Raw genomic sequence first — 144,179 nt, 5'->3', positions numbered from 1 at the left:
CTCTCTCTCTCTCTCTCTCTCTCTGCGTCCCTTAGTCGTGTCAGAATCCTATGATGGTACCATAGTCAGTACCATACGCGTGCTCGAAGGTTTAACCCAGATTGTCTGTCTCCTGTCTGTCTCACCTCGCTGTCACGTACATGTATCTTATCACAACCGTTCATTTCGAGTGTCCGTCCTTTATAAGACAAACAGCTGTCCAGCTTATTATCGCAAGAACGACCCTTGCCAGACACCGACAAAAGTGAAACATACCATCTGCCCCAGATAGTAGCCATTTCGATTACTGTGCTCCGTCTTCTAAATGACCACTGGGGTCGAAAAAACCGTGACAGTTTCTTGAACATAAATCAATTACAGAACGACGCGACCAGAAGAACGGCGCCATGGGGCGTCCCACTGGTGTGGTGGTTCTGTAACTGTAATCCAAGCATGTTCATTTCACAACCCATGACATACCGTTCTGTCAACCGTTCTAGGCTACATTTGCGTCACATTTTCTCATATATGTTGCAATAAGATGTATTTGTGTGTTCTGTGGTATAGGATGGAATGGTATTGCGAGGTGTTGTGACATAGACAGTCAGGAGTACGAATAACCTAACGAACGACTTTGCTGCCGAATTCACGCTGGACCACACCCGACACGCTGTGTCTATCATTCCTTGTGATTAAAAGCTTCGTCTTAACGGTTGTCTTATCACGTTAACCTACATGGGTAGTGGTGATTTCGAATTCTGTGCCGATGTCAAATATACTGAAAGGATCACGACGTTATGAACAAAGTCAATGATTATTAAGTATGATGAAATCGGATCTTATCCTCTGGCTTCTAGTGACCTTTGTATCTGATCTGGCATTTGTCACGTGACATAATAAAACTGTTGATGAAGTTAATATCATAAACGGCCTGCAGAAATTAAAATCATTTAGATAAATTAATCGATGTTTTCTACATTATTTAGAGAAACGAGAAACTTTTGTTCAGTCTGTAACGTCCCTGGCAATTAAATGTGCTGATTAATACGAATTGGATGTTCTTCAGTTTAGCAGGTAGGTTTACGGTTTGCCACCCAGACGAAAGAAGTAGCAGTGATGCTTTTCATCATGTATAATTGTCTTGTATAGGCAGACCTAGAGCTGAGGAACAGAGACTATTTCATATAGTCAGGATGTGTTAGAGACTAAATGAGCCCAGTTGCGTCCCTTGGTGGGTCAAGGATCCGATGAAGGTGGGTTTGAATCCCAGTCCGGCCCCTATTACGATCCTTGGTTTCTCAGCACCATACCCATCCCTGATGGTTCTGTTCCAAATACGTACGAGCAACCACCATGCAGCAAAGAAACCTAGATTGTTGGGGGGTTCAGTAGGACAATCTCCGTCGCTTGCCTGTACTTATGGTAGACAACCATAGATCAGGTTGAAACTTGGACTGAAACCACGATCAGCGGATCCTGGGGCCACTCTTCCAAAGGCAAAGGACAATTTCAAAGAGAGTGCCTAACTAACTTTCACACACACACACACACACACACACACACACACACACACACACACACACACACACACATATATGTATATATGTTTATCATCCAAAACTGTCTCCCACAGGAGATATCGCTTGGATGAGATCAAGCGATATCTACACTGTAGATATCGCTGCAATGAAATTACATCACAATGCTATGCAGACCATTGTGACGTCACTGGTTACCATGACGTCACAATCAAATGACATCACTAATGGCTCTGGTACTGAAGCTGTTAGCAGTACTTTTTACACTTAAGACACTGCTAATTACTGTCTACAAATTGAAAAAGTTGGAAGAATGATGTTGGATGATAAATAAAATCTCACCCTCGTGTCTTTTGATATCAAATATATCAACACTCGTTGATAAAAGTGGAAAAAATCCTCGGCAAGCCTCGGGATTTTTCCACTTTTATCAACTCGTGTTGTTATATTTGATATCAAAAGACACTCGGGTGAGATTCTCTCTCTCTCTCTCTCTCTCTCTCTCTCTCTCTCTCTCTCTCTATATATATATATATATATATATATATATATATATGTTTGTCCTTTCTGCAACCTATTGAATGTTATCATATTTCCATTGATTTCAGACGATTAGAAATGCACATTCGACATGACATACACAGGCCTCACAAATTTTCACGGCACGAAAAATACAAACATTACTTGCCTGGTGTATCGTACCCTGAAGAAATACAACCAGTCTTCTGTGGTACAGTACATTGAGAGCAGCCATCAGATTAGTCTGCCTCTCAGACCCTAGAGAATAAATGAGAAAAGGAGTCCAAATCAAGTCTAGCATGATTTTGCCTCAGGTCTTGGGTTTGCTCGGGGCTCCATTTAGAGTTTTCTTTTTCTTATCGTAGATACATATCACATTTATTTCAGGGACTAAATATCAGTCTATGCTAAGATCGCCAAATTTAGACAATATTATTAATTTACATGTCACAAATAGATATTGACTGTGGAAATTGTCGGCCTGCTTGAAATTTGGCAGCAATCTTGGACGGTTCAGGTGGCTAACGATTTTTTTTCAATATATAAACCAATATGAATTATTAATGTATATGTGTCGCGCTTGATTCCCGCTTTGATCCACACAACACAGGATGTGTGGTCTGCTCCTCCGCTAGATGGCGTGTGCGGGTGCTCACACCACGTGATGACCTTCTGAAATATAACGTTAACGTTATCAACAACTTGTTTACACTTTACAATTTACGATCAAATACAAAGTAATAAAATTCAAACCAGAATACCGAGAGCATCTCGAGGTACCGAGAGCATCTCGAGGTTAGATCACGTTAAAGAAAGCCACTTTTAAAACAACGATGATTCGGTTCAAGGAATTCAACGCCATTATTTTACCAACTTCTGAGACTAGTTTCATGCAGTGTTATGACAAGAATAATTGCAGTGAACAGATTAGTTGTAGTATATAGCCAACATGTGAGATTGGACTTCATCGACATTTGGCTGTAAATCCCTCTCGCCGCACATGTTTCAGAAAAATCCAAGTGGGTAACCTCATTTTCACAAATCTTGTTAGGAACATATAGTTCGCTTTAACAACAAAGTTGCACCGAGTATCCTTATATTCACTGACAAAGCGCAACTTTTCAACTTGAGATTCATCGCTGCTGCGCGATCAATAATATTTTACCATGCAAAACGATAACCTGGAACGTTTGGAAATTCTAATTTGATACAAATCGCTTTGAAACATAAATGCCCGAGCATCTATTACCGGATTAATTTCAAAGAACTGTAATTTATTGTGTAGAACCGCTGCTTAGGAAAACATCGGTGGCGCTGAGACGTTTTGTAAAGACAAATTGATTGCATTGACAGAGATAACGCGCTAGATGGAATATTTGAAGAAGTGTGCGTTGCAAACTGGTCGCTCGTAGCAGCCATATTTGAGGACGACAGTACAGTGTGGCAGCGACTTCCCAACCTTAATGAAAGCGCACAGAAAATGTTTACATGGGAGCTTCGAAGGATGTTACACATTACTTGGTCGCGAACAAGTCTCGATTGTCAAAGACGTTCATCTTGTCAAGTACCCCGAATAAGTTACCATTCCCCGAATAGCACCATCAGCCACGACCAAAGGGCCAAAAACAGTAGATAGTTCTTCACATGAGACGAAAGGATGTTGAGCAAGAATCATAGTCGGAGATTAGAACCCAGAAGCAGCAGATCCTTGCAATGCTAAAATACGTCATTCTGTCCATAGAAATGGAAGTTTATAATATCTAAACAAATCGCCTCAGTACCGGTGCCGAAATGCATCACTTTACTGTATTGAAGTCACAGTTATGTGTGTTTTAAAATTCACAAGCGGAAGCGTCAATTTGCCGTACTATCAGTCATATGTCAAAATAAGTATATGCGTACTAGTCTTGCCTTATGTAAACGTAACTACAAGAAACGAAATAACGACACTGAAACCTTCTCAATCCGTTCCAAAAAGTCGTCCCGATTGAAGAATTATCGTTATGTCATTTGTATGATAATGATAGTATTGTGTACCTATATTGCGCTGGCCTTCAGACACTGTAATAATAGCGCTTTTATTATTATTATTATTATTATTATTATTATTATTATTATTATTTGTATTATTAAATAAAGTAATAAAATAAATAACATTAATAGCTCCAACAAAAATCAGTAGACTTGCGTTCAAGTCACATTCGTACAGTCCTTGCAACATGAATAACATTTGAAATATTTTCTTTCAAAATAGATAAATTAGATAATTAATAGATGAACTTGTACCAAGGGATTCAACACTTATTCAAAAACGCATCCTTGTGTATCGACCAAACAACTGTAAAGGGTTTGCTACCTTACCAAAAGATGCGCCTTGACTTTGCAGTGAAGGTCATGCGTTCATTTGTAATAAGCATGTTAATAAAGTAATTGTATTAACTGAGCATGCTTGCCTCTGCTGCATACTGCACTAAACTATTTCTGTGACATGTGTGTGTGCCATAACTACGTTTATTGGAAACTGATATGATTTATTGTAACATAATGTGTGGGTTTGACAAATGCTCTAGCGGACGTGTCTCCACTGTTCTTGCGTCAACCGTCAAATGTGATAAGGGAGTTACAGAAATGTCAAAGAACAAAAAAACAGATATTATGTCGCATTCGTTGATCTTAATGTTGCGGGAACTTATAACTTATATAGATATATATTTGATTAATGTACAGATATGACAGATGTACTGCCGCAATACTGTCTCTATCGGTATCTCCTGCACCGTGTCTGCCAAAGTCAGGATCAAATAAACACATTGGAGAAAATATCTTTAATATCTGGACGTGGCGGCAAGACTTTAATGAGTAAGATGACAAAAGTGTTTATTGTTTGATTAGGGAGGGAAAGGGAGGCTGGGATGTTTTTTCCTGACAGATTGTATCTGACAAAAATATAAATTGGGTACGGTGACATACAATAAGCATGAACTACCTTGCACTGATTTAATGAAACAATTATTACTGTTTTATCTCTTACATATCGTATTAACTTTCAAAAACGAAAGCAAGCATTAGTCTGTGTCATCTCAAGCGCAAGATACTACAATAACATGATATAAAATCATTATACAATAACATATACTATAATATTACCATATTACAATAACATTATATAATAACATGAGATAAGATAATAAGACAAGTGTACGATGGTAAAAGTCTTCATCACGTTGGACATTTTCGACCCCAGTTTACACGAATCACCAAGCATGTCTTCCATTCATTTTAATAACACGAAATCAAATCTGGTCATGTGAATACTATCCTCCCAAGCTCTTTACATTTCGCCCCAGAGCTGTGAAATGTGATTTGGAGAGCGTGGGGTTGACGTCAACACCACCAATGGTGGACAATAACAAAACCTCAACAGTCTTCTTGAAACAGCCCGAGTGTTCATCCACAATGCCATTTATACAAGGTTAAAGGGCATGATTGAATTATTTAACAATGGAAAAATGAACGACCTCTAGACCTGGGAGTCAGCAATGGGTACACGGCTGGCCCAATTGTCCAAGATGCTGACATTCGCTGCTGAGATTCGTCCCCTAGACTAACCACAAACGGAGTTCGGGGTTCGAATCAACGTTCACTCTAATAATGAGTCAAGGTTTGTTATTCCTGTGCTCGGGGTTTTTACCACCACCACCACCATCACCACTACCCAGCACCACCCAGCACCGCCCAGCACCACCCAGCACCACCCAGCACCACCCAGCACCGCCCAGCACCGCCCCACCACATCATCATCATCCTGACACACAGTGAGCGGAGTTACACCCAAATTAAACACCATGCTGTAATACATGGTCTTTGTGTAAGCTTGACAACAGGAATGTACATAAACCTAGGTGAGTTGTAATTTCCAACAAAATTTGTACAAGATTGTTGGCAATGTTTACCATAAGGCTGAATGGCAATGTCCAAGAGTAAGAGTAGGATTTGAAAACAGTGAAAGAAATTGAGAGTCAGCTACACATGCTCCAGCTAAAAAATGGCCTGTAGGACTGTTATTGAAGTAAAGGGATGGTCGGTGGAAGGTTCTAGTTGAAGTTCAACTGAAGTCTACTAGCTTTGACGTGAATGGACTGGAGTGGAATAAAGAACTGTGGCGAACGTTCGAAGTCTTGAAAATGTAGAAATAAAGGTCAGTGTAGGAATCCAGGTGGGAAATGACGATACTACAACCATCTGTACAAGCCACTAAACTGGTAAAGGTTGTTTAATGTGTTTTGTTCTTTGGACAAACACAGGCGACTTCAAACGATAGTTTTTAAACTGAACTAAACACTTAAGAGTGAGCGATTAAATACATGAAAAGAAGGTATGCCTATGTCAATAGATTGGGGAAATGCAGTTGACACTAACTGATGTATATTGAGTATCACTGAAAAATGCATTCACGAGAACTAAATTGATAAACAGAGAGTTGAACAGATGATGGAACGCAGGAGCAGGATGTTGGATGAGGATGCAAGTTTGGTTCATTTGAAGACCAATATGGGCACTACAGTATCTGCATCTTGAGCTGTATGGAATTTAGAGACACCGTCAACAGTAGAATGGACAGGGATGGAGAGGGGGAAAATAAACTTCCAAAAGTCAGAGATGAATGGCTTTTGGACCATTATTCATTACTTTCCGAGAATCACCTACACCAAGCATGCGCCATTATTTTAATTTGACTTTATCAGCTCCATGAACAATTTTATATATGGTTTCTTGGAGGTCAAGTACCCATATGTGTAATTGTTTGATTCGGTGTGGCCCTATGGTCTAGATGTCCTACCAGTGAAATAGATTCCATGTGTTGTTACTTCCTCTGTTCCTGTTGTATATTGTGTTGATCTACTGACCTCTGAGACCCCAAGGACATACGTAAGGACCATATTTGCTTTCATATGGCACAGCTAGTATCAAACTATCAATCACATACGTATATACAATCGGTGGATCTATGGAACATGATTGCCTTTCCTGCCTAGTTCCCTCCACCCCATATTGAGGGAGCTTTTCATTCTGTGTTACTCTCAAGCTAAAATAGTTTCCACACCAGGCGTTGCATGAGGTTACTCCTTCTTCAATGTCATTAAACCCAGATCATAGACTATAACTGCTCGCTACCGATACACAAGGATCACATGACATCCCATTACACAGGTCAAACAAACACTTACCATTGTCGGCAAACTGTGCGAGTGAAAGTGTGTATCTGAAATGTGAATTTCTAAAATAGAGTGTTTGCTTCAAGTAGCAGAGATATATGACAGCATTGTTTATAAGAAATATGTCACGTGTACTGATCAGTGCTGTAGCTGATGGCAAGGTACCTGCATGTTGTCATCATCAGATTTTTTCATTGTCGCAAGTCAACGCTGAATATGACCATGACACTTCGTCTTATCAGAAGTATCCCATCTCCCTCCCACCCGACCTGCATTTTCATTCCGACTTGAAATCATAAAAAAGCTTTCGTATCTCAATTTTCCCCGACGCTGTGGAAAATGATGCCCCAATATGAGAAAGAATACCACTACCATGCTCCGGGGCAGCTCCATCCTCCTTGAGATATGGTTAGTAAAAACTTCGTTTCCGAGGCAAAACATAAAGGAATATAAACTTTAAAATATCAACAAATAAGCTACACAAATTGGTGGAAAACGGGTTTTTTTATTTTATTTTTAAGTCCCCCTGCCGGTCTAATGTGATTTGCCTTAACACATATCATTTGCAGTGTTAGTCAAAATGAGTATAATAATCAAAATATGTATTTATCATCTTTCTGTTATGATTTTAAAATGAGAGTTAGTTCCTTTTCATAATTCATTGTCACGTCACCATAACCGACATTCAGTTAGTGCTTATCAGGGGTATATATTTCAATCGAGTTGATTAATTAAAAAAATACATGATTGTAGCTTTCTTGCGAGAGATACATATTGATGCAAGAGAAAGCAGAGTTTATATTTGGGTATCAACATCGTGTTTAATGTCAAGTAAACTGGAAAACGTAATACAATGTGGTCTTAGATTTACACAAAACAACACGACTATAATATAGGTTTAAAAATTAATTGTTCTCAGCCATGACAGTGTATTCTTAGAATTGTGTATCTTCTTTTCACAGAATATCTTCTTAACACGTTTTGGACGTTACAATAAGGACTCTGTGAGCCTTGAGATGACAGAATGTTGTGTTTTCAAGTACCAATCAAACGAACCGCTATTGCGAGAGAGCTTTCAATGTCTTGACCTTCAACTCCTGAGAAGTAACAATGAATCAACAGCGTCACTATCTGCCTCTTGATATATAGCAGGACCAGTTCCAGCATCTTGCACCAAAGGGTAAAGATTCTACTTTTGTTTTGAAGTCCCGGCGATGAGTACATGCAGCTAACATCACCACTTCCAAATATGACAAAGATACAAACATAGTACAGAACCAGTGTGGGAAATAAAAAGTAACTTTGTGTGTCCCCATTTTCAAACCATCATCATCTAATCTGGGAAAGTAAGTTCGTAAATATATTTGTTGTACTATTTACGGTAACTTAATTTGATCCATGACATCCAATTCATTATTGCCTGGCTTTATCGTTGCTTGACTGTGCTGTGTACTTTGCTCCAGACTATGTACATGTGCTTAACTGCACGATGAATTGGTTTCAAGAGACATATATACTTGGTTGCTACGGGATACGGACTGATGAGCTAGTTCGGGAAAGCCCTGAGCCAAAACAAATAGTGGTAAGTACGTTTTTTGTTTCACGAGACACTCTGTAATAACCCAGCTATATGACAGCGCACTGTAAATATCCGAGTTTGAACCGGACAAACCAGTGATTGATAGTACGAACAACATCGGTGTACCCGCACCCGCAACCTACCACCGAGCAGAACCACCACATCCACTCACCTGCTTCATGCGACAAGCATATTCTCCCAATTCTAACTTCAACGGGCAGATTAACTTCAAAAGTGGTTATTGGAACCTTATACTAGGCCAAGGGCGGGATCATTGGTATAATCAATAAAAGCCATATTAATGTTGGTTACTGCTGGCCTATAGCCAGTGTTTTAAACAGTCATAAATAATACTGATATGGCCAAAGATGTTTGACAAATTTGTTTTTAAATATAACTTTGTATTCACGACTCAACTGTATATATATCAACTTGTTCTCGTCACTAAATGGCTCACTCACTCACTCTCTTCACTAACCAGTGTAAGAGTACAGCCAACGTTTATGTAAACAGAATGTTTGCCACTACCTTGGTGAAGCTGGTCTGCTCAAATCTCTGGACTTTTGAACATTATGCATGAATCCCTGATAATCAGTAATACTCGACCCTTGGAGGCAAATCCTAGCAACATGATGTGTTCGTGGTCCACAATATTGGTTTGTAGCAGAACACGAGAACCTAGAATGACATTGTGCTACAACCTTGAAGAGATCACTTTCTCAAAGAGTGCTCGCCCAGAAACAAGATACGGCCAATAACAAGACATGGCCAATAACAAGATATACCCACAACTCCTTATCCCATTCAATCCCCACTTCGTGGACCGACAGAGCTGCAGTAGGATATGTCTGAAGGGTCATGGGAAGGTGGTTGGTGGTGGAATTGCAACACGGGATATTGTTTATGGTCAGGAACGGTTCCAGTTACCTTGAGAGGTCGTGATGCCGAAGTTTACTCTTAGTTAACTCTTCTGACACGACGTCTCTTGTGACTCCGTATCCAACTGCCCAGCTCGGAGAGTAGCGTCATCGTCCCACGGTAATGAACGCTTTAACTGAATCTATGCAAGCACACGGAGCCAGAATTGTGACAGGGCAACACATTGCATGATAAACCATTTGAATGAGATGCCACAAAAAGTCAAGCAATCATGCTCCAAGTAATTTCTGTCTTTTTAGTCTATAGAAAGCGACATCAACACTTGTCAATCATTGCCCTGGACATGTACATGGCAAATTTGAACTCCTTGTAGATTTCAGGTTAATTACAGAGCTACGCTACAGGAACCAGTTTCTTATAATTGGAAACCTTGCTCATTTCAGCCGTCAGTATCAGCAGCCGGTGTTTACGACACCCCCCACGAGAAAGTCTCCGAGGACGACGACAAGAACGTTAGCCATCGCAAAAACCCAATTAAATACCATCTCGTCTGACTGTATTACATTTCATAGTTAGTTATTCATATTATTCAAGTGGAAATTGCATTTCTTTCATAAATAGACCTATAACTTATCTATGATTATGTTTCGTGTCCGATTTCAAAAGTCAAAAGACGACTATTTGAAATTCTACTTTAAAGTGAAATAGTCTGCAAATCCATAAGTAATATACCTAAGACCCATTCGTCATATGAAAGTAAGTCCTACCTATACTAAGGTCGTCATTGATGACATTGGGGGGAAACAACATGGGAATACATCAAAAAAAGGAAGTGAAGCGATATGTTTGAACTATTTTAAAATGTTTAGAGACGTTTCATAAGAGCTGTGTTAATGATATGTAGAGATCATTTGTGTATATCTCCAGGCGACTTCCAGTAACGGCTCTTGTAACATCTGCCTTGATTTTTATATTCGCAGCTCAGTTTCAATTATCAAGAAACCATTATGGCATTACTTTTAAAGTTTAAATGTTCTGTGATCTCATCATTTGGGAAACTTTTCAAATATGAATAGGTTATTTTCTTCAGTTCGGTGAAATGTAAATACATCAAACATTGAAAAGGACCAAGAGCAAAAGAAAGTATAATACTGTAAGTATATAATATGGGTGATGGTGGCTAAAATGATACAAACAAGAAATGGTTAGTTGATGGTGATGCATTTGATACGGGTATCATAGTTGTGTTTTTGGACCTTAAGTTTCCTGTGTTTCGGCGGCAGATTTCAGCGTAGTACCGTTTTGATAGCGTTTGTCATGTTTTCGTGTAATCCAAATTTTAAGTGTAAACTTTCTTTTTCCCGGCAGTTTATTACATCTGAAAATAAAAACTCAGTCAACCCTTTTCGATAACATTTCAACAAACTTTTGAATCGAAAAGAAACATTTGAAGAGACAGTGTGAACATTATGTACCCCCGCGTTGACATATAAACTCTGTATGTATGTTTAGTTTTCAAAGTTTTCAAATTCAGACCGCCTCCATGGTCTAATGGTAGAGCGTCTACCCGAAGTGCGGTAGGTCGGGGGTTCGATCTCCAGCCGAGTCATTCCGAAACACGTTAAATGACGGAACTTGTTGTTACCCTGCCTGGCGTTCGGCATTAAGGGGCTAAAACTAGGTCGGCTCGGAGTCAGTATACTGTGTCCGAGTATGGTCTTCATGTTAAACTGCGGCATGGTATCTCAGTGTGCTGGCACTATAAAATCGGCATTAGTCCGGACTAGTATAAGCAGTCACACATACTTAAGCATGCACGTCGCAATATAAGTGCAACAATCTTGAACGCGACGTTAAACCCCATTTCACCTCACCTCACAACTGTATACCTGGCACGTCAATTTCACCAACAATGAACATCTACAACGCTGTTCAGCTTGACACTTGATAACATATCAGCATATCATAGGTGAAACGGTAGGCCCCAAACACAAATATGATTACTTATCGTCAATTTCAAAAGTCCGTATGGTATTCATACACTACTGTTGTCGTGTCTTTTGCATGTCTACGAAAAACAACGCTGTCCGTTGACCTTCATTCCGCCCAGCAAGGCTTCTTGCTTGTCACGTGACACGCTAGATTAGAACGAATGGGTAACAGATACGTCATGTTCGACTTAAACCCTGTGCAAGCCTGGATTATCCAAATAACAACTCACATGAGAATACCATTATTTGATTCCTCGCGCGCAGTAGTACTCGCTGTATGTTTAGAAAGTTCAAGCTAGAATGCGTTCCCCATACGCTATATTTAATAGATTATATGAAATCTTACTCTTAGATTGAACACATGCTTTTAGGATAATGTGTATGTCACCGCTATCACGTTCATATCATCTCGTGTCCCACGTGTCTCATTCTGAACCATGTTTCTTTAAATGACCCAAGTTTGATTACCATGAGAAACATACCGCCCGATTAGTGTGGCATTTTCATTGTCAATATACGTCAGTAAATTTCAACAGGTCTATTCAGGTGATTTCTTTGGGGATATTAAAGAAAACTAGCATTCCCCATGATACATTGTCTGTATTCAAGTTAGCTGAGTGTGAAGGTTTAAGTTGACAGTTATTGCAGGATTAATGAACATGTAATATGACACCCTTTAGAAACTCAGATATTTAAATGTCGTCGAACTTCTCCTTGGGTAATTCTATTTGCAAATTAAGATCTTCACATTACGCTGACGTTTGACGAATGTGCACATACGTGTCATTTTCAAGGAGTTTTCCTGCAATAGTGTCATAACAAATCTTCGTGATTATGCATATAGTGGATTAATTTCAGAAATTTGGAAAGAGAACTTGATATTATTTAAGACAAGTTAGTTTAGTAGCTCTCACTGCATTAACAAATCGGAATGAGGGATATAGAATCACTGAAAGACTATATGCAACGTAAACTGTTATAAGAATGAAAACATATTTTAGCAATATTTTAATGATTGTACAAAAATTTATTACATTCTTCTACATGTTACAGGAAATGGATGTGAGCATTTGACGTTTTGTTTCATTACAAATTGCAATCTGCGTGGCTATTCGCTCCGGGTGGCCGCCGTCACCTTTGTTAAGGGTACACGGTGTGACTTGGGGATCAGTCGACGCACCCACATGAAATAGATCATTGTTGTCAATTTCACGTCTGTCGATCACGGGGCTATTTACTTGACGGGGGGATTAGGTTATAATTAATGCAAACAGCTTGACATAAAACCATTGCTTTATTTATGTCTCGTAAAACTGACCTATCCTAAACACCGAGTGGCGTAAATAAACACGATGAAATGTATCCTTGGGATGAAATGTACACCGTGACAGGCGCCTTTGCTACATGTTGATTTCAGGCTCAAGAATCTACAGGAGTTGCAATTTACATGCCCGGGGATTGTTGTGATATCTTATGGGCCACTTGAGTTGTGATAACTGAATTAGATTGCGGGTAGGGTATCATCCCTTTGAATCGATGACGCGCGCATTGAAACTTACAACCTGTGAAATGCGCATCGGGTGTCAATGAAGGAAGACGCTTCCGCTGTTTGATAATAACACCCTTGTATTACCTGTCTGTTGTAGCGTAGTTTAATTTGCGTAAATCACCACATTTTTACAACATCCGAAGGGCCATGACTCGTGAACGCAGAATGACACTTGAACCATGTGTGCGCATCGGATTTCAAAGTTAATTTATTCCATTAACAACGATATTTTTAGTATAAAAAAACATTATTGGCAATATATTAAATGTAATGCGGAAATTGCTCGGAGTTTCTCCAAATTAAAAGTGATATTTGAATGTCAAGTTTCAGGTTCTTGAAATTTCAAACAACATTTCTTGTCCATTCCCGTGGTATGTTTACATTTTTTTAAATTTATGTTCATGCTTTTCATTCTGGTCACAAAAAATCCTTTTATAGTGTCATTAGCTGAAATTGATATATTCGATATCTCGAAGCAGCAATTCGCTCACATATAGAGTTATGGAAAATGAATATGTCTAAAAAGAGTTTTATAACAAAATCTACCCTTCCATCGCACACACACACACACACACACACATACATACAAAGACCCTTCTGAGTCATGCACACCCTCCTCTATAAATACACCCACCTACACACACACATACTCACACCTTTTCCGACCCCACACCCCCTTCCCTTTAATACACCCTCCTCCACCTCCCACACATACACCCACACCTTACCCAAATCCACACTCCCTCCAAACACACACACACACACACACACACCTTGCCCGATCCCACACTCCCCCCCCTTTAAATACACCCCCCCCCCCCCCCAACACACACATACACTCACACCTTACCCAAATCCCAAATCTACACTCCCTCCCCTAAAAATACACCCTCCTCCAACTTCCACACATACACCCACACCATACCCAAATCCACACTCCCTCCACACACACACACACACACACACACACACACACGCACACGCACACACACCTTGCCCGATCCCACACTCCCCCCCCTTTGAATACACCCCCCCCCCCCCAACACACATATACACTCACACCTTACCCAAATCTACACTCCCTCCCCTATAAATACACCCTCCTCCAACTTCCACACATACACCCCACCTCACCCAAATCCACACTCCCTCCACACACACACACACACACACACACACAACTTGCCCGAGCCCACACTCCCCCCCCTTTAAATACACCCTCCTCCTCCTCCCCCCCCCCCTCCCCAACACACACATACACTCACACCTTACCCAAATCTACACTCCCTCCCCTATAAATACACCCCCTCCCCTCACACACACACACACACACACACACACACACACACACACACACACACACACACACACACACACACACACACACACACACACATACACACATACTCTTGCACCTTACCCATCCCATGCACCCTCCCCGATACATACACCATCCTCCCCCCACCAAAACAAAAACAAAAAAACACACACAAAAAAACACCCCAAAACACCCTTCCCCACAACACCCTACCCAACAACACCTAACACACCATGCCGATTAATACCCCCTCCTCCCCCCAAAGACATCCCATCCACCCCACATACCCTCCCCTATAAATACTCCCTCCTCTCCCAACAGACACCCTCCTCCAACTTCACAGACACACTACCATGATCCGTCTAACTTGTATGTAAAGCTACTGATCAAACTACCACATCATACAGAAACTAATAAGGACGAACATTCTTTGAAAATGACATTCCATGACATCTCAAATAGACCACTGTCAATTACAAAAGGGAATGAGATGGACACGACATAAGTTCCGCCGAACCAAGCATGTGAAGTGAAAGTCAACACGTTATTATTGAAACAAGTGTTTCTGTGATCTTATCACTGTATTATCATCACAAAGTGTTCGCTGACCGAGCCACACAGATATACGCGTAAATTAAGCTAGCCTGCCTTGGTTTAAGCCTTGCAGGTATCTTTGGCATTTCAAGTAGTGTTTGATGTACGACTGATGTGTTGTAAACGAAGGCTTGAAACAGAAGTGTGGAACTGTTGCTAGTTAAGTACACGGAATGGGATTGAACAATTTGGTGTCCTCTTTGGTGTTACAGAGTCTGCCAGCAGAGTGAAGCTGACCCTTGACAGCTTGTAGTTAGAGAGTTTCACAACTGAAGCAAATGAGTGAGTGAGTCTGGTTTAACGCCGCTTTTAACAGTATACCAGTTATATCGCGGCATGTCAGCTTAATGTGGGAGGAAAGCTCGAAGTGAGGTCTCAGACATTTGCCACTTCGGTGAAACCCACGAGCACGAGTATGGTGCTGACAAACCAAGAAACAAAATTGGGGCCAACCGGTATTCGAACCCACAATCCGAGATTACTGGCGTGCCCAAGGGACGCAACTCTGCACATCGAATCGCGGCGCCTTAGACGACTGGGCCACCCGTGCCCATGAAGCGAATGAACTCCGATACCTTAAATATGAGTGTTTTGTAAGAGTGGGCGTGTCTAAAATGCATAAAACGAGAGTGCATGTATCTTGATCGGCTGAAATTCTGCTTCATGTATAGGGTAGTGTTTGCCTCTTTTTAAACAAGATATTGTAACCCCGTTTGAATGTGTAACACTATGAGTGAGTATTGTTTTACGACGCTTTAGCAATATTCCAGAAATATAACAATCTCATTAAAATCAGATCCTAGTTCTCGCTATCGCAAAACAAAGATCGGAGGACATCCCATTACCGGTCACGTCAGAACGACCTTTCATCCAACCAATCAGAGCGTCGCTTACCAGATCAGTGACGGACGGAATGTGTTTTCTCATCATGCAACCTCGAAAAAATTAACAGAGGGTATTCCGAACGACAGTTACGTTTTTTTAATTATATCCATACAATCTAGGCCATCTATAAGCCATTCCAGAATGTTCTTTTTATCAGTTTTAATTTTTTTATTCGAGAATACGTCAAAATATGTTTCGAAGCGTAGTCGCCTTTTTGAAACTTGTGTCGCAAAGCTCGAGAAAGCTGCATTCTGATTGGCTTATGTCGATTGCTTGTCAGTCATTTCATTGGCCGGTCAAAGTTCGCGAAGGGTCGTTCTGACGTGACCCGTTATGGGATGTCCTCAGATCTTTGTTTAGCGGTACCGAAAACTAAGATCTTATTTTAATGAGATTGGAAATATCACGGTAGGGGACAGCAGAAATTGGCATCACACATTGTTCATATGTGGAGAATGGAACCCGGGTGTTCGGCGTGACGGACGAACACTTTAACCCCTAAATTACCTCACCGCCCCTTGCAACAATATCATGTGGATGGGTGACATTTATTTTACGTCTTAGAAAAGCTGTTATATAGTATATCGTAAGTACTCGATTCTGGGGGATTATGCAACGATATAGGTTGGGTATTCTGTCCCCGTATGTAAAAATGAATTTAAAACATATGCTATTGTCATGATGTGACGTATGATATGTCATGGTCACATCACGAAGTATATGGCAATGTCATCACGCTAAGTTTAAGGTATTTGTCACCATGAGACGTATGTGCCATTGCAATCCCGTGACTCATATGTACCCTTATCACGCTTATACCTTATACCTTATCGAGTATATCACGATAATCCTGTCATAATGCGTTAATACCTGACGATGTATTTATGAGTAATAGGTTTAGATATACAGGTGACGTATATGTCAATATCATCACGTGACGTGTGTTATTGTCATCAGATGATGTATTGAATGTTATTTGCTATTGTAATATCGTCATAACTATCGTACACAACATATACTTAAATTTTCCAATAATTCCGTTATTTTCAAGGTGAATGACAAGAAACACAAGGAATGGCTGCTGCTGCTGCTGCTGTGAAAAGCTTTCTCATCTCGGGGATGAAAATCGGCCAAGGAAGCCTTCCGAAGACCTAGATTCCTGTGATGTTGATACAGTTGGTCACGGTGACTAATCCCGCACAGGCCATGGATTAATTTGGGCGGATTTGTGCATCCTCTTAACAGAGCTAATGACACGTGAAGAAATTGAAGAAAAATACTAAATTTCCATCTCGGTTGACATTCTCATTGACTCGTTAAACAAATATTGAAGACTCCTCATTAGAGTGGTTTATTAATTACACATTATTTGAGGAGCAGCACCGAAATCGTTTCCCGTCCAGCTTGAGAAACTCTAATGAATCCAGCAGATTGGACACTATAGTGTCATTAGTCGGCCATAAAGTTAAAACGTTGGACATATATGTCGCGTGTATGGGGCTGGGAAATCATGGATGAAAGACGTCCTAAAGAATGTCGTATAAAGATTAATGACCGCACAGAACACTGCGACTTGGCGCAGGCAGGACGTCTGTATCACTACACGGAGTCTAGATATTGACACGTGAGACCAGCTTTTTATGGAATGCGGTCGCTCCCATCATTTAAATGTATTGTAATACCCTTGTTTATGTTGTTAATTTATGCATTAGGGCAACATGCCAATACGGCGAAGTCTTGGTCTCAGTTGACGATATAACAGACGTGAACTCACTCACTTTTTCAGAGTGAAGCCAATTCTTGGTCTCACTCACTCACCGAGGGCTAACGGGCTAACGGTGTCCGGTATAGCGGGGTTTCACTGTACATGGAGCTTGACCATTGGGCCATGGCACGTACACTGAAGTCGAATGTTGAAAGTCATTAGTCCCGTTGGCAGCTTCAATCACAATCTCTCAAAACTACATTTGACCTAGTGTGAATTCCCATTAGCCATGGTCGCGATTTGTTACACACGTTATGCCCTGATTAACTTTCATTATCCTATCCTAGACAAGAAAAACTCCCTTTACCAGCTTCATGTCACTCAACAAAGATTGATGTTTAAGGGCTTTCGCCCAATAAATGCCTTTTAAGAATTCGAATTTCAACACTGACATCACAAGTCAGTTTATTAAAGCAAATTGGTGATTAGGACACCTACGGTATGGCGTCGAACTTGTACCCACGTGTTAGTCTGGATAAAAAAAATCAATGGTCGATGGGATGAGCATCTTCCACCCCGTCAGGATATGCTGACCCACAATCAGCAAGGTCACAAATAGTATCACCACACCGACAACAGGCACGAGGAACACGCATTGTTATAAGAGAATATATAGTGTTCATGTAGCCAGCATTAATGTGTAAGAATAAAAGGAAATACAGTCTGTTACTCGTATCTCGTTATAATACTTAAATTGACGGTGTCTAATACACCTGTAATCAACTGCCGGCACTACAGGTACATCGATGACAACGTGTGAAGAGCCCGTCTGTGAGTGACTTGGAGACAGGGGTCAATTATCTCCAGTGTACAGACAACTACCCGGGTTTTGTTTTCATGCTGCCAACAAACAGAACCACAGATTGAGCGTAATTGAAGGAAAGTGGAGCTTCTCTGCACGTCCTTATCCCATTGTTGCATTTACAGTCACTTGGGAACACAGAGGAGTGAAATATATGAACTTAAAGAAATACCAGATGGAAACGTTGGTTGGGATTTTATCGAAAAAAACAATTGTCCCCGAAAATAATTGAAACAAATAATTATGCTTAATACTGTTGAAACAAAAAATTATCGGCCACAAAAATTATATTGATGCATTGTTTTGGCTCGTAGATTTAATTAAAAGAATATCAGGTTTTGTAGCTGATATGCATCATCCATGTCAGCGAGCTTGGACACCCTATCCCGTTAGTACGACAAGATCTATTCTAACCCGGATCTTCATGGGTCGTTTTGCAGCTGTAGCTGAAACATAGTCTCCACACAAAATTGCCATACCCACAAAGGACCCTTTATCCTGGCCAACCTCCACAAACTATTCCTCCAATGATGCTTAGCAACATCACGAGATACAAGATACATCTGACACCCAGGAAAGAGATACATTGCAAGGTATGACATGTCAACTTTTGGTAAACACCTGGTTGTTTAACACGAAACTTTAATTGTGCCTGACTAAGAGAAAACTTTGAAGGTACAAATTATGAATGACCCCAAAATGAACTCTTCCCACTTTATTACAAGGAGAGCCAAGACCATTATTTGATTCTGTAAATGTGCCCTTTGCTGAAACGCCAAAAGACACAACTCGAGGTTTAGCAAGGTCCCACTGAGTGTTGATAGTTCTATTGGTCGTTATCAAATGAAACCAAAAGGACTCACAATACCTCAAGATTGCATGTGTCATCAAGGGATTGCATTCAACACTACAGGTACGGGTGAGATCCAAGGAACTACAAACCCTGGCTGATGTGAGAAAACATCCCATGCAGACAGAGACACAATCACGCCTATCCATTTACCAAAAAACTTGTCACCGTGTCTCTCAGTAATGGCACCAACCAAACGGATGTTCAAGCCCCAACAGCCAGTGATGCAACATCACACAATCAGGACACTCAGCAACCAAGTGATTGGTTCGCAAGATAAAACTGATCTTTCATTAGTTCTTGACACCCCAGCAGCGCAGCAGCGTAACTAGATCTTACCATTCATTGGGCAGTTGTCTGAGACTATGTTTGGCACAGCTACATTCAAAACCCAATGAACACATTAATGCACTATCCAAAAACAGTGCAATGATAGCCAGTTCTCTTATCAATAACTAATAATAGTCTATTCTCAAATATGTCTACAGTGGATCAACATTTATTTCAACAATGCCCTTCAGGTTATACAAATGCATCACACAGTAAGGGCATCAGCTTCATTTAGTAGTATAATCTTCAAGCAGCTTTTTTATCACCAACCTACGCCTTAACTTACCTGATCGAACAAGCTTCAGTTATTGAACAAAAGCTTGAAGAGTTTTAGCTTGGTGTACAGGAGTTAGTTAAGGCAAATTTTTACCTCTTCTTATCCCTCCTGTCCCTCCTGTCATGCAACAAACCATTAACCGTGTTCAAAATATACTTACAAGTAACTTCTACTAACCCTAACTTCATGTATTATCAAGGTACATTTTTTTTTGCAAGCAGCTCTTCCAACAAAAGATATATTTCAGATAAGTTTCCCAATTCAGCAAATCAGAAGATTTGTATAGCACAATCTCCTTAACGATCTCTACATTGTGAACAATGAACAAAGATTTTGTCATTGCAGATACTGGCCACAAGACACCGTGATGATTAATAAAGGATTCCCCTCCCCTGCTTGTGGAAAGTAGTCGTTCCCGGTAACGAACTAGGGTCAGTCTAGGATGACTCCTCATTACTGGTCTATACCATAGCACCCATCAACTTTGGATTTGATGGGAAAATTAAATTACATGTATTTTTCTCGAATTTCCATCTATGTAAAAGATTGTACGACAAATGTGGAGAGCTGTTCTAGTTTCTTCATCACCTTCTCCGGATGAAGTGGATTTTTTAGTATAAATCCTAGCGTATTAGTATTAATCCCTAGTGGTAAAGGAGATTGAAAATTGTAAAACCGAGAGAATGCTTCTCTCGATCATAAGTCAGGGGATAATATATAATACTTATGTCACATGCGTTCTAATATGCTTAAACGGTAAGGTTGTGTGGTGGTTGGGCGTTCACTCGTCACACAGAGGTACGTAGCTCAATTCCACCTGGGCTTGCAATTCGTTATTGCAGAGGTTGGTTTCGATCGCCCGTACATTACCGGAATACTGTCCTGGTATTGGTGGAATACTGTCCTGGTATTGGTGGAATACTGTCCTGTTTGTGTTGGAATACTGTCCTATTATTTTTGGAATACTGTCCTGGTATTGTTTGAATACTGCCATGGTTTGTTGGAATACTGCCCTGGTATGTTGGAAAACTGCCCTGGTATTGTTGGAATACTGCCCTGGTATTGTTGGAATACTGCCCTGGTATTGTTGGAATACTGTCCTGGTATTATTGGAATACTTCCCTGATGTTGCTGGAATACTGTCCTGATATTGGTGGAATACTACCCTCATGTTGCTGGAAAACTGCCCTGGTATTGGTGGAATACTGTCCTGGTATTGTTGGTATACTGTCCTGGTATTGTTTGAATACTGTCCTGGTATTGTTAGAATACTGCCCTGGTATTGCTGGAATACTGTCCTGGTTTTGTTGGAATACTGCCCTGGCATTGTTGGAATACTGTCCTGTTTGTGTTGGAATACTGTCCTGTTATTTTTCGAATACTGTCCTGGTATTGTTTGAATACTGCCATGGTATTGTTGGAATACTGCCCTGGTATGTTGGAAAACTGTCCTGGTATTGTTGGAATACTGCCCTGGTATTGTTGGAATACTGCCCTGGTATTTTTGGAATACTGCCCTGATGTTGCTGGAAAACTGCCCTGGTATTGGTAGAATACTGCCCTGATGTTCCTGGAAAACTGCCCTGGTATTGTTGGAATACTGCCCTGGTATTGTTGGAATACTGCCCTGATGTTGCTGGAAAACTGCCCTGGTATTGGTGGAATACTGCCCTGATGTTCCTGGAAAACTGCCCTGGTATTGTTTGAATACTGCCCTGGTATTGTTGGAATACTGCCCTGGCATTGTTGGAATACTGCCATGGTATTGTTGGAATACTGCCCTGATGTTGCTGGAAAACTGCCCTGGTATTGATGGAATACTGCCCTGGTATTGATGGAAAACTGCATGTCTTAACGTACGATCTCGGTCACTCAGTAACCACAATTCGGTAACATAAAAGGTCAGGTCTAAACTTTTGAACAGTGCGTTCCCTGAAAACTTGAGCTAAAACTTGACTGTTCCGTTCCAATTGAGGATATATCCACATATTTAAAATGGTCATTTTTAGACGAAGAAATTTTGTGCCGTAGAGGTCACGGGAATGACTCACTGGTCAAGGGAGAGATCCACTTGGATATAGAGGGATTCACAGGACAATAGAAAGAATTGCTTGATACCAGGTAATGAAGTTTTAAACGAGGCAACAGACAACTGGTGGACATTCGCCCGACGATCGCTGTATTCAATAACAAAAGATTGACTGCACGGGTTTGAACAATGAAGAAATGATCTGACAGAAACAATAATATATTGGCGTGTCTCGGGAAATGTACCAGTCCGACATCAGTTATGTATCCGGATGAAAATAACACCCGACTCCAACGCCATTACGTAAAAATACTACGTTTAACGGCACTGCGTACTATTGGAAGCGGCTGTAAAATATAACTCTAGGGGCCATCGAAAAGCACCGGTTACCCCCCATGGAATCAGCACCATGGCAAAGAGGCTTCATGAACTGCGTCACACACAGTATGAGTGAAAGAGACAATCTTTCAAGAAATAGATTTTATCATTTTAAAATATACCTGGAGGCGGGACAATATGTACCCTTTCTGTCTCGGCGCCGAATGCATGGCCCGGGGAAGAGATCCAAAGAGATCCACAGAGATCACGGCTAAAAGGAATTCTCTCCGTGATATACTTTTTTTCATACATACTAGGATTACATTCGGAAATGAAAGTTGTGCATGGTCTTATCTTTTTTCAATCACTCTCCCTCGACCCCAATACTCTGCGATATTTCTATGTTCCTTCGGGTGTCATGTTTTTTTTTCTTCTTCAGAAAGTAATATCCTTTCTGTGGATTCAGTACTCCAGCAGATTCCAGAAAGTCATGTTGATTACCATTGTACTATCCCATGGCTTATTAATACGACACATCACAGAATTTGTTTGTTATCAAAACTTTCTCACAAAATACTAGTGTCATTTTGTAAAGTGTAGTGTCAGTATTTCAGATAGTTAATGTTTACCGCAATATCAAAGATTAAACTGATGAAAAGCATGTCCGGTTTCCTGTACGTTGTCCGTTGCCCTGTGTGTTGTCCCATGTCCTGTACGTTGTCCTGCGCGTTGTCCGTTGTCCTGTACGTTGCTATGTCCGTTGCCCTGTGTGTTGTCCCATGTCCTGTACGTTGTCCGTTGTCCTGCGCGTTGTCCGTTGTCCTGTACGTTGTTATGTACGTTGCCCTCTACGTTGCTATGTCCGTTGCCCTGTGTGTTGTCCCATGTCCTGTACGTTGTCCGTTGTCCTGTACGTTGTTATGTACGTTGCCCTCTACGTTGCTATGTACGTTGCCCTGTGTGTTGTCCCATGTCCTGTACGTTGTCCCATGTCCTGTACGTTGTTATGTACGTTGCCCTCTACGTTGCTATGTCCGTTGCCCTGTGTGTTGTCCCATGTCCTGTACGTTGTCCGTTGTCCTGTACGTTGTTATGTACGTTGCCCTCTACGTTGCTATGTATTTTGTCCTGTGCGTTGTCCTTTAATATTGTCCTGTTCTGCAGCTGACCCTGGAACTGAAATACTTTTTTACCCCGAGTAAAGGTCAACTCTTTAACTTGTAGATTTGTCACGCAATGTCACAGCTACTGCCTTAATAAGAACACACTTGAACATTTATGTCTAGCTGACCTTCATCATTTGGAAATATAGCCTCATAACGAGGCTGGGGTCATAACATCGGACTACAAACGAAGCTCTATACTGGTACATATGATCATAAAGATGTTGGTATGGTATGAGTCATCAGCTAAATCGTGCCGTTCTTCAGTTGCCTCCCTATGAGTAACCACGCTGTTATGATATACAATGCAACCCCTTCAGTGCGGGAATCACACAATCCGGACATCAGTGAGTTGGGTTTAACGTCGCTTTGAACTGTATTTCAGCTATATCACGGCGTGTGAGTGAGCGAGTAAGTTCAGTTTCACGCCGATTTGAGCAGTATTCTTTAAAGAAATGAGGGGTTATTCAAATTCCCGAGTCAAGGGAGTTACCGACTGTAAAGGTCCAGTTTCCACCTCTGCTGAACTTGGCTGGAATACCTGGGCTCGATCGTAGCGCCACCAGTAGCTATTTTCGAGTTTTGTCCCTTCTATGTCCCTCCTATTGTCCAATCAGATACCACCTCTCCTATCACTTTCATTTGCTTCAAACAAAATGGTGGCGTCCAGTCAAGACGATCTGATCGATAATCAAGAGTTATATTGTAATAAAGCGGGTCTTACTTTTCGAAGTGCATCAAATCACTTTGAGCACCTTGATTAAACACATGAACAGATCTGGAAAACTTCTGTTGACGGCATGTTGACTGTGCACATGTTTTGCAAGTCCTACAATCGGCCGAAATCTGCACTTTACCAACCGGACGTCGAATTCGTTAAGCGATTTGATTGGACTATGCATTGGACTCGTTTGTCCAGGCAAAGTATAACTCCATAATTCCAGTCTAGGTCGGCAAGGGTGAAAACTGGACTTCTATAGTCCCTTGCCTCGGGAAGAAGGGCAAATTACTCCTCGAGTGAGTGAGTCGGGTTTAACGTCGCTGACGGTATTTCAGCTATATCAAGGAGGAGAGATGAGTTTATGCTTTCAACACTTTAAAATCGTTCGCTTGTAAAAACATTATCGGTGCGAAGTGGGATTCCTACTTTAAGGTTCTCGTATGCCAATGGGACGCAACTCTGCACAGCTAATTCCGGCTCCTTGTGCATCCTCGTCCCTCCGTCTGCATGGATATATAGGGACGTTACTTCTTAACCAGGACTCGTTAATTCGGTAGTTGTTTGTCTGTTGGGAAAGGTACCGTCGGGATTGACGGGTTTTAAAAAATCCCAATGACGTATGTTTCTCCAACATTTCATTGATGTGACTTGTTTTAATGACTTGTCAGATTGTCTCCAGCCCTGTGAGGAATTGACGTCAAAACACGCACTGCCCTGTTCCTCCACATGCAATAGTCAGGATGTATTAGTGGTGCGGGGGTCCTCTCATATAATCTCCAACTCACGAGACGAATAAGGATTGTGCCGAAAATGTTATTCTCATTTTCCCATCGCATAGAGTGAGTGAGTTGACTTTGACCTCCGCTTCGAACAGTATTTTAGTTATATTAATGCGTGTCAACATGATGTTCAAGGAAAGCCCAAAGTAATGCATGTCTTAGACGTTTACCATCTTGGAGAATGCCAAGAGCAAGGCATGGTACTGACAAACCTAGATTCATAATCAGTGCGAATCTGGGATTCGTTCCCACAATGGACGGATTCTGGCACGACTGAGCAACGCATCTCTGCACAGCAAAAACTGGCGCCTGGACGACTGGGCACACATGTCCCACAGGAAGTCCCAATGTGACCCACAATCACCGACTTTGGAATTTGAACCCAGGGCTGCCGGATATCGGCACGACTAAGTAAGTGTGCGTCGAATATTGTGACGCTTTTCAGACGGCGGGGCCACCAATGCCCCCAATGCAAACAATTTAAACAGTCTACAAGAAGGACAAAATTTAATCAGTAAAAATTTGGTTGATGGGCTAACACAATGGTCAGAGTTGTCTGGGTTCGATTCCTATCATTGTGTGAAACCAATCAATGGTATCCTCCTTAGAACTACTAATGATTCCAACCAAACCTTAATCAAAGACGTGAACTTCAAATCGGTACCTCTTATGACATCTCACAGTATTGACGTGTCTTTAATATATTGATCCTGTTAGACCAAATCCGATAAAGTAATTATTATGTTTAAATTCTCCGACATTAGCGTGCAGAGAACTCTTAGCCCGACATCACTAATGAGACGTAAATAATTAAACTTTTTGGGTCAAACTGACCCGGACGATGTCCCACAATGGTCCCGACCTCGTCGACGGCTGATCAATACATGTTTAACAACGACATGGACTGCGACGGACGAGAGGAACAGACATGCCCCCACCAAGGCTCCATATGATAGAACAGCGCTTTGGAACAAGTCGTGCGCGTCAGGGCAGGATGTATGGTCTGATGGTCGTCACTGTCACACACGGAGCAACTACCGTTGTTTTAGCTGCAGAGTTTTTCTCAAAATAATGCAAAAACATGGACACTAAAGAATTTTCGAAATGAAAAGCGGAGTTTTGGGAATTGACCAAGTAACATTGAAGGGCTTATTAGTTTGACGTTTTGGCACTCTTTGCCGTCACTCGAATCTTGTCTTTCAATCTTTCATCTCATCGAAACGTCTTTTTTAGAGTTCCCACGAATTCCACAATTTTTTACAGAAAGGCACGAATGCCTATCGGCAGTGGACGCTAGTTCGGCGTCAGCAATGGCGTCACGAGTGTTCCTCTTGATTAGAGCCATTTCTTTACATTGCCGTTAACACTTTCTATCGTGTATCAATAGTGTATCTCGTGATGGCGCCATGATAACAATGCAGACTGGGTGCTTCATACTATCGTGATTGAGGAGGGTGGTTGTTAAAGGTAAATTGAAATGACTAGTTAATTATATATCATTTTTTTATGACAAAGGGGTGTTACATGCACACAAACTTATCAATTACGTTTATAAGTAGTAACTAAACAAATATAATTACCCACTACTAAAACGGCTTGATGGAATCTTTGACGAAACCACTTCTGTCTGTCTGGAGGAAATTATTCTCAGAAAATAGCAACTGTTTCTTTTTTTATCCAATAAATCCAATTTGAAAATAAAGTATTTCTTACTCAAAGACCCACTGCACAATTACACAGAGATAATGCAACGTTTATTGTTGACCTAGGAACCTACTTACAACATGGCATTATAATTAAGTCTACGGTTAAGAAAAGCAAGGAAATAACTGTATTTAATAGAATTCCTCCTTTCTAATTTTGAACCGATATGTTTTTCTTACCACCAACAACCTGGAGTCTCAAAGAGCCCCAACAGGAATTGTGTATGCTCCATTGGCTGATGTGTCTCGTAAACCGATAGAAGCCCAATGATTAGTTAACTGCTTACTTATTGACTTCCGACTTTCGGCTGAGCCTTAGCAGAATTTATTATGGCAATAAACCTTCCTTACCCTGTCATATTCTACAAAAGTAATAATTACCCAATATACGTGTACTACCAAATTACAGTAATCCAACCATTATCAGGAAAAATATGCCTCTTCGTTTTTCTACGGTTTGGTTGGGAAAAAAGACGAGGAAATTGTTGTTGTCTAATGTGATTGGAAATTGATATGATGCAACTACGCCTGTATATATTATAGTAAGAAAGTTAACAACATAATGTATACTACAGTATGGTGTATAGAAAGTTTGGAACATATCCATTTAAGGTAACTGTTAGTATCGTGATTAATACAACATTTCTTTCATATCTTATCAGTGTGTTTAACGTGAGCAGTGTGCTTGGACATGTGTGTTGTGAGGTTTCTGGGACTCCTCGTACGTGTCTTGGATTCCTCGCTCACTAATAAAAGTCTACTCAAGCATCTATACTCAAGCTACGCGTCACGTACGTGGCGGGGGTGGGGTGCCTCCACCAACTAGACAATGGTGCTAATGTATAGGAACATACTGACTGATGATTGTTGTCAACATTGTGTGTGCTACCACAATGGGGGAGACAGACTTGGGTGTCAAATAGTTAAAGATCGCCTCGAAGTACGATGGCTTCCTAACTCTATGCTGATTCAAATGTTTCCATGAGTATTACACGTAGATGATATCTCTATTGAATTAATACATACTTTGTACAACTGTAAAACAGTTAAAAGTGTTCACAGTACATGCGTTTTGTCATTAGGACTTTGTGAAACTGAAAATAACAACCTTAAATAGTGTGAATATTTTAAATATCCGAGGCTTACATTTTTAATATCCAAACTAAACACATCAGAGAATCTAAAAAACTTATTCGCTGATATGAATGAAGAATCTAATCTAACGAAGAAAACAATAAAACGTGAAGGAGATTAAACAAAGAAAACTTTGAGAAAAACTGATATGTACAGACAATATAACACACGCGTCTACTGATAATCGCACGCTGTCTGCGGGACATATGTTAATAGAGTCTGTCCTGATGCAGCCGTTGATAACTGTATTTTGAGGACTATTTTCTGGATATGCGGATGCGTGTAGTCCCTGGCATTTTTTACGTATCTGTCAATGTTTTGCAGTTGAGATATAAATATGTAACGGTCCTATCTAAAAAAACATAAAAATACTTTCCATAAGGAGGATATTTGGCGCGAGATTGTGTTACATGGCACACACATCCGTGTGTGAGGAGGTTAGGGTTTCTCTTCGAAAGCGGGCGTAAAATGTTGACCACTACCGCGGGGTGAACGATCGCATCTGATAAAGCATAAAGAGTGCACTCCCTTAGGTTAAGCATCACACACAAAATGAAATTACCAGCTTGAGTGAGTGAGTTACAGGTTTACGTCACATCGGCAAAATATCAGCCATATCGTGACGAAATATAGTGAAAGAACTATATACCATCTTGAAATGACAAGAAATGTCAATACATGAACTTAGTTAACGCACCGCTCTCTCTTTGATACAATATCCACCAATGATTGTTGGAAAATTACAAAACCCAACGACTCCAAATAATTATGACTAATACTGATGACTGAGAGTAAGTGAGATAATATGTTTCGTTGCACCTGGAACATTTCAGCAATGTGGTGCCGTCACAGTGAGTGAGTGAGTGAGTGGGTGAGTATGGTTTTACGCCCCATTTAGGAAAATTCCAGTAATATCACGACGGGGGACACCAAAAAAGGGCTTCACACATTGTACCCATGTGGAGATTCGAACCCGGGCCTTCGGCGTGACGAGCGAACTAGGCTACCCCACCGCCCTGATGTCGGCATAATGGTAAGTGAGTTTGGTAAGAACACGTAATCTTCGCAAATAACAGTGCAGATGTGGGTTTATGCTTTGAACACTTATTCCCCGAAATATCAGCAGGGTAATGTCCCTTGGGCGCACCAACACATATAACTGTGATCGAATCCCGGTTCGCCCTGATTATATTCTGGGTTCGTCAGCGCCATACCCATGCTCGTGGGTTTCCATGAGACTTTGCTCCCACTTCGGGCTTTCCTCCCACATGAAGCTTACACGATCAACCCAACTCACTCACTCACGCATAATATCAGTTGATATTGTTTTAAGAATGAACGGCATGACGTTTCCTGTTTCCAGCAAACCATATCTCACCCGGTACATCAAATTAATTCCGACAGTAAACCCATACATGTTTGCTAAGACTGTGCTGTGTGAGTGAGTGATTCAGTATGTTTAACGCCGCTTTGAAAAAAGTATTCCAGTTATATCACGGCATGTCAGTTTGATGTGGGAGGAAAACCCAAAGTGAACCAGGGTTCAGACTTTTAGCACTCTGGGAAACCCACGAGCACGGGAACGGTGCAGACGTATTCAGAAACCTAATCAGGGCGAATCTTGCATTCGAACTCTCGATCGTAGGTTTTGGGCAACCCTAGGGGGCGTTACACGTGAAAGAGTGGTTATCTTGTACAGTGGGAGGCCCGGGACAACATGCAATCCCCGAAACCTAGAATAGGTCTTCAGCATCCCATGCTTGCCGTAAGAGGCGACTAACGGGATCGGGTGGCCAGACTCGCTGACTTGGTTGATGCATGTCATCGTATTACACTTGTGTGGACCGATGCTCATGATGTCAGTCACTGAATTGCCTGGTCCAGACTCGATTATTTACAGACCGCCGCCATATATCTGGAATGTTGCGGCGTTATACACCAAACATGACCAAGACAGTATTGTTGTAGCATGTAAATGCTTTGTCATAAATTCATAAATCTTATGAAAGAGTGAAATTGTATATTTATATTTAATTAATTTATTCAAATATATATTGGTTAAATACATTAGACTTTTGTCAGTTTAGGTGATATATGCTCTGAAGTACTTCTGAACTGAAGAGATGTAAAATTGTAAAATGAATTACATTTTTAGTTAGAAAATACTCATTTTATACGGACATGCCACACATTCGCCTACACGCAACTTGATAATAATTGCACGAACCTGTCTGGAAAATGCCTAAGACGTCTTTGTTTTGGTTTGATTCATTTGGCACCATGTCATCTGGTATCACATAGCCTTCGGTATGGTTATTTCATTTTTATTTTGACACAAAATCATCATGCCCCGTCGTGAAAAACGGACTAAGGCCATGCTATGGATGGAGCATGCCGCGAGTTGCCAGACACCTTGGTGTCCATAATTCCACAAATACAGGCTTCTGGAACGTCATCAGTCGACTAACAGTGCAGGTGATCGTCCACGTAGCAGGCCGACTGCGCGTGACGTCAGTTAGATAAGATCAGCACATGGTGACGTCACATCTAGGCGATGGCTTCCGACGTGTTACCACAACTGCTCAAATGACGTATGGGACTCACAAGAGTGGACATACCAGTTACCGAATCATATTCAAAAAGACACTTAAGCGCCAATGTGACCTTGAATCCCACACAAAGTTAATAAAACGATGTCCTACGTGAAATGAAACATTTTGCGATAACACTCTATTGAAAACATTTATATAGCAGGTTACGTTTACCGCTGCTCGTCCGCGTTTCCCTGGGAGTTGATACATATGTATGGGAGGAACTGGCCACAAATAGGTATGTCATGTGTTCATGTTGCAAATACGTAATGGAAATCAAGATTATCTATGTCATCTGGCCGAGCGAAAGGGACAGGTGCCACTTAAATATATAGTGACAGAGCCGGCAGGTGGCTTATAGTCACTCAAGAGGGGGTGATTTGTTGGATGTAAATTTGAAATTGAAACATCTGTCAGGAACACATGGTCGATAACATTGATTTCCATGGCGACGTAGTGACTTGTTTAATGTGATGTGAATGAAACGTAAGAGCGAGTGCAGTATTCTATTCCGATTGTGTCCACATGTTAAACGCTGGTTGGTTTGTTGTTTAATGCCCCATTCAGCAGTATTCCAGCTATATGACGGCGGTCTGTAAATAATCAAGTCTGAACCAGAAAATCCAGTGATTGACATCATGAGCACCTATCCACGCAATTGGGATCATTGACATGCATCAACCAAGTCAGCGAGCCTGACCACCCGATCCCGTTAGTCGCCTCTAACGACAAGCATAGTCGCCTTATACGGCAAGCATGGGTTACTGAAGACCTATTCTAACCCGGATCTTCACGGGCCACATGTTAAATGTATTTGTAGACTATGAATGCTGATTACATTCAGAAATTGCACGTCTCTAAAGACAAAGAGAAAAAACAACAAACTTGAAGATATTGTTCCTCACACGCTCATCCAATAACTGGTACAGTGATAGACGGAGAAGCACTATGCACCGCTTAACATCGACACAGGTGCCATGCGCAGTGTTATCGTGAAGGTATTCTGCACTCTAGGCATGGATTTGGTTTGACTTAACACCAGACCCTCCGTCGATGTGAAGGCGGTTGATGGGCATATTTTATATATTTACACTTTTACACTTAATTTTGGCGAAGGAAGCGTCATTAAAATATGTTGAAAACACCATTCACTGCCTTCGCAGATGGCGGGTGATCGAGGAAATCTCCCCGGTAGCTGGCTTTACATAGACTTTACAGTATAGATCAATCTACCCTGATAGCTTTTGTATTTTGAAAGTCCATTGGTGTACACTTGGGCATTCTGGTGTAAAGGAGAGAGTGGCAAAGCCACAACCATTATAATTATCTAATTCAGCTAGAGCCACTTTAATTTAAAACTTGTTGACTGGCCTTGAATTTGTTGTGCAACGCCGCACTCGGCAATATTCAAGCTGTATGACGGCGGTCTGTAAATAATTGAGTCTGGATCAGAAAATACAGTGATTAATATCATGAGCATCGATCTTCGCAATTGGGATACGATCACATGCATCAACCAAGTCACCGAGTCTGACCACCCGATCCCGTTAGTCACCCGATAAGCAGAGTCACCTTTTACGGCAAACATGTTCTAACCCGGATCCTCGCGGGTCCATTGTGTTGTGTGGTAGTGTGACTAAGGTTGGAGAGAGGGTGGTGTCGGGGAGGGGAATGGTTTGAGTGGATTCAGACGTTTGAGATGTACAACAAGGTGAATCCTCGGTCGTCCCGCGACGTCCTTGGCGTTCAGAAGAGGGTACAGGCTTAGAAGGTGTACTTTGATATTGATTTTAACACGAGGGAAGATAATTACAAGCTGAAGGAAGGTTTGTCGGGGAAACAGGAAGACCACTACGTGCCCAGGTTTTTTTATAGCATTTTGTCCATCTTCGCTCAGACCTTTGTGTGGTTGCGTCACTATTTCCAAGATCAATTAATATCACGAGTGTCGGAAAGGCACTATCCCAGTACATTTGTAAGCTATAATAGGATAGTGATAAGTACTGCTATACAGTCCCGGGCATCTATATTAGAAATGTTCTTTTGTCCACTTGTCAATTTTTGTCAAAATATATTTTCATGGCGAAGTCTCTGTGACTACAATACAGGACAACCTATTCATATAAAAGAATTGACAAGCTAGAACGTTTATGACATCATATCTTCAGAATTATTTATTGTAGAAGCATTGTGAAACTCGTGCCGTAACACAACTGGAGAAAGCTGCTTCCTGATTGGCTTATGTGGACTACCTGTTAGTCATTTCATTGGTTGGCCAATTTTCGCGATTGTTGCGGCGTAGATCTGATTTTAATGAGATTGATGACGAGTCGAGCCTTCAGAAGAAAGAGGCGGAGAAGTATATAAATCAGATTCTCGTTAGTTCCAGTGAGTTTCCCCCTGTCATTCGGCAACTGTTCCAACTAATCAGCTCAGATAAACGCGGTTTTACTTTAAAATACATTTGCGTGAATGACACGTGGAGGTCAGACATTCTACAACGTCGCTAGTTAGAAAACTAGGCACAATAAAACAACACCATCCTCGTTATAAGTAACTGTTGATGTTCAAGTGGAGACCATATCTCTGGTAAAAGGAACGAAAAGGTGATCGGACAGCTGAAGCACACGCCAGATGTTGCGTACGCTCTAACTGGATTACAGTAGTGGGGGACTGTGGTTTAAGTAATATTTCAGCTATATCGCCGCGGCCTTTAACCGGTCGAGTCTGGATGAGACACACCAGGAGATCAAAAATATTAGCAGCTATCAACGCCGTAACGGTACTTTGACACATAATCCCCTTAGGGACCATCTTCCCGAGGCAAGGGACTTAACTGACTGTAAAAGTACAGCTTCCACCCTTCCACTGGGCTGGGATTTCGTGGCTAGATCCAGAGACCATATAATAGATTATTATTATATGGTCTCTGCTAGATCGTAGCGCAACCAGTGGCTTTTACGAGTTATGTCCCTCCTATTGACCAATCAGATTCGTCCTGTCATATTACTTGCATCTGCTTCAAACAAAATGGCGGCGCCCAGTAAAGGCGATCTGTTCAAAAATCAAGAGTTATATTGTAATAAGACGGGTGTTACCCCGCGAGGTGTATCAGACTTTAACAACTTTATTAAAATCATGAAAATGTCTGAAAAATATGTGACAACGCCCGGTTGAAGGTACACATGCTTTGCAAATCGTTTGAACTATACACTACAATTTACGAAACGGATGTCGATGTCATCACGCGATTTGATTGGACCATGCACAGGCGCGTTAGTCAAATCGAAATATAACTCAGTAATTCAAGCCGAGTTCGGCAAGGGTGGAAACTGGACTTTTGTCAGTTATCTCTCTTGCAAAGGGAAGATGCCTAGTAACCGAGTGTGGCCGCCCGATCCACTATTACCTTCGTACGACGGGTATTGTGGGCTACGACCAAGTTGAGTGGAACCTTCGTTAGACAATGGTTTCATTAAACACGCATTAAATTCGTTATGTTTCATTAGTTGATGGGCGGGGCACGGGTGGCCCAGTCGTCTAAGGCGCCGCGATTCGCTCTGCAGAGCTGCGTTCCCTGGGCACGCCAGAAAACTATGATTGTTGGTTGGAATCCCGGTTCGCCCCGATAATGTTTCTAGGTTTATCAGCACCATACCCGTGCTCATGGGTTTCACCGACGTGGTAAACGTCTGAGACCTGCGTCACTTCGGGCTTTCCTCCCACATTAAGCCGACACGCCGTGATATTACTGGAACAATGTTAAAAGCGGCGTTAAACCCAACTCACTCACTCCTTGGTTGATGGAGTCATTATACTGGGTTGTACCTCTAAGCCTTTATTAATTTTGTGGTCCGTTTATGTAAGGGTTTAAGACTGTCTCCCAGTCCTTAGAGAATAAATTAAAATAAGAATCATACTCGAGTCTAGAAGGATTTGGCAAGTCTAGATCGAAATTAAGCATTCTTCTGGGCTCCATTTGGTTTTAGTTATATTATGTAGATATATTATTCTGAAATAAGGTAACTTTATTTCTAGGACTAAATAGTCTATTGGGGATGCTCCCATAGAAGTGTGATGCAGCCACGGAACAGACGACCTCGTGATCAGGGGACTGCTTGGTGAGTTTCTTTCTTAAACTTCAAACATACGAATTACATGTGTTTGTTGCATTTATTTATCCCAGAGATTCTTGCTATGGGAGATCGGTTCCAAAATACAACATCTAAAACCCTTTCCTGTTAAAGTATGTTGAGTTAAAGTGGGGCCTACACAGTCCGACAAAAACTAGATTTATGGATAGAATGCGAATCCGTTCGAACAGTTTATAAAGGGTTCGCAGAGCCAGTACTGCCAGGAACCAGTCTCTGTGGGAAGGCATAGGGGAGCAAGATGTTACTGTGGTGTAATTAACTACACAAATGGGTGTCATGTACAGTGACGCGCGGTAGTGAAAGAATGTGTTGTGTTCAGCGGGAACTGAAACAGACAATTTCAGTGTACAAAAAAATATTTAAAAAATACGGGATCGCTGACTTGGTTGATGCATGTCATCGACTCCAATTGCGTGGATCGATGCTCATGATACTAATCACTGGATTGTCCGGTCCAGACTCGATTATTTACAGACCGTCGTCATATAGCTGAATATTGCTGAGTGCGGCGTTAAACAACAAGCCAACCATCCAACCAACAAAACAATAACTTATTAAATTAAATGTGTCGGTGGACAACTATAAATCTATGCAATGCAAAAATGGGTTATACAGAGCAATGCAACCTAGTATTGTGCCTTTAACAGCAGGAACACCCAAGAACATTTCAAAGAATATATCGATTGACAGTGATAATGAAACAAAGAAGCATGAACTGCTCTAAGACACGGTAAAAAAGGAACAGTTCCTTATCACAACGGGACTTGGTCGACTATCAGCCTGTCTTTTCAGACAGTTTTCTTTGTAAATAGTGTACATAGGAGGATGTGAAATATTTCTTCAGAAACAAACAAGACGGTGTTTAGGACAGAAATCACATTTTACAATCATTAAATACCCCACACATTCAAACTGATTTCTTTATTTCCTGTCCGGTGCGCAGATCTGCATCTTGGGCGTGAGTTTTCTACTGTTATCTGCGCACATGCAGAATGCCAGGCAGTAAGATCTTGCTATATTTTGCAAATGCGCTGCCCGGACTCGGTATGTTTTCAACGAAGGATTTATGTCGGTGAACATTCCTAGTCTCAACAGCAATAATATATACATGTAGGGAATAACAAGTGTGAAGCTTAATTACTGTTAGTTGTCGTTAAGGAGAAACACGAAGTCGCGGCATCCTTGCCAATACACCTGCATAGACTCACAACCGGGTTGAAAGCGCTGCAATTCGCTATGCAGTGTTACACCCCTTCGCCGTGGCAGGATCTGCTGGTTGTGGGTTCGAATACCATATACGTACAGTTTATGATCCGTTGTCTGTCAAATCATAAAGGGAAACGTCTTAGTTTAATATGGGCTTTCATCTTAAATCAAGAATACGGGCTTAGGCAAAATTGAAACACTGCTCAAAACGACGCTCTACGCATTCACCTTGCTGCCCCTCTGTCTATCCACATGGCTCAGTTTAAACAAACTGTAAGTCTGCACAGGAATGACTAAGATAGATATTAAAGAGTGTTTCGGTGTTTAAGTAACCTATTCCTTGCGGGAAACCAATGGGGTCGAAGCACGGGGAAACGTCTAGACTAAGATTTAGTCCCAGAAATACAAGTATCTCGTTTAAAAATATGTTTCCACAAAATCAAAAGTAAATTTCAATTTGAGGCAAAAACCATCCTTAATTTGCCTCCAGCTCAGGTAATCATTCCAAATCATTCCAGACTTGAGTTGGACTCCTCTCACAATATATTCTACTGAGGTCTGGCAGATGGACTTAGGAAACGTCTTGCAAGATTAATGAATTGATGGATCTCCAAGGTCCAACTTTGGCCAAAAACGAGAACATTCAAGTGAACGCTAGTTCATAGCTTTCGTGACAGCTTTAACTACGGATTCCATAAATATTAATTTCCAGAACGTTCTTAGATGTATCAACAAATAGTAACAGGCGCCCAGCGAAACGTCTGTTGACATGTATACACTCCGCCCCTAGTTCTACATCCGCCCATAGTTTAAGTAGGGTAAGAGCAAGTAGATTGCTCTTCTGTCTATATAACGAATATAGCCGGCGCCAGTGGTGTTTTGCAACAAATCTGACTTCACCGACAGCATGGGTTTGATGCGTTTCATTTTCAAACAAATAGTTTTCATACTTTTGTATGGTATATTTCGTCAGGAAGTGTCGTCTGTTATCACTGAAGAGCAGACGAGATCTATTGAAGCTTTTGTATCGGAGTACATGGCATGCAAGGGCGTGTCTGGCCTAGGTATTGGGATCGTCAAGGAGGATGCGGTGGTTGCGAGAGGATTCGGAGTAGAGGATGTTGACAAGCAGAGGAACGTTACAGCAGATGGAACTCTGTTTGCCATTGGTTCTACGACGAAGGGATTCACGGCAGTAGTCTTGGCTATTGCCATGGAGGAAACGCAAGGAAGGCAAGTTAAACACAGTGTATGCCTGCATATGTGTGTTGCTCAGATGGTATGCATATACGTGCATGTTGCACACATGGTATGCATGCATATGTATGTCACACACATGGTATGCATGCATATGTATGTCACACAGATTGTAAGCATGCATATGTATGTCACACATGGTATGCATGCATATGCATGTCACACAGATGGTTTGCGTACATATGTATCTCACATAGATGGTATGCATGCATATGTATGTTGAATTGGTGGTATGCGTGCATATGTATCTTGATTAGGTGGTATGGGTGCATATGTATGTTGATTAGGTGTTATGAGTGCATATGTATATTGATTAGGTGTTATGCGTGCATATGTATATAGATTAGGTGTTATGCGTGCATATGTATATAGAATAGGTGTTATGCGTGCATATGTATGTTGATTAGGTGGTATGGGTGCATATGTATATAGATAAGGTGTTATGCGTGCATATGTATATAGATTAGGTGTTATGCGTGCATATGTATATAGATTAGGTGGTATGCGTGCATATGTATGTTGATTAGGTGGTATGGGTGCATATGTATATAGATTAGGTGTTATGCGTGCATATGTATGTTGATTAGGTGGTATGCGTGCATATGTATGTTGATCAGGTGGTATGCGTGCATATGTATGTTGATTAGGTGGTATGCGTGCATATGTATATTGATCAGGGGGTATGCGTGCATATGTATGTTGATTAGGTGGTATGCGTGCATATGTATATTGATCAGGTGGTATGCGTGCATATGTATGTTGATTAGGTGGTATGCGTGCATATGTATATTGTTCAGGTGGAATGCGTGCATATGTATGTTGATTAGGTGGTATGCGTGCATATGTATATTGATCAGGTGGTATGCGTGCATATGTATGTTGATTAGGTGGTATGCGTGCATATGTATATTGTTCAGGTGGTATGCGTGCATATGTATGTTGATTAGGTGGTATGCGTGCATATGTATATTGATCAGGTGGTATGCGTGCATATGTATGTTGATAAGGTGGTATGCGTGCATATGTATATTGATCAGGTGGTATGCGGGCATATGTATGTTGATTAGGTGGTATGCGTGCATATGTATATTGATCAGGTGGTATGCGTTCATATGTATGTTGATTAGGTGGTATGCGTGCATATGTATATTGTTCAGGTGGTATGCGTGCATATGTATGTTGATTAGGTGGTATGTGTGCATACAAGCCGTGGCGGTATGATGACACACACACACTCAGCCAGATCACACATTGTGACCATCCGATCCACAGAAGTGTGAGTGACGGGACAGCCTGCTGAACACTCGTCCATTCTGGTACACAGTGCGGAACATGTTCGGTGTATCTCCCGAAATAATATAATGCTGAAATATTGGTAAAGGAGCTGCAGGGGCTACTGTCTCGGGGTGTAAAGTGTGACAGATTAAACATGTCGGCTAGCTAATTGACTACTGACACCCAAATATAGTGGGTGTACTGCTATGCTTTTGAAATATATATACATGTGCATGAATCACTCGGGTGCTGAGTCTCCACAATCTTGGTCAGAGTGCACATTGCAGACATGGACATGTGTATAGCCGCCAGTTCCCAAACCATTAACCATTAAATACATATTGCATGTAATACCATGTCATTTGGTTGGCAAACCGTCAATTCTTTTTAGGTCGATGTTCCATAAACCGAACAAAGATAGTCACGCCTGCTAACGGACTACTGTTTCCTGATTGGCTGATAATAGAGTGGGTAGGGCTTGTGTTGCACAATTTCGCTGAAATATTATATCACTGACTTCGAATCGTTGTCTACAGTGTTTGGTTTAAATTATTAACTGAAGTTATTATTTTTGACGAATATATTTAAAAGATTTTACTTCCATGTTTGCTTTATGTAGGTATAACATAATGAAAAACATAATAAAATTCGTAAACGCATCGAATATTTCGATTGAAATTGTATGGTTTCAAAAGTCAATGAGTGAATATATACGAATGAGTGAATATCCGATTCTGGCCAAGACAATCCAGTGACTGGTATTATGAGCAACGTTGTCGTTGTCAAGCTTGACCACACGATCCTGAGTCACACGTTATTTTGAAGGTTATCTTTCTGCTTCGAAATGGCACATCGGAGTTCAGCATAACCACAAACATACGCGAGTAAGTTTCAGAATGCATCTTTAACTGATGATTTACTCACATTTCATAATCATTCAATCTTCCCAAACCGACACTATTTGCCTGCTAACGCAGATTGCATCGGCGAGTGTGGCGTAATGCTCCATCATATGGATGGGGCTAATACGCTGAGGGTTGCGTTTTGGTGTGTGTGTGTGTGTGTGTGTGTGTGTGTGTGTGTGTGTGTGTCCCTTCGGACTGAATATAACGTTGCAAAGTGGGAGCAAGTCTTTGAAAATTGAAATTCATTCGAACAAATACAATTGAAAACCTCCAACGTTTATTGCAACCATTGTACATCAGTTGCGATAGTGTCGAGACAAATACACTTTTAAAAAAATGAGATGCACAGGTAGTATGTAGTTCATTTAACCTGACTAAACAAAGAATCCGGTATATAAATTGGCTATATGTTATTGGAAAATGTTGGTGGCCTGGTATTCGACAAACGGTGCGTCAAAACGCAGCCATTGTCGATTTGCAGTGTCTTAAACGGCATTCTTTTCACACTTAATCAAAAATATCATGGAGAAAAACAGTAAAGCAAAATGCATATGCAAGTTATGGCATTCGTAACTCGTGGTAGTGGCTACAAAAAGGCAAGCATAAGCCAATAATTTGTCATTCATTTGTCAACATTTTTCAAGTTCGAAAATGCCGAGACTCAGCGTTGCCGATCGAAACATCGCCATAGGACGTATCCAAAGAGGGGAATCACAGCCTTCTGTTGCACGCAATTTCAACGTCCACCACAGAACCATTTGCCGCCTTTGTGACCGATACACACAGTTCAATTCCACTGTAGACCGGCCGACCAAGAGCTACCACCCTTGCACAGGGTCGCTACATTCGACCACCTTCGCGAGGCTGGAATCCGACCCAGAAGACCAGTTATCGTCCCTGTTTTGCAACAGATCCATCGATAGCGACGCTTGCGTTGGTGCCATACCTTACAGCCTTGGAATTTGGAATTCAGCGATGAATCACATTTTCTTCTTCACCGGCGAGATGGAAGACAACGTGTTTATCGTCGTTGAAATGAGCGTTTTGCCCCACATTGTGAACGTGAATTCGACAAATTCGGTGGCGGTAGTGTCATGGCATGGGGGGGGGGGGGGGCATATCCTACACCACGAGATCTGACTTGGTTGTGGTTCAGGAAAATTTGACAGCAAATCGCTATATGAATGAAATGCTTCAACCTCACCTTCTTCCAATTATTGACCGCCAGAGGGAGCTGTTTCAACAGGACAAGGCTCCGCCGCACACAGCTCGTGTCACGGTAGACTACCTTCATATTGCCAACATGAACGGCTTGCTCTGGCCGTCGAGATCTCCAGATCTCAACCCAATCGAACACCTCTGGGATGAATGAACTCGATCGACGTGTACGTCAACGTCCGAACACGCTGCAGACATTCCCACAACTGGCAAACGCGTTACAAGCAGAATGGCGCAGAATTTTGCAGGACAGAATTCGTATAGTTATCCAATCAGTGTCGAGGAGATGCAGAGTCGTGATTGCTGCCCGGGGCGGTCACACGAGATACTGAGTTAGGCGCAACCTTGTGGCCTTATGTGACATGACAATAAACAGTTTTCAACGCCTTTCTACAACGACAACATGTGACTATCGAACACCAAAATTTCATATTTGTATGTAGGATATTAAATCAAATATATCGACTTTATCAGGTACAAAAGAAATTCCTAAAAATCTACCTGTGCGTTTTATATTTTTGAAGAGTGTACGTGTGCGGTCGTAGCTCCATTGTAGTCACCATGCATAGCTTCCAACCATTACTGGTGTTCTTCTTCAGGTTGACGTGGGACTCAAAAGTCGCTGATGTTTTGGGCGAAGACTTTCGGTTTATAGATGAAGAGAGAACCAAACTGACAACTATAAAGGACTTGCTAGCTCACCGAACTGGTCTGATGGGCCCCGGCGTGGCTTTGTTCTACAAGTACGACAGCACCTATACTCGCGCTGATCTAGCAAGGTTTGTTTGTTTGCTTATTTAACGCCGCACTCAGCAATATGCCAGCTTTATGACGTCGGTCTGTAAATAATCGAGGCTTGACCAGACAATCCAGTGATTGATATCATGAGCATCGATCCACGCATTTGGCATACACAAAACGGCAAAAGGTACAAACATAGGAAGAATCACTGAAAAGAGTCGCAAACCATCCATGAACGCTTACAAATAACAGTTTTCAGAAAGTGCAAAGATTTACCGAAAAAAAACCTAAAATGTATGTCTGCTTTTACTGGTTCCAGTGTTTGCTTATTGTCTGTAGGGATATTCGCTATCTGGAAGAGAAGGTGGGTTTTAGGGATCGCTGGGTGTACAACAACTTCATTGTGACCTTAGCTGGTCACGTGGCCGAGGTCATCACAGAGAAAACATGGGAAGAACTTCTCCAGCTGACTATCTTTGACCCTTTAAACATGACCAGCTCGGGGGTGCTCGGGACGCCCATCCTCGAGTCACCAGGACGGTTTACACCCGGGTACTACAAGAAGGTTGGGAGCGTCTTGCAGACTCCTCGCCATGCGTACAGGTGAGTGAATGTGGTTGTCCACCGCTAGACCTGCCATATAACACGGGCTGTACATAATCCGGGGCAGACAAATCAGTGGAGATCAATACATGGCGACGATCGACTGTTAGTGAGATAGTATCATAATTATACGGACACAAATGGGGTGCAGGGATGCATGTTGACGTATACACCAAACTGTTGTAGTTAACGGAATCATTTGGTGACATGGGTGCAACAAAAGCAACAATTTGGTGGCTAACAAACGTAAAAACATTTTTCTTATTATTTCCGTTTAATAATTCTTTTTAGGCACCCACCCACCAGACCATGTCCTCAGCAAGCAATAATAAACATGCTTCTTTCATCGGAAATATACGTTTTGCAATACTGTAACTCTGTATGAAAGTGGATCTACAATACTGGGAGTAACATGCAACCAGTCGCCATCATGACTGACGTTTCATCCGTTCTACAATACTAATTCTCTGTCGTTACAAAGGCTTATTATGTACATATGATTCAACATTCTAAACAGTACACAACCTTCCATGGATATTCCTCATATGCAGGACATACGAAATGTTTTGTCTTTCGGAGACATTTGTGACACAAAGTCTGTATAATACATGTATCAAGTGTAGAGGTGTCCTCCCTGCACTGTGTTTGTGATTCACAAATTACTCTGTGCTCACTTTCCTTTCATAGGCAGTATTTATGTTCAAACGCATACACATGTACATGCAGACATGCCAATGAGAACAGAGGTATGAACTCAGCACTAATACCTTCTATCATATATACAAGTAAACATAAGCTGAGCATGATAGAGCAATACAATACACTGCCTCATGCATTCATGCTTGCTTTCTTTTATTTATGCTTATGCGAGCATGCATTCATCACATGCATACTCGCTTAGCCTTACCTCTTATATCACAAATAAGTTCAACTATTATAACTAAAATTACCAATATTACTTTTTAGCTTAATGTGTATACATGATTTAATGAAATTAGGATACTTGTGTGGTTTTCTAAAGCCTAATAATCACGAATCCACATTCCGTGTAGTCGTGTCTAAAACACATATATCCAAATACAAACAATATATACAATATTGCAAATACAATTAATTAACAAAATCCTCAATCCGATAATATAATACTAACCCTTGAATTTGATCCAAAGTTCCCAAAAGAATCACAAGCCAGAATATAGATATGTGTACTAGTATATGTTTATCCTTCGAAGACTATATGTGGAGTGACCACATACTAGTAACTTCTAAGGTGTCCAGTATACAGCTCGGCTGACAACCCAAACTAGCCATACAGATTAGGCAGTGACTGATAGTGTAATGTTTAAGGTAGGCTGAGCAATAAAATAAGATGACTAATACTGCATTTAATTATGTACATGACTTATACTTAAAATCTAAAATACAAGAAATAAACAAAAAGCATGTATGTGTGATAATACAATGTTAAATTTTTAGTCGTAAATCAGGACTTCTTCGTTCTTTCTTCATAACATAATATTTTTTTCAATTTATGTTTATCACAATGACATAAAGTAAAATCTCATGGGAATATACAACTTTGTAGATTTGGATAGATCGCAATATCGTTAATGCAAATGTCATATTCAAAACATCGAAAACGCCGCTTAAATAAGGTTTATATGCATTTTGTCTTGTCTATCAATTTCAAAGGCTGGAACGAAAATACGGCGCAGGCGGAGCTTATACATACTCAATATGTATGGCCTTGTTGGGGTAAATTACCTCCAAAATTACACGCTTGGTCGCACAAGCTACATACATACTACTATATAAGTCCAGTTACCACTGTGGAAAATGGCCGTTTATAGTCCGTTGACTCCCTGGCTTCGGGAAGATGCATATATTCTAACAGAAACAATAACATGTATATGTAAAACGGTCAAGACAACATTTAACGTCGGCGATACATGGTTAAAACGGTTTTACAAAGTTTATGAATAGTGTCTGACGTATTTAAATAGTACATGAACCTTTCGACTGGTGAGGAGTTGTTAAAAGATGGGATCATGTCATTCTACTTCATTTCCGTAAACATGTCACACAGTAAGTAAGTGTACATATCACATTCAATGAGGAAATGCATATGTACAACAACAACTAATGAAACGATCGCGTACTTTCTGTACCCAGCTGGTGGAAAGACCCAATCAGCTTACAGGCCTTGTCCGCCATGCTAATTAAGTCGTTTGGGTTGTTACAAAATACAGACCTCAAAATGCGTACTTTTAATATGTGCATTCTCTAATACCACCCAGTCGTTTTTTTCCTGAGTGCCATAGGATCTACACACGATCTCATTAAAACCTGTCATTTTACTCCTTTACGATACCTCTGCACAACACCTCCACGGAAGTTCGCGTCAAGTAAATCTTGAGCAAACTGACCGTCATATCTGAATGAAAGATGCATGGATTCTTGAGCCAATCCGATTTCAGCTCTCTAAACGATTTCTCTACCACTCCGATTCAGAAATTTTGATTTGTACAAAATGAAAACCCTCTAATAACTCAAATATTGCTTCGATGGAACTCCTGTTTCAGTGTAGTTGCTAGAAACGATTTGGTGTTTAAATATCCGCAACAATTATAGCGCGTTCTTAATTATCTACATTCGGAGCTGGAGCCGAGGATTTAGAAGCCGACGCTGACTGGCTGATTAGCGAAGCCCACCAACGCGGCCTCCGGTGGAGCTGTCCTGTGATCTTCACGCAGAGAAATACTGCATCGGGGGTGAAGATCTGGTTTTAATCAGGTTGCATCTGCACTCGAAAAGGTGCATTAGCGAGGGAACATTTGTGTTTTGTATATGGTTCAACCTGTCTTTCTTCATACCGATTATTTTTCCAATCAGGAACATAAACTAATACCCCGTTCACATGCACCTATATACATATGCGTTACATTTGCATACCTGTGTAAATATACACACGTGAGTATACGTCGTGTGAACGCATGCATTACGCATGTGTGTATATTTATGTCCGGAGCAGGTGCAAATGTAAATTTACACAAGTGCAAATTTACACTGTGTGGATATGTTGTCACGTGAACGTTTATGCCAACACCAGAGGATGATCTAATTAACACAGAAGAAGAAGAAGACGAAGAATGACATTTTTATTTAAGTGTCACGCATTGTACAGCATAAAATTGCTACGTAGCTCGGGAAGATGTGTTCAATGCCCGGCCAGTATGACCAATGAGTCACTAAAGTCATTAAAATAAGTAAAACATTTATAGATTGAAAGAAAACACTATAAGCAAGTAAAAGAAGAAAAACAAAACAAAAAAACAAAAACAAGAAAAACATCCGTTAAGGCACACCCAGTCCCCAGATTGTACAGATTAAATCAAACACATTTTGCTACATGATTATTGTAAGTTAACTCTCTTCTCATTCGATTTTGACTGGCAAACAACCTTTTCGTGTTGAAAGTTGTGAACAGACTGATGAATACCTGTGCCTATCTTCATTTACATACCATATCTATATTTATTTACCTTAGTGAACGGGGTATTATAAGGTTGGCTCTGGCAATGTTGCCGAAATTTAGAGTATAGTGCAGCTGAATCTGACAATCCGACATCTAACTGACAGAGGCATCTTTTGATTTGGGAGTGGGGCCTTGTGGTTAAAGAGTTCGTTCGTCACCCCAAGACCCGGGTTTGATTCCCGACATGGGTACAATGCGTGAAGCCCATTTCTGGTGTCCCCCGCCGTGATATTGCTGGAATATTGCTAAAAGCGGCGTAAAAGACCCGGGTTCGATTCCCGACATGGGTACAATGCGTGAAGCCCATTTCTGGTGTCCCCCGCCGTGATATTGCTGGAATATTGCTAAAAGCGGCGTAAAAGACCCGGGTCCGATTCCCGACATGGGTACAATGCGTGAAGCCCATTTCTGGTGTCCCCCGCCGTGATATTGCTGGAATATTGCTAAAAGCGGCGTAAAAGACCCGGGTTCGATTCCCGACATGGGTACAATGCGTGAAGCCCATTTCTGGTGTCCCCCGCCGTGATATTGCTGGAATATTGCTAAAAGCGGCGTAAAAGACCCGGGTTCGATTCCCGACATGGGTACAATGTGTGAAGCCCATTTCTGGTGTCCCCCGCCGTGATATTGGTGAAATTTGCTAAAAGCGGCGTAAAAGACCCGGGTTCGATTCCCGACATGGGTACAATGCGTGAATCCCATTTCTGGTGTCCCCCGCCGTGATATTGCTGGAATATTGCTAAAAGCGGCGTAAAAGAATACTCACTCACTTTGATTGGGTTAGGTGGTCACAGTTATCGATTTGGGGTTATGACAGATCCCCAGCAACCTATGCTTGTCCTAGGAGACAATGGATGGGGTTATGACAGATCCCCAGCAACCTATGCTTGTCCTAGGAGACAATGGATGGGGTTATGACAGATCCCCAGCAACCTATGCTTGTCCTAGGAGACAATGGATGGGGTTATGACAGATCCCCAGCAACCTATGCTTGTCCTAGGAGACAATGGATCAGAGGGTCAGGCACGTTGACTTCATCTAATCGACCCCCCACTGCGGCGAAAACAAACAAACGTCATATAAAAGTGTTGTCAAAGGTATCGAATGTGCTTGGGTAAAATATTTGTTTTAAAGTAATGACATTGACAGTGTCATTGCTTGTTCACTGTAAACATTTTCGTCATTTCTATGTACAGCATCCACCCTCTGGAGCCTGCAGGAGGTATTGTAGCTACGGTCGATGACATGGTGAAATGGTTACAATTCCTCACAGCTGACGGCAGGACTGAGGAAGGGAGACAACTGCTGTCAGCGCCAATGATGAAGTCCATGTTTGATGTGCACATGTTTGTCCCTGGTGACGACAACCTTGTCAGCATGCCTACGTTCCCAGTAGCACATCTACATCGAGGCTATGGACTGTCTTGGGACATAGGAAACTATAGAGGTATTTAGTATAAGGCGGCCTACGCTTTTACAATGAATGAAAATGTTCTGATATATATACGCCATTCTACTGCATTAAAGCAAAGGGGAGGAGGGTTATATGGGGTTTAACGTCGCGTCCAAGATTATTGCACTTATATAGCAACGTGCATGAACGTGTATGTGTGTGTGTGGCTGCTTGTACTAGTCCGGACTAAAGCCGATTGTATAGTGCACACTGAGATACCATGCCGCAGTTTATTGACATGAATACCCCACTCAGACACAGTATACTGACTCCGAGACGACCAGTCCTTGTTTAAGCCCGTTAATGCCGAGCGCCAGGCAGGGTAACAACAAGTATAATCTTTTAACGTCTCTTGGTATGACGCGGCCTGGGATCAAACCCAGGACCCTCCGCTCTCAGGGCGGACGCTCTACCACGGAGGCGGTCTCACATTAAAGCAATGGTTTGGCTGGATTTTCAAATGATTGCTAGGCATAAGCTGTTAAGGAATGTCAAGGAGTGTTAAAAAACAATTATTCACAGACCAGACCAACTGATTCAAAGAATCAGCGTTTTGGGCACTGCTGGAATATTGCCCACAGCGTCGTACAAACCCCACGCTCATTCAAGCATTCGCGGGTCCGTAGGAAAGATCTGATTATAAATACATTGCAAGTTAATGTTCCATGTCATTGCTGTTCCAGGTTTCCAGTTTCTGTGGCACGCTGGTCTTATTGGCGCCCACGTCTCGATGGTAGCTGTGTTGCCGCAATTCAAACTTGCCCTCTTCATCTCTAGCAACACGATGACCGATCTCCAGCCGATAGTGTACTACGTGGTGGACCTACTGTCTGGGCTACCCCAGTGGCTCAACTCAACATCCGCGTGTTCTTTTCCATCACCATGGAAACAGGACTTACACAAATCGAACGAGTCAGGTTCTGAGACAGATGGGCACAAAAAAACAGGCACCCCTACCGACACCGAAATCAGAATGGAGTCGTACATAGGAAGCTACGGGCACAGAGTTTTCGGCGAGTTACAAGTTAGCCTCAATAGGTCCATACAAAAGCTATATTTATGTTATGGGGCGTTACAAGGGCCACTCGTGATTGAGGACACAAATAAACATGTATTTCAGCTTAATGGAGTTCCAAACTACGTCAGATTCAGAACAATGGTGCAAGGGAAATTTCAGAATTTTGTGTTCCTCGATGAGAGTTTGTTTTACACAAGAGGAGTGCGCCTTTCCGATCCGGTCAGCGGCAGTGTGCGTTGTTCTTATCACTGCCTCGTTCTGACAGTGCTGGCGATTTACTGGATGACAGGTGTACATGATAAATATGTGTATTGGACGCAATGATGCCAAAAGCACGACCAGGTTAAGGGTTGTGCAGACTTCTTTTGTAAACAGAAAAAAGTATATGTTTCAATGATAAAGTATTGCACTTGCATCTTGACATGTCGCCGCTGGGTTGGGGTAAACAATTTTCTCTCCCTGTTCTTGTTTTGATGAGCTGATCGCGTGAGCCGCATCTTAATCGAGTGAGAGCTAGTCGGAACTCAACACCATTGTCTCTTTATCTGTTGGTTATGGACCGGACTATAGACAGACAGAAGTAAAACAAAAACACGTCGATAGTTAGAGCATCTTAATTGCTTATTACATATAGGCTGTCTCGTTGGCCCTCGTTTACAAGTAGGGGCGGTCGGTTAGCCTGGTGGTTAAAGCGTTCGCTCGTCACGCCGAAGACCCGGGTTCGATTCCCGACATGGGTACAATGTGTGAAGCCCATTTCTGGTGTCCACCGCCGTGATATTGGTGGGATATTGCTAAAAACGGCGTAAAACCATACTCACTCACTCAATCGTTTACAAGTACATCTGTTTAAGCATGAAGGCACACTACATTTAGGCCACACATAACATATGATAAGCGATAGAAATTGGCACTCGTCCTATAGTCCTTGCCATACTGCCCAATGGTTAATGTAGTAGCAGACATTTGCCATTTGTTATGGATTTGTTATATGATATCATTATAAGGATCAGTGGATTAAACATGTTAGTTCATTATTTTTGCGTTCATGTTTCCATAAACCGAAAAATATTAGGCCACGCCCACTTAGAAACACCTGTTTCCTGATTGGCTGATAATAGAATGGGCGGGGCTTGTGTTGCATTATTGCGCTGAACGATGTCACTGATTTCCTACTGATTCGTTTTGGATGTAATTATTGTTGTCTATATTTGTATATAAGAACTGACTTCAATATGTTTTGCGTTCATGGAGATAAAAAAAAGTAAAAACTGGTGGGCACGCGGAATACACAGTTTTGCGGTTTCCACTTTTATACCTCCAGAAACGCAAAAATATCAATCCAACTTTCACCTTGGAAGGGATGTAACGTCCTTCCCAGGATTTCATGGAAAACATTCAGAGGAATTTCTGAAAATGACGTGTAGATTTCAACATGATGCGCAATCACATGAAAATAAGTCCATAGTCTCGTAGGCAGAGCGTCTGCCCGGAGAGCGGAAGGTCAGTGGTTCAATGCCGGCCGCGTCATACCAAAAGACTGCAAGAAATGGTTCTTGTTGTTCCCTGCCTGGCGCTCGGTAGAAAGGGATATAAACAAGGACTGGTTTGCCCCTGGTCAGTATACTGTGACTGAGTGGGGTATCCTTGTAAAAATGCGGCATGGTATCTCATGGTATAAAACTGGCATTAGTCTGGATTAGTACAAGCACACATACACGCATGCACACACACGCACACACCTGCATGCACGTCGCAAAAAGTGCAATAATCTTGAACGCGACATTAAACCCCATTTCACCTCACCTGGAGTTTTTACCCATACTTCCTCACTGGCTCATACGTTTTTATGAAACGTGTGCATGTGCTGAGCGCTACTCAGAAGTTAGAGCAGGACTGCTAATATCCTTTTCGCGAACACCTGGTGCCATCACTGATATTCTGTGATCCTATCATTTACACCACTGTTTTGCCTTTTACGTCCAATGGAATCTTGTTTCGACAAATGCTCGAGATTAGGTATTCTCTGGCTTGAGGATTTAAATTAACAAACCAGCTCACTTTCCGCGGTGCAATTCCCGTCTGTGCAGATCGCTTCCCAGCCATACGTCTCCCCCTCGGCACAATTTAAAGAGATACAACAAGGACTGGTCGGCTCGGCGTCAGTATACTGTGTCTGACTGGAGTAGCCATGTTAATCTGCGGCATGGTATCTCAGTGGGATAGCACTATACAATCGGCATTAGTCCGGACTAGTACAAGAAGCCTCACACACACATACACGTTCATGCACGTCGCTATATAAGTGCAATAATCTTGGACGCGAGCTAAACCTTAAGTCACCCTCCTCCTCTGTGCTTTAATGCAGTAGAATGGCGTATATATATCGGAACTTTTTCATTCATTGTAAAAGGTAGACCGCCTTATACTTAATACCTCTATAGTTTCCTATGTCCCAAGACATTCCATAGCCTCGATGTAGATGTGCTACTGGGAACGTAGGCATGCTGACAAGGTTGTCGTCACCAGGGACAAACATGTGCACGTCAAACATGGACTTCATCATTGGCGCTGACAGCAGTTGTCTCCCTTCCTCAGTCCTGCCGTCAGCTGTGAGGTAACCATTTCACCATGTCATCGACCAATCTCCTTCACAGCGCGTGACACCTTCGTTACACTCACGGTAACATAGTATAGTATAGAGCTCCGCGAACGGGTTATCGCTGTGAGGAGCTTGGTTAGAGGCTCCAGAGGATGGATGCTGTACTTGGAGATGAATACAAACAGACACACAGACGCACGCACGCACGCACGCGCACGCATACGCATGTCTGTCTTTGTATAAGTGAAATAATTTTGAACGCGAGGTGAACCCCATTTAACCTCTCCTAAACCCCCGGTAGGTAAACTTGTTCTAGGTGCACTGGCTGGGACGTCGTGGAAGATGGACGCAGACGTGTTAAAAGAAGAAGTAGCCACACATACCAGACAGCAGTTTTAGGCTTTAAGTTCTTTCCACAAAAATCCAGTTTTAAGTTGAATGTTATTTTGAGAACTACATGACACTTTAAATGCTCTAATAATAACTGTATTTGTGATGACAGTGTTGGCGCAGAGGTCAAGCATATTACATCTCGTCTGCCTATGAAGATCTAATCAAGCAGTAGGCAATTTTAATTAGGATCCAATCAGCTTGTCTCAACTGTTTAATCCTTTTAACCCTTATCCTTACTGTACATCTGGCTTCATTACTTGTGTGTTATTTGTTATTCTTACTGTACATTAGGTTCCATCTAATTATCTGTGTGTTATTTGTTATTCTTACTGTACATTAGGTTCCATCTAATCATCTGTGTGCTATTTGTTATTCTTACTGTACATTAGGTTCCATCTAATCATCTGTGTGCTATTTGTTATTCTTACTGTACATTAGGTTCCATCTAATCATCTGTGTGCTATTTGTTATTCTTACTGTACATTAGGTTCCATCTAATCATCTGTGTGCTATTTGTTATTCTTACTGTACATTAGGTTCCATCTAATCATCTGTGTGCTATTTGTTATTCTTACTGTACATTAGGTTCCATCTAATCATCTGTGTGCTATTTGTTATTCTTACTGTACATTAGGTTCCATCTAATCATCTGTGTGCTATTTGTTATTCTTACTGTACATTAGGTTCCATCTAATCATCTGTGTGCTATTTGTTATTCTTACTGTACATTAGGTTCCATCTAATCATCTGTGTGCTATTTGTTATTCTTACTGTACATTAGGTTCCAACTTATCATCTGTGTGCTATTTGTTATTCTTACTGTACATTAGGTTCCAACTTATCATCTGTGTGCTATTTGTTATCTCGTACCTGTTGTTGGTAACGTTAATCTGCTGCTTATCACAACATGAGGCCTTAGTGGAATTCTGTTTTACCTTTCGTTTCATTCACAGTACATTTAGGAGACAAGCCTACTGAAATTTGATGTAGTCCCACTTATCAGAGTTTGGAAACGAGAGCTTTATGACAATGAAATAGCCAGGCAGATTCTAAACAAGCCATTCATCACCACTCTCCCCTTTCCGTAACCTGCAAGTAGACTCGTTCCGCTATCGATGAATGTTATGTGCGAAAATACGTTAAACCAGTTAGAAGGTGTGTGTAACTTCAAGTACTCCGGTCAAAGATTCCCTTAGGGATAGGTTTTGATTTTACGTAGATCCATGTCTTGCATCTGAAACTGTACCCAACTTTTTAAATGTGTTCAGTCATACCCTGTAAATACTGTAAGTGTATTGATGTGTTAAAAATAGCATCTGGGGTATAAATATGCCATATGGGGGGAATATACGTGCATCATTAAGAAACGAGTTGAAAATTCCCTTAAATATGCACGTCAGTCGCAAAAATGGCCACGAGAGGGGCACGAGTCGCTCGTCGGCTTGTCCCGGAATAACATGAATTGGTCACGAATGGGACACGAGTCGCTATTCGGCTTGTCCCGGAATAACACGAATGAAAACAAGCGTGATGATTCACAGACTAGAGTAGTTTCCCTTCGAAAAAGGGCAATAATTCAAGCGGATGGACTGATGGATTGCAGCGAAAGGCGATCAGTCACAAGCCATAGGTCTACTTGTGTTTTAAGACATGACTTTGTACAACTGTGTTCTAAAATATAAGTTTCAGTTTGAATCTGATGTAGTAAAACATTAATCGCACATATCCCAGAAAATTGCAAAGTTTGTAATGACCGTTTGTGACGATAGAATTTAAGAATAATATCATAACGTGGTTAATACTTGTGTTTTGGGGGGTGGTAAATATCCTGTATTAGCCAAGGTTAATCAGAATACCAGGGGACCCGTGAAGATCCGGGGTAGAATAGGTCTTCAGCTAACTATGCTTGTCGTAAAAGGTGACTACGTCGTAAGAGGCGACTAACGGGATCGGATGGTCAGGCTCGCTGACTTGGTTGATGCTTGTCTTCGATCCGAATTGCGTGGATCGATCCTCATCATATTAATCACTGGATTGTCTGGTCCAGACTTGTTTATTTACTGACCGCCGTCATATAGCAGGAATAATGCTGAGTGAGGCGTTAAACAACAAACCAACCAACCTTCTCAGGGCTGAAGTATGAAGGGCTTACTTCAAGATTGTAGCTCTCAAGACTTTCTCTATAGCGTTAGAATTTGTGTTACAAATATCAAGCTTTCGTGCCTTTTGTGTTCAAATGAAACAGAATGTTCCTATTCCTGTGAATGTAAGCAGTTTACTTCACCTTCGCTTTCCACCGACGCAGACGGCCGCACATGAAGATCGAGTGACATTATCCTTCTGAAGAGTACTTTACAGTGAAGTGAAGGGAATGTTTCCATGTTTTTTCCCCAACATAATTATACTGATGCCTATTTTGAATTTGATTCTCCGTGCCATTGAGGCAGACTGATAGTGTTATTCCTATTGAGTGAAACAGTCTTCTAGATAAATATAGTACTATTAATATTCGCGTAATTTTCATAATCAGAAATGCATGTTTGCTTCCTTTAAGAGGTGAACATTAAGAAGGACAACCGCTTGGGGGTGTAAGTTGAACACTGCAATGGATTCGTGTGTGTCAGTAAATGTTGTTTTACTCCGAAATCAGCAATATTAAAGCTGTTTGTTTGTCTGTTGTTTAACCCCGCTTTAGGCAATATTCCAGCTATATGACGGTGGTCTGTAAATAACCGAGTCTGGACCAGACAATTCAGTGATCGACATCATGAGTATCGACCTACGCAAGTGGGATACGATGACATGCATGGACCAAGTCAGCGAGCCTGACCACCCAATCCCGTAAGTCGCCTCTTACGACAAGCATGGGATGCTGAAGACCTTTTCTATACCTGGATCTTCACGGCTCAGTTGATGACATAATAAAAAACGGATCAGTCGGTCACACATTGTAACCATCTGATGCTATATGGAATCTAATATTCTGGGGGTGACTTTGGTCATTCAGGTTTTATACACATGTTCACACGCTTTCATTCTGGATGGCCTAGACAAAAATCGGCGTTCTGGATAACACATTTGAAAGAAATACAATGTTTTGGCAAGAATAATTCTATATTTTGAATCGATGACTGAAAAATATTCCCTTTCAAAGGAGATGTTCCATAGCATTTTCGCACAAGAGCCCGTGACGACTCGTGTCATACCGGGTTACGGAAAGGGTCGAGTGCTGTCGAAAGAAGAGTTCGCTGATGGTAGATCGTTTTACGTCACAATCGTCTGACGTCATAGAAAGAAGACGTCACAGCAAAAGCCATCGCGCTTCGATACAAGACGTGTTTTCGTGTCAGATGTGTTTTCCGCTCAGAAATGGCAAACTCGTGGTTTCAAAAGGGATCTCTTAAGCACAACAAAAGAACTAGACTTTGGTAAGTTGTTTTTAAACATATCCTTGATAAACTTTTGATAAATCAGTCGTGTAGAAGATGAAGAAGGTAATGTTTAGAAGCACATGTGTTGAAATGTCTAAATGTACCAGTATAGATGTTACAATGTGCTGCGATCTATGGTGGATAAAGTGAGTGAGTATGTTTTACGCCGCTAATCGAAACCGGGTCTTCGGTGAGACGAGCGAACGCCTTAACCACTTTGCTACTCTAGTAAACCAGTAAACGTATTAAGATTCGCTTTGACACTTCCTATGACAGTTTCCCTGATCCCCGTACATTAGAAAGAATCACGAGATCATTTTGTTCATTAATTATGGGACGATGTGAATCTGTTTCTTTCTGTTAAATAGTACAATTGTATAACAGTGTGGTTTCCAGTATTCTTTTTCAAAGCCGATACACTTCCAAACGACTATAAACTCTCTATAAAAGTACATACATCTCGTCAAGTTTATCAATTTTTTAGACTTTGGAACAGCCTATTTTAAAACCGCCCCTTTGTTCAAACTGTTTTGGTAGTTGATCTTCATCGGATTAGGAGTAGGGGGGGGGGGGGGGGGGGGGGAGGTGTACGTCGTTGGTGTTGTTTTAATTTCAGGTTCCCAGTTAAGGTTGACTCCTTGCATTGAGGACCAACATAACGCTGCCGCGGAGTTATGGAGAAGACACCTTTGTTGCGACAACAGGAGACTCGAAAGCATTGCATTGGCCGGTTATCTTCATCATCTATCACCCGTCTGGACGTCTCGACTCCATCATCGTGGGCATGTTGGAAGCCACCACAATACGAGGATATATTCCTTGGCCGTACCATCCGTGGGTACACGTTCCAGAGTGTAATTAAGTCAGGAGGAACCGCCACCGTATATAAGGTGGAGAAAAATGGGCGGACATACGCAGCGAAAGTCTCGCTCCCAAATCAACTCCACTCGGAAACAATATCCAAGGCATGGGCTACAGAATTTAGCATTATGAGTCCGTTGAAGCACAAAAATATCATTGGAGTTTATGACCTGTTTCCCCTTCATGGACTCCATGTGATCATGATGGAGTATTTCGATGGCTGCGATTTGGCCGACTTCATTGCCTGGAACAACACATTCCAGAGACAACGAGCTTTGAAAAAGATCGCGAGGCAACTTGTTAAAGCCATCAAATACTTCCATAAGTATTATAACATTGCTCATCGGGATATCAAGCCGGCTAATGTACTGATCGGAAAAGATTTGAAAGTCAAAATAATCGACTTTGGGGGCGCGATGAAGCTGAGACCGGAAGATACATTGCTGGACCGGAAGCCGACTATAAGCACTGCGCAGTACACCCCACCAGAGGTACACGCAAGGGAACGGCGTTCATCAGGCGACATCTGCATGAAAGCTTTTGACATATGGAGCGGTAGGAGTGTTCTTATATGAAAGTTTGACAGGAAAGCGGCCCAACTTCTACAACTCCGCAATGGGAACAGACACTGTCATTACTCAGCCCGATTTCAGTGTTTTTGAAGGTCGAGACAGAAGGTTACTTTGTTTGGTTAAGAAATGTCTGGATATGAATCCAGAATCGAGAATCACGGCTACAACGGCACTAAAAGAAAAATATTTCAGGCGTTTCTTTTTCTTGATTATTTTAAATCCTGATATTCTTGATCTTATCATGAAAAGCCCAAAACGGTAAATCATGGACTATATCGTGCCTTCTGATTTGACCAAATAAAGGCACACATTAAGGGCCATGACAAAAAGGTCCACAGTACCTCATGCTTGTTGTAAGAGGCGACTAAAATGGTGGACAGGCTCTGTGATCCGTCTGGTTGTGTTTCATGCAACCCGGATGTTGTGGATGGTTGCTCCTGCTTTCGAGCACCACAAAAGTCCATTGCTTTATCAGATAGTTTACCATACTTGACGCTATGGTATAAACAGAATTAGATCATGGCTCAAGTAAAACATTAGCTATGAGTCCCCTTCATATGAAACCAAAGTTTATTTATTCCTCTACAAACCTTGTTACAATTGGAAAGTTTTTTGTAGGGGGCACGGGTGACCCAGTCGTCTAAGGCGCCACGATTCACTGTGCAGAGTTGCGTCCCTTGGGCACGCCAGAAACCTATGATTGCGGGTTCGAATCCCAGTTTGCCCCGATTATGTTTCTAGGTTTGTCAGCACCATACCCGTGCTCGTGGGTTTCACCGAACTGAAAAACACTTCAGGCTTTCCTCCAACATTATGCTGACACGCCACGATATAACTGGAATACTGTTTAAAGCGGCGTTAAACCCAACTCACTCAACCACTCATTCATTATTTGTAACCAATGGGTGAACATGAGTGAGCTTATATATAATCCTGTCTTTCCACAGAAAACTATGTATATATTTGAACTGTTGCCAGATCCGTGTCGATCTCTTTTGTTCATGGTTCATTGTGAGAAGTAAACTATTGTAAGAGATCTGTATCCTGTTTCTTTGTAGTTTATGAACATCATTATCCGAAAAATAGGTTCATAACATCCTTTTGTAATGACAAGGTATTGATTTGGAATAAATAGTGCTACGACAAAGTAGCTCACCTGGATATGTAGTCCTCAGTCTAAAATGTCAACAATATATTCACTTCACAGACCTTGTTTTCAGCATTGATATTCAAATAATAAGGTTCGGTATATTTTATACTGACGTTCCAGTTTACCTGTGCACTTATATTCTCCATGTGGACTGTCCAAACATCATCTCCTTGTGGAAATGTCTTGTCTGAAGTCTTGACACCTGATCCCACATGTACAGAGGCCAACTTTTGTTAAAATGCTTTAGATTATTTGAAGTCCAACTGATGAAGATGTTGGGTGGTGAACGAACCCCCTACCTTCCACTCTCAGGGCTGAGACTCTAACACTAGACCACGGAGGTGGTCTTATTTAAGAAATAAAGGAGTACAATAAAATACTACACGGATAATAAACCACGAGGGGCATCAACATAATGCACAGCCTCTTTAAGGATGTTGATAACATGTAGCTTTAACAATGACTCCCTTAATAGAATCCGACCTCAGCAATGTTGGACAAGTCTATTTATGCACAGGTGGATATTCCCCACATATTTCCTCACATCGATCACCTGTACCTACTCTCCCAATACTCATTGTCGTATCTCTCCCGCTTTTGGATGCAATCGTCTGGTCATTGTTTTTATCTGCGTTGCCCATCTACATATATGGGAAACAACAAACTTGACAAGTCGCTCTCAAAAATACCATCCAATATATGACGTCATCAAGTTGCAAGCGCATGTTTAAATTTCCAAAGATTAGGTCATGATAAGACAATGTTTTATTGCAAAATAAACCACACTTCGCTCTTCATAATTTTCTTTGCAATTTATCACGTAGCTATCTTATATTCATGGATAAGATACAGAATAAGCTATGACAAATGACTTACTATCTACCCTTCACAAATGTTCACATAAAGCAAAATCATGATAATTCTCCCATAGCTAGTAGGTTATGTTCTAGCTATCTCCACAAATCTGATTTGACAAATCTTGAATTATTATAAATTAGTTCAAGGTCTTTATTTTGTCACATAATATTTCAAATATCACAAACCGCCACAACAGAATAGAGACCGTCCAAGTCTCACAACAGCCTCACACAATCAAAGATGTTTTGAACTTTAAGCAACAAACCTATGACAAGTACATGTTGCTTTGCAACGTGATACAACATGCTAAAAACTTTTAAAATCATAACAATTCATGACCACCATCAGCAACCTTAGTCATTTCACACATGCTTCAGAGAGAGTTGGTTCCTGATGGCGGGTGGTACGGAGCCATCCTTCAGCATGTCTGGCAGCGATGTCCCCAGAGCTTGCCGTGCCTTCAAGCAGGACAACTCTTTGAGACTTTTCAAATTTGTGTTGAAGGAAACAAGCTTCTTCTTCAGGGCTTTGCCTCTGGGGCCTCTGAAATATTGGGGAGGGACATGTTTTTCAATGTTTGGTTCTGCAGAAATGTCATAACCTGCAGCCAGAAGCATGTCAAGCATCTGCGTTCCCACATCAACATCCGGACATGTGATGGCATGGCACAAGGTGGTCAGGTTCTTCTTAAAGGACTTTGTTCTCAAAGGAGCATTCTTCCTGATGAGGTATCTCAGGATGTTGATGTGTCCACCTCTCACCGCGGCTCGCACTTCGTCATAGATTGGGGACGTCCCAGGGCGAGCTCCTGCTCTGTATAATCGCTTTACCATCTTGAAACCACGTAGCACAGCAGCATGAAGGATGGGCCTCCCTTCAAAGTTCTGCTTGTTAAGTGGTGAATCTGCTTCAATGAGACAATTGATGTTTTCTTCTGAGCCACTCATGACTGCTCGGAATATTGGTGTTGCTCCAAACTCATCAACTTGCCCAACATCGGCACCATGAGCAACAAGGAATTTGATGATTGGAGAATAGTCATATGGTTCTCTGGAGGCCAAGTGCAAAGCTGTCATATTTTCATCATCAGATATGTTAATGTCAACACCTAGGTCCAGCATTCTCTTGAGATGGGGCAAGCTGCCTTCTTTTGTTGCTTCAAAGAATGGGTGACAAGATGGATGAAAAGGAAAACCTTGTCCACAGAGGTAGTTAAATATCACAACGCTCCCAGCTCGAATTGCTATTTTCAGAGGAGAGTCTACTTCACTTCCAATTGCCATTTTCGTACTGGCAGATACTTTTCTTTTCTTGAACCAGTTTATAATTCCATGTCCATCTCGGTTAAATATGAGATCTGTTAAGGCATACCATGCAGTGTCCGGCACCTCACTCTCACATGAAAAGTCATCGAACAGAGGTAAGTCAAATCCTGTCTGAGTGCCCTGGCTTTGATACTTTTGAAATGTTGAAGATTTGCATACTCTGTACAGTTTAGTCACAGATATCAGACACTTTTCTGACTCCACTATACGTCCACCATATTGTTCATCACTTGCCATGTCTTCATCATCTGATCCTTGTTGTTCAGCTTTTGGTGCTGCTGCTGAAGTCTTGTGATTTTGGGAATCAAACATCATGGCCTTGTCTCTTCTGTGGGCATCACCTGGAGGTACTGAGGACTTCGACAACTCCTGAAACAGATTTCTAAGTTTACAGTTTATAGTTTACAAGTCACTGCATGGTTTGCCTCCTGCATACTTAAAACTTGCGGGGGCACGGATGGCCCAGTCCCATAGGGCGCCGCGATTCGCTGTGCAGAGTTGCGTCGCTTTGGTCACGCCAGAAACCTATGATTGTGGGTTCGAATCCCGGTTCACCGCGATTATGTTTCTAGGTTTGTCAGCACCATACCCGTGCACGTGGGTTTCACCGAACTGGTAAACGTCTGACACCTGCACCACTTCGGGCTTTCCTCCCACATTAAGCTGACACGCCGCGATATAACTGTAATACTGTTAAAAGCGGTGTTAAACCAAACTCACTCACTCACACTTAAAACTTGTAGTACCCAACAAGATGACATGATCATTGCATCTGAAGGTCAAAATCAGGTAACAGTTCATTCCATAGGGCAACAGGTCATTCCAACATGCTGTGGCCCAGTGTCACAGAACAATCTCCCATCAGAAAAAAGAAAACCAGAATATTTCACGGCCCTTAATAAGCCATTAAAGACCTATCCCTTCATTCACCTATTGTGGTCTGAGTGATTTTGAGCAATTATAAATATGAAATTGCTCCACAAATTCTTTACTTATTTTAAATGTTCCGATCACAATTAGCAGATCAGAATGGTAATACAGGGCTCGATTTAAGGAACTTGATTTAACCTGCACCAGGCGCATGTTGACAAGAAAAGATAGTAGCACCACAGACTAACCCAGGTTGCACCCTGTTCCCAAATATTTATCAAAGTTGTAACACAGATGCATGAACTAGTCTAAATAAGAAGAGGTAAAATACCAGGTCTCTGCGATACTGGGATCAGTGATACTGTATGGTAAAAACAAATTGAGTAAAATCCTAGATAGTTTTTATATTTGTATACTTATCCTGCATTACTCCCTAATGCATGTACTGCTTGTTCTAGACAGAAAAGAGCTGTGTGAAGATCTTTGCTTGAAGAATTTGTTCCAACCAGCTGAGAGGCCAACCCTATCACACAGTTCCAACGTGACCTGGGGAACTGACGTCACGGATCATCACATTACTCCGAAGTCCGGAACATCAGAAGGCATCATGGGGAGGCAGCTCTTTAGATGCACTAATGCAGGATAAGTATACAAACATGAAAAATATCTGGGATTTTACTAGAGTTTTTACTTATCCTGTATTACTCCTTAATGCATCTTTTGTGGGTTTTCATCTCAGAACTCATTATCCATCGGTTGTGTGGCCGGCAGCAAAAGACCAATCTTCAGATGGAAACCAAGAGATAGGTATGCGGAGTGTCCAGGTACGACACAGCCATAAACGATAACCTTACTCAAGTGTAAGTTGACGGCTGACATACCGAGCCGTATGCATGGGGCATGAACCTTCTACTCCAGGGCACTAGGGATGAGGAACGATCTATCGGGCTGCCCTGGGAGCTGGTTCTTGGCAATAAAGTCCCAGCACAGTCTGAATTGAACGGCTCTGGCTGACTATGCTCAAAGCGGACACTCGTGACGTCCAGGGCATGTAGATTACTGACACGGGCGGCTGTAGCAAGCACCAAGAGGAAGATTGCATTTTCATCAGATGGTAGACTGACGCCATGTTGAGGGGCTCGAAAGGCGCGTCTCTCAGCAAGGTGAGAATGATGTTCAAATCCCAAGCTGGTGGACGAGATTTTGCCTAGTGTTCTTCAGGCCTGAATGAGATGGAGTAAAGCCTGTAGTTCCGGGATTTTCGTCAAGCTCCGATCTTCGAGAACTGCCAGGATGGACTTGAGCGCCACAAGATAGGTCGTTATGTGCTACCTTTGAGTCGTTGCTTGTTGCGAAGGTAGAGGAGGAACTCAGCCAGGAATTGAGTTGATGCAGTGGTGGGGTCTTTCTGTTTTCCCCTGCAAAATCTCTCAAAGGATAGCCATTTGTCGTCGTATAGGCTCCTAGTGGAAGGGCGATGTGCCAGTGGGGTTGACTTTATCATACTCAGACAGCGCATCCGTCCGGATGTTGCGACAGCCTGGAATGTGTTGGACCTGGGATCCAGATGATTCACAAGGTGGAAGGAATGTTTTTTGAAGGAGTGAGGGTGAGTGAGTCTTTCCTTGGTCCCAAAGACACCAGACGATGGTTATGTTGTCTGTCGAGACGGAGAGCTGTGTCTGAGGGCCTGCTTCCAATGAGCGCGAGCCAGGATAAGTGCCTCCAGTTCTAGGTTGTTGATGTGCCACAGGCGCTGATCGGCGTTCCACAGCCCGAGGCGACCTGTCCCTCTAGGTGTCCCTGCAGGGAGGCATCTACGAACAGGTTTAACAAGGTCGTAAGCCCTGTCAAGGAGACAAGAAATTTGATTCCACTGTCCAACACTGGAAGTGAGGTTTAAGGTGATCCGGGAGGACGATGGAAACCAATGTAGGGAGCCAGGTACATCTGGACTGGGCACAGTTGAAGCCTTCCTCTGTACATCAAGTCCTGTGCTGAGGTTAGGAGGCCCAGGAGAACTTACCATTGACACAGCATGAGTGGCTGATGGAGAGCTGGGATCAGATGCAAAAGTATGCACTCCACCCAGTCCCTGGGTACAGAGAGCAGGTTGGGGTTGGTCTGAAAAAGACCCTGATGACCTGAAGGCGGAATGAGGGTGTGAACTCTGACTTCCTGAGGTTGATCTTCCAATCCAACTGGGGAAGGAGACCGAGGGTGAAGTCCCTGTGATGAAGTAGAGTGACCGTGTCCCAATGATTCAGGAGGCAGTTGTCGATGATGGCGTCGAACTGAATGTCCCGGAGATGGAGGTATGAGGCTATCAGCTTGGTAAGCCGTGTGAATAGAAAATTCCAAATGGGAGGACCGCCCATTGGTAATGGACTCCCATGGTGATAAAGCAGAGGAATTTCCAGTCGTCAGGATGGATTGGGACATGTAGATATCTGTCCTCGATGTAGATATGCATCCTCAATGGATGTGCTCATCAGCCTGGATCCGGGATCTCAGGAGCCTGAGCGTCGTCATCTTAAAGTAAGGTAGACTCACCAGGTAGCGTTTGTTGAATCCGGCGAGGTTGTGTATCATCCTGTGTCTGTCAGAGTCAAGGAGAGAAGGAAGATGGGTGAGTAGAAGCACGGTGTTAAGGCTGGGGTGTGTACAATCTCTACGGTTTCTTTGGCCAGAAACGACAAGATGTTCTGGAGTAGTAGCTGCTGTTGAGTAGGGGGTAGAAGTCCGCTATGAGGGACGATGCAACAGGCGTCTATAAGCGTCAGCTCGTACATCTGCTGGATAATTTTGGTGACATAAGTCTCCCCCAAGATCTCCCAATTTTTCCAGAATCGATGCAGTCTCCCACATACTGGAATGTCGACAACTTTGACGGCTGGCGGTGGGTCCCAGTCATGCCTCTGTGGCACTTCACTTGGAGTCCTTGCGGTTACCACTTCCTCCTTTGGAGTGGCCGCAGCGAGACTGGTACGAGTCTGGGGACTTGCATTGTCTCTGCCTTTACCTAACAAAGTTGAGGCAGAGCCCCGCCCCCAGGACTGGAAAGAGTTACGTCGTGGCTGGTAGGATCCAGACTGGGCGGCTTAAAGGAGGCTGGCTGCGATACCCTAGCTAGGGCCTTTACGGTAGTCTCAACCTGGGCGAAGGCTGGGGTAAATTTTAGAGACCTCTCCTGAAATAGGTCAAAGGATTGATGAAGCAGGTCCCTCTTGAACTCCCAATCAGATGAAGCGAGGTAGCCCCGACGCTACGTGGTTGTAAGTTCAATCAGAGCGGCTTGCATATGAGAGCGCAAATGCTTGACCTGTCGTTAAATGGAGGATAAGACAGTGGTAAGGTGGTCTATTTGGTTTGGATTATCCTCTGACAGGTCTTGGATAATGGCTCTGGAGGTCGACGCTATAAGGGAGAGTGGCCTGAGAGAGCGACGAATCTCTGTTTCCACATAGGCAAATTGGTTAGAAACTCGTATAGAGGTGGGACGGTTAGACCCAGTCATGCGGTGGAGATCCTCGTGGAGCTCATGGGCGCAGACTGCAACCTGGAGGGAGAGGATGAGACAATCACTTCGTCTGTAGCGTGGAGCTCTGAAGGACGGTGTCAGTGAGAGCTTGCTAAAGTCCTCGTCGAGGGCCAGGATCATGTTTTTGATCAAGGGAGCCGGTGGGATATCGACAACTTGGCAAAGAGACAAAGTAGCCCTTTTAGTTGGAGATGTCTAGAAAGCGTCGGACATCTTACACCGGAGTTTCCGCGCCTGCTGTGATCTCTGCTTTTGAAATCTGTGGGGGAAAGCTGGAGACAGTCTTAACATCGAGAAGACTTGAGGCATGGAGATGTACAATTTAAGTACAAGGGGTGGGGATCCCACGCCAACATGTTACGCCGGCACTTGGAACAGAAGGGCATGTTATCTGCAATGAAGCAGTGTAAAATCACAATGCATCCCCGTCCGATTATGTACGTTATAATTTGTTTTCCCACTATGTGGGGTTATGCAACAAACATTACGAAGAACATAAGACAATATACAATGACAAAGCAAGATACATGCAAGGGTACGGCAATGGTAAGGTACCAGGCAAGAAGAATATAGCACGACACCCAAGATTACCATTGTAACGCCAACAGGTGTCAAATAGTTATGCACAAGTTGAAACAAAGAATGTACAAAGATACAAATACAACACAAGTACAAGAAACATTAACTCAAGAAGCATAACACTGAGGGTTTGAACAAGTTTTGTGAGAGATGAAAAAACAGGTCTTCACTCAGCAAGTGACAAGAGTAAAGTGATGATCTGTGACGTCACTTCCCCTGGTCACATGGAAGCTCGGTGATAGGGTTGGCCTCTCAGCTACTTGGAACAACTTCTTCAAGCAAAGACCTTCACACAGTTCTTTTCACTGTCAAGAACAAGCAGTAATATGCATTAAGGAATAATGCAGGATTAGTAGAAAATTTACCTTTTTGGGTGATCAAAACATGTACACAGATACAGTGGATTGTAAAGAAAGGCTTATGTAGATATCCACAAATTGCCTGTAAAAACTTCATCAGATATGGGGGCACATGCAGATAATTTTCAAATATTTAAGGCTTCAATGCACATAATGCATGACATTAAACAAAGCACCAGCCCCTGCTTATCTGAACACAACTATTCTGCCCTGTCATGTACCTCCTGCTGCTGTTCCTCATCAGTGTCGCAGTAATCACTCTCCGACTCCTCATCCTGGAATGAAGCGTAGGAGTAGAAATCATTATCCCATCCTCCTCCATCTTCTGGACCACAATCTGCTTCTGTATCAGATTCCTCTTCCTCCCCAGAAGTCCAGGAATCACTCTCTCCCCAACAAGTCGACATGGCCTGGTTGTACAGAAGGAGCACAGGAACTTAACATAGCAACTTAGCACATTTTAATACTTTAGGCTTTACTTAATCACAAAAGCTTGACCAAAATTGAGATTGAAAAACAGAAATATTGCAAACTCCTCCACTGCTGGTAATCCCCTTCCTTGACGTTAAAACGGGTTCTCAGCGTTTGACGTGCTGCACAATTTCAAAGATCATGATGATCAGGCTGATGCCCAGTCTGCCTGCTTCTGCTCATCCATTTGATTACCGTGTCCACAACTAATATCACCTTAGTAACAATACTGAAGACAGGCATGTATTGTGTGGAACAGGGCTGAGGGCAGCAGCTGGTATGTTACCTGAACAGGATGTTAGTAATGAAACTCTAATTAACAATCTTTAAGTGTTATCCAAATTATTCACAATGTCAAGATCAAGGGTTGTTTCACACATTCAACAATGTATGCAATGTTATTTTTCTAGGATTATTAAACAGAAATAGCAGAAACAGTGTATGGATAATGGTTAAGAATCACAAAATAGATAAACGCATCAAACGTGACAGCCAATTAAAAAAGCTGTCAACACTGCGCTGGTAGCTTCAGGCCATGCCTAAACAGGTTTGTTGTGGGAGCTGATTTTGGAGTGTTTGATTTCATCACTTCCACACAGACATTTAAACATGTTAAATTCTTAAAAGGAATATTTTGAATTTTTCTCTCTCTCAGAAAATTGATATTGGAAAATACATATCATTCATTTTTTTCACTTTACTTGCCCTTTGACGGTAAGTTGGATAAGCTGATTGGTTGCCCCTTTTATTAAAGATTCACAAGAAAATAGTATTTAACTTTGGAATTTTATTTTCAGCATCATTTTGCATCAAGTGTGTTCCGATATTTGTCTTCTGTTTGTCTTTCAAGTTTCCTTGTGCACATGTTCAATCAATTCTGGCTTCCATCATGTATTTTGATGAACATTTTTCTCTAAAGACATTCACAGAGGGTTCACTTACTGGCGCCAGGAGCTTCTGTTAACTTGATTAACAAACAGTTACATTACGATTTAAAGCTAGCTGCGAAGTCATAGCTATGTACTGCTCCAGTTTTATTGTCCTACATCAACTCATCCTTTATACATGTCGGCGGCCAGTAAACATGGCGGGTGATAGCTTAAACGCCTCCACATCAGAATGTCACCAAGTGAAAAAGTCTCCCGATTGGCAAACAAGGCACAGTGTCATCATGCTATCGTTGTCATCTACCCGTTTTGTCAGTACACCTGTTTCCAAACAAACCAATGAACAGGTTTTACACTCTCAGTGATTTTTTTAGTTCTAATGCCGACATGTAAGAATTATGTTGAGCATTGTTGACACTGCACTAAAGCACGGCTCCTCATTCATGGACACTCTGCTAACATACCAAACCAATCAGGTTTTTGAAATGAGGTGACATCCCTCGAGCGCAGCGGAAGTTTACAGACAAGGCAATGGACATAATGGAGTTCATACTTTTATCAAGGATTTTTTATGGTCCATCAGAATATTAATATGCAGCTGAATTCTATTGTTAAACATCACCAACATATAAGTTGTACATTGTAAATGTCGAATGGAACCATTTGTCAACAGTATGTACGAATTCATAATGCCATTTAGAAAGTAGTCAAATGTAACAAATGTTATATTAAGGATAACACTTTCGTAGTAAAGTAGAGATTCTCATACTTTTTTTGGTTGAGTCCCGTCAGGGATTCGAACCCACACTGGCAGAGTGAGGCACCTAATCGCAAGCACACAAAGTCAACAATCTAACCCACTCAGCCACCGAGGCTTCCACAAAATGAAAGTCCCACAACTGGTAGTCTGGATCACGTACAAAAAAGTATGAGAATCTGTACTTTACAAAGAAATTGTTATCCCAAATATAACATTTGTTATATTATGTACGAATCTTTGTCTTTCCCCTATATATGGACACAGTGACATTCAGGATTTACATGATGCAGTAATGTGTCCAGTGTACTCTAATATTAGGAATGGACGCACAATACTATTCATTGTACCCAAATCTTGACAAGAAATATCTTGGTCCGGTAATTAAAGTAATTATCTTCTTTTTCACTTTTGTTTGTTGTTGAACATGTTGAATGCCACACACTGCAATAGTCCAGCCATATGACAGCAGTCTTTAATAATCCAGTCTGGATCAGACAGTCCAGGGATTGACATCATGAGCATCGATTGGGATGCGATGACATACATGAACCAAGTCAGCGAGCCAGTCCACCTGATCCCGTTAGTCGCTAGACAAGCAAGCGGTTGCTGAAGAGCAATTCTAACCTGGATCTTCACAGGTTAAAGTAAATATCATATCTTACAGTACAGTATTCTACATCATTTCATTACTACAAAGGATCCTCATATTTCCTGTAAGGACCCTTGAAATAAATTATTGGGGGTCCCCTATACCCCTAGTTTTTTAGGTCAACATGGTCAAGTGTGGCTGGCTACAAATATTGATAATCGTAATTATCATTGATAGGAAGAATTATTAACGATTATCGATATGAAAATTGTGTCATTGACAATATCTTACACAATCTCATTAAAATCAGTGTTCGAAATACCTGCCTGCCCCACCGTCCGAGACGGGTTGATTTCAACTCGGGCTGCCAGATTTTCAAATCCCCCTGCCCGACGGTCGGGTTATGTTTCATATGTGAAAATATTTTAAATATTTCCCGATGATAAGCATTAATTAACATGTAAAGATAAATCGCTGAACAAAGATCTGAGGACATCCCATTATGGGTCACGTCAGAATGACCTTTCATCCAACCAATCAGAGCGTCGCTTACCAGATCATAGAAGTGACAGGCGGAATGTGTTTTCTAATCATGCAACCTCAAACTATTTAACAGAGGGTATTCCGAACGACAGTTACAGGATTCATGATTATATCAAATACAATCTAGGCCATCTGTAAGCCATTCCAGAATGTTCTTTTTATCAGTTTTAAAAATTTAACCAAGAATATGTCAAAATATGTTTTGAGGCATAGTCACCAGTTTGAAACTAGTGTGGTAAAGCTCGAGAAAGCTGCCTTCTAATTGGCTACTGTCGATTTCTTGTCAGTTAATTCATTGATCGGTCAATGTTTGCGATATGTCGTTCTGAAATGACTCGTAATGGGATGTCCTCAGATCTTTGTTTAGCGGTAGCGAAAACTAAGATCTGATTTTAATGAGATTGTATCTTACATAAACAATTGTGATGAAATAAAGTTTAAATTTTCCAAAACAGACTTGTTTTTATCAATCATGTCAATTGCCAAAGACGGAAAGCAACCATTGTATTTATAACTAAAATGTACAGAGATTCATCCCTGCATAAATGTGTCACCACTCACAAGTGATGTGAAATATGTTGATTTCTTTTGGACTCTTTTGCTTTTTTGCTCAAAAGTTACTTCTCTGATAATTATCGATAATTGATTGATATTTAATTGACGATTATAAGACGAAATGAGACGATACAACTATGATTTACATCGATTTATGAACCATACACATCTTGTGTGAAAGTCTGTATGATTTGTTGTTTGTTGGGACAAATCCCTGTAATTTACTACTTTTTTAACAGCATGAGTATCAGAATTCTGTAAGAAATGATGGATCAATGAATTAACACCTGTGATGACTCAGAGCACTTAATGGTGGGGTACATTTTATAAGGGGCAGAATAATATTGGTAAATCTCTTATTTCAAAGTATGATGACTTGAATGTATATTGCAACTGAGCAATTGATTGCTTGATAAAGGCATGGTAGATTTTCATTTGGAGAAAAACGTATTCGACCTAATAAGCGCCCCGCTCTAATAACCGCCCACGGTGATATTTGCTAGTATATTGGCTAGTGAACAATCCCAACTAGCACCCCTTCTGATTGATCAATGTACACGCAACTTATTTATTCGTGTATAATACGCACTCGTGTGTTATATGTCTCTTAATTATGGGCAATTAAATTCTGGAAAAATATATTTGTCATATACAAACATTTTAGGCTGTCAGCATAAACCACAAAATTTACGGTCATTCAACTGTTCAATGTTTTTTTTCACCAAAAAAAATATTCTAATAAGAGGCCTCTATTTCTAATTTTGAGAACGCCCTGGGCGCTTATTACATCAAATACAGTATATCTGAAAAAATAATGTCAGAATAAAAAAAATATAAAAAATCAAGTTTAACTTTCATTTTAATATAAAACCAACATTTAAAATTATTTGTTTATTCTGAACATTTTTTTATCTTCACTTATTTTTAAAGGCACTGGTGTATACTGGATTCTAACTACAGATCAGTGGGAAAGGCCGGTCAAAGATGTCTGTGTGCTGCACATGTAGGTGCATCTCCAATTTTTTTACATTAAAGTCTACGGTAGTATGAGAACTACTTGCTTAGATTTGAATGCTTGAATGCTTTTAATTGTTACAGGAAATAACACAAAGGCTGAAAAAAAAATGAGTTTGCATTATTTCATGGATGTGACATGATAGCCCAGGCTGACAGAATGCCTCACTGTTTTCTGGCATAGAAAATACAGTGGCAGTATACCATTTTTCATGCTATCTTCCATCGAGACAATTTGTCTTTTAGTTGAAGACTCAACAAATGTTGACATTCTACACTAATAATCACTACAACATATGTGCAAGTTAAAAATATTCAGTTGTAAAAAAACGTTTTTGAATGAAGTTGCAACAGGGTAATGCTTTAGCTTGGCTCCGTCTCAACATGTCACAACTATAGTCTATAATTGTCGCAGCGATGTAGATCCGGTAACCATCCTAATGTTACAAGCATATCAAAGAGGGAAAGGCAGTTTATAATAGTTTTTCATGTTTTGGATTTTTGTTATGTAAAATGAATGAATGTTGGAAATATAAAATGAATGAATTTTGGAAACGTTATAGTGCTATGAATAAATTGCTATGAAAGTACAGGTCCAAATATGTGAGAATTTAGTGCTGAATTGCTGAATAAATTATTAGAAACATAATAATTGGGAAGTGGGGTGTTACGATCTACACCGGTTAAAGAAAAATCCTGTTTCGGACATCTTGCAAGGATATGTGTAGTCTACGAGTCATCCAAATTTGAGTACGAATCAGCCGAATTAAGTACGAATGGCCCAAAACAGGTACAAATCTGACGAGAATTTTAGGAAAGAGTTAGCCATTTTCGTAGGGTACGAATCTCCGTGCATACGGATCGTCTCGTGTGTTCAGATGATCCGTGACATCGTACACACTCGGTGACATAAGCTGCCACACGCAGCAAATAATGGGTACCAGTCATGACGAACCAGAAAACAAGTCCAATACGACCCAATGTCATTATTCTCTTTCTTGCATACCTTCTAAATAGTCAAAGCCTTCTTACATAGTGGCATCAGCATGTATCAATCTGGAACGATCTTCTCAAATAGTTCCCGCCACCGTAATGAATAACAAATAAGAGTGACCCCCCTTTGAGAATAACTGGTACCGCTGTTGAAATGCGCATGCTGTATTAGACAAGAACCCACTTGCTGCTACCGGTGTTTCGGACTCACTTACTACGACAAATTGTTCACGATACGTTTAAAAGAGTCACAATACGTGAAAAGTGCACACAGAAATATTAATTTTGTTAACATTACTCAGCCCTTGATTCTACAGTTGTTCAATGTTTATTATGAAAATGTACATCAATTTATGAAAGGAGCTAGATCTTATTCAGATAATTTCCCATCTGGTAGATCTAGACCTGTAGTATTATTTTTTGCTTTACTATAAGTTTTAATACCTGTATTTTTCTATTTCGCATGCCTCTTTTGAAACATTTAAATTTTACTTTCCCCTGTGTCCAAGCAGAGACCATATAATAGATGGTCTATTATATGGTCTCTGGTCCAAGGATATAGAAACTTTTACATGTATAAACCTTGACATGTGATTTATGTGAAAATTTTCCAGAAAAATATTTTATATTATATTTCATAATGATTTGCAATGTAATTAACTGAACTGGAGGTTACCTGTATCTACATAGGCATGACAAATGTAACATTCAGAGGTTCCTCCCTCAGCCATGCCTTGAGCCACTGTGAATCTCTGCATCGCCTCTATTTAGGTCCATGGTTTGTCAGTATCCCTTCCTCTGCAGAGTCCAGATGTCTTATACTGATGGCAATATTATGTTTACATACAGTGTCATTCATTTCTGATCAGAACAAGTGTTCCCGCATCAACAAATATGAGACTCCTAAAGGATCAAGTCAGATGCACAACGGCTCCTTGACATGGCTGATGAGGTCAACAGCCATGGCATTAAATTATTTACAGGCCTCCATGATTTAGAGTATGATTGACTGCGACGTAAAACAGATGCTCTTTAATTCCATCTCTAATTTGAAACAGGATATAGTGAATTCGTAGACCCAATTTACAGTGACAACACACAGTCATGTGACAGCTGTGCCCAGTGGAACACCGTCTGTGCAACACTGGGTATCATCAGACAAGTGAAAGACGACTTGACTATGGATTTCTTGTGCCTGCAATGTCTACATTCTCCTTCAACCCAACTCCTCTGATAACCCATGTCTCCAACTCCTTCAACCCAACTCCTCTGATAACCCATGTGTCTCCGACTCCTTCAACCCAACTCCTCTGATAACCCATGTGTCTCCGACTCCTTCAACCCAACTCCTCTGATAACCCATGTGTCTCCGACTCCTTCAACCCAACTCCTCTGATAACCCATGTGTCTCCGACTCCTTCAACCCAACTCCTCTGATAACCCATGTGTCTCCGACTCCTTCAACCCAACTCCTCTGATAACCCATGTGTCTCCGACTCCTTCAACCCAACTCCTCTGATAACCCATGTCTCCGACTCCTTCAACCCAACTCCTCTGATAACCCATGCGTCTCCGACTCCTTCAACCCAACTCCTCTGATAACCCATGCGTCTCCGACTCCTTCAACCCAACTCCTCTGATAACCCATGTGTCTCCGACTCCTTCAACCCAACTCCTCTGATAACCCATGTGTCTCCGACTCCTTCAACCCAACTCCTCTGATAACCCATGTCTCCGACTCCTTCAACCCAACTCCTCTGATAACCCATGCGTCTCCGACTCCTTCAACTCTTACTCCAAGACTACTACTCAATTGTATTTGCTTTGTCTTCGAGTTCACCATGTATTTTATCTACGAGTTGGGAGTGGCTAAGAATTCACCTACAGCCCTTTGAAACATGTAATGGCTTTTCCAACAAGACATGCAATGTATTAAAAGAAAACAAACACATCTTTTATTTTCATACTTTGGTTTATTTACCATATGAAATTTTATGATTCCACCTTCGACAAGACCAGTTGTATGTAACGGTGTATCACTCACATCGGCATCCTTCCCAAAACAGTCATAAAACAGCTTCAACACAAACAGAACATCAGACCACCTACACCTGCAGTAGAAGTAGTATCACACATAATATCAGCTGCACTTCATTCTCTAAGTCCTCTGAAGCAAACTTATTCTAGAATTACAATACTCTTACTTTTCTCCCCACTCTTGTCAGTAGTTTTAACAGAAACCCCTTGTTCCACCAAGAAGAAATCACCATTCACATAAATCCTTATGTAAGTATTTCCTAGTTACTGATAGCTGATGAGTTAGTCATTAAATAATTCCTGTCAAAAAGAAAAAAAACCACAACGCGAAAAATATCATCAAAGAAAATAAATTAAAAACTTACATTTGGGCCAGATCATATCTTTTATAGTTTGGACAGATTTCCTGTCCTAAGTTAGAGTACAAAACATAATTTCGTTTGTTTTATTGTCAAGATATTGTTTCAGAAATGCATATTGACATATTTACCTGAAATAAGTGTGTAAAACAAGAAAATAATTTGATCTGGCCACACCTGATTTGCTTCAAGCACCAGGCCAAATCAACCCTTGAAATAGTTCAACAGCAAAGACATTACAGCATTTGTTGAGTCTGGCATTAACCTTCACAATAATGGTGGTGTTAAATTTCTTCGTCATATATAAAACACCTTTTTCATTTACAATAATGATTTCACAATGAGCACAAAAACAATTAAGCCCATTTGCACTAGACACAATTAGTTCCATGAGTATCCCAAGTTCTGTTCATGTATTCAAAGCACTAATTAATTCCTTTTGCAAATGGTCCAAGGACAATTTTTTTCACATAAATTACCTTTTCTTATTTACATATTATGTTTAACAACAACAAAAACAAAAGCCCTAAACACAAAAATCATTCTTACTCCTCTCTAAAAGATGTGCAGAAGTATCATATTTGTCTGACAACTTGTTCAACATGTATTTTTACAAATACCTTCCACTTCAATAGATGCAGAGATGGGAAAAGAAACAGGAACAGTAAAAAGGGACTAATGTTGTGCTCCAGATTTCCCATTAGACAGGGTTACTCAAGTTACTGTCAAAACATTTTTCTCATATTTTTGGTTGAAGAAAATTCCATGTGAAAGAAAATGTCTGATCAACCCATATTCTTTAGTTATAAAATCTAATCCACAACATGTATTTTATGACTTTTTCTTTATTTTCTAGTATCAAAATACAGGGTTTTACCTCGACTTTCAAAACTAGGGGTCCAGAGGACCCTCAATTAGTAATTTCAAGGGTCCTCACAGGAAATATGAAGGTCCTGTAAAGTATTGAAATGGTTAACTGTACTGTAAGACTTAATCAATTCTTTAATTACAGGAACTTTATAATTCTTGTCAAGAATTTGGTACACTGAATATTATAGTGCGTCCCTCGGAATGCACTTTATATATTTTTGGACATCCATTCTATACATTTGTGTGTACTTGATGCAGATTTCTATGTGAAGTAAAACCCTAATAAAATACATCATGGTGTTCAGTATTCATTCCTTTAGTCTTGCCAAGTTCTGTTAAGTCTGTGACTTAATCAAGTAGTCCAAATCCAGTAAAAACTAATTCAGTCTGGGAGGCTCAGTTGATAGATTAACCGTTATTAGCAGCAACATCTACTGAAAATGATGCTGAGTCAAGTTCTGGCTAGTAGATTCACAAGTTTGGGTCGCAGGTTGATTATGTAGGGCATTTTCCTTTGCATGCTGTCTTAGCCTTTCAGGTGTCTCCATTGTCACTTCCTGGGTTTGAATACTCCACATCAGTCCATCACATGTAATTACATACTACTTATTTTAGTGACTAAAGAGATATGCTTCACTAAGCAGTTGTATGTATTCACAGACAATGAAATAACATACTGTATACAAACACTTGCAGTAACGATGATAATTGTACATGCTCATATACATCTCACAAAACAAAAAAATAACCATCTTTCAGCGACAGAAACTAACAGTTTTAGTCCACTAGTCCTTATAATGATACATATAGCAAAGCCTTTAAAAAGGGCAAATTTCTACAAGTCCTTATGACACCTTAACTATTGGGCAGTTTGGCAAGGACTACAGGACTAGCACCATTTTGTAATGCTGCCTTTTTGGATTGAAAGGTCCATTCTAATATATTTTGGTACTGAAATAATCTAAACAAAAATTGTTTTTGTTGCACTGCAATAACATGACACTGTCAAGGGTAGAATACTTGTGTCAGAGAGCTGTTTGTATTGATTAATATTAGTCTCATAATCTAAAACTTATTCATGTAAATAAATAAAAAACAAAAATTGTATCAACAATCTTACCACAAAAAACTGAAGTGAAAACGATTAGGCCTAACCAATAGGTGTCTCGTTAAACAGAAGGGCCATCTTTAAAATTCAAGAAAGTAAACAATCTTCAATCAAAAACCAAATCAAAATGCTTCTACCACGTGAGTATTTTGGGGGTTTTCTCCAGAAAATGAGAACCTTGTTTAAAAGGCATATTCAAGAAAAATATACTGAATGTTTTTCAACAATTGACCTCACCTTATTGTGCACTGCACGTCAGAATATTGCTCAAGAAATTTTTTTGGTTCCTGAATTGGTTCCCTTTTTGAAATCCTCTGAATTGAAATCTTCCCTCAGAAATGCAGAGCACAACAAGTATAGTACTACAGTTAAACAAAACAGAGAACAAAAAGGGGAGATAATTACAAGTGACTGCATAATTGACTTCAACCTTGACCTTGTAGCAGAATACCTTCATGATGAAAAATTTGAAACAAGATAAATGTTTCATTTACATCACTATTTTGGCATCAATGACGATTAAAATGGAAAGAAAACGAGAAGGATATTACCGTCCAGTAAAAACCTAGTTTTCTTATAATAAAAGAGACATTACAAGAGTTATAAAAACATTGTGTGACAACTTCACCACATAACTTCACATATTAGAATAGTAGCTGTCTCCTTTAGGAACTGGACAGAGAGATGGACAGAAAACAATTTTTGTGAAACCTGAGATGATGTCATCAGGTTATCCTTTCATATTCAGCAGTTGAGTCTTCGTTTACCGCTGGAACAGCCCCCGTCCTTTATATGGCTAGACCCAAGAAGAGGGTTTGTTGAGAACTTTTAACATATGCCTCCAGACGTCCGTTTGCAAACCACCTAAATCAGATCTATTTTTCAACATGTTAAAATGTGCACTTGGCACCATGTCCAGTCCTGACTTAAATTACAACAAATTCATTTCACCCAAATCATATCATTCCTGTATTCATAGCACTGCAAGCTGATTGATAAAAATACCATACAAACACTTTGTTGCCCATGGCAATCCGTCTCCAATCTAAACAATTTTCTTTTGTTCTCACTTTATGGTTTGGCAGACTGCAAAATGATGAGTTTTAACAAAAATTATACCATAAAAAAATTTGAATGAATTTTTAAACATTTGTAATAACTTAATTTCCATACACTGAAATACATTTTCACATAAATGTTTATGCATTGAAAGATGTAAGCTATCATGCCATTCTTAGTTGCTGACACTATGTTCATGAGAAATCATGAACAAGAGAAAACTTGAAAGTATTGTCTTACCAAAATGTACAAGGTCTATTATTAAGAAGCCTGTTTTGACTCATCGGTAGCACTTACTGTCCATACACCCATCGGTCCACAGTGCATAGGCACCATACGAGAGACCCTAGCTGATGAATACATCAATTATTTACATAGTATCAGCTGAGAGACTACTAGACTCACAATCACTCAAGCTCCATAAACGCACACTGCACCACTTCCTTCTCGCATGGGATGTCATTAGAAAAAGTTTAGTTTCAAACACACCACAGAAAGGGCTTCCCCATTCACCAATGTATGGATGCATCACAAATCTAGATCTGGTGATACAATACACAATACACCCACCCATGGATCGAGTCCTTGTTAAATTCAGTATTGCATTTTACAAGTCACATTTACAAAGTTTTACATAAACCTAGCCTGGTAACTTCTCATGCTAGCATTATTTTCCTGCTGAAAATGAAACCAAATGCTTAATCAGACTGTAATACTAATACTATACTGCTATCAGGACAAGCCTGAATTTACCTGTCATGTGACAAACCTCAGTTCAGGGGACCATACTGAACATGGAGAATTTCATGCAAAAACTGAGCAAATAAAGTATCAGGACTCAAGTATTGCGACATGTATTGAATCATGAGGTAGGCACCTCACACAACTCTGACTGTAAACAACATCCAAGGAAGCAATCATTCAATATGTGTGAATACTAATTCCAACTTAGCCTAGATGTGAATTGTTTTGCCAAACATAATCTTGGATCAGGTGTGTGATCCATTTCTCTCATAATTGCATATATTTTCATACAAATAGGACACATAGTTTTGGGAGATGTGTTATTTTTACCTACACTCAGCATGAAATGCTTGTTATTTCTGGAATCGTGACATTAAAACAATGCTTTCTGCTTCTTTCACATCATGGAAAAGCTGAGTGAACAATTGTCCCATCTTCTTTGACATGGCAAGTGTTTCCTGACTGTTGTATGCAACATCACTACTGTGCAATCAGTCATACTGTGGGCACCTGAAATATCCGTACCCTTCAATATCAGTTGTTAAAGTATGACATTGACTATAATGATGACAATAATACTGAAATATTACTTCTGAATGACATCCCATCCCTGAAAATATGTCAGCATATCATACCAGCAACTCTTGCCAACATCAGATTATACACTGTATGTATGTACACTTCAACTGGCAGGTCCGACTAAGTTGACACAAAGTGTTATCAAGGCGGTCACAATCTTCTGATATTTTCCTGTGAACTGCTAATGTTAGCTTGGCTTGGACTAATAAATATTTTTTCAATCAACTGCTGTTCAGCAAGTTGCTCAAATTAGATATGCCCATTCTTGTCATGATTTCACATAAAAAATCCTCACAAAAAGTAAATACCGGACAGGTAAAGTATTAATTTTGAGCTTGTTTGTGTTAATTATTCATGTACTTTTTGAAAAGGTCAACATTAGCATGCTGCTGATTATTGATTGCTGTTTCACCTTTTTCCTGATTAATCCCTGCCATGCCATAACATAACCATATTAACCAATAAATTTGATTTTCATCAATGATGGCAACATGACTCTTCATTAGCTCAGGTCTATAGTGATCCTCAGTAGCCCAGGGTGCCGTTGTACAAAACAACCTTAGTGTTATATGACTGTCGTAAGTCTATGTTAAGATATGGGTGTTACGATTGCTTTGTACAACGTCACCTTGGTCTATAGTGTTTCTCAGGACTATAGTGCTCCTCCAGTAGCCCAGGACTATCGTTTTCCTCAGTAACCCAGGTCTATGATGTTCCTCAGTAGCCCAGGACTATAATGTTCCTCAGTAGCCAAGGACTATAGTGTTCTTCAGTAACCCAGGTCTATAATGTTCCTCAGTAGCCCAGGACTATAATGTTCCTCAATAGCCCAGGACTATAGTGTTCCTCAGTAGCCCAGGTCTATAATGTTCTCCTCAGTAGCCCAGGACTATAGTGTTCCTCAGTAGCCCAGGTCTATAATGTTCCTCAGTAGCCCAGGACAATAGTGTTCTTCAGTAGCCCAGAACTATTGTCTCAGTAGCCCAGGACTATGGCGTTCTTCAGTAGCCAAGGACTATTGTTTTCCTCAGTAACCCAGGACTATTGTGTCTCAGTAGCCCCGGTCTATAGTGTTCCTCAGTCGCCCAGGTCTATAGTGTCCCTCAGCTAGCCTATCTCAGTGTATATGCACAAAGTGGCCTTTGATTGTAATGTTCCCATGTCTATAGGGGTGTGACTTACCAGTGACTATCTATGACTTGACATCAGCCACCTGTTAAGTCCAATGCTTCTATGTATATAAACTGTGCAGCACCTAACATGCTGACATTCAGTCTTGCCATTTCTCAGATTTGATGCATACATACACATATTTACAATTACGCCTGTACTCCTGAGGCGAGGTAATTACATGCTCTTCTGGAGAGTCAAGGTCATGTACAGGACTTGAAAACCGGCTGCAAACTGTTCCTAGATACCAGTGACTGGTGATGAAATAACTCTGATAACACAGACTCAACCATACAAAAGAAACGAAATTCACAAAATGTTAATTTGTGTTCATTCCACTTTTAGATCTTATCACCTTGAGACGATCATATAAGCACCAATGACAATCCGACAATCCATAGAAATAGTCATAAAATCATGTGTTCATAAAGTCAAACAAGTCTCCAAGCAAATGGCTATCTGTTCTGGAAACGCACCAAGGTGCCGGTGAAGATCCCCAGTTCCGTTGCCAACTCTCTGTTGTGACACAAGGATCCAATATTTTCATGTGTGCTTTCCAAACCATTGAACAGTAGCTTCACCCACTTCACAAGTTAGAGTGTATTTGGTCTCATGTAACACAGGGTAATTTCTTGTCCTCGACATCAAAGTCCAACACAAGCAGTTTAGTCTCCTCTGTGCCATTGCGACTGCCTACAGCACAAACAAGTTTTGTGTTGTTGCAGCGAAGTCGCCAAACTACTCCCCCACTGCCACCACTGTCGAGGGCTACAAGGTTCCGGAGAAAGTCGCCATGTTTTAAGTCCCAGATTTTAACTGTCCCATCGTCAGAGGAAGTTATCACAAATTTCTTATTGAACTGGAGACAGGTTACAGCACTTTGATGTTTGTTTGGCCCTGGCAAAAGAAAAGACAACATTTCAGCCACTTGATATGTACTCTGTCATATGTCCTTGCAAGACTCACAACTCAAGGTTACAGCGCATGGAGTTAGAAAGGTGTAACTCTGCTTTGAACAGTATTTCAGTCATATCACACCTTGTCAGCTCCAAGTGGGAGTAAAGCCTGAAGTGATGTAGGTCTTCGACACTGACCACTTTACTAGACCCATGAGCACAGGTTGCTGCTGACAGATCAAGGATCATTATTGGGGCAAATTTGAGATTCAAATCACTGACCAAGGGCTCCTAGCAGACTTGGGAGGCAACACTGCAGAGCGAATTGCAGCTCCTCAGACAATGGGCTAATTACAGCTCCACCTTACAGCTCATGCTATCAAATGAGTCATATCAGACACATGGGCCTTGGTTGATGCATTTCATCAATTCCAATTGCGCTGATCGATGTTCATGATATCAATCACTGGATTGTCTGGTTCAGACTCGATTATTTACAGACAGCCGTCATATAGCTGGAATACTGCTGTGTGCGGCGTTAAAAACCAACCAACCAACCAACCAAGACACAGGGGCAAAAACTCCAATCTTAAAATAAAACTAACTGGATTTTACATGCTGCAAATCAGACACACTTCAGTTTCAGTTCAAATTCCTCCATTTGGAAGTCAAATATTTTTCTTCATTCAGATGCCATAATGAAGTCAAGTTTGAGAAACCTGTTGAAGTTTAACATATAGATGAAATGTGTCCATTTAACAACACAGTAACAACACTTCAACAGAACATTATCTTATGCCATACAGAATTGGTACAAAATTGCTCAGCAGATGTGAGAAACAGCAGTAAAAGCTTGTTCCTCTGTGTACCTTGTAGTGTCTGCAAGCACTGGCCAGTGGTGATGTCCCAGACCTTGACCGTAGAGTCTGCGTTGCCCGACACCAGTATGTTGTCCTTCAGCTCTAGACCACTGGTCAGTGATTGGTGACCGATGAGGGTGTGTAGACAGTTGCCCGTCTCTACGTCCCACACTCTGATGGACGTATCCAGCGATCCGCTCACTACATGGACGCCGTCAAACTGGAACCAGAATGATAACATCCGCATCAAGGACACAAACCCACAGGCAAGAAAAAACACATTGTAAAGTAACTCGGTCAAAGTTTAGACATCAGTCAATACAGTCACACAAATGTTTTGTACTTTCAAAATATTTCATGACGATACAAAACCCTGTTGTTTGTTTAATCTGTTAATTAAGGGTGCATCAGGAATGTGTCTCATTCTGGCCCCCAACTGAATTAACTGGTAAAAATGGAATGTCTAGTTCAAAATGGAGCTAGAGTGGGTCGATGCCTGCTTGTTGATGAACCAAACGACCGTGTGTTGTCCCTGGTGATAGTCAGTCTGGCGTTGGTCAATTGATGAGCTCAATGTTGTACTGCCAGAAGCACGGCTTCCACTTCCAGGTTGTTAATATGCCACTGTGTTTGTCTTGAGACCAGGGTCCACTTGCACAAAACAATCTTAGTTACAATTGATCTTAAGCACCTACAATCAACTTTACAATCACCATACAATTGTCCTATTCCACTTTCACAAACCGATCTAAGCGCAACTGTAAGATCATGATCTTACCTAAGATTGAAATCTTCAAAAAGGTACAAAAATCTTAAACTCAACTCCTATCTACAGTTGTCTGCAAACATGCAATGCTTGCTGCACATACAATAAGTGGAACCAGTAACGACACACAAACAATCCCTCCCAGGAAATAAGAATTATGAATAATGTTTCGAGAAAGCAGTTGTTTAATATATATTCACTGGGTATCAATTATATTGATATTATCATTATTTTTAAAAAGTATGAATTTTAATTTTGCTATTTATGGGATATTTTACACAAATTTCAAATGTCTCATCATGTGTATTGTTGAATTTTCCTGTTCGGAATATTCTATAATAATACGTTACCACTTGTTATACCGAGGCTGTTGTCTCCCACAACTGCTCTTATAGCGAAATCTGCCACAGAGATCTCAATTACCTCATGTAGCACGTGCCTAGCCACCTATGCTGTCATGTGACACCCTTCACTCTTGTCTCTAGCGAGAGCAAGTGCTCGGGGGACGGTCGGGTGGGCATCAGCCAAAGCGGTATCGTATTACTATAGAATATTCTGAATAGGAAAATTCTACAAATTACATTAAGTAATACGTTACCACTTGTTATACCGAGGCTGATTACCACAGTAGGCGGTGGGGAGCACCTACAACCCGAACCTGAGTGCTCATGTTCCTTTCCGACCAGCGGAAGTAAACAACAAGGCGGAAGCGCTCGATGCACATGCTCCCAGCTTGGCCTTACCATATAGGAATACCAAAGCACTGTCAAGCGCATACCGTAAGGGTCAATCGTCTTGCCAAACGATTGGTGACTCCAAACGGCCTCACTGGATAGGTATTTTGTCGCTGCAGCGGAAGAAAACATAGTATCCGTGTGAGCTAAATCTTAGGGAAATTAATTTCATTCGGACCGTTTATCCCAAGAACAAGCCTACTTAAGCGTATGTAATAGGCGCGTAACCTAAATTCAATATTTGAAAACATGCATTACAAGGTTGCAATACATGACAGACAATTAAGTACATAATTGTCAACTCAAATAAAGAAACACACAGAAAGCCGCACTCACCTGTGGATGAGCGCGCTGGCTTGCGGGACCCTCACTCCCGTACCCACGGCTGTGGGAACATTGGAGTCGACCCAGATTGACCACCGTGCCAGGTCTGACGCCTGAGGAGTTGGGAATTGCGCTGACGCACCCCCTAAATGACCGATTGTGCCGCGATCAGCGGCCCAAGACGGAGCACACCCTCCACGTCTTCATCAAAGACCTTTCTGAGGTAATGATTGGCAAAAACCGAGTCAGAACGCCAGTAACAACCTCGCAATATTCTGTGAACAGAGATACTGGAGTGTAGGGCAAATATAGCCTCTCGCGCCCTGATCTCGTGCGGGTTTGACCCCGCAACCGGTAACCTCCGAGACCGGTACGCCAGATTGATGACAGAACGAAGCCATAACGCAATCGAGTTGTGAGTTATGTCAGCAGTCCGATTAGGGTTACATGATATGAACAGACGGTCACGCCCTTGTCTGCGTTCATTCGAGGCCTTAAGATAATACTTAAGGGCCCTAACCGGACACAGAGATTTGTCCTCAGTATCAGCAGGATGTAAGATTTCCTTGAGTGATCTTACAGTGAATTCTCTCTCCGTTTGGCCAAATTTCTGATTCTTAGCGACGAAGCCTATTGAGCAGGCCCAGGCGGACTGCTCCTTTGTCGCCCCTATCGAATCGTACTTTGGTGACATCGAGTGACATCTCAGACACACGTGCCGCCGTGGCAAAGGAGAGGAGAAATGCTGTTTTCAAAGTAACATGCCGAAACAAAGCATTTTTCAAGGGTTCATACGGAGCTTCTGTAAGCGATTTCAACACCAGGGAAAGATCCCAGGCAGGAGCCTGAAGGCGACCTTTCTTAAGAGCTTCCTGTTTGAAACCCTTGATAATACCCCGAATCACTGGCTCTTTTGAGTGACTGGTACCAATAGCAACGTCCCGTACCGTAGCAACGGAGGAGACATAGTTGGCAATGGAACACCCGGAGAGTTTCCAGGTCTCTCGTAAGTGAGACATGAAACAAGCAATGTCCTGCACAGATACCTTATCTGTCGAATGAATGTGATGTTTACAACACCACCTCGTGAAAATAGCCCAACGTGCATTATACACCTTCTGGGTAGAATCAAGATGCATACTAACGTATGCCCGAGACGCCCGACGAGAAAAACCTTTACTCCTCAGACGCTCGGTGACAACATCAACGCGGGCAGACTGATCTGCCCTGCGTTTGGATGAAGCTGACGGGTGTGAGGGTGGATCAGGAGATCCGGTCTCACAGGCAGTGGAAGTGGCGACTGCGTGACCTGGGCCAGCAAGTCGGGGTACCACGATCTGTTCGGCCACATGGGCGCGATCAGTAACATTCGACAGCCAACTCCTCGGCTTAGAATGAGTGGTATTAACGCTGTCGGCGGGTAAGCATAAGCGTCCATGCCCGTCCAGTCTAACGCGAGAGCATCGTGATCGATGGCCCTCGGGTCCAGAACGGGAGTTGATTGTTGAACCTGGTTGCGACCATCGGACGACCCAAACGTTCGCACAGCCATTGAAAAACTACTGGGTTGAGCATCCACTCTGTGGGGCTCGGATCCCGAGGCCTCGACAGAGCGTCGGCCAGTACGTTCCGCACACCGGGGATGTGACGGGCGCGTACCTGGCACGGGACACTTTCCACCAGAACTTAAAACTCGAACGTGAGATCAAGTAGCGAGTGACTGTGTGTTCCCTGCAGTTTGTTCACATAAGACGCTACTGTCGTGTTGTCGGTCGCCAGCATGAGCCGGGCGTCAACGAGACGATGCTTCCAGTGATTGACTACGTTGATCACTGCCTTGAACTCGAGGCAATTGATGTGAAGACCTAGTTCTTCTACGCACCACAGCCCCGAGCTCACCTCCCCTCCAGGTGGGCGCCCCAGCCCACTAGAGAGGCGTCTGTATACAGGTTCAACGTGGCCCAAAAGGGCCGCATAGAGACTCCTGATAAGACGTTTCAAGGGCCCGTCCACCACTCCAGATGCCGGAGCCGATCCGGGAGGGCGACGGTCGCACTGTTCTCCTCCTGTGCTAACAACTGGATTAGTAACCGTTGCAGCGGGCGGAGTTGGAGACGACCCCGATCGGTGCAGTCCTGGGCTGACACAAGTAGCCGTAACAGCTGTTCCCAAAAGTGAACAGTCTGTTGCACCGCTAAGACTTTGGCAATCATCGCCTGAATCTTGTGCCACCAGTCTGGGGGGACAAAGAGGCGATGGGTCACCGTGTCGAAACGACCTCCGATGAACTTCAAGTTCTGCGAGGGGGTTAACTCGCTCTTGGGGAGATTGACAATCAACCTCAATTGCTCCAAGAGCCGAAGAGCGAAATTGAGCTGACGAGACAGCACGTCTGTCATTCAATTTGCTACTAGCGAGTCGTCCAGGTACGCGAAGTACCTGACACCCCTCCTGTGGAGGAACCCCACTATGGGGTTGGTTAACTGGGTGAAAAGCCAGGGAGCGGACGATAGGCCGAATGGGAGTGCAACCCACTCATAATGCCTGCCTTGAAAGACAAACCTGAGATACTTGTGATGGTCCGAGTGAATCGGAACATGCAGATAAGCATCCTTCAGGTCGATCGAAGCGAGCCAGTCGCCCGGCATGATCAGAGCTTTCAGGTCCGCCAAGGTCAACATTCTGAACTTGGGAGGCTTGTGCAGGTAAAACTCGTTGAACAATTTTAGATTGGAACGGGGCAGCGGTGAGTGGCAAAGCCGCTTTGAGATCTAGCCGATAGCCGTACCGGATCGTGTTGACCACCCATGGGTCGTCCAACACTTGTTCCCATTTCTCCCAGTAAGTCTGGAGTCTGGCTCCGACAAGGGAAGGAAAGGGAGGCCTGACAGGCTGCGGCAGGCGCAACTGTCCAGGGCCGAATGACTCGGGTTCGCCTTACAGGCCAACCGAAGCTTGCGCTGTTGGCACATGAACCCTGCAAGTGAGAGTCATTTGGAGGAGCCCTTACCGTCCCGAGACGGCTTAGGCTTCCCCCAGTGTCCCTTCTTCCCCCGAAAGGGCGGCAGGTTTCCCTTACCGGGAACCAAAGGGCAGGGCCTCTTCCCGGAGGAAGAAGACACCGACCCCTTGGACTTCCCGGCCACAGCATCCTGAGGGGCACTCCGTTTAGGGGCACCACCCAGGCGTCTGTGCAGAGATACAACCAGATCCAACGTATGCCGCGAAGCCACGGCAGACGAAGCAGCCTGCTGTTCTTTTAGAACACCAGGGATCCGGTTATTAAACAGGGTCTGCGCAGACCAAGGCTGCGAAAGGAGCACCTCCTGGTTTGCGGCGTCCAACCCAGAGGAGGCAAGGTACGCTTGCCGCCTCAAGAAATGGCATGTGCTGGAAAGAAAGGCCGAAGCCCCGGCAATGTAGTCAAGGGTTGCATTTAAACCGATCAAACAGTTGTAAATGCGCTGGTCTCAGTCCGTGGGGGAACCTTCGACCAGACTGGCCGCCACAGCCAAGTAGGTGTCATGGAGCGCCGAGAGAGGGTGTCCATTTGCTGTAAAGAGGGACTGCAGCAGCAGGTGGGGCACGGACACCCAACCTCTCAACGTGGGCCTCCGCGGTGGGACCTGCCTCGGGGAAGGCCAGGTCATACACCGGGAACGAACCCTTTCTCCATGATGGGGAAGGCAACGGGAGTCCCCGACCGGAGGCCGCCGCGAAGGATTTCTCCAAAGACGGCTTGATCCCGCGCTACAAAGTTGACGCGGGAAAAGCCTTGTCGGTGGGCTCGTTTAAGACCTCGGCGGAACCCACAAAGCCGTGGATTCCCCGGGATACTGGCTGGGGCTTTGGCATGTCCTCAAAGAGGTCATACATCATGGCCACACGGTCCTTAGTTGATAACGGGAGTATCGGCTCGGGGGAAGGACCGGTGACCACGGAAGCCGCTGCCATACCCGTGGACCCCGCGTCCAAACTCGGAGCCAGTTTGGAGTCCACCAGTTGAGACAATAAGGCCGCGACGGAATCCCCGGACAGCCCAAGGGCCGCCAAGGGATCCGCCGCCGTGGAGGTAGTGCCCGCAAGGGGCGCCTGACCGGACGAACCGGCCACCTCCGGGGTGATAGCAGAGCGCGCGTAGCGCCTGTATCGCTCAAAGTCCTCAGGCCCTAGACCCTCGCACTGGGCACACCGGGTGTCCTCACAAGGAACTCTACACCGCGGGCAACGATCGTGAGGATCCCTAGAAGACAGAAACTTCTGACAGACCCCACAGTGCGTGTTCACAGGGGTAGCAGGGGTGCTGGACAAAATGTCTAATTCCATGTCCGACATTGTTCTTTGAACAAAAAACAAAACATGGCTACAACACACACACCAAACATATTCACAAAACGTATATTTTCAGAAAGAAAACAAACGATAATTGCGAATACATAAAATACATATAATAGATATATATATATATATTAATAGGTGATGCAAAAAAAACCAAGATATAACACTATAGGTGGACGGAAGACACGAAGTGCTGACGCCACACCCCGTTAGTAGCAAAAAAGGGCGCGAAAATTTAGGCGGAAAATTTTTCCAAGCGCCGTATAACTGACGCCCCGTAAATTATAGTTTATAGGACTAATAAACAGTAATAATTATCACCAAAGGATAGGCAGGGGCGAAAAACTGGACCGTAGAAGGAACGCAAGTAGAGCAGTCACAAAAACGTCTTGCTAGGGCAAGCGAAGAGACAAGTGTGAAGGGTGTCACATGACAGCATAGGTGGCTAGGCACGTGCTACATGAGGTAATTGAGATCTCTGTGGAAGATTTCGCTATAAGAGCAGTTGTGGGAGACAACAGCCTAGGTTTTAACAAGTGGTAACGTATTACTTAATGTAACTTCCATCTAGAGTATGAACTAAGATTAGCTGCCCTTGATTTATCCAAAAGGTCACGGATATATACAAATCGCTTGGAGATGACTAAGTTTTTTATCCTGCCCTTGATTAGCGAAAAGGTGTGTTGTTTCACACTTCTTTCAGCATTGAGTCGGGCGTGAATAGTACTTTTTGCTATTGACTTGATAGTTATGTGGTTCACTATCGCAATTAACAATATTTCTGACCTTAAATCTGTGGTGCATTCTTCACGTTGTTGAAGTGTAGATTCGAATCATAAAGTTTAACAAAAAGTAGAGTCAATGTTTGAACGTAAAGCAGATTGTTTATGTGAAAAAGACCAAGTCTTGCATGCCGTTTTGTCAAGTCTATTCAAGGACTACAACAATCTTAGCTACTTCCGATCGGTATTGGCGTCGGGGATCTTGCAACACCACTATGCCCCTTCTTGCTGGCTCCTGATGTCAAGTGAGCTAAAAATTAAATCCGAACTGAAAATGGTGTAGAGAGTAGACTGTTGTTGTTAGATAATGTCCACCTACCTGTAGAGAGTAGACTCTGTTCGTGTGTCCCTGTAGAGTGTGTAAGCAGGACTCTGTCTCTGGGTCCCACACACGGACGGTGTAATCGTACGCCCCGCTGACCACTCGGCGGCCATCATACTGGACGCACCTGACAGCTGCAACATGGCCCATCAGCACATGCAGACACTGGCCAGACTCGATGTCCCACACGCGGAGAGTTGCATCACGAGAACCACTCACAACTCTGAAACATTGGACAGATGTGACATTTACAAAATAACCTCCACAAAAGAAGTGCACAATGTGGAATACATCATTTCTCATTCTGCCAAAAGTTTGACAAGAAGGGTTTGATAATGGCAGAAACAATTCCACATTAATATTCAATAACTAGGGAAACATCAATGACACCGTTAACTGATTCTGTAACTTTGGTGGCAATAAGAACAATAGCAACCAAATACAAATATAGAGTACTCAAACGGAATGAAACAGACTTTCTGCATGACAGTAAAACCACTAAGGCTACCCATTCTTCTCTACTGAATGGCCACAACTCTATGCTAGAAGTTTCAGTTTTCAGCTTCAGTTACAGTCCCCTGTTTAAACTCTTCCTGATCACATGGACACCTGTCTGACATTTTATCATGAAGTTCTATCTACATTACTTGCACACTTTTAATAACCGGTACATCAGAAAGGGTGGTGCAATTTATATACAAGAATGTGTGTACTACTCACTTGCTCCCACACAGACTCATGCACCTGACAGTGGACGTATGACCATAGAGCGTGTGTTTACACACACCCGTCTCAGCATTCCACACCTTGAGCGTACGGTCAGTTGAGCCGCTTATGACGGTCAGACCGGACATCTGGGATGACCACACCCCTCCAGTATGACCCACTAGTGTACGCAGGCACTGAAACAAGGACACACAAAGCATGATAATCAGCACCACTCAAATGGAGTGAGCTCAGTTCTATGCAGTGATATTTTCAGTCATAAAATAATGTGTGCTGTACTGAGAGTCTTAAAACAATTTGATCTCACATGGCTGTTTAGTATGGTCTGACTGATGTTTGAATCTAAAGTAAAGTTTGGTCCAGGTGGGATATCTAGAAGTCCTGAAACAATAACAAGAAGCCTGACAGGTATTTAGAAGATGGTACCTCAGGAAAACATGAAAACTTTTCTGGATAACAACTTCTTTATCACTCTGTGCCCAAAACCTTTGAGTCTGAACTTGCACTTTGATATTATTTTCTATACATTTTCGTCGTAGAATATGGACTAGTCCAACAAGTCTAACTAGACAAGCAGACATTTTACAAGACATGGGCTTAGGACAAGTGGATAAAGTCGCAATCTGCATTAATGTTTCTCAGGATAATTCAGTGCTACTTTTCATATTGTAGAAGTACCTGTCAGCAAACATATTTGGACTTTATTCCTAGTTCTTGCATGTAAACTCAACCAGGGAGTGGAAAGGATTCTTCATCAATTGCAGTTGCACGTGTAGTGAGCTGAGTTACAGCATTTAGTGGACAACTGCTAAGAACAGTATTTATATAATGTGACAACCATCAGTTTATGTGGGACGAGAAACAGACACTCAGTTGTGGTCTACTACAAAAGCTTTAAGCTAACACCCGTGACAGTGGATCAAGGATTGCTAAATGCAAGGATAAGCATCCAAGCAAGCGATGAACAAAAACCACAGAAAACAGTACCGTAGCTAGGGGAGACAACTCTTCATAGCTAGTTGTGTCTTGGATGACCAGGCAATCCATGACACGTCTCAAAGAAAGAACAATATGAGTTGCCAGCAGGTGAGATGTGTTCTAACCACCTGGTCACAATAGTACATCAAGCAAATGTTTGTGGAGATTTATTAAGTCTACTTGCATAGCTGCACCTTTCTGCAGAGCACAATGCAGTTTTGACCAGAAAAACTAGTGGCTGAGAGCACGATGATCCACACTGGCCACATATGATGACAATAAAATGGGAAACTGGGTACTTTTCGTACCATGAATTCTCATGGGCTAAAGTGACAACACACAACCACTTACAGCTTAGTCAGCTGTTACAACAACCATGTGCTACTTGGGGCCTATTCCGCAACCCAAACCATACTGTCTAATTTACAATGACACAACACCTTCCTGTTAGGCAGGCACTCACCTTGCCAGATATAGCAGACCATACTTTGAGTGTGTTGTCGTCTGAGCCGCTGACAATACGAGTTCCGCAGAATTCAAGGCAAGTGATCACATGATCATCATGGCCTTTCAATACCTGAAACCAAGCGTATCACATGATCATGTATTGTATATCTCAGAGCAATAGACAAATATGTAACATATACCTTTATTCATTGTGTGACAGACCGCCTCCATGGTCTAGTGGTAGAGCATCTGCCCGAAGAGCAGAAGATCGGGGGTTAATACCAAAAAATGTTAAAAGATGTTAAAAGATGTTAAAAGATGGTACTTGTTGTCACCCTGTCTGGCGCTTGACATTTAGAAGCTAAAACAATAGCTGGTCGTCTCAGAGTCAGTATAATGTGTCTGAGTGGGGTTTTCATGTTAAACTGCGCCATTGTATCTCAGTGGGCTCTGGACTAGTACAAGCAGCCCCACACAGACACACAGACACCCCCACACACACCATTCTGAACAGATAGCCATCATGTAAGGGTTATAGATAGAATTATGTTTGCTGTACCTTTGGAGGTCTTATAGCACCGGTGCGCCAATTTTGTTCGATTTGATACTGCCTCATATAGAGAGCCTTCCATGGACTACGATGTGCTCTTGGCTTCTTGAACTTGTGACTGCCATAAACCAGACTCTCATCCACAGACTCTTCCCGACACTTCTCTCGCCACAGGAGGTTGTCCTCTGCCAGGATCCGCCAGTACCGACAGGTTTGAGCAGCTCTCAGTAGATCCTTTGGCTCAAGGAACGATAATACATACAGAGCCAGCTAAAACACAAACAAAACACTATGACAGCACATTGAAATTTATTTTCCTATTAAAGGGACTGCCAAGTTAATATGCTAAATATTGATAGCCTCAGAAATATGATGGATCTCAAATCTGTGAAGTTTGCCATCCTGATGTCACTTCTGTTTTAGGTTTATTAAATAACGCCACACTCAACAATATTCCAGCTACATGAAGGCGATCTGTAAATAATCCGAGTCCGGACCAGAAAATCCAGTCATGATCTTCCCGCAGCAAGGGAGTAAACTGACCGTAAAAGTCCAGTTTCCACCCTTGCCAACTAGGTTGGGATAATGGAGTCATATTTTGGTGGACTAACCAGTCTATACATAGACCCATCATAATCGAATAATGAAATCGACATCAGGTTCATAAACTGCCATGCAGATTTTGATCCTGTTAACGCCTCTTACGACAAGCATGTGTTGCTGAAGCCCAATGCTAAACCGCATCTTAAAGGGACGACGTCACTTCTGAGAGAACAATATATACATTTCCACTGATACAATGAACAAAGTAATTTTAATTCCTGGGGATTTATCTGGTTTCTTTCTGTCCTATTTTAGGATATCTTTTACTTTCCTATGGGATATTTTTGTTATTGGATTTTATGAGTACCGGTAAATATCCGATATTTGGATTTCAAACATACACAAAATAACACTGTGAAAAGTAATTTCGTAAAAATGTCAAAAGTAGCGCTATTTAACCTAATTTTCATAGGTTGTTTTTCCGTAATTTTGCATTGTCTAAAATGCAAGGATACAAGGGATGAAGCTTGGACACCTGTACAAAAAGTTCCACCCAAAACACATTTTAGTAAACAGAGTCACCTAAACTAACAGCGGCCTGAAATCCCTTATATATCCAGTGATAACATAAAATGTTACATTCAATTCACATCCCCTGCTACATTTCGACCATAAACATATTACTTTATATTGATATTTATGGTAATCAGATGTTGGTACATGGTATTGCAGTGCACTGGTTCTCTCTGCTTCTCCTTCAACTCAACCATGTGTATGGTGTTTTCCTCAACAAGTTCTAAGAGTGTCAACCTTTCTATCAATAGTTTCCGTTTGTTTGTTTGTTGTTTAATGCCACACTCATAAATATTCAAGCTATATATCTGTAGATAATCGAGTCTGGACCAGACAATCCAGTGATTGACATCATGAGCATCGATTCACGCAATTGGGATACAATGACATGCATCAACCTAGTCAGCGAGACTGATCACCCGACCCCGTTAGTCGCCTCTTACGACAACAAGCATAGTCACCTTTTACGGCAAGCTGGGGGTTGCTGCAGACCTATTCTACCAAGGATCTCTACGGGTCCAAAAGTACAGATCTTACCTCTTTTGGCAGTAGTGATATGAAGTCCCTCTGAAACTGGGGCTCAATGACCTGCATCATGTGGCGCACCTGAGTTGGCTCACAGATGGCTATCAGCTCATCCACAGCCATCAGCCGCTCTGCATTGCTCCATGCCTGCAGGGAGACACCACATACAACATGTCCATGCAACGTCAACGTCAGTCTCAAACACAGCACCAACATCACCAACACTAGGGCACAAGCACTATACATTTTGATTTCTTTTACTGTTACTGCTTGTCTGGTGCAAAAAACGAAATATATCACAAACAGAAAATATACTTATATACTAATATAACACATCTTCACAGGAAGTATGAATAAGCAAAGAACAATAGGATTATTCCTGACAACAGTTGTCTTGTAAATCATTACTTAATAAACTAAATTCTTTTGACAGCTATTCAAATCAACCCATCTGCATTTATTACTGGAGCTTAAGGATTAAAGTATTGACAACAAAGTGTTAACAGAGGGCCGCTGCTCGTACCTGGAATGTCTGCAGCCACTCTGCCAGCTTGGGAGGGGGGTTCTCCTTGGAGGGGATTCTCTGTCTGGAGATGGCTACAGTTGGACGTGTGGACAACTTCCAACTGGTGAATGCACTGTTTAAACAAGAAATAGCAGTGGTCATAAAAAATATTTTGGACATCGTTCTTGGCTAGAGAAGACATGGAAAAGTGAAGAAAATATAAACAGATCTATCATGAGTAAGCATATCTCTTTCTTGTTAGTGCCATTCTTAACTGATTCCAGGTACTGTGTAATACAGGACAGACAACAGAACAGTTTTCACGCATCAGTACAGCTGGGGTATAAAGCAGGAAGTGAAATGACGCAGCCGTAGAAGTAATGTCAGCTTGGTAAGGTGCTGACAGAATAAGAATCATTGATAATCATGACACGTCTGAAACAAGCCATCTTCCCAAGGCAAGAGAGTTAACTAATTACAAAAGACCTGTTTCCACCCTTGCCGAACTAGGCTGGTATTATGGAGTTACATTTTGACTGGACTCGCGTGTCTATGCATAGTCCAATCAAAATTGTGCAAAGAAATCGAAATCCGGTTCGTAAACTGTGATGCAGATTTCGGTCTATTGCAGGATTTGCAAAGCATGTGCACCGCAAACTCGTTGTCAACAGATATATTCCAAATCTTTTCATGTTTTTAATCAAGGTGTTCACGTGATTTGATACATTTTATGATGTAAGACCCGTTTTATCACAATATAGATCTTGATTATGGATCAGATCGTCCTGACTGGGTGCCGCCATTTTGTTTGAAGCAAATGCAAGTCATGCGAGAATCTGATTGGTCCATAGGAGAGGCTTAGAAGGGACATAACTCGTAATAGCCACTGGTGGGGCTACGATCGAGCCCAGGAATTCCAGCAAAGTTTGGCAAGGGTGGGAACTGGACTTTTAAAGTCAGCTAACTCTCTTGCCTTGGGAAGATGGAAACAAGCTGAGCTTGGCACAGCCAAGATATGCAAGTACAGCAAATTATGGACCTTAGGCTACTAGACCACATATTCCGTGGTCAGTTTAAAAGTTGCTCTTATTGACTGGCTCCTCAACTGACCTGTGTCCATCTCCAATGCCACAGAACTTCTTACTGGGTGAGGCACCATCATCCTTACTACTGCCTGGTTTCCTCTTCTTCACCTGAAGCAGTAATAGTTATTTTAACTACAATGGCAGTACAAATTTCTACAGAATAGCCGCCAGGGACAGAATTATTTGTGGTGGGGATAATCAACTCTATGTATTTGATCATTTGGAAACCCAGTTTTCATTGTTACAGTTTTAAAAGTTGTCACCGACAACCAACCGGCGGACCACTTCTTCTGCTGCACTTGGGATATTTGAAAAGTACATAATGATTTAATTGATATCTATAAAGATTACAATAAACTGCATTACACTGCCAAATGGAGGCTGATGTCTCTAAAAAGTTACCCAAATTCAGCAGCAAATACAGCTGTGTTAACCAGACATGCTGCCAGGACTGGCAACAGTAGCTAGTCTGCACCAAGAGCACTAGATTACCTCAAAAAGATATTATATTCAACTCACAATCTTCACAGGTTTATGAAACAATCAATGTCTTGGTAGTTTTGGATCAGTTGGTTGTGTATATATATATATATATATATATACAGACCTGTAGTACACTTGCATCATGACAAATATTTCATACGACAGAGTTAGAGTTGTAACGATACAATGGGGTCATGATACAATACATATCCCGATACTACTGGTGTGATACGATTCATATCCCGATACAGCACTTGTATTTCATAAGTTGATATGCTTTCTTTTTGCAGGTGAACCACAACCCTGAATCATATGTTTTAAATTTCAGAGATATGGCAGAAACATATAGACTAGATTTTATTATACATATTATTAATGTGCTTTTTACTCAGATATAACTTGCAATGTAATGTATCGTATGTATCGCGATACAGGGTTATCAATGTTATCAATGTATTGTACGGTGGGCCTCTTATTGCGATACAATACTGTATTGCTGTATCGTTACACCACTAGAGTCCAGATAAAGAGACATGAGAATGCTATGCAGATGTTCAAGGATGTAGCACAGCTCCTGCTTCAGAGTCTGACTTACAGTGTGTTTACAGCAGCAGCCTGTGGTCTCTGTCAGCCGATGGCGACAGTGACAGTCTGAGTGCACCTGCTGGCAGTCTTCCCCATCCTCATCCTCACTGTCCTCCTCATCCCGGTTGTCCTCACTGTCCCGCTCCTCGTCCTCCTCCTCGCTACTGCTGCTGTCATCATCATGGTCGTTGTCAGGCCTCACATGCTCAGAGTTTTCTTCCTGTGATGCCAGTTCCATGTTGTCTTCCACGCAGTCCCATGGCGTGTCAGTGTCACCCTGTAGGCAGGTCATACAGGGTCATGAAGTTAGCAGACAGGATTGCTCACCCAGTTGTGGGACTGGCCGCTATGTTGCTGATATTATAACCCAACATTGAGGCTGGTGTGTAACTTGCATTCTGATTGGTACATTAGACCTAGTACCGCAGACAATCAAATAGGCTAAAGGAAATCAAGGGCAGGTAATTTGAGATTGCGAGAACCATGGGGATGGGTATCGTGGTTAGCATAGGTTTACCGAAATGCTAGCCCTGGAGATATGGAGGATGACTGAGATAATCATTATCATTTTCTCAGATTTACAGTACTCTGTGATGTAACATTATAACAGTTTTCTAATCACAAAGGTAGCACTTGCTCTGAGGTAAGTGAGTCACATATTCATGTCTCATTCAAAATTGTCAGTGTTGCAATGGCATTTTTTTAACTTGACTGGTGGGCAGGTAGGAATTAATTTCAACTATCCCAAAAGAAATGTTACCAGACATGGGACAGCATTATTTAGGACAGTGGACCTGACTCTGTACCATCATTCAAAAAGAGCAGGGATCAGACCTGCTCCTGCTCTTTCCCAGAGGTTTGTCTGGTTAAGGTCACACAGAAGCATGCAAATTTCGACCCCCTACTGTATAAACTTCTAGGTCTTATGTCTGTAATATCTCAACCACTTGAGCTTTAGGCTCATATCTGAAGAACTCTAAAACAGCCTAGTCTCTTTATTATCCAACAACCATTATGACAGTAGTGTTATCAGTTATGTCAAATCTGACTTCCTAAGGAATGCAATACATTGAATTGACCAAAGTGTGTTTTCCTACAGCAGCTATGTTCGCTATGAAGCACAGTGAGCCAGGGGCCATGTGAGAGATGTTTTTTCCTGGCACCACCTGTGGGGCTTACAGATTAGAATAGGTCCCCAGCAACTTATGCTTGGCCATGTTTCAAAAAGCGATCACAGGGCTACGAATGTCGTAAGTAAACTATGGGAGTTACGTTCACTCTAGCGTTATGATCGCTTTGTGAAACGGGGCCCTGGTCGTAAGAGGGCATAGTGGAATGGGTGGTTAGGCTCAGTGACTTGGTTGACTGCATGTCATCAAAACCCAACAGCATGGGAAGTTGCTCATGACATCAATCACTGGCTTGAGACATGAGTATTTACAGGCCATCCCCATACAGCTGGAATATTGCTGTTGTGATGTAAGGAAACAATCAGCCATCTCCCCATGTTACAACAAGCATGAAGTACTGGAGGCAAAGTGTGTCCTGCAGTCTTCAACAATGACAACTTATTTTCCCCCATGAAAACAATTCTGCATACAAAGGTATGGTCATGACCGTAAGCAAACAACACCAGTGTTTGTTCAAGTCTTGTAGTGAGTGAGTATAGTTTAACGCTGCTAATATTCCAGCAATATCATCATAGGGGACACCACAAAAGTGCTGAAGTCTTGTAAGAAAATAAGCTTTCTTACCTGCGAGTCAGGATTTGCATCATCAGAACTGGATATTTCAGGAGTTTCAACCTTCAGCTGTTCTTTCAATCGTGCATCATTCCCTCTGGACTGGCGTGTATTGCTAGTTGTAGGGGCTGTTGCGTCTTCCTCCCTCCGCTCCACTGTGACGAACAGTCGAGACAAGCGTCGCGTCAGTCTGCTCTGACGACTGGAACCACTGGTAATAGCAAATGAGAAATCTTACACATGAAGCAACTTTCAACAAACTAACATAAAGAGATTTTCTATTTAATAGCAATTTACAACAATACTCTACAGATCAACAGTTTGTAGTGATTATTACCTTAAACCACAATTTTCATCACATTCATTAGCAGAATTATAGTATCATAAACATGAAAAATACACCTTAATGTCTGCCTGACACAATTAGTCAATACCTTCAGGTAATTATCAATACAAGACAAGCAAGCTCTCTTAAATGCTTGGATAGATGGTTGTGAAGGGCGGGTATTCAGGTTTCCCAACTACATCAAACAGATTTGACATTTCACCATAGAGGCATTCTAAAATGTCGATGTTTGTCCTTGATCATAGCTAGTCCTTGTTTTAGTTAAAGATATGTCAGCCCACCTATAGCACAGAAAAAGACTTTTATCAATGATCTTAAATATGTCTATTTTTAGCTGAATGTCCAAGTCAGTGTATCAGAATGAGTGCTCAACTTTCCAGATATTTCATTAATGCCAAAAACATATACTGCACATTATAGACAATAAAACATGCCAAATGAAAGTCTTTCACTACTGCATGTACTGTATGCTCATGATGTCAACATCCCCAACTTCCCATGTCCACAGTGAAACATTCTACTGCATCAGTTTAAAAGCCAAAAGCCTGAGTCAAGTAAAATATTGGCTGGGCTATGGGGTATGATAACATGTTTTTGTGATACAAGCATAGAAATAAAAGAGTTTTTACAAAACACAGATTCATGTTAGTAGGAGGATATGGCACAGAATGACTACCTCTGTTTTCACCTGTGTCAGTTTTCAAAGAATAGTTACCGTCAATAAATATTTGAACAAAGAAAGGTATTTTAATCATGCAAATCATATCTTTTAATTATTACTCTATTATCATGAGTTTATTATTAAGGCAGGGACTTACATCATTCCCACGTATTTTGTGGCAGAAATGTTTCAAATGTCAACTGATCATAAGCCTTCCCTCCCTATTTGGTGAATGACTGGTGAGCATGCATTGGTGGTTAAAGTGATCATTGTTTCATCTGAACAATGACCAAAAAGCAGAAACCAAAGTTGAACTTGCCTGTTTTCCCCAGAGTTCCGAGATTTGGTCGTGGAAGTCAAAGGTCGACAGGATAGTCTTCTTTTGTTTTGATCTACAATGCTGCTGCCGATACCAGCTACCTGGTTTAAGGCACCGATGTTTTCAAAAGCTCCTAACTCCTGAAATCATAGCATAAAAACATCAGCTCTACATCTACAGTTCATCAATGCAACAAATTGATAGCAAGATGATTCTTCCATGGAGTGAGTGAGTATTTCAGCAATATTCCAGCAATCTCATGGCGGGGGACACCAGAATGCTTCCACGGAGCAGTGTCTATCTGGACAAATCTGTTTTCACAGAAAATGTCTATATGAAGCATATGACCTGATATCTGAGTCTGTTTTGAGTGATAAATTATTGTAAAACAATTCTTCATTAATTAAAACGGATCTCTCAATCAACTTCACTCAAAGTAGTCAGAACAAATCAAACCACAAAGTTTAAACATTCAATTCATTATGAAACAACAAAGGTGACACAACACTGCTACTAGGCATTATGTCTTGTAAAGGCATTCTTTATGAGCATGTATCAAGCTGAAAGTTTATCAGTTGTGATCAGTTTCACTAAGAAACAAGATGACCACCATGCCTGACCTTCCTGGTAAAAGATCAAAGAAAACTGACTCCCTTTATGTGGGATGCTGAAGTATGTGCATACTGCATAGTATCCATCATTATACAATTTTATAACCCAGCTAAATGTCTCTGAATTAACAGAAATTTATCCAACAAAAGATTATCTGAGACTGTCAGACATTCAATTTCTCAAGGCTGTGGACAGGAAATTTATTAACTTTGCCATTACCATTTCGTGAAGAATTCATCAACATGACCGAGCTGAAGACAATAGAAAACAAATGCAGCTGACAGCGATTACATTTGAAAAACTAGTGAAAACAGGCCTTTTTTAAACTGAAAAACATTGTGCAATCCAGGATCTGCTTTTAATGTTTCTTTAAAAAGATTGATGTGAACATTTGACTGATGTAGAAGTTGTCTTTGATAGGTATTTAGAAGTTGGAAGAACATGAATACATGACATTTTTTATGGATAGCAACTTCTACATCGTACTTCGTTTCAGAGCTGCTTCTTGCTCTTCCATCAGGTGAATACTGAGTAAGTGCCAAGAGTTACTATGTACATACAATGGAAGAAGTCAATGGGATAAATAATCCTATCTCATTGGCCTTGTCATGATATTGTTATCTTTGTACATTCATCCCACCTTGTGTTGTGTAAACATATCATATCATATATATATAAACTTAATGCACTTTCTCAGCATTCATCTGATGAAGGAGCAAGAAGTAGATCTGAAACATTGTGACAAAGACAAAAAGAAGTTGCTATCTATAAAAGAAAAGAGTCATGTATTGATGTGGAAGTTGACTATGTTGTTTATTGTCAATGGTGTCACAAATCAGATTCTACTTCCTATTGTAAGAGGCTGTCAAACATTTTACAATATTAAAAAAATAATAATGATTCTGTTTCCAGTCAAAAGAAATCTATGACCTGGACAGACAATGGCTGTGTTCAGTAAATGTCACCACATATCGTTTTGGTTAAATGAGCATCTGAGCATCAACAAGCTAATGGTAAAAAATTAGTAATTACGAATGTGACATTATTTGGCTTATTTTATGTTGGATCAAGTTTTCTTTCAATGTAAAAATGACAACAATGGCATCATAGAGGATGAAATGTCAAACAAAATGTCTGCCACCAACTCATCGTCAACTGCAAATCAACAATCTATACACATAAACTTGCACACAATAACCTTACCAGCAGCAACTTTATATCCTGTCTATGTACTTGATATAGAAGTCATTAGTGCTCTAAATATTTTTTAAAAAAACAATCAAATCAGTCTTTAACTTTAATAGCTGTCATCGCCTTTGGCAAAAGTCTTAAAACATTTGGGAGTTCTGATTTCATAATGACACTGAAAGACAAAAGATGCCCAGCTGAAAAATCCCAAGATGATATCCAGTATCAAAATGAGATTCTGTCAAAGATTGTTATGTTCAAGCAGCAAGGTTTTCAGCACAAAACACATGTACACTATGACCTGGCAGGTTACTTCCAGCGTCTTCAAGGCAGAATGATTAACACCACCCCAGCAAACCTACACTAACACCTGGATCCATTCCCATGGTTTTCATGACCTCATACCTGCTTGTGATTTTCGTTACCCAAATTTGATTTGCTGCACTACTCAGTCTAATGGACCAACCTGAATTGTGAGTTACAAACAGCCTCAATGTTGAGTTGGCGATATCAACAACATGGTGGCCATTCCCATTTATTACGACAGAGTTTGCGAGAAATTTAACATTGAAAAACTGACTGGCACACAAAAGAAAGCCTTTCAAAATAACTTCCTCCTGCCTTACCCATTTTCTTTTTATTTATCTCTCGCTGTCTGATTGGTCCAAAAAATGGACAAGGTCGGGTAATTTAAGATCTTAAGTGAGTGAGTGAGCTGGGTTTAACGCCGCTTTTAACAGTTTTACAGTTATATCGTGGCATGTAAGGTTAATGAGGGAGGACAGCCTGATGGAGGTCTCAGGCGTTTACCACTTTGGTGAAACCCACAAGCACGGGTATGGTGTTGACAAACCTAGAAACAAAATCGGGGTGAGTCAGGATTCAAACCCACAATCATAGGTTTCTGGCGTGCCCAAAGGACTGAACTCTGCACAGCGAATCGCGGCGACTTAGCCAACAATGCCCCCTAAGACCTTTAGAACCTTGGGAATGGATCCAAGGGTTAATGTAGGTTTACCTAAATGCGAGCCCTAGAGATATAGAGGATTCTGAAAAATGTTAGAATCTGCACATTAAATTAGCAGGGTTAGAAAAAAATTTGATGACACTTAATATGCAAATATCTACCAAATGGGGACAAGCATGGGTTACTTGGGACAAGCATGGGCTTCTAGGGACAAACATGGCTACTAGGGACAGGCATGGGCTACTAGGGACAAGCATGGGTCACTAGGGACAACCATGGGTTACTTGGGACAACCATGGGCTACTGAGGAAAAGCATGGGTTACTGAGGAAAAGTATGGGCTAATAGGGACAAGTATGGGCTACTAGGGACAAGCATGGATCACTGGGGACAACCATAGGCTACTTGGGACAACCATGGGATACTGAGGAAAAGCATGGGTTACTGAAGAAAAGTATGGGCTAATGGGGACAAGTATGGGCTACAAGGGACAAGCATGGGTTACTGGGAACAAGCATGGGCTACAAGGGACAAGCATGGGTTACTGGGGACAACCATGGGATACTAGGGACAACCATGGGCTACTGAGGAAAAGCATGGGTTACTGAGGAAAAGTATGGGCTAATGGGGACAAGTATGGGCTACAATGGACAAGCATGGGTGGGGTCACGGGGGACAACCATGGGCTACTGATAAAAAGCATGGGTTACTGAGGAAAAGTATGGGCTAAATGGGATAAGCATGGGCTACTGGGAACAAGCATGGGGTATTGGGGTCAAGCATGGGCTACTGGGGACAAGCATGGGGTATTGGGGTCAAGCATGGGCTACTGGGGACAAGCATGGGGTATTGGGGTCAAGCATGGGCTACTGGGGACAAGAATGGGGTATTGGGGTCAAGCATGGGCTACTGGGGACAAGCATGGGGTATTGGGGTCAAGCATGGGCTACTGGGGACAAGCATGGGGTATTGGGGTCAAGCATGGGCTACTGGGGACAAGCATGGCGTATTGGGGTCAAGCATGGGCTACTGGGGACAAGCATGGGGTATTGGGGTCAAGCATGGGCTACTGGGGACAAGCATGGGGTATTGGGGTCAAGCATGGGCTACTGGGGACAAGAATGGGGTATTGGGGTCAAGCATGGGCTACTGGGGACAAGCATGGGGTATTGGGGTCAAGCATGGGCTACTGGGGACAAGCATGGGGTATTGGGGTCAAGCATGGGCTACTGGGGACAAGCATGGCGTATTGGGGTCAAGCATGGGCTACTCGGGACAAGCATGGGCTACTTGGGACAAGCATGGGGTATTGGGGTCAAGCATGGGCTACTGGGGACAACCATTGGCTACTGAGGTCAAGCATGGGCTACTGCTGAGCTAATTAAGAACAATGTTGGATAAATCATGAAATGTGCTGTCACACAAGGAAACAGATGGAAAATGAACACACACAATGCACAGTAAGATTCCCAAAATAAAGCTGGGATCCCTATTTTAGCTGCTCTTATGACCAACAGATTCCTATTTCAGCTGCTTTTACGGTCAACAGATCCCTATTTCAGCTGCTTTAATGACCAACAGATCCCCATTTTGGCTGCTCTTATAACCAATAGATCCCTATTTCAGCTGCTTTAATGACCAACAGATCCCCATTTTGGCTGCTCTTATGACCAACAGATCCCTATTTCAGCTGCTTTTATGATGAACAGATCCCTATTTCAGCTGCTCTTATGACCAACAGATCTCCATGAGAAAAGGGAATGATCTTTATGTATCAGAAAGTTGCTTCCAAATATTAATGAAGGGGGATTTTCCTTCTAAGACATTTGATAGCCAGGAATAAACACATGGAGTGATCTCTTTCAACACCAGTCAACCAGAAGCTTTTACTGCTGTGACAAACCGAGTTCCCAGAGACTCTTGTATGGTAGATGAAGCCAGCATTTATAAAGGATATTATCTGCTTGTAATACATCTTTGCAACTACATGTTATACACCATTTGAAAGGTCTAATCCTACTGTTTATACATATGAAACTTATGTTTATCATATCAATGCATATACAACTTAATTAAGCTTGTTGTAAATAAATAAATGTAAGCTAACACATTCATAATGTCCAGATTAAGGACCATGGAAGCCAAAATTTGATGATTTTCGGCAAACATAAGATTTCATAAAATCCACTTACCTCATTCGTTTTTATTTTCTCTTTACATGATTGAATTGTGTTTTAAAAAAGAATGATAAATAGTATCTGTCATTACCCATTTGCTGATAACAGCTGCTGTCCGCTCAGTAACATGAGGAAATACCTCCCTTTCCGAAGCTTCGTATGAATTACACGTGCGTATGAGCCTTTGATGTCAGGCATTATCAGACAGCTTAGATATTCACCTACATGATAGTAACTTCCCCTGGTGTCTTTTCGTAGCTGTAACAATGACATGCGATTTTACTGGATAGAAGTTGGTTTCTAATGACGCTTTCTTGCTTAAATCTGCTTCAAGGTTTGTGATTGGCATGAACTAATAAATCAGCCAATCACATTACAGTAATGGTACCATCCTCGTGTAAGATAATTTTCAGATTTTGATGAAAGGTTTTGGTTAAATCATGTTATTCTCAGCGTTTTGAGAAGTAAATCATGATCTATAGTACTTATCATATGGAACTTCCTGGATGTATCATGCTAGGTTACGAGCTGTGACAAAGATTTCTCTTTATATTTTGGCATTAAACATTGTGTCCGAGCCAATAAATCGAGTCTACGAAAGATATTATTTGACTTACATTACACGTGATTGCACAAGAAGATGGAAATAATAACTTAGATTAGTTTGACAACTTTTAGATTTCTGTTTCTTATTTTTTACTTCATAAAATATTATATAATATTTAAAGCTCTCTAGTTGCTTGAAACATCTTTTTTTGCTCTTTGACATGTTCGATGTGGACCTTATGTCTAAGGGTGTGTCGGAGAATTTTATTTTCAACAACATTGCAGAAAATAGTGAATATTTTTTAATATATTGATAAAATATTGAAATGCAATACGTATTTGAGACATTGTGAAATGTGATAAATTTAATAAATGAATGATATGACAGGTAGTTATTATATAAAATTATACACTATTTTGATGTCATGACAGCTTGGTTGGTGTACTGGCCTGCAGTGTTAAAAGAGTTAAGGTAAAGAGACAAAAAAGGGTCTAATGTCCCGTTCAAGACTTCTGCACTTATGTATCGGGTGCACAGTCTTCTTGTACTAGCTCCGGACTCATGCCGGTTTTACAGTGCTTGCAAACTGAGATACCATTCAGCAGTTTCACATGCATACCAATCCTCACTCCCAGTCCTTGCCCCAAGCCCTCACTCCTGGCCCTTGCCCCAGCCTGCGCCCTCACTCCCAGACCTCACACTTGCCCTTGTACTCACTCCTAGCCCTAACTCCCATCCCTCGCCCTCACTTCTAGCCCTCACTCTGAGCACTTGCGCTCACTCCTAGACCCTGCCCTCTCTCTTACCTTCACACTCACTCCTACCCCTTGACCCAACCCTCACATCAGCCCTCGTCCGCAGTCCCTAGCTCTTGCCCTTAATCCTAACCTCTCCTCGCCTTCACCCCAAGCCCTCGCCCTCTCCCTCACCTAGCGCGAAGCCCTCATCCTGAGCCCGAGCCCTCTCCCTCACCTAGCGCGAAGCCCTCATCCTGAGCCCGAGCCCGAGCCCCAGCCCTCACCTAGCACCAAGCCCTCATCCTGAGCCCGAGCCCGAGCGCCAACCCTCACCTAGCGCCAAGTCCTCATCCTGAGCCCGAGCCCGAGCCCCAGCCCTCACCTAGCGCCAAGCCCTCATCCTGAGCCCAAGTCCTCGCCCTCGCCCCAGCCCTCACCTAGCGCCAAGCCCTCATCCTGAGCCCAAGCCCGAGCCCGAGCCTGAGCCCTGGCCCACATCGACAACGTACATCCACGAAGAACTAGACCCATGGACAAGATGGAACTTCAAGGTTGCACCCAGCTACACTGTTCACGAACTGGCACCTTAAGAATTGAATACCAGGTTAATTGCAGTTTTCCACATTAGCCACTAGTCTGCAGTCTGAGTCTAGTAAATGTTGGGTTTTTTTGTCTTGTAGATGTTATTATAGAAACAATAGCTCATATATGAAATACTAGCTGACCCAGACTGTAACAGCAACCAACATGACTTGAAAAATAATTGCATTTGAGGATAAACTTAAACGTCTTCTCAAATGTGCAAGAACATGCAAAAAAAAGTCCATCTAAGCTGGAAGAAAGCTATTTGATGAAATTGAACCAACTCAAAATGTTTTGCGTTAGAGAAAATGTTTTTCAACTGACAAACATGTCATCGCTATAGGATATCCTCTAAGCTACATAGGAAACAGAATTACATGAACAACAACACAAAGCTGGTATATCCAAGCTGTACTTACCTTTCTGTGCTTGACAATGGCTTCAGCTTTGCGTGTGCCAACACCCACTAGTGTCTCGAGCTCGCTGACTGTTGCTGTGTTAATATCCACTCTGCGTCTGGCCATTCTCTGCTGGTAGTAGCCCAACTTGCTCTGAGGACACACAAGTATTCCCAATATCATCTGCTTGTTCCATCAGATAAAATATATATATTGTTAATAAACTGTTTACTTCCAACAAATGGCAATCCTCTAAATCCTCTCATCTAAAGACCCCCATCATCATCATCATCATCATCATCATCATCATCATCAAAATGGACAACAAATACCAGAAACCATATACTAATATATGGTCTCTGCAAATACCAACTGGAATCTGAAAATAGTATGCATGTTATTGTTAAGCTGTTGTTGTTTAAGAATGGTATCAACACTGACTGTATCCTCATATTGTATTGATACCACCATGACCACTGAGGGGAGGATTCCTGGGAATAATAGGTCCTCACTCCTCAGTATCCCATATTTGCTGTAAATCCATGAAGATCCAGGTTGGAATAGGTGGGTGAGGTGAAATGGGATTTCAACAATGTGTTCAAGATTATTGTACTAATATAGTGACTTGCATGTACATGTGTGTGTGTGGTTGTTTGAACTTGTCTGGACTAATGCTGATTTTTATAGTGCTAGCCCCCTGAAATACCATGCTGCAGTTTGACATGAACACCCCACTCACACACTGTATACTGACTCTGAGCTGACCCATCTTTGTTTAAGACCCTTAACCCCCCTGGATGCCATTTGGACATATATGTCCCTACACAAAACGCAGTTGCTGTGCCAGAGGGACATATATGTCCTTCTGAAACATCATGTTAAAAGAATTGAAATAAAATATTTTTGGATTACCCCAAGCCCATAGCAATTGCAACATCGCAAAAAATAGTAAATTTTCAAAACATCAAAAACACAGAAAAGGTACCGCAACTTTTCTACTTTGTCCCTTAGTCAGTATACATGTTCCTGATGAATACGTTCTGCACACATTCATAACCTTTGTCTTATAATAATTAGTTGTCATCATTCTGATGATAACACATGGTACTTAAACATGATTCAACAAACAAGGATAGGAACTGATTGAACCATGATAACTGTTGAATAGAATCAAGTGCAGGCAAGTAGCATGTTTCCCTCCTATAACTGTAAAACCATAGATGCTGGAATTCAACATGTTTAAGGTGTCTTTAATAAACTTCATATCTTTTATTATGTGTACAATGCATAAATTTCACGTTAAACTCAAACATGACTGAGTCAATTGACGGAGTATGTATTTCCCCCATGTACCTTCATGAAGAGATACAAAGCACAGCGCTTGGCGCCATGCAATAACCTGACAACACCAGATTGTTTCATTGTGATAATGGACAATGCTAGTGTACCATGATCTATCATTTCACGTCAAGAATCTTCCAAAACGTACCTATCACCTTTTCAATGTGTTTTTCCTGCTTGAACTCACATTTTAGAAAGAGTACCATGATTATTGTATCACATGAAACTGACTTAATGTTTATTGCTTTGTATTCAAAGCAGTCTAACAAATATCAAAGCTGCATGTGCTTACAAAGATATATTGTATAACAACTCAGCATGCTCATATGCTGCAATCACATGTTGCACAGCTTACACCCACACAAACATCACATCTACACAGCCGTCATGTCTAAGGGTGCGCTGGATTACCAGTATATCTGAAAATTGAGGTTCACTCGTAAATATCCATGATACGTATAGTGAATCTCACCCCAGTGTCTTTTGATATGAAGTATATCAACACTCATTGAAAAAAGTGGAAAAACTCTGAGGCTTGCCAGTTTGTAGACAGTAATAAGCAGTGTCTTAAGTGTAAAAAGTACTGCTAACAGCTTCAGTAGCAGAGCCATTAGTGATGTCATTTGCTTGTGACATCATGGTAACCTATGACGTCACAATGGTCTGCAAAGCATTGTGATGCAATTTCATTGCAGCGATATCTTCAAGCCATAATTACTGTGGGAGCCAGTTTTGGATAATAAATCACATTCTACCATGAATTTGGAATTTACTTGATTCTGATGGGTCAATCAGAGGCTTATTAATCACAATCACACCCCCTATGATTGAAACAGCTGGTTTGACGGCCGCATCACCGCTGAAGCTAATATTCATAGAATAGTACTATTTTCAGTCATTGTCGGTAAGCATATTTAAATAATTATATCTACAATTACAGGTTACAAAATAAACAGATGCGGTTACGACAATATTCAAAGGATGTGTGGCAATATATTTCGTGCAGAAAACATGATAGAAATCTAAAAAGGGAATGTATTTACGTTTTGGAGACAACAGAGACAACATACTGTGTTTTCAATGTAGACCTAGGTTATCTGTAGATTTAACCGCACTAAATTTAACATTTGAAACCTCACTCTGCGCATTCGGTTCCAAATTCAATTTAGCGTTGTTAAATCTACAGGTAACCTAGCTCTACGTTGAAAACACAGTATGGTTATGTCCTAAATATCATTTTGTAATGCTTGGAAAATGGGGTTATTTAAAACAGCGATTTTTATCATGTGTTATTTTACTGTTAGTTAAGAACTTGCCAAATTACCTGGAGTGTTCATCTTGAACATGCATTCGTGCGTATTTATGGAATTAGTAAACATAACGTTGTACCAGCATCTTGTTTTGTTCCGATTATGAACTTCAATTCATACACTGGCCAGGGGTTGAAAAATTATTAAAAATGTTACTTGACCAAGGGCAAGTATGACCAACATTCTCACTTGCCCTATTTTAAAATGTACTAGCCCAAAATCAAGCTAATAAATTCAGTAAAATGTTACTGCTGCAGAACTGAGAATAAAATTATGAAATTTGAACATCCATCAATAAACGTTCTCTTACGATTGCAAGCGTGTATGTTTGGGTACTTGGAACAAATGGTGCACTTCATGACTTTCGCTGTGTCATCATACGCAACCCAAGGAAACTGGTCTTTCCACCCAGCGATGAATGTTCGTTTTCGTTTACATTCGTCATACTTTTTATTCTTTGCCGACATACAACTTTCGGAATTTCCCTCTGCCTTCCTTTTAAGTTCGTCCCCACCGCCAAAGAAACTTAAAATAGACCGCTGAGACATGATCGGCCATGTGCGGTACTGGCAATATAAATTGTTATTGCAGATACCCCTCTGGGTGCTAATGAGGCAAAGGGAGGCTACTCTGTCCTTTACTAGCTTACTCATTTGAAACAACAGATTTACTTACAGTGATCCCTCGCTATTGCACTCTTCAATATAGCGCTAACTCGGTTATGGTGTGCGGTAACACATGGTTCCCAAAACTTATATACACTTTTAGTAAACTCAAGTCACTGACACGATGTCATTTCCCCATCGCAAAATCATTACCACCTGTACGCAACACCGGAAATACCAATCAACAAATTCCGCAATTAAATCCTATTATTACTATCTGGTTATAAAAAAACCACGATTGTACCTTGACATATGTTTGTAGCATACTTTATTAATTTTATTTAAAATTTCATTCAATACAGTTTAGATCAATTTTGCCGAAATCGTGCGTAAAGGGGTCGATAGATCGCACAACTCGCTGTTATTTACAGCAACCACGGTCAGCGCCTCGAATGAACTTTAGTTGACAACGAAAAGAAACACATATTAAATAAATGCCATACTTTCACTCGTTAAAAGTTCCGTTTGTTGTAGTTCGACAAAATTATATTTCATCAAAGCTCGGCCTAACGAAGCATCTAAAGTCGGAAAATGTTTCAACCTGGCGTTACAATTTCCAAGAAATTCCATTTCCAAGAAACTTGTGCCATATATGGAAGTGTTAACAATGAAACAAGCCTGGTTCTCGTTGTTGACCTGCCTGACATCGAAATGTATTAATCCCATTGGTTGACTGGCGTAGCTGTATGCAAATTACATTGTCAGTCTGGGACACTAACAAAATATTAGCCAATCAAATACCGTAACATGATCACATGATTACATTCGCGTGAAACTTGACCCAGTTCATTTTGTGTGCTCTACTTGTCCACGGGCATGCTAGAAAACGTATATTACACGCCCGACATCTAAACCTTACTTGGCACGGGCGTCGGGCAATGGTATTTTTCAACCCCTGCTGGCATTTCAAATTGCTTTTGAATTCAAAATTTAGAATTATACAACATACGGGGATACATATCGCAATATGGCCTTGTGCATCATACAATATTGTGATACACTTCAAACCTCTAATAATACCTATATCTGCCTGTACACTCGGAAATATGTCCTATCGATAACGTATAAAGATATAATATATATATATCAGTTTCAAGAGTGGAAAAAAGTATGACTTATTACAACTAATCAGTTCCAAAATGTGCCTGACGAGGGAAGCCTGGGACAGGTTCGAGGAAGCAGTGTTGTTTCAGGTTCCATGTAATCCTGGTAATAAAGATGTTGAAGGAGGCAAGCAGACAGGGTAAAGTTGACTTATCATAATGGTTACTGGTGTGCAAAGGAGGTAGTATGGATGCATAGATGACAAGTGTAATGACTTGTAGTTGTATATGCATTAAAATCAACAGGTGGAGGTGAGGTGAAATTTATCGTTGCATTCAAGGTTCTTGAACACGTGTGAGTGAGTACTACTCTCGGACCCACACACACAGTGTAAACTGACTCTGAGCCAACCAGTCCTTGTTTTATCCCTATACCGGTATGCCAAGCACTATCAGCCAACACAAGTACCATCTCTTAATGTCCTTTGGTATGATCAAACCATTTACCTTCCGCTCTCCAGACAGACACTCTATCCACAACACATCTAGATTCTAGTTTAAATACCCATCCTTCCCTGATCGCAACGTGCATAAGAAGACACATGACTTCATCATCTATTGATCATGACTGAACCTGATAACAGACACAAACATTTATCAATCTAATGTCCACATTATGCTCTATGAAAATGGTTCGTAATCGTCTTGACTTCTGTTCCGCGCTCACATAATGACATGGAAGACATGACAAAATCTCTTTGTAGCCAGCATCTAATGTCTCCTGGACTTCAGGACTACCCCATGATTACACCACCACCTCTTACCACATTCACAGAGCCATCTGTGATGTCCTGGGGACAGAAATAGAAACATGAAAGCCGTGATATACTTGAAATAATTGAAAGAATGTTATTGTATATGTGCTGATTACTACGCTCTTCACATTGTTTGAAGTTATATTTATAACATGATCAATATTATGCCTTGTATGGGACGGGTTGTGTAACTACTCATCACATCAATAATGAACACTTAATTAGTTTAATTCATGGAGAGATAAACAGCAGTTTACTGATTAACGGTTCCTTACATGAACTAATTTTCCTGAAAATTGTATCTACCCAATTCAATTTACAGGGAGCCAAAAGACTAGGTCACATATATGGCTTTAAGTCACAAATAATAAATTTAGCTACTTTTTTCAAAAGTAGTCAGGGTTTTACGCAACGCACAAATGTGCATCCATTATGCACAAACGTTGAGATCTGGTGCAGAAATAGAATACAAAAATATTTATTGTACCTACAGTGCATCAAGAGCCGGCGTCATTCATTCATCAATCATGACCACTGACGACATGACCATTGATTCATTCCAGGATTTAAAGCAATTATCAAAACATACAGTGTATTTTTACAGTAAAATACACTGTTTCATTACTTTACAGGACCCTCATATTGCCTGCAAAGACCCTTAAAATTAATTATTGGGAGTCCCCTAGATAGCCACTTTTGTAAGTCAAGGTAAAACCCTGTGCATGCGTTGTGCAAGCTTGTCTGTACTTATACTGGTTTTGTACTGCTTTCCTACTGAGGTACCATGCCACAGCTCTAACATGGATGCCCCACTCTGACAGATCATCTTGACTACAAACCGGCCAGTCCTTGTTCTATCCTCTTAATGCTGAAGGTAACAACAAGCACTATCTTTTATTTGTACATCCTTTGGTATGATGCAGGTGGTGTCAGGCTCAACCCGCTGACCTTCCACTCTCTTACCATCTACTCCACAGAAGCATTTAGTTATTAGATGCAGGGTCTGACGCAAAGCACAAATGTTGAGGTTGGACGCAGAATATACTGCATCCCTTGAAATGTTAGAACTTCAGCATACCAGCAATAATAAAAGCTTGATAAAGGAACTGTAAAGTGCAGGATGAAAAGAAGTTGAAATATGATCATGTTAATATTGCCAGTGTTTGTTCATAATTGATGCAATTTGAGTAAAAATGTTCTTGTTGCCCAGCTAGATTAAATAGTTATTCCCTTTTATGATGGAATCATTCTCCTTTACATGACTAGTATTGAGTTTCCATGCATCAAATATAGGTGCTTTAACATGATACATATGACAACAAGCATTTTTTTCAACCAAGGTAGCCTTTCTTGCACATAATGTCAACTATTCCTTTTCTATAACACTTCAAGTTGATGTGTATGTGTGTCACGTTTCTTGGTAATATCCTCATCAGGTTTTGAGTGTGACTTGAGTTGTGATGGATAAAGAGCATCTACTAGACATGACACAGGTGGACAGAAGGAGGAAGCTCGCTACTATATCCCCTTCAACATCAGATGGCTTCAAGTTTAATAAACAAAAAAACAATGACATATCTTTCTGAACACATGTCAGCTGCAACAAGAAACCACTCTATTCTTATGCAACTGGAGAGACTGTGCAGACATCAAACATCTTGACAGTCTTTCATCTCTTTTACAGAATACAAAAGTAAGAATGCCAAGCAAAGCAGATATATTTATAGATCAGGAACCACTCAGTACAAACAGGTATGTAACTGAGTTAATCTGGTAATTTCAGTGGGAATACTTGGAACTGTCCTGAAAATATCAACAGGGTTTCAATGAATAACCTGGCAATCTGGAGTGTGTCCTAGCAATCTGATATGTATCCCAGGAACCTGGTATATAATAACTTGCAACCATGTGTAGCCTAGCAGCCTGGTGTGTATCCAAGCAGTCTGGCATGTAATGTATCCTAGCAACCAGGGATATATATCTGGCAACCCCGTGTAGCATAGCAGCCCGGGCCCCTTTTCACAAACTGATCATATTGCTAAAACGATCGTAAGTCCTACACTTCAACATAGACTTACGACAGTCGCAGTGCCACTATCGCTTTGTTGAACATGGCCATGGTGTGTATCCAAGCAACCTGGCATCTATCCTAGCAATATTGAATGTATCCCAGCAACCATGTGTAGCCAAGCAGCCTGGTGCATATCCAAGCAACCTGCTATATAAACCCTGGCAACATTGGGTGCGTTTTAAAAAGCCAACCGCTTGCAAGCAATGTACAGTGGGGAGCTAATTTTCAGTCGCTTGCAATCTCACTAATCGATGGCTGACGTCACTTCGCTCTCAAACCAAAATGGCGGCTGACAGAAATTTGAGTTTGAATAAGAACAGAACAAGAAATTCTTGACTGGGTCAACTGGTAATTTGGCAAAGGCAGCTAACATCCCAGCATCCCCAGTCTGCTCTACATCTTCAAAGTAGTCATCAATTGTCATAAATTAATGGGCTCGTCATCAAGCTTCTTTGACCCCTGAAGGTTCGGGGTAGAATAGGTCTTCAGCAACCCATAATTGGCGACTATGCTTGTCGTAAGAGGCGACTAACGGGATCGGGTGGTGAGGCTCGCTGACTTGGTCGATCCCAATTACATGGATCGATGCTCATATCAATCACTGGATTGTATGGCCCAGACTAGATTATTTACAGACCGCAGTCATATAGCTGGAATATTGCTGAGTGTGGCGTTAAACAACAAACCAAATAAAAATCAAGCTTCTTCTCTTTTGTTCTTCATTTGGGTAAAGCAACACATGCTGCCATTTTGGAAGAGTGCGCAAGCTCTTCGAGCTGTTGCAGACCCTGGGAGGAGCAATTAATTTGCTTCGTCTAGTCCCAATGATTTGTCGTTTGCAACGTGCCCTATGCGTAGACCAGCACCCTGGTGTGTATCCTTGGAACAGCCGCCATCCATGTTTAAAGGATGATGCTCTTTCCTTTGCCACTGTTAATAGGTGGGGCAGGGAACTTCAACATGTTCAAGAGGGAAGTAGAGATCCTCAAAGACAATACAAGATGAACAAGATGCCCAAAACGGCCACAACTACAGAAAATGTTGACGAGCTTGTGTGTATCATAGTAACCATGTTTGTGTCCAAGCAACTTGGTGCAGATATGCATATATATATGAGGCAAACTGGTACGTATCCTAGCAACCTGGTGCTTGTGTATGAGACCTGGCACAAAAGAGAATTTGGTATGTATCCTAGCTACTTGGTGCATGAGGCAACCTGGTATGTATCCTGGCAACCTGCAATTCAATTTTATGAGCAGGTAATGATGCCAATGCCTTGCTGACATTTTTTGTTTGGTTTCCCAATTCCATTTGGGTTTTTTTGTCTGTGGAAGGGTAAAAAATGCGACAGCTCAGTGATAAAAGTAGTTTGAGTGTGAACTGGCCTACATGTTTGCAATTTATCAGTTGCTAAATACAATGACAGTGATGGAAACTGACATTTTTGTCCTCTATTCATTATACATGCCATAATGAAATCATATATATAGCAAAACAGTTAAAAGGTATCAAATTTCTTCTGGTCCTTATGCTACCTTATTATTGGGCAGTTTGGTAAGGACTATATAAATGCTAATTTCTATCACTGATTGATTTAATCATTGTTAGCAAACCAAAATACTGGCAATTACATACAGTTTAGTAATGTTGATATGAACTGGACAAACAGCTAGCTGTGCACAACTCTATCAGGTAGATTTAAGTAACATAAACCTGTTGATTTCATACTTCCTCCAGGTATGTCAACATTAGTCTCATGTTTCAACACAAAGGAAGTCCTTTCCAAAGAAGGCTTTGTTGCACATGATATAGATGATCAATTAAAGCAGGTATTTTCACTACTGCCCCCCAAAAACAGACATAATCAATCGCATGACCTTTTCTTTCAAGTCAAAATTACATATCTAATTATGATGAATAAAATGAACATAAACACATAAGACATACACATTACCACATTACATCTACAAACAGATAAACAGCATTATGGAAGTACAGAATTATAAACACCATAATGCTTGATAAAGTGTAGTTTGGGCAACTGTAAAAAGTCTGCAAGCTTATGGAAACTGGAAACAGGGAATACTTTTCTTTGTAACCATGGAAACCTCTAAATTCTTTATCACATGTTTATGACAAGTTTCAAGAGAATGCTTACAATTTCATTTAGGTAAGGAGACAGGGAAATTACTTATTCTACATGACAAGCAGCAAATATTTGACTTCGACATCGGTGAACTGATGTGGCATTTGAAAGTTTCCACTTCATTTCAGCCAGATTGGGATATTTTTCAACTTGCAATAAAATAAAAAATTGTTTCCCTCTGACATTCCTAATGCTGTGACTGTAATTGTAAATATTTCATCATCTGTAGATGAGATTATCAAACCTATTCTGCTATCAACAGGTAGGCAACTTCCACGTGTTAACAGTGAAGTGTCCTATTCCACCCCACCCAAAGTTCTCAAGTGTCTTTCTTATCATATCCAACAAAAAGATTCTATAATTGATATATACTAGCAAAAAATAGTAACTGTGGTTCATATAAAGTCGTGTAAATGTTATTACTGAAAATAACTACATAATATTTGGTCATTCGTCTGACCAATGTTTTATCATAACAAATTATTGACAAAACCCATATCTGTTACGAGGAGACAGAGCGATACACCCTAAAAGATGGGTGGGGTAACAACTCAATTAATAATGTCAATATTGGGTAACAACTCAATTAACAATGTCAATATTGGGTAACAACTCAATTAATAATGTCAATATTGGGTGTGACCAGAATTTGCATTCATACAGGCGAGGTGGCGGTGACTTATTGAAGACACCAGATGATTGAAAATAGCTGGCTGGGTCTGGTCCTGTCATAGGTGTCTCTCCATCTCATCCCAGACATGTTCTATGAGGGCGACCAATGTTAAATTGATAAATGACTGATGAGAAGCATGTGAACCATGTTTACAGGTTTACAGCTGACAACAATGTTAAATGTTGAGTTATTAGTCTTACTTATTTCAAGTTCATTTGAACATTTATATTCATCAATTGTAACATACTGTTCATTATCTTGTACAGAATTAATAACAAAAATTCCTAGTTCATTCACCATGGTAACATAAACCTGTTACTTATCATGAAAAGCTGAACATTACCATGGTTACACACACATATAATCAGAGTGAGTGAGTGAGTGAGTATGGTTTTACGCCGCTTTTAGCAATATTCCAGCAATATCACGGCGGGGGACACCAGAAATGGGCTTCACACATTGTACCCATGTCGGGAATCGAACCCGGGTCTTCGGCGTGACGAGCGAACGCTTTAACCACTAGGCTACCCGACCGCCCCTCATATAATCAGAGAATAACCAAGAAGGAATTGCAGATTATCTGTCTTGAGAGAAGAAACGGTTACCCCCAAGCCATGACCTCCAGGATTGTCAGCATTCACTCACAAGGGACAGATAATACGTACACCAGAGTCCCAAGTGTGCTGATTTACATAATGTGTTACATATCACATATATTTTACAATTATTGACTTAATATGAGATTAATACTCAATCAATGGACCACAAAAAGCAGCAACAACCTCAGGTAAAGATTTTGCATTTTCAGGATCCATAAACACAGGAACTTAATAACTGTTTCATAATATTATAGAGACAAAAGCAGATTGAAAATATTAAACTATGTAACTTTTGCTACAATTACTTCAGGAGGTTCCAACAATTGAGACATCAGATTGGCTTAGGCTTGGTGAATACCACTTCCAGGTAATTGACATTCTCGTTTTGGTAACTCTCAGTAATGTATGTGTTTCTGTCGAATAACATGTTACTGCTTCTTGGCAAATGCATATGCATTATATACTATTATCACAGTTATTATTATTGTAATGTAAGAAGGAAAATGAAATAAATATCCGGAGTAACATTTTGGCCGGACCAACAAGTCTATGCATAGTCCAATCCAAATCTCGCAATGAACTAAACATCTGATTCGTAAACAACACGGACTTGAACGTACAGATTTTTATCGACTGCAGGATTTGCAAAACATGTTTACTACCAACTGGGCATCGACAGATATTTTACAAATGTTTTCAGGTTTTTAGTCAAGGTAAGGCCTGTTTTATTACAGTATAGATGTTGATTATCGATCAGATCGCCTTGACTTGACACCACCATTTTCTTTTAAGCAAATGCAAGTGATATGAGAGATAGAATCTGATTGGTCAATAGGAAGGACATGAAAGGGACATAAACATGATAAAGAGAATGAGTTCATTATATTGTGTATAGCCATAAAGACATAACAGAGCCATTGGTGTACATCATGTGCAAGATTAAGCCTAACTACCATAGAACATGTAAATATGGTAAAAGTACAAACACAACATGTAAATATGGTAAAAGTACAAACAGATCATGTAAATATGGTAAAAGTACAAACAGAACATGTAAATATGATAAAAGTAAAAAAGTACAAACAGAACATGTAAATATTGTAAAAGTACAAACACAACATGTAAATATGGTAAAAGTACAAACACAACATGTAAATATGGTAAAAGTACAAACACAACATGTAAATATGGTAAAAGTACAAACAGAACATGTAAATATGATAAAAGTACAAACACAACATGTGAATATGGTAAAAGTACAAACACAACATGTAAATATGGTAAAAGTACAAACACAACATGTAAATATGGTAAAAGTACAAACAGATCATGTAAATATGGTAAAAGTACAAACAGATCATGTAAATATGGTAAAAGTACAAACAGAACATGTAAATATGATAAAAGTAAAAAAGTACAAACAGAATATGTAAATATGGTATAGGGATAAAACACTCCAGTAAACATTTGTAAAACAGAAGTATGCTTTTACCATTTTTACACATACACACTCACCATCACCATGATTACTCATGAACGACCAAACCATGACCAATGTCACTGAAGCCTTAGCTACCCTGCAATGGGTGTTCGATAGCATGAGCAATGACCCATAATGTTAGATCACAAAGAGCCAGGTCATTCACACACAATCTGCAGGGCCACACAAGGTAGCTTCACAACCCCTAATTCAGTTTGCCTTCATAGCAAGCATGACATTCTAGTATACACAAGAATGACCACAGGCAGCGTTGAAGTACAGTATGAATGAATCAAGGTATTGCATCAGTTCGGAAGGAAGGTGTGTCACTCAGAATGCCACAGTGATGCTACAGGTGTGATACTCTGTGTGTCATAACTCATGCTTTTCAGTGAGATATGTATTACTCATCGTGCAAACGAAAGCTAGTCAGATACCAGAACTTTTAAAATTGGTATTACACAGGAGCAAGTTAAATATGAAGTATCTAGTGAGTGAGTGAGTATGGTTTTACGCCGCTTTTAGCAATATCCCAGCAATATCACGGCGGGGGACACCAGAAATGGGCTTCACACATTGTACCCATGTGACGATGATGTCGGGAATCGAACCCGGATCTTCGGCGTGACGAGCGAACGCTTTAACCACTAGGCTACCCGACCGCCCCTATGAAGTATCTAGGTGACACATGTATTATACATGCATACTGACAGACCAGTGCTTGGTATCATTTAAGACAATCATAACTATACTCAGCCCCAAAAGAAGGCATACACTCTATATCCGACCATATTTTATTTCATACAAAATACTGGTCAAGGAAATTGATCACAGATATCAAACAGAAACACCATGTTGCTGCAGAATAAGATGTGTTACATTCGTGTGTGCCACCAATAGTCTATATGCCATACCAACGGTCAAGCACCCATGATGAAAACATCACTCCATCCAAATTATACAGTTACGTAGGTTGTGCGTCCGTAGGTTGTGCGTCCATCGACTCTATAGCGCTGAACACCATTCTGAGTGGGATATTCCACAATTCAACAAGAGTGAGTGAGTGAGTATGGTTTTACGCCGCTTTTAGCAATATTCCAGCAATATCACGGCGGGGGACACCACAAGTGGGCTTCACACATTGTACCAATGTCGGGAATCGAACCCAGGTCTTAGGCCTGACGAGCGAACGCTTTAACCACTAGGCTACCCGACCGCCCCCAATTCAACAAGAGCCTGTGGCAACTGCAAGTGGTTTGTTAGTTGAAGTGTACTTAGACATGGGCAAAGCTATACTTTATTACACTACACATGGGGGAAGAGCAAACTTTATTACTTTTCTAGGATTAACCTTGTGTTTTATTAAAGATGGGTTTAAAAAGAAACCTGTATTCAACGCCCCTTAAAATAAAAAACCTCAAAACAGGGCTAGCTGACAGGCTGTTCCACCAAATTGTCTGACGTTAAGAGACAAAGTATGTTTTGAACATAATAAAACAGAACTAAAATTGGTAGTTTATATGGTGTAACAAAGTCACATTTTATGATCTGGTCCGTGTGTGATTATCCATAACCCCATGCAGGATTTATATTTCGCTTTATACAATGATTTGCTTCAGTTTAATCATATAACTCGAAACATTCCACGAGTACATTGTGGCGGCGATCTTACACATGTATGTAAACAGAGCTGATGTTCAATGTCGCTGGTCATTGTGAGTTGATGTGTTTTCTGTCGCAAAAGTTGCATCTTCGTTTCCATTGATAATGTTATCAAGCTATGAAATAGTGTGCTTACCAAGTTGGTTGCTCTACATGATACCGTTTACTGACATGAATCAAAGGCCTGGGGCATTATATGGTGTTGCCGTGGGACATACAAGGCAAAGGAAGAGCAACAGTGTTCATTTTGTGTGTTTGACTGCAGCATGTTGTTAAATAGTTAATGGCCTACACTGAGTGAGTGTGTGTGTATGGTTTTACGCTGCTTTTAGCAATGTTCCAGCAATATCATGGCGGGGGACACCAGAAATGGGCTTCACACATTGTACCCATGTCTGGAATCGAACCCGGGTCTTCGGCATGACGAGCGAATGCTTTAACCACTAGGCTACCCGACCGCCCCTGGCCTACACTGAACAACAGGTGTACACACGGCCATCAAACTCTTCTGTGATTGCTCATGCCTGTGTCCAGAGACATAATTCCTAGGGCACCAACACCCACCTCTCACAACTAGTGGCTGCTGTGACATGGACATACAACGATAGAAAGTAACAGTTCTAGCCCACTAGTCCTCATAATAACATATATACCAAAACTCTTAAAAAGGGCAAAATTCTATTGGGCAGTTTGGCAAGGACTACATGACTAGTGCCAATTTCTAAAGCTGACAAAGTGGTTTGAATATGTGGGGGGGAAAACCCTGGAGCATTTGAGATGGTTGACATCATACTGCTATATTTCTTCCCGGGTAATAACATTCAATTACCCCACCAGTCCAAAGAAACTATTACACTAATCAATAATTGATGTAGATGCGCCATCTTGCTTGACAGTAAGGAGAGAACAATGTTACCAAGGATACAGGGGAGGTTTTTTGAACAGGGTCATCATGTCAGACCATTATGGCGTAACTCAAAAAGTGTGCCTTTGATCTTTTAGCAAAGAATCTTAGAAAACGGTATACACAGCAATCAAGCTCATCCCTAAGGTGTTCAACAGGGATTAAATATTGTGAACACCCTGGACATGGACATAATTCTGAGTGAGAAACACAGTTTTGCCATGAGCCACATGTGGCCGAGGTGTGTCATACTGAAATGACATGTAAGGTTGCTGAGCCATGAACAAAACAACTGTTGGGGACAAAGTTTCATCAATATTGAACAGCTCACAGTTTGAAGGCCAGAACGGCCAGAGCCCACCCAGACCAAAGAACATCACAGTCCCTCTTGCATTATTAATTATTAATTCAATAATTGTTAATTTAACTTTCACTCTCATTCTCAATGTATCAAACAGAAAGTGTGTATTCTGTTCTTGCCAATATACCAATCAAAAAACCTTCAATGAAAGCCATGTCATTGAGTTTTGACAGCTGTTTTCCACGTTATCCAGTTTTTCTACTCAGGTGAGGTGAGGTGAAATGGGGTTTAACGTCACGTCCAAGATTATTGCACTTATATAGTGATGTGCATGTACATGTGTGTGTGTTTGTGTGGCTGCTTGTACTAATCCGGACTGATGCCGATTCATGGTGCTAGCTCGCTGACTGAGATACCATGCCGCAGTTTAACATGAATATCCCACTCAGACACAGTATACTGACTCCGAGCCGACCACTCCTTGTTTTAGCCCCTTAATGCCGAGCGCCAGACAGAGTAACAACAAGTACCATCTTTTAACGTCTTTTGGTATGACGCGGCCAGAGATCAGACCCCGGACCTCGTCTCTCTGGGCGGCACTCTACCACTAGACCATGGAGACGGTCTTTTCTACCCAGGGCCATACAAATGCATGCACTCATATAATTACCACATACATGTTAAAACTTTGTGTTTTGGATAATGGCTTGGGTTCTTACTGCATTATGCATCAATCAAATATTACAATTCTATAGTATCAGAGTATACTTTCTTTTTAGGTTTCCTATATTATCAGATTGAGTGAATCATGGGTTTTTTGGGTCACTTTGACATATTTGAACAGCATTTCATTTGTATCATGGTTTCGAGAACTCAAAGTTGATGGAATGTGATGGAGGTTGTAATTGTACGCTTACCACTTCAATGAAACCCACTATCATAGGTTGTTGCCGATAGATCAAGGATAATAACTGAGATTAATTTTGTATTTGAATCCATGTTAGTTGATACTGGAACGGCTAAGGGACAAAACTTGGGACCAAAAAAAGGGACCACTCAGCCTCCCAAGCCCCTTTTATGTGATAGATGAATAATCAATTGTTGTTGATCATTACTTCCTGGATTGCAGGAGTGTTATCTACTGTCTAGTAATGAGGAAGAACATTTTAGCAAACATCTTGTTTATCATGTTTACACAGATAGCAATTTTAAAGGCATACCTATTCTAGTTTCTAACCACACTGTTTATTCCATTTTAATAAATAAAAATAATCATAAAATATAGAATCACAAAAAGTTGCAACATGCTGTAACTAAAACTTGAATAAACCCCAGTGCTATGACTCATAAATTCCAGTCATAATCCAAAACATGTTCAAAATAACTAACATATGACATGCAACAGACTTCTCAGTAAAAAAAACAGTGCATTGTCAACATACACATTTTAATAAAGCATGCCTGACTTGCCATTTTCTGTGAGTGAAGGAACAACATGCATACCATTGCTATATCAGGGTCTAGGCTTGACTAAACGAAAGGTTACAATAAGCAGTGACTGCATAATCATGATAATCAATTAATTGAGATAGCAGCATTTCAAAATGGAATTTATTGATGATAGTCAACTTGGCAAGTGCCATATCGCCTTTGCTTGACAATTACAAAATAATGTTAAAACTATTTCACTTCTTTACGTCACATTAAATATTCTGGCATTTCTGACATTAGTCTGTTCATGCTGGGTGAGATGGGGAGGTGAAATGGGGTTTAACATCGTGTTCAAGATTATTGCACTGTAGCGACGTGCATGCATGTGCGTGTGTGTAGCTGCTTGTACTAGACCGGACTAATGCCGACTTTATAGAGCTAGCCCACTGAGAAAACATGCCACAGATTAACATGAATACCCCACACAGACAGTCTACTGACTTGAGCGCCAGGCAGGGTACCATCTTTTAAGGTCTTTTGGAATAATGTGACTGGGGATAAAACCCAACCTTCCGCTCTCCAGACAGACACTCTACCACTGGACTGAAGAGGGGTTCTTGTGTTCATGCTGGGAGGTTAGATATATCAGTATACTAGGTTTACAAAATGAAGAGGCTGGTACTTAAAAGTTTTCATTTAAACACTTGGACTATAACAATTATTAGATTGCATGCACCATGTACACGGATTGATGTTTACAGTCATTTGTCTAGTCATGCTCCTGCTAGTGGATCAGCTTATTTGTTGAAAGTACCAACACATTGTCATTATACAGGATGAACATGATGAAGGGATATAATTCCACACTTTTTGAGAAAATATTTTTTATCATCTTGTTCTGTAAAGTGAACAATAATAGTCCCAGTCGTGCACATGGTGAATATGTATGTTTTCTACTTGGTATTGCTATTTAGCTTTTAATGCTTATTTATTTCATTTGATACCTTGGTTAAATTCTACATTTGAAGACAGCCACTGAAACTACCGCAGTAGCCCTTTTTCCATACTTAGAGTGTTGTGAAGACATATCATGCACTGGAGCCCAGACCAGAGGCTAGTGCGTCAGGTCACAGCTTCACGATAATAATAACAACAAATATAATCATGATCACCACCCACTTGTATAGCACTGTTTCAAGCTAAATATCAGGTTGAAAGTGCACCATTATTGGATCAATGGATCAGTGGGCCCTCAATTTCCATTCTCAGCTTCCTGGAGAGTATACAACCCATGACACACAACCCATGAGTGGCTAGAATGTTGAATGACATATTACCATCTCATCCTACTGGGTACCCATTCACTGCTGGGCGACCATAGGCATATTTAGAAATAAGTCACTTGCCTGAAGACACATATATCCATGATAATACATGCTACATGTGCTTCAGTGTGGCAAGTCATGTGGTAAATACTAGAGCAAGAGCAAGTTGCCTTTCTACTGTTCCATAAAAGTGTTTTATAAATACCTTAACACATGGGTACAGACTATACCAAATTTGATGTGAGTTCCAACATGATTTTGAATCACTGACAGACAGTCTAAATGTTCTCATTATTACTTAGCATAGAAAGATTTGCCATCATTCCACATTTGACCACAATTGCTGAGACAGACCACCTTATCCCCACATTTTAGTTGGCTCTTACTACAAGCATGAGGTACTTGGGGCACATTCTTGACCGGAATCCCCAAGGTGTCCCCAGTGTCTAAAATTAAATGTCTTGGAACAGTTATTACTTTGTCAGAGTAAGCAGACACCATGTGTTCAATTATATTAGCCCACGGCCCAAGTCAGACTTGTGATTCGTGTAAAATAACTAGATTCTGGAACTTGTGAATGTAAACAACTTAGTCCATCAGTATTGTCACTAGTCTTGGACCAGCGAATGATAGTGGCATTGTCAAGCACTTGTATGTCAATTATGATGTATTTGGTAAAAACAGTAGTATTGACGCTGGCTACTATTAATTTCAGGAAATTCTGAATCAATATTAACTGTATTTTTAAGACTCTTATTGTTATAAACAGTTATCACAATCATAACATCTTACATGTTCATTATATCAGACAGTACCAATAATCCTGGTAAACGTTTATCCAGTTGATAATGTTTGAAATAATGAGAATAACCAATATATTGCTGGGAGAACAGTGTATTTTGTTTCATTTCACTGGATCATGTTATGCTTTGTGTGCATTTTTGTCAAATGTATATTAGGTCATGGGTGTGTACATGCTGCGATAGAAACAACTTTAGTACAATGGTCCTTGTAATGATAACATATACAAAACACTTAAAAAGTGCAAATTTCTACAAGTCCTTACATACCTAACTATATTGGGCAGTTTGGTATAAAATAGCAAGGATGAGAGGACTAGGTCTAGTGACAATTTCTATCAGTGACAAGTTTACATAATCCATATTCGGAAAACATTTATTCCCAACTTTGAAAATGAGAATCATCTTAACACAAAGTCTACCATCACACGTGTCCATGAACACGTTTGATAGTGACAAACTGCGATTTATTCACCGTTCTTTTCCGAAACGCAAACAATGAGAGAATGTCAGCACACGGGGGTTCTCGAGCAGGCTAATATTGGCTTGGAGAAATCATGTAGGTCGTCAATGCTGCATAAGCAACAATATCTACAACCTTATATACGACACGTGTTTTTCAAAATACTGACTATGGACAATTTACATTCCCCGATTTCTGGACCCTTTTCGATAAAATCGAGGCGGTAGTGTAATCAGAATACAGACTTGCAAAATCGTAAGCACGAGACGGTTGGTTATAACAAATCCAATTTTACTAATTAATATGACTTCAAAATAATACAAATGACACTCAAAATAAAGAAAAAAGGCGAATCTTCAAAACTGGCGATTTGATCCTCAATTATATCTTACCAATACTTGAATATGAAGTCATCTTTACACTTCGCCAACTTTCTCAATCCAAGAGGCGGCCATTTTTGTTTTTCACTCGCAAATTACCGGATTGTCACGGAAATAACCGAACATCAAGGGGAGGTAACCATATTTCTACGTATTGCCAAAATGGCGTTGGGGTGTTAATAATCATTGGTTAATAAAAGTTGGTTATATTAAGTAGCTGACCAGTTTATACTTTCAAATGAAACATTGGATTGATCCTCATTATTATTCATTTGGTTTTCATTGAACATCCAATGTAGAGCATTGGATATACATATTTTTGGATATACATAATATGTTTTGGTATGATACACGGTGCTGTATTTTATCAACCGATTCTGCAAATCCCACTTTTTAGTCGGCCAACAATGTCATGCTTAAAACCTTCAGCTGTTTTTTGTTATGAATACAGTTTAAGACGTCCATTTATGGGCCTGCATTCATGAAAGATACACACTTGTAAATGCAATTGACGTCTTAATTTCTTTCTAATAATGAGTATCATTAATACATTATCATAACTTGAATTACCAAAAGGAAAAGAAACGACACTGAAAAGTTATATATATTTATCATTAGTAATAATTTTCAAACACGACCAGTCTGAAATTATATATCCACACAATCAAAAATTTTCTCTACCATATGATAATACGATCAGAACAGAATACAAATATTTGAAACACGGGCTATATATGCTTTAAATGCTCATTAAAGAAATGTTATTTCTGTTTAATTCAAGAAAACCCTCATTGTAGTCAATAGAACATGAATACAGATTTTATCTTTTCGGTAATCATATCCTTTAAAATTATCATGTATCATTTAAGTGCATACAAGATATAGATAACAGTAAATTCCGATCGGTTCGGAACGATAAAAAATGCGGTTTACCCAGAGGTCCGGATTACGCAGAGTACAAAAAGTACGATAAAACGTCTTTATTAATCGCGTGCATATACAATGTACATCATAAATGAAATATTGATATGGGCTGGCATTATATACATATTAAAAAAGTCTTTACTGGAAAAATTAATTGAGAAAGGACTGCTTAGTCACAGTTTCGTGGTAAAGTAGGTGCCTCACCATCGAGGGAGCATTCATACATCCACTTGAGTTTGATAAGACAAATGCAACATAGAAAATTTCAAGATTTCGTACTGTCAACGATCGCAGCGCTAAGACGGTCGTAACTCCAATACTTTAGGATGGACTTGCGGGTCAATAGATTGGTGCACTGTCGGGATCACCTCCGTTCCTTGAAGAGCAAGCTATCGTTTTCTTTGAAATACATGCGATATTTCTTTGAGATTCTGGCATGTGCTGGCGTATTAACCCGTGAAGATCCGGGGTAGAATAGGTCTTCAGCAACCCATGCTTCCGTAATAGGCGATTATGCTTGTCGAAGAGGCGACTAATGGGATCGGGTGGTCAGACTCGCTGACTTGGTTTTCGAATGTCATCGTATCCCGTGGATATAGATGCTTATGGTGTCAATCACTGGGTTGTCTGGTCCAGAGTCGATTATTTACCGACCACCGTCATATGGCTGTAATATTGCTGACTGCGGCGTTAAACAACAAACAAGCAAACAAGCTGACGTACTAGAGCTATCTAGGGCAATGTAATATTCACAATACATTCTAGGCTATTTATTATTGTCATCTATTACTTTTATACATGAGTTATGAGAAAAGAAAGATATTTACGATTGTTTTCAGTTTTGAACTTTCATTACACTGTGCAATGATCCGATTTGTTTTAGGCTATCTTAATATATTTGCAAAGTTATGAACATGTTAATCGTTATTAATTGAGGGGGGACAATATTCACAAATAGACACAATTAAACGACAAATCAGCATATTTTAGCAATTAACATGTAAATGAACACAGGAATAGGTTCACACAATAGGTGAGAATCATTACCACATGTAACGCTAGGCTCACAGGGTGTTCAACAGACACATGGCAACCATATTTTCCAAGTTACACAAGCCAACATGAGTTACCTCCCTTCTGTTATGGCACGGCACCCCGTAAACATCATCGTTATAGCCTACTTTAGGTTCCACTGCCAAACACACGCAGAAGAATGTCTTGACGAAAGTACGCGATCGCCTTGGAACAAGGAGGGGTAGTTATTCCCACTTCTTCAAAGAAGTATATTCAGCTGAACTTTTCACTTTTGAAAAGTTGGGATACTTGCATATCGATTTATGGCTCCTATTCTGGATTTAGGAACTTCGGTAGCTGAGGAGGAGGATTTTGAAATCCGACACTGCATCTCCATGGTGTTATCAGTGACTGGTGTCTCAGACGCTCTGTGATAACACGAGGCGCCCAGACGCACGGGAGGACTCCATTGAAAACCAGGACCAACCCTTGTTATATTCAGGTAATGGTTTTCTCAGTAACTGTTTTTTGATCGATCTGAACAGTATTTAGTACTCTCAACCTCACTTCATTTCGCCTTGCCTGCAATTGTTGCAATGCAGCGCAGGTGCACTCCTGAAGTAGCCCGACTTTGATTCGCGATGACACATGCAGATTGTTCGTTGTGGTTCCTAGTTTTATACACCCACACGCAGTTAAACCACCGTTTAGAAACCTTGGATTTGTGTCAACCTACCGTGTTAGAAGTCCACGAATCAAGATGTGAGTATTAATATACCCCTATACTCTATAATGTATTCATCAATAGGCCCATGGATCCACTCAGATTATAAGCGTAGTCGATGATGTTGTATTCTCTTTAAATTCCTTTGTCTTAAAATTGAATCAAATCTATGAATGCCTGATACTTATGTTGATTTTATGTGGAATACGACGTACGAGCGTATCCGCAGACTTTCCTGTTTTAATCCTCTAGACTTGCTAAGGGAACTAGAAATGAAATAAACAGTGCCAATAATCCACGTTCGTGGTGCAGGACAAGGTTACGCGTAATGTCAGAAGACATAGTGTCCTGTAACACATTCTTCAAGTTGTTCATGTTAAGTTTATTTCTTATAAAAAGCATCACTTGTCGATAGCCTGTCAATACTTTCTGTCGGTGAATCCTGAAATGACTTACAAAAGCTTGACTGTACATTTTCGAAAAAACAACGGGGATCATAGATGAGTTTTAGACATTTAGTTTGTATCGTTTTGAAAGCCTTGTACCGCTTTGACAACGTTTGTATTTTAATGGTCAAATCAAGTGTATACTTTGTTTTTATTGCTCCGTTAGTTTCTAACATCATCCTCAATCTAACAGATCGTCCCATCAACAACATTCAAGTTAATTTTGTGATATGATTATTTTTTTTAAATTGTGAAGTAATGCACCGATTTGCATTTTTTCCAAATTGTAATAACTCCAACTTCAGCTGAAAAATATAAGCAAAATTGTTCAAAATATGTTTTTTACAGGAATATAATTAACCTTCCTAGTTATGTAATACGAAGTATGGAAGTCAATATGCGACAATTTCCAGCAACCTGTACGCATGGTCTCTTTATCCTGTATCACGACTGCAGGTCGCTACTCACTTGGGGTATTGGTGTGGTTTGGCCTACGACATATTTTGGACACACACACACACACACACACACACACACACACACGTTGTATCTGATTTATCTTAATTGATCATACTTGCCAGAACGAATGCGTGGGGTTGATATTCCACAACATGTGTCTCCATTTCTTCCAATATGCCTCTAGTGTGTGGAGGAACTAAGTAAGGACAATGGATGTAGTCTGAACATAGGCGTTTCCTTACGAAAACATACAGAATAAAAAGGTCTATTTTCTTTTAAATCAAAGTTTCTTTTCCGAAACCTTTCTTTGTCTAAAACAAGAACCAAATTCACATTCGTATTATGACTATTCGTATTATGACTGTTGTTTTTACTATGAGTACATTTATCACCCACAACTCACACTTTTTTTTATCTTGAAGGAAGCCATAGAGTGATGCTTAAAGGCTGGATGACCTAAAGTAACACGTGACCAAAAGACGAAACAATGGATTAAACAGCGCTTGGAATGGGTGCTCACTGACTACTTTACACAACGTACTTTATACATCTGTAGCAGCCACAACAAATACTACCAGGTGTCAGTACCTCGTTAGAGTAAACCCAGGAACTTTATAAATGTCTTTAGCCGCTTAATCAACAACATTTGCTTTACACCATTACTTGTACTGCAGCTATTCCAACATGATTGCCGTAAAAGGTGATTATGCTTGTCGTAAAAGGCGACTAACGGGATCGGGTGGTCATGCTCGCTGACTTGGTTGATACAAGTCATCGATCCCAATTGCCTGGATCGATGATCATGATATTAATCACTGGATTGTCTGGTCCAGACTCGATTATTTACAGACCGCCGTCATTTAGCTGGAATATTGCTGAGTGCGGCGTAAAGCAACAAACCAACCAACACGAGTGCTAACTTGGATTCCACGCTGCTTTGAACGGTAAGTCCGCAAATATGCAGGATTACACACGGCAAACAATAACAGAATCGGGCACGATACAGTGTGTCCCTTTTGATTACAACAGCGCCGGTACCACCTCTGATAGGTGATGACAATACTTCAGAGCGTGAATCGGTCGATGGCGTGAAATTAACACTTGCAACAATTAGCACCATAAAGCTGAAGTCTGACATTTATGAGATCAACCGTTTGCCGTGATGAGGACTCGCTGGGTTACTCTATACCTGATCTGCAACGACTGCAGCTGTGCCAGTACATCGGGGGGGGGGGGGGGGGGGGGGGGTACTTTCTTGTTCTACGTTAGAGCTCCGTCTGAGGAGAACGTTAATGATTTTAATCACACTTGCCTGGGTTGCAAATGAGCAAGAACCGTATGCCCCCAAAATATCCACAGAAGGTAGACATAACAAAATATCCGTCAAAATTGTCGCAACATCATCGATTATTTTACCGCCTCTGTATTATTTATCAAAACAAATGGAGACATTCGCTACCATAGCTTTGCTTTGATCTCGATTCGAATCAAGGCATCCAATCATATAACACGACTGATCAAGAGAAAAAAATGAGTTAAGTTAGGGATGAAAGAGATGGAGAATGTGATGTCACTTGCGAAATAAAGCTGTGGTGACGAATTATTCCTGTGAATTTATCCAACGAATGGCGCTGACTGGATAGCCGAGGACCTTGTCGCAATAAAACAAATGGTTTTTGTTGCGTTATAAAAAAAACTAAATCTGGTATCCACTCCCGGTTTAGTTCCAGACGTCATAAGTATCCCGTGTTAAACTCAGACATTGCAGCGGTGTATTCAATCGTCGCCATTTGCATCTTTAGAAACATGAAAGTTTTCGGCTTAGCCCGGGATGACACGATTTTGTCATGCATGCTATGCATTTACACCAAGCAAGAGTGTATTGAGGAACTAATCCAATCCCGGTGTCTGTATCGGTGAAAAATATTATTGTCTATATCACTATTTGTGTACCCTCTGACAAGTGTAAATCAGCACGGCTCCCATGACTCCCATGCGTTCATACAAGACCACTGTCAGTCTGGATCTGGAAGGGGATACCGAACATCCATCTTCCCTTGGCAAGAGAGTTAACTGACTATAAAAGTCCAGTTTCCATCCTTGCCGAACTAGGCTGGCATTATGGAGTTACATTTTGGCTGGACTAACGAGTCTATGCATAGTCCAATCAAAATCGTGCAATGAAATCGAAATCCGGTCCGTAAACTGTCGTGCAGATTTCGGTCTATTGCAGGATTTGCAAAAGCATGTGCACCGCCAACTCGTTGTCAAAAGATATTTTCCAAATCGTTTCATGTTTTTAATCAAGGTGCTCTCGTGATTTGATGCACTTCTCGACGTAAGACCCGTTTTATCACAATATAGATCTTGATCTTGAGGTGGAATCTGATTGGTCCATTTGAGAGGCTTAGAAGGGACATAATTCGTAATAGCCACTGGTGCCGCTACGATCGAGCCCAGGACTTCCAGCCTAGTTCGACGAGGGTGGAAACTGGACTTTAAAAGTCAGTAAGCTCTCTTGCCTCGGGGAGATGCCGAACATCAGATAATGTATTTGTTCTTAAAACATTAACAGATATAACAAAAAGTAAAAAGAAAAAGCTATACACTTGCTTTGTAGACTTTCCAAAGGCCTTTTATTCAGTTGACAGATCAATACTCCTAACAAAGCTATTATCAAATACAATCTCAGGAAAGGTGTTAAAAATATAATCACTATATAATGATATCTCTTATAAAGTGAAAACTGACAAGGGCATTTCACAATCTTTTAACTCTAAAATCTGGGTAAGACATGGATGCATTTTGTCTCCCACATTATTTAATATATTCCTCAATGATCTTCCACATTATATCAAATCTGATGGTAATAATATGACACTTAATGGTTTAACGATTTGTCATTTTTGTTTGCCGATGACATAGTACTATTTGCCGCTTCCCCTACTTGATAGTCTAAATGTATTTTGTGCAACAAATAACCTAAAGACTAATCGTGACAAAACAAGTGTTGTAGTGTTCGGCAAATCAAGAAAAATAAGAAAAGAATACCTGGAGCGTGGGTGAATCAAAATACTGGTAACGGATATATATATATACTTAGGAACAACATTTGAAGCAAATTGTTAACTTAAAAATAGTGCTAAACCACTCCTGAAAAAGGGCCAAAGGCCCACCACAGGCTTCAGTCTACCAATTTTAACCAAGATATACCTATAGCGCTTGCTTGCAAATGATTCAAAACATTAATCGAGCCAGTAATCCTATATTATAATGAAATCAATCCCCCTGAACAACTTTGTTTCATAAATCCCCGAGAAACTGCTGCTCAGATTTTGTAAATACATGTTAAATGTCAACAAAACAACAAACAACTGGGCAAGCCGAACAGAACTAGGATTCTATCCTCTTATCTACACATTACCAATACAAATAACGAATTTCTATCATCATGTTGGCTCTTCAAAAAACATAATACTTCAGAACGCTTTTGCTGAAAGTACATCTTTGGTGAATAATCGCTTCGGATGGGTATACCAACTCAGTATATTCTTTGAAAAACACAAACACAAGTGACGCTAAGTCTGTATCTAGTTACCATGGTTACAGCACGGTAATGTTTCCTCCTATGCACAAGTGATGTATTTCACTTATCTTTTACTTTTACTTTTAAATTCAAATTATGATATGTTGGCTACATTGAGCGTGAAGGGTATTTTAAAAATGATCGTTTATGTCCATTTTGTAATTGAATTTATGAATGAAATTATTGAATATATATAATGAAATATTATGTCATTAGTATGATTGTCATTCATTACTACGTTATATAGGCACAATGTTGTATGCGATCATGGCACTTATAATATGGTATCTGAATAAGTTCGATAAATCTCCTTATTTTGTGTTAACTATTTATTTGAATATCTAAAAGCTTTACCAGTTAATTGCTCATTATTATGTCTTAACTCTAAACTATGAAATAAATTATCTAAAAGCTTTACCAGTTAATTGCTCATTATTATGTCTTACCAATTAACTATGAAATGAAATATCTGAAAGCTTTACCAGTTAATTGAATGTATGTGTTGTCTTTTCCTATTCATATATAATAAAGTATTCCTGCCTTTGCCTGAGATCCACACTGTATTAAGGAGTGTAGATCCAGGAGTTAGTTCCCTGCACACACACATCACCCATTGAGGAGATCTAAACTACGTTATGTCCTATATTATATGATGCCAGTTATAGATATGATAAACGTTTGACGTATCTTTGTTTCTCTTCCAACAGGAGAACTCCATGGCACGGGTCAGAAAGCTTATTCGACTCTTCCTGGCCTTAAGTGTTGCTGGCGCCATAGCAACCATTATGGTCGCACGCTGGATCACTCCCGTCGTCCCAGTCAGCCCTGTGCAACGACTGGTCATCGCCACACAAACTCCTCCACGTCCTCAAGGGTTCCTGGTCGACACTCCAGCATGTCGCATACCCAACCTGGATCCCTTCGATAGCTCTATTTCACGATTTATTCGACGTCGAGGGAAAATTCTGTGTTACGGGAAGCCGTCTATTACATACGAAGATGGCAATGTACTACGAATCAACTGGACAACAGTGAATGATTTCTATGAAGGTGATTTTAAGTACTGTAAATATCAACCAATCACGCGAGGGAAAAACCAATCCGATTTTCAGTTCTTTTACGGCAAGTTTGGAGATCCCTTTTACCAGGATGTTGAGATTTCAGATGAGTTCTTAAGAATCTATTGTATCAGCAAGTCTGAGGGTACAATTAACACCAATTTCCATTCGCTGATTATTCCGAAAGAAGCCGTGGATGAAAGATGTGAGAAAAATATTAAACGTCATGTAACAATTAACAAACCAAAGGAAATAATGAATGTTTTAATGGTTGGAGTTGACTCACTATCCAGATTAAATTTTATGCGTCAGATGCCGATGTCGAGAACATACCTTCTTGAGGATTTAGAAGCTATAGAAATGTTGGGATACACCAAAGTTGCTGATAATACGTTTGTCAACATTGTACCAATGACAACGGGCAAATTTGTTGCCGAGCTACCTTGGAATGAAACGATGTCAAGCAAACCGTTTGATGGCTTTAATTTCATATGGAAGAATTTTTCTAACTGTGGGTATAGAACTCTGTATGCTGAAGATGCTCCTAAAATTGCTATTTTTACATATTTAAAGGAGGGTTTCCACATTCCGCCGGCAGACTACTACAACAGAGTGTTTAGTATTGCGATGGAGAAACATAAATCGGTCTGGAATCATGATCACAACTGTGTTGGTGACAGGTTGGAGACAGACATGGTGTTGAAATATGCCGAAGATTTCTCCAAACTTTACCGAGACAAACCGCACTTTGGATTTACATTCATAACGAGGCTCAGTCATGACAATGTTAACGACGCAGGCGCAGCCGATGATCCTCACTTCCGGTACCTTCAGCGAATACACAAGTCCGGCCTTCTAGAAAAGACGATGTTGATTTATTTTAGTGACCATGGAAACAGATACGGGAACATACGGAACACTTTTGTTGGAAAACTTGAAGAGCGTTTGCCGTTTATATTTTTTGTACTTCCACGATGGTTTAAGAAAAAGTATCCACAGTTAATTAAAAATATGAAGAAGAATTCTCACAGACTGACGACACCGTTTGACGTGTATGAAACTCTGAAGGATATATTATACTTCGATGGGAACGTTCAACAAGCTAGTGTGACAGATCGAGGTATTAGCTTGTTCAGTGAAGTACCACGTGACAGGTCATGTGACACTGCCGCCATCTTGCCTCATTGGTGCATGTGTTTGGAAAGGCAACATGTCCCGGTGTCGTCAGTTAATGTTACTAACGCAGCTAAAAGTATCCTAAATCAGATCAATGAAGAACTTTTCTATTATGGTCATCTTTGTGAAGTTTTAGAAATCCAAGAAATCAAAGAAGCAGTTTTAATGAGTCCAAATAAACGGGTTCTTCATTTTGAACAAAGTTTAAATGACGTCATCAACAGGACTGTTCACTATGGTAACAGAACTGAGGCAGTGTTGACATATCAGTTGACGTTCGTGACATCCCCAGGGGGAGGGCTGTTTGAGGGGACGGTCAACCTGGACGAAACAACTGGAAGATATACCACAGCAGGTGACATCAGCCGTATCAACAGATATGGAGACCAGTCAATATGTATAGATAATTTCTATTTGAAGAAATATTGCTATTGCAAGAGTGTATCATGACAATAAAGAATATATTAATTATTTATGCAATCAAGCGTTCACGATCTTTAGCAAATATTGTTTAACCCCATTACACCTCCATCACAGCCTCGTGTAACCGAGTCTGTAACTGACAAAGCAGTGATATATGAGTATTGTTGTATACTGTCCTGTAGGATCAGACATATATACCAGTGATATATGAGTATTGTTGTATACTGTATACTGTACGTTAGGGTCAGACAAACCAGTATATGGTATATGAGCATTGTTGCCCATTGTCCAGTGGGATCAAAGAAACCTGTGGTATATGAGCATTGTTGCCCATTGTAAAGTTGGATCGAAGAAACCAGTGGTATATGAGCATTGTTGCCCATTGTCCAGAAGAAACCAGTGGTACATGAGCATTGTTGTCCATTGTCCAGTGGGATCAAAGAAACCAGTGGTATATGAGCATTTTTGCCCACGGTCCAGTTGGATCAAAGAAACCAGTGGTACATGAGCATTGTTGTCCATTGTCCAGTGGGATCAAAGAAACCTGTGGTACATGAGCATTGTTGTCCATTGTCCAGTGGGATCAAAGAAACCAGTGGTATATGAGCATTGTTGCCCATTGTAAAGTTGGATCAAAGAAACCAGTGGTATATGAGCATTGTTGCCCATTGTCCAGAAGAAACCAGTGGTATATGAGCATTGTTGCCCATTGTCCAGTGGGATCAAAGAAACCAGTGGTACATGAGCATTTTTGCCCACGGTCCAGTGGGATCAAAGAAACCAGTGGTACATGAGCATTGTTGCCCATTGTCCAGTGGGATCAAAGAAACCAGTGGTACATGAGCATTGTTGCCAATTGTCCAGTGGGATCAAAGAAACCAGTGGTACATGAGCATTGTTGTCCATTGTCCAGTGGGATCAAAGAAACCAGTGGTACATGAGCATTGTTGCCCATTGTCCAGTGGGATCAAAGAAACCAGTGGTACATGAGCATTGTTGTCCATTGTCCAGTGGGATCAAAGAAACCAGTGGTACATGAGCATTGTTGCCCATTGTAAAGTTGGATCAAAGAAACCAGTGGTACATGAGCATTGTTGTCCATTGTCCAGTGGGATCAAAGAAACCTGTGGTACATGAGCATTGTTGTCCATTGTCCAGTGGGATCAAAGAAACCTGTGGTACATGAGCATTGTTGTCCATTGTCCAGTGGGATCAAATAAACCAGTGGTATATGAGCATTGTTGCCCATTGTCCAGTTGGATCAAAGAAACCAGTGGTATATGAGCATTGTTGCCCATTGTCCAGTGGGATCAAAGAAACCAGTGGTATATAAGCATTGTTGCCCATTGTCCAGTGGGATCAAAGAAACCAGTGGTATATGAGCATTGTTGCCCATTGTCCAGAAGAAACCAGTGGTATATGAGCATTGTTGTCCATTGTCCAGTTGGATCAAAGAAACCAGTGGTATATGAGCATTGTTGCCCATTGTCCAGTGGGATCAAAGAAACCAGTGGTACATGAGCATTGTTGTCCATTGTCCAGTGGGATCAAAGAAACCAGTGGTACGTGAGCATTGTTGTCCATTGTCCAGTGGGATCAAAGAAACCAGTAGTATATAAGCATTGTTGTCCATTGTCCAGTGGGATCAAAGAAACCAGTAGTATATAAGCATTGTTGTCCATTGTCCAGTGGGATCAAAGAAACCAGTGGTACATGAGCATTGTTGTCCATTGTCTAGTGGGATCAAAGAAACCAGTAGTGTATGAGCATTGTTGTCCATTGTCGAGTGGGATCAAAGAAACCAGTGGTACATGAGCATTGTTGTCCATTGTCTAGTGGGATCAAAGAAACCAGTAGTATATAAGCATTGTTGCCCATTGTCCAGTGGGATCAAAGAAACCAGTAGTATATAAGCATTGTTGTCCATTGTCGAGTGGGATCAAAGAAACCAGTGGTACATGAGCATTGTTGTCCATTGTCTAGTGGGATCAAAGAAACCAGTAGTATATAAGCATTGTTGTCCATTGTCCAGTGGGATCAAAGAAACCAGTGGTACATGAGCATTGTTGTCCATTGTCGAGTGGGATCAAAGAAACCAGTGGTACATGAGCATTGTTGTCCATTGTCCAGTGGGATCAAAGAAACCAGTAGTATATAAGCATTGTTGTCCATTGTCGAGTGGGATCAAAGAAACCAGTAGTATATAAGCATTGTTGTCCATTGTCTAGTGGGATCAAAGAAACCAGTAGTATATAAGCATTGTTGCCCATTGTCCAGTGGGATCAAAGAAACCAGTAGTATATAAGCATTGTTGTCCATTGTCTAGTGGGATCAAAGAAACCAGTAGTATATAAGCATTGTTGTCCATTGTCCGACAGGACCAGACAGAACAGTGATATATGGGCACTGACGTGCAATGTCCTGAGGGACCAGTCAGAACAGTGGTATATGAGCATTGTTTCACAACGTCGTAAGATATCAAAGAAAGGAGAGGGAATAATTAGTAAACATTTACCATAGACAAAAAACGCTTACTGTTGCATTCAATATAAATCCTTCGTACTCACACATTTGAGTGAGTGAGTGAGTTGGGTGTAACGCCACTTTTAACATTATTCCAGTTATAGTACGGCGTGTCAGCTTAATGTTGGAGGGAAGCCCGAAGTGATGCAGGTCTCAGACGTTTACCACTTTATCTCAGATAAATTACAAACAACACAAAAAAGACACTTACTCAAATTCACCCTTAGGCATGTTTGACTTATTCACTGTGGTAGATATACCATTATACAAAAATGTTTTAAAATACACATTACAAAAAACAAAACATTCCATAAATGAATTTGTTGCACTTTCAATCTTTTGAAAATAAATGTGAGTCTTAAAAACATACTATTCTGCACAAAAACAGACATATGGAATGTGATGAAAGAACATGGACAATTTCGTGATTCTGTTGCATTGTCTTGTTTTAGTTGAATATGGATAAATCAATCATTTTAATGAGCATAAACAAAAAAAGAAAGAAAGTTATTTGTTGCAGTTTTGGCAGGTTATACTAAATATTATAGTGAGTGAGTGAGTTGGGTTTAACACCGCTTTAAACAGTATTCCAGTTATATCGCGGCGTGTCAGCTTAATGTGGGAGGAAAGCCCGAAGTGATGCAGGTCTGAGACGTTTACCACTTCGGTGACACCCACGAGCACGGGTATGGTGCTGACAAAGTGCTACCCTCCAAAATCTGATCGGGCAAATAGACAGTCACAGCAAGTTGGATAAAAAAATATCTAACATTAAACGATCAGCGATATTATTCAACGTTGCAATTTATCACTGGGCTCTAATTACACTTATATACCTCTGGCAACATTGTTTCTTTAAAGGTGTACTGAGACTGAGCTTTCCATCCGAGGCAGAGGTGGAAGCAGGAAGAGGAAGGACACGAGGTCTGCACGTTTGTTGTGTGTGGCAAGTCAAATCTATAATATGTCGGTGAAGTGCAACAACACCAGGTCAAGGTAGCTATGTTTTGAGCCTCATCTGGAGAGGATAAATTGGAGGTGGAGAAGCAGGTGAAATAGTAACTCAATAATATTAACGCCGCTTTGAAGAATATTACAATTAAATCACGACTCGTCAGCTTTAATAATGCTTGAGGACCTGCGCGCACGGAATCTGACATGCCAATACACATTATCGAGGCTAATATGTGATTCGAACTCACAGTTAACAGTTGCACTACTCATTGAGACGACTCTGCACAGCGACTTGCGGCGCATTAGACTGGAGCTGATGGAAAAACTTTCTTCTTTTGGATTGGGGCAGTGTAGTACACATGTTAGGGTTGGTGACTCGAATCGAACAGTGATATATGAACATTGTCCGACAATGTCCGATAGGGTCAGACAAAGCTGTTGTATATGAGCATTGTTGTACAATGTCCGGTAGGATCAGACAAAGCAGTGGTATATGGACATCGTTGTACAATGTCCGATATGACCAGACAAAGCAGTGGTATATGATCATTGTTGTACAATGTCCGGTAGGATCAGACAAAGCACTGGTATGTGAGCATCGTTGTACAATGTCCGATATGACCAGACAAAGCAGTGGTATATGAGCATTGTTGTACAATGTCCGGTAGGATCAGACAAAGCAGTGGTTTATGAGCATCGTTGTACAATGTCCAATATGACCAGACAAAGCTGTTGTATATGAGCATTGTTGTACAATGTCTGGTAAGATCAGTCAAAGCAGTGGTAGATGAGCATTGTTGTAGAATGTCCGGTAAGATCAGACAAAGCACTGGTATGTGAGCATTGTTGTACAATGTCCGGTAAGACCAGACAAAGCAGTGGTATATGAGCATTGTTGTACAATGTCCGGTAAGATCAGACAAAGCAGTGGTAGATGAGCATTGTTGTACAATGTCCGGTAGGATCAGACAAAGCAGTGGTATATGAGCATTGTTGTACAATGTCCGGTAAGATCAGACAAAGCAGTGGTATATGAGCATTGTTGTACAATGTCCGGTAAGATCAGACAAAGCACTGGTATGTGAGCATTGTTGTACAATGTCCGGTAAGATCAGACAAAGAAGTGGTATATGAGCATTGTTGTACAATGTCCGGTAAGACCAGACAAAGCAGTGGTATATGAGCATTGTTGTACAATGTCCGGTAAGATCAGACAAAGCAGTGGTATATGAGCTTTGTTGTACAATGTCCGGTAGGATCAGACAAAGCAGTGGTATATGAGCATTATTGTACAATGTCCGGTAGGATCAGACAAAGCAGTGGTATATGAGCATTTTTGTACAATGTCCGGTAGGATCAGACAAAGCTGTGGTATATGAGCATTGTTGTACAATGTCCGGTAGGGTTTCAGACAAAGCAGTGGTATATGAGCATTGTTGTACAATGTCCAATATGACCAGACAAAGCTGTTGTATATGAGCATTGTTGTACAATGTCCGGTAAGATCAGTCAAAGCAGTGGTATATGAGCATTGTTGTACAATGTCCGGTAAGATCAGACAAAGCACTGGTATGTGAGCATTGTTGTACAATGTCCGGTAAGACCAGACAAAGCAGTGGTATATGAGCATTGTTGTACAATGTCCGGTAAGATCAGACAAAGCAGTGGTTTATAAGCATCGTTGTACAATGTCCAATATGACCAGACAAAGCTGTTGTATATGAACATTGTTGTACAATGTCTGGTAAGATCAGTCAAAGCAGTGGTATATGAGCATTGTTGTACAATGTCCGGTAGGATCAGACAAAGCAGTGGTTTATGAGCATCGTTGTACAATGTCCAATATGACCAGACAAAGCTGTTATATATGAGCATTGTTGTACAATGTCTGGTAAGATCAGTCAAAGCAGTGGTATATGAGCATTGTTGTACAATGTCCGGTAAGATCAGACAAAGCACTGGTATGTGAGCATTGTTGTACAATGTCCGGTAAGACCAGACAAAGCAGTGGTAGATGAGCATTGTTGTACAATGTCCGGTAGGATCAGACAAAGCAGTGGTATATGAGCATTGTTGTACAATATCCGGTAAGATCAGACAAAGCACTGGTATGTGAGCATTGTTGTACAATGTCCGGTAAGATCAGACAAAGAAGTGGTATATGAGCATTGTTGTACAATGTCCGGTAAGACCAGACAAAGCAGTGGTATATGAGCATTGTTGTACAATGTCCGGTAAGATCAGACAAAGCAGTGGTATATGAGCTTTGTTGTACAATGTCCGGTAGGATCAGACAAAGCAGTGGTATATGAGCATTATTGTACAATGTCCGGTAGGATCAGACAAAGCAGTGGTATATGAGCATTGTTGTACAATATCCGGTAAGATCAGACAAAGCACTGGTATGTGAGCATTGTTGTACAATGTCCGGTAAGATCAGACAAAGAAGTGGTATATGAGCATTGTTGTACAATGTCCGGTAAGACCAGACAAAGCAGTGGTATGTGAGCATTGTTGTACAATGTCCGGTAAGATCAGACAAAGAAGTGGTATATGAGCATTGTTGTACAATGTCCGGTAAGACCAGACAAAGCAGTGGTATATGAGCATTGTTGTACAATGTCCGGTAAGATCAGACAAAGCAGTGGTATATGAGCTTTGTTGTACAATGTCCGGTAGGATCAGACAAAGCAGTGGTATATGAGCATTATTGTACAATGTCCGGTAGGATCAGACAAAGCAGTGGTATATGAGCATTTTTGTACAATGTCCGGTAGGATCAGACAAAGCAGTGGTATATGAGCATTGTTGTACAATGTCCGGTAGGGTTTCAGACAAAGCAGTGGTATATGAGCATTGTTGTACAATCTCCGGTAAGATCAGACAAAGCAGTGGTATATGAGCATTGTTGTACAATATCCGGTAGGATCAGACAAACCAGTGGTATATGAGCATTGTTGTACAATGTCCGGTAGGATCAGACAAAGCTGTGGTATATGAGCATTGTTGTACAATGTCTGGTAAGATCAGACAAAGCAGTGGTATATGAGCATTGTTGTACAATGTCCGGTAAGATCAGACAAATCAGTGGTATATGAGCATTGTTGTACAATGTCCGGTAAGATCAGACAAAGAAGTGGTATATGAGCATTGTTGTACAATGTCCGGTAAGACCAGACAAAGCAGTGGTATATGAGCATTGTTGTACAATGTCCGGTAAGATCAGACAAAGCAGTGGTATATGAGCTTTGTTGTACAATGTCCGGTAAGATCAGACAAAGCAGTGGTATATGAGCTTTGTTGTACAATGTCCGGTAGGATCAGACAAAGCAGTGGTATATGAGCATTTTTGTACAATGTCCGGTAGGATCAGACAAAGCTGTGGTATATGAGCATTGTTGTACAATGTCCGGTAAGATCAGACAAAGCAGTGGTAGATGAGCATTGTTGTACAATGTCCGGTAGTATCAGACAAAACAGTGGTATATGAGCATTGTTGTACAATGTCCGGTAGGATCAGACAAAGCAGTGGTATATGAGCATCGTTGTACAATGTCCGGTAGGATCAGACAAATTAGTGGTATATGAGCATTGTTGTACAATGTCCGGTAAGATCAGACAAAGCAGTGGTATATATATGGGCATCGTTGTACAATGTCCGATATGACCAGACAAAGCAGTGGTAAATGAGCATTGTTGTACAATGTCCGATAGGATCAGACAAAGCAGTGGTATATATATGAGCATCGTTGTACAATGTCCGATATGACCAGACAAAGCAGTGGTATATATATGAGCATTGTTGTACAATGTCCGATATGACCAGACAAAGCTGTTGTATATGAGCATTGTTGTACAATGTCCGGTAAGATCAGTCAAAGCAGTGGTATATATATAAGCATCGTTGTACAATGTCCGATAGGATCAGACAAAGCAGTGGTATATGAGCATTGTTGTACAATGTCCGGTAAGATCAGACAAAGCTGTTGTATATGAGCATCGTTGTACAATGTCCGATAGGATCAGACAAAGCAGTGGTATATGAGCATTGTTGTACAATGTCCGGTAGGATCAGACGAAGCTGTGGTATATGAACATTGTTTCACAACGTCGTAGGATGCCAAAGAAAGGACAGGGAATAATTTAGTTAACATTTACCGTAGAAAAAAACCCGTTTACTGCTGCATTTAAAATAAATCCTTCGTTCGAACACATTATAAATGTTACATGGTGCGTCATGTTATATTTCCATGTTTTCAAATTCTGTGAATCATGAAAGATTATGTCTCGGTGAACAGTCATGATATGAAGTCTTCTTTACACATGTCCACACGTGAAGATCCGGGGTAGTACAGGTCTTCAGCAACCCATGCTTGCCGTAAAAGGCGACTATGCTTGTAATAGGCGACTAAGGGATCGGTGGGCAGGCTTGCTGACTTGGTTGATGCACGTCATCGTATCCCAATTGAGTTGGTCGATATCCGTGATGTTAATCACTGGATTGTCTGGTCCAAACCTGATTATTAGTGCCCCCGAGATGAATATGCTGCTTAGAAGTGCTCCCAAGAAGGATACGCTGTTTAGATGTGCTCCCAAGAAGAATACGCTGTTTAGAAGGGCTCTCAAGAAAAAGTCGCTGTGACTTGGTTGATTGCGTGTCATCGTATCCTAATTAATTCCCATTATGTGAAAATCAAGATTGTTGTTTTCCGAGAATGTCAATATATTCCAACCATATCACAGTGGCCAGCAAATAATAGTCTAGGCCAGACAAGCCAAAGAATGAGTCACGTCCCGCGTCATCAGGGTGTACAGCCAACATTGTGCCAACATCACCATATGTAGGATTTCAGTCTCCAGGAACAGATGGAAATCACTAGTCACGCATACACGCAACTGGCGTATGTGGCACATTTTCGACAGAACGTCACAGCATTTTAAACATAATTATTTTATAAAGGTCTTAAAAGACTTAAAAAGGACTAATGACATATTGAAGGAAAAGTACTAATACCCAGTGTGTAAATAACACATGAGTAAATATTCAGTGGCTCAAAACATTAACTGGACTGGACCCTTGGAGATCACAATCAATTCAATTAGACAAACACATGCAACATTCAGCCAACATATAATCTTATGGTTTGAAATATTTTTCCATGACAAAGAAATGAATACTGTAAAAGCATCCATTGCGTCACTTTCCTTATACTCGGTTCTAATGTGTCAATAAGGGGGAACAAGCCTATATTAACAACCCTCAAACTATGGTAGCGACAGGAACGTATGTACACATCAAGGATCTTGAATGTGGGAGCTCACACTACCTAAGTGTGAACCTGTACATATGGCAGAACTGACAAATGCTGACACTTGAAAGAGGAGGGGTACTTACATACTCTCCGGATCCACCAGATACCAGAAGCAGGGCACTTAGTTTCAGAACAGCAGACATTGGTCAGCCTTTAAATATGTTCAGTTGAAGTCCGCAGCTGATGTTTTCAAAGAAAGACAAACTGTGGACAATGTGTTGCATTGGTGTTAAGTCTACAATCATGGAACACAGGTGAGGCCCAGTAACACTGATGACATCTCTCCTACAGCCCCTCCACTCTGCATTTCTGCACTGTATAATAATCCAACAACTGGTTCTGATAGTTGGGAGTACTTAGAACAAGGAGATAATCGTACTGTGGTCTCAACTTGGAGGCTAACTGATGAAAGACAAAGAAAAACAGATTTCTTTTATAAAATGTTTTATTCTGAGACCAAATTTCACACAATAGATGTAAACTGACAATGAGTATTTGAGTGAGCATGAACTTCCACCACCCTTGGCAATATTCAAAGAACATTAGGGCAGTGGACACCAAGAATCAGCTGCCCCAAATGTACCCATGTGGAGAATGAAACCCAGGTTTTTAACCTCCAGGCTACCCAGGGCTTGATTTAGCTATATAAAATATGCACAAGTGCAACCTTTTATTGAAAAATAATACCTAATGTCTACATGCGCAAAGTGCATGTCAAACTTTTTCAAATTTGTCCCTGACTAAACCGTACTTGTTTCCACAAAACATCTTTGATCACACTCAATACTTCTAAAGTATATTTGCCATACATACATCACTAATCCCTGTGTTAAGTGTAAGTTGTCATGCTTTCTTAGGCTTGACGTCACCACACTATGGGTACTTTAAGATAATGTGCATGTTTCTATTACGCCTTACAGCAATATGTCATTAACTTGTGTGAACCTGGCAACAGACTGGCTTATGTTTCAACTTAAATTTATGGGACCAGAGTGTAACCTGGTTTTATCTGGTGTCCATGTCAACATGCACTGCACAAGTTAAATCAAGTTCTTTAAATCAAACCCTGTTACCCAATGGCCAAAATGCAACGAAAGGAGGAGGACAGGAGCACAATTATGTCACAGTATTGGAAATAAGCCCAAGGTGTGGTCAGTGACCACTGACAGGCTATTATGAAAAAAAACCTACTTTGTCAGTGGATCAATAAAACAATATAAAACAAAACAAAATGTTGTTGATTTAAAAAACCCTCTAGCTCATACATCTGATACATCTCCAAAGGAAACAGTGTTATGTGTTGGGCCCATGAATTAATGATTATAAACACTTCAGATTCACTGTATCCTTCGGGTAGGTCTCTGTGTTCATTCCACAAGTATCCATGCAACAACGACATTTCATCATAACCAATCATCATCAGAAATATACACTGCTAATTGCACTTCATGCATACTCCACATACAAACAAATACCAGGATAAGAGAAACACTTCAGATGATCAATAGTCTCATATACCTTAGCCCTTGGTAAGTTTGTCAAATGATGCTGAAGTTTTGACGGCTTTCATATTCTAGCATTATTAAGAAAAATCATTTACAATTACAGGCCACACTTGTAAATGACACAAACAAACCACCTATCTATGCCTGGGAACTCGGATTAAAAAAAATTTCATAAATTGCATAAAACCCATTTGTATACATTGCAGTGTCAAGAGT

The 144,179-nt window shown here is 41.0% G+C and overlaps 6 protein-coding genes across 7 annotated transcripts in view; 3 read left to right on the top strand and 3 right to left on the bottom strand.

Moving 5' to 3' along the window:
• Positions 1 to 36,699: 36,699 nt before the first annotated feature.
• On the top strand, positions 36,700 to 48,911 carry LOC124139841. Its single transcript, XM_046507215.2, has 5 exons — positions 36,700 to 37,102; positions 41,124 to 41,303; positions 41,605 to 41,868; positions 46,600 to 46,850; positions 47,540 to 48,911. Exons 1-5 carry the CDS (start codon positions 36,777 to 36,779, stop codon positions 48,196 to 48,198), a joined length of 1,680 nt encoding a protein of 559 aa, XP_046363171.2. The 5' UTR covers positions 36,700 to 36,776; the 3' UTR covers positions 48,199 to 48,911.
• Positions 48,912 to 54,974: 6,063 nt separating this feature from the next.
• On the top strand, positions 54,975 to 55,736 carry LOC124139859 (mitogen-activated protein kinase kinase 4-like). The gene has a single exon (XM_046507241.2). It carries the CDS (start codon positions 54,975 to 54,977, stop codon positions 55,734 to 55,736), a length of 762 nt encoding a protein of 253 aa, XP_046363197.2.
• A 1,894-nt stretch (positions 55,737 to 57,630) lies between these two features.
• On the bottom strand, positions 57,631 to 70,358 carry LOC124139840 (ankyrin-3-like). Of its 2 annotated transcripts, none has more exons than XM_046507214.2 (3): positions 70,267 to 70,358; positions 64,637 to 64,825; positions 57,631 to 59,435 (listed from the first exon to the last, which is right to left on the bottom strand). In XM_046507214.2, the coding sequence occupies exons 2-3, from the start codon at positions 64,820 to 64,822 to the stop codon at positions 58,104 to 58,106; spliced, it is 1,518 nt and encodes a 505-aa protein (XP_046363170.2). In that variant the 5' UTR covers positions 64,823 to 64,825; positions 70,267 to 70,358; the 3' UTR covers positions 57,631 to 58,103. The 2 variants fall into 2 exon arrangements, with proteins under 2 accessions (XP_046363170.2, XP_046363169.2); XM_046507213.2 differs by having other exon boundaries at positions 70,241 to 70,354.
• Positions 70,359 to 72,180: 1,822 nt separating this feature from the next.
• LOC124139839 (F-box/WD repeat-containing protein 7-like) lies at positions 72,181 to 123,979 on the bottom strand. Its single transcript, XM_046507211.2, has 14 exons — positions 123,872 to 123,979; positions 104,472 to 104,603; positions 97,244 to 97,383; positions 95,930 to 96,128; positions 94,186 to 94,452; positions 93,133 to 93,215; positions 92,041 to 92,155; positions 91,530 to 91,664; positions 89,886 to 90,146; positions 89,343 to 89,456; positions 87,896 to 88,077; positions 87,173 to 87,398; positions 79,919 to 80,129; positions 72,181 to 79,050 (listed from the first exon to the last, which is right to left on the bottom strand). The coding sequence occupies exons 2-14, from the start codon at positions 104,574 to 104,576 to the stop codon at positions 78,764 to 78,766; spliced, it is 2,325 nt and encodes a 774-aa protein (XP_046363167.2). The 5' UTR covers positions 104,577 to 104,603; positions 123,872 to 123,979; the 3' UTR covers positions 72,181 to 78,763.
• Positions 123,980 to 125,958: 1,979 nt separating this feature from the next.
• Positions 125,959 to 133,726, top strand: LOC124139838. Its single transcript, XM_046507210.2, has 3 exons — positions 125,959 to 126,299; positions 127,849 to 128,006; positions 131,720 to 133,726. The coding sequence occupies exon 3, from the start codon at positions 131,729 to 131,731 to the stop codon at positions 133,694 to 133,696; it is 1,968 nt and encodes a 655-aa protein (XP_046363166.2). The 5' UTR covers positions 125,959 to 126,299; positions 127,849 to 128,006; positions 131,720 to 131,728; the 3' UTR covers positions 133,697 to 133,726.
• A 9,159-nt stretch (positions 133,727 to 142,885) lies between these two features.
• LOC124139837 (ganglioside GM2 activator-like) overlaps positions 142,886 to 144,179 on the bottom strand; it is a 7,733-nt gene continuing 6,439 nt past the window's right edge. Inside the window, exon 5 of the mRNA XM_046507209.2 lies at positions 142,886 to 144,179. This exon is cut by the window's right edge and continues 491 nt beyond it. The gene's annotated coding sequence lies outside the window, so the exon portion shown is untranslated.

This window comes from Haliotis rufescens, unplaced genomic scaffold (genome assembly GCF_023055435.1).
Source record: "Haliotis rufescens isolate VD_foot unplaced genomic scaffold, xgHalRufe1.0.p SCAF_7, whole genome shotgun sequence".
Taxonomy (NCBI): domain Eukaryota; kingdom Metazoa; phylum Mollusca; class Gastropoda; order Lepetellida; family Haliotidae; genus Haliotis; species Haliotis rufescens.
The sequence above is the reverse complement of the archived record's forward strand: the minus strand, read 5'-3'. Positions and strand labels throughout refer to the sequence as shown.

Bases quoted from the DNA above. Each gene is read 5' to 3' on its own strand.
- LOC124139841 (XM_046507215.2), top strand. From the start codon at position 36,777: ATGGGTTTGATGCGTTTCATTTTCAAACAAATAGTTTTCATACTTTTG. The intron at 37,103-41,123 runs GCAAGTTAAACA...GTTCTTCTTCAG, and splicing joins ATGGAGGAAACGCAAGGAAG to GTTGACGTGGGACTCAAAAG. The intron at 46,851-47,539 runs GTATTTAGTATA...TTGCTGTTCCAG, and splicing joins GGACATAGGAAACTATAGAG to GTTTCCAGTTTCTGTGGCAC.
- LOC124139859 (XM_046507241.2), top strand. From the start codon at position 54,975: ATGGAGAAGACACCTTTGTTGCGACAACAGGAGACTCGAAAGCATTGC.
- LOC124139840 (XM_046507214.2), bottom strand. From the start codon at position 64,822: ATGTCGACTTGTTGGGGAGAGAGTGATTCCTGGACTTCTGGGGAGGAA. The intron at 59,436-64,636 runs GTACATGACAGG...AATCTGTTTCAG, and splicing joins ATGAGGAACAGCAGCAGGAG to GAGTTGTCGAAGTCCTCAGT.
- LOC124139839 (XM_046507211.2), bottom strand. From the start codon at position 104,576: ATGGCCAGACGCAGAGTGGATATTAACACAGCAACAGTCAGCGAGCTC. The intron at 96,129-97,243 runs GCAAGTTCAACT...TGCTATTACCAG, and splicing joins CGGAACTCTGGGGAAAACAG to TGGTTCCAGTCGTCAGAGCA. The intron at 90,147-91,529 runs GTAAGATCTGTA...TTTGTGTTTTAG, and splicing joins TATCACTACTGCCAAAAGAG to CTGGCTCTGTATGTATTATC.
- LOC124139838 (XM_046507210.2), top strand. From the start codon at position 131,729: ATGGCACGGGTCAGAAAGCTTATTCGACTCTTCCTGGCCTTAAGTGTT.